Genomic DNA, 144,179 nt, shown 5'->3' with positions numbered 1-144,179 from the left:
ACATCACGGAAACTGTTTAATCCATTACAAGGTTTAATCTTTAAAGTCTTTGTTGAAGTAAAAACTATATGTTCATTTATTTTCTCAAAAACATCTTCCCCAGAGAAGTTTATTTTTACAGATATTCAAGAGAAGAGACTTGCAACCCCCTCCTTGCTGACTCAAGTATGTTTGGCAAAGATCCACGAAGTGGAAGGAAGGTCAGCTCTGTATACAAGGCATTTCCTGTGGAAAGTTACTCACTGAAACCCAAGGGCAAAGTAAGGGTAACACTTTTGAAATGAATCTGGAAAGATCAAAAAGGGAGAGCAGCAGAGGATAGGGCTGCTGGTCACAGCAGGTGTCTCTCCAAACAGCTCGGTACCCACCCCCACTCCTATCCCAGAAGACAGGAACAATGCTAACAAGGTAGCTAAGTAATTTGGACTGGCCAACTCTTCAAGTCTATTTCAAGTGTTTCCCTCACCTAGCTATTCCTGCATTTGGTTTAGAAAAGATAAGCCTTATCAACAATACAAATACATAAATTCTCTCTTTTCTAACAGGCTCAGAGGAAGAATACATGTAAACATACGCAAAAATGATGTCACCCATCATTTCAAGAGATAGCAGTCTGTATAGCATTGCTACCTCTTTTGTTAACAGCTACTCATTATCAGGGGGGCTACCCACTGAGAGCCTCTGGGTATAAAGTCTTTGACAGTAGATAGATATCGATTGAATGAATAAATGTAAAAATAGCAAAAATGACCCTTTTTCTTGACTCTCAGAATCATATTTTCAAACATCATCAGTTGTCTCTGAGTTTGTTTTGTGTGTGTGAAATCAGCATATTTTAAGCACATGTTAACCAAATATTAAGTTCAATCAAACTTTAAATACTGAGTATCACCACCACTCAGTGCTGGTCCTTTATTTCAAAGATTTTAGCCCCCAAACTGTGTTCTCTAGGTGCCTCCTGGGTCTTAAAGGCAAAAAGATACCAGCTACCATTTCTAAGTAGGTTTTAGGTTCCTCTAGTTTCTCTTTCAGTAAAAGAAGCAGTCATGGACTTCCCTGGTGGTCCAGTGGATAGGTATCCACCTGCTAAATGCAGAGGACACGGGTTGGATCCCTGGTTTGGGAAGATTCCACATGCCATGGAGCAACTAAGCCCGTGCACCAAAACTAGAGAGCCGGCACTCTAAAGCCTGTATGCTGCAGCTACTGAAACCTGTGTGCCTGGACCTGGACTCCACAAGGGAAGCCACCACAATGAGAAGCCCGTGTACCCCAACTAGTGAGTAGCCCCTGCATGTCGCAACTAGAAATTCTTCACACGTCAACGAAGTCCTAGCGCAGCTTTAGTTTTTCTTAGGAGTAGTTTTCAAGTCTCTGTTTTTGCTGCTATTAAATCTTTAGACAATTTATATTTAGCATTATCCCTACTAACTTCTTCAGCTTAAGCCAGTGGTTCTTAAAGAGAGGAACACCTGAAAATTATCTAGGAGCTTCAGTTAACAGGTGCAGATCTGGGCTCAAGCTTGTGAATTTTGGTAACCATTCCTCAGATGATTATAAGGTACACTTCTGGTTGAATGTACTTAACTTTCATATTAAGTTCAGTTTTCTGGATTCAAGGTACAATTAAGATCTTATTTAGAAAATAAAAGCTACTAAGGTTTTTTGAATTAAGGAACTTTCATGATCATTCCTGGGAAGATCTGAGATTGCAAAATATTTTTCCTTTGAAGCTATACTCAGAAAAATGTGGTCTAATGGTGTAAGAGATACCAATTTAGTTAAGTTTATCTTATAACAGCGCAGATAGTAGTGTTGAATTTTACCCAGTTACTGACCTGGTTACTGAGTTATATCCACCTCCGTATTTCAACAAAAGGTCTTTGTAACTAGTATTCAAAATAAAGTCTTAGGTAAACCTAAAAACGAATACGTTGGCAGTAAAATCTCATTAAGTGCAAGGAGTGAAGTATAAAGTGCTCGCAATCTGGAGAGTAAAAAAGACCTAGATTTGGACTTCCTTGGTGGTCTAGTGGTAAAGAATCTGCCTGCCAATGCAGGGGATACAGATTTGATCCCTGGTCCAGGAAGATTTCACATGCCTTGGGGCAACTAAGCCCATACTCCACAACTACTGAGCCCATGCTCTAGAGCCCTAGAGCCACAACTACTGAGCTGTGCTTCACAAGAGAAGCCGTCGCAATGAGAAGCCCGGGCACCGCGAAGGGGAGGAGCCCCTGCTCTGTTCAACTGGAAAAAGCCCGCACACAGCAAAGACCCAGAGCAGCCAAAACAAAACAAAACAAAAGATAAAGTTTCTAGTTTTAATCTCACCACCTATCCATTGCTAACTTGAGCAAGTCTTTTTTTTTTTTTAACTTCATGGTCCCTCCATTTCCCCATGGGGGATAGGGAAATAGGGCACCTGGGACCAAAGTAGATCCAAACACCTGTTCCTCTTCCAAAAGCAGCATTATGCTGAAAATAAAAAACATATTCTCAATCCTAAGAAACGCCCTATGTGGATTCAGATTCTTTTCATAACCAGGATTCAAAAATACGTAATCATGACACATATTAAACAGACCTCAATAGAATGCCTGCTATCCACAATTCCAAGATATGGCTATCTGGTTTCTCTTTGACAGTTTAAAAAGCCTATTCATACACATATCATTTAATCATCACGATGACTCATAAGAAATAGTTTGGTCATGTACTGTTCTCTCTCCTTTACACATGAGAAAACTAAGGTTCAGAAAGTTAAGGACTTGCTCAGTACCACACAACTGGTTCAACTGTTTTCTAAGTCCAAAGCTCTTGCATTTTCTTTTATACACAAATGAAGCCATAGGAATCACTCTCGTTCTCTGTCCCAATAACAAAGAAAACCATGATATCTTCTGGTCCTTGTGAATATATGCTACTTATAGCAATAACTGTATCACCTTTGAGATCCACATGAAGTCCAAGCAAAACTTCTGATGCTCCTAAAATCAACATTTAAAAAAATCACCCTTTTTATCAAGGCAGGCTTAACCCTAAGCAACAGCTTACACAACTGACTAGAAAGAAAGGGATAAGTAAATCATATACAAATGTTGAGAATTCAATGTCTTTGAAGTAATCAAGTTGTACTTTTTAAAAATAGTATATTTTTAAAAATAGTTATACTTCTTAAGCTCCCCACAACCATATTTACTTATTTTACAAAATGATTCACCATGAGATTTCTAAAAAGTCACTTAAGTATATCTAGTATACACAGGTTGATAATACCATACATAAAAATCACAAAATATATTATGGTTCTCTTTTTATAAACAAAAAAGTAAAACTCAGATATGATTAGATTAGTATCTTAATGAACATATATTTAGTTCAAGTAAAACACACGCTAAGCTAGAGAACAGGAGAACCAAAGTTAAGCCTCAGGACTTTCAGAATAGACTGTTTTCCACCTCATAGTGATACTTCTTATCAGCTGGTTCCTTATCCCCCCTTTTTCACAGCTCAATGAGGAAGGTTGGTCACATGTAAAATTCCAGAGAGACAGGAAACAGGTGAAAGGGAAAGAAGCCAGGCTTTCTATTACTTTTCTACTGGTATGTAGCTTTGGCTTTATCTCTCAGCTATTATTAAAATGGTGGTATGGTGTGGATCTTATGGGGGAGTAAGGGCACCAAGCAGAGGGAATCTGTCTAGAGACAGAGGTTACAGGTCTGACCCTGCCTATAGGTAGTCACTTCATACATATGGGCCTTAGTTTCCTCATTTATTCATTCATTTAATCAAGAATCTTCTACTGAACACTTGGTATGTCCAGAGGGGCTTCCCCAGGTGGCTCAGTGGTAAAGAATCCACCTGCCAATGCAGGAGCCTTGGGTTCGATCCCTGATCTGGGAAGATCCCATAAGCCACGTGGCAAATTTGCCCATGCACCACGACTACTGAACCAGTGCTCTAGAGCCTTCAAGGCACAACTCCCGAGTCCAAGTGAAGCCTGAGCACCCTAGAGCCTGTGTTCCGCAACAAGAGAAGCCTCCGCAATGAGAAGTCAGCATACCCCAACTAGAGAGTACCCCTAGTCTCTGCAACTAGAGAAAAACCCATGCAGCAACGAAGACCCAGCACAGCCAAAAAAAAAAAGAGGTTTTAGTTTTAATAGAATAAAGCATGGTACAAAAGAAACAGCAACAATTCCATTTCTGTTTTGCAGAAAGCAATGCTTCCATGTGCTGCCTACTCCGTATTTCAAAGCTCTTCCTAAGTCAGAAAGAAAAACACCAATACAGTATGTTAATGCATATATATGGAATTTAGAAAGATGGAAACGATGACCCTGTGAGACAGCAAAAGAGACACATATATAAAGAACAGACTTTTGGACTCTGTGGTAGAAGATGAGAGTGGAATGACTTGAGAGAATAGCATCGAAACATGTATATTACCATATGTGAAACAGATGACCAGTCCAAGTTTGATGCATGAAACAGGGCACTCAAAGCCGGTGCACTGGGGCAACCCAGAGGAATGGGATGGGGAGGGAGGTAGGAGGGGGTGGTTCGGGACAGGGGGACATATGTACACTCATGGCTGATTCATGTCAATGTATGGCGAAACCACCACAATATTGTAAAGTAATTAGCCTCCAATTATAAACTAATTTTTTTTTAAAAGCTCTTCCTAAAAACTCACAAGGTTAGAAACAAAAAACAGAGAATATTTCCCTTTTAATCAGACAACTGAATTTTGTCTGGATATTCTGAACTTCCTAAGCCATGATTCTTCTATCTCTAACATAACTCTAAGAGCTTTTGTCAAGCCCTTACTTGAAAGCTTAATTCTCCCCTTCCCAAATCCATAAAACACCTCTCAATTTCTTTTTTTCTGGTGGCAACATGCAGCATACAGGATCTTGACCAACCAGAAATGGAGCCCAGGGACTCTGTAGTGGAAGCTAGGAGTTTTAACCACTGGACCACCAGGGAAGTCCCATATTTCTCAATTTATTAGCATCATTTTACTCTGTACACTAGAAACTGAAAAGCTATTTTTCTAGTTATACTTAGGCATGTTAGATTAACCAGGTAGGCTACCTTTCAGACAAGTGGTGATTTAGTTGCTAATTCATGTCTGACTCTTGCGATCCCATGGACTGTAGCCCACCAGGCTCCTCTGTCCATGGGATTCTCCATGTGAGAATACTAGAGTGGGTTGCCATTTCCTTCTCCAGAGGATCTTCCTGACCCAGGAATTGAACCTGGGTCTCCTGCATTGCAGGCAGATTCTTTACCGACTTGAACTATGAGGGAAGCCCCAAAAATGCTGCCGAATGATTGCTAAACCTGTAAAGCAATACACAAATTTGAAGCAATCAGCCTATGTATTACCTTCCCACTAGGAAAGCACCATGCTCACCATTTCATATCTTAAATCCCAGGGCTCTCATGCACTCCTTGTGGGCTTCAATTAGGTGTCCACATTGCTCTTCTCCTTTCTCAATGATGCTATAAAACAAAATGTACTTGTTAATAAAGTAGGCATTAAACACATTAGCAGTAAGTAAGCATAAGTGATAATGAGTGAGGCAGAACACGATCTGACAGAATACAGCTGGAGTTTTAAAAATGGTATTATACCAAATGGCTTTACACCAAATTTGTTTTTACTGGTTCTTGTGATACTTCCTTGCCCCTGAAAATGTTCCACAGATAACTAGTTTTCGGGGGTAGAAGACTCTGATTTGAAGAAATAATTATGCATATTAAATACTGACCCTAGACAATATCCAAGGAATAATACTGCTCTGTAATGAAATAAACTGAGTAAAAAGTTAACATTAAAGGTACAGAAAGAAGAGCTTAATTTTTTGCCTATCACAGAGGAATTACATTTTTTATTCTGCTCCACATTCAAATACCTCTAAATAAATTTACTTCTAGGCACAAGACACCCAACACAAAAAGCAAAAAACATCTGGTTGCCAAGGGCGACCTGAGGAGCCCCATTCATGATGATCAAAGAACTTTTCACTTGTAAAGTTACAAAGTAAAGACTAGGACCACATTAAAAATCAATTACATGAAAAAACTGACTCCTGACTCTAGATACCTGGGGAGCTGCCATAGGGTCAGAGGTAATTGATGCAGAAGTTAATTTTAAAAAAGGTAGGTTCTCCTTCCTTCTAAATACAACCTATCTTTAACTAGCTTTAATGGCTGTCTGCATGGGTTAGCAAGCTCCTTATGAAAATAATGGCTAGCTCGCCCTGATCATTTATTAAATACTGAAAATACTGTGCTAGGCACCAAATATGACTTATAGCACAGTAATGCTGAAGGCAGAAATTTTAGGCCCATTTTACAGATATGAGGCAGAGATGTTAATTTGCTCAAGGTCACAAAGCTGGTTGGTGAACCAGGACTCAAACTCTGAAGCTGGATCCCAGGCTCTTAATCATGATGCAATACTATCTGAAAGTTCAATAAGCACCTACTGTTTTTAACTGTGGAAGCACAGTATCCCACTGTAGTCTTCAATTCTCCCTTTACAGTATTACTTGCAAAATACTTAGTGTTAATGTCACTTATGCTCTCTTTACTTTCTATGTGACGACAAAAAGGGACTGGAGGGAGAGGTGTAACACTCACATTATCTGAAGATTCCTTCAGATATCTGTTCCACAATAGAGGCTGTATACAATAAAAACAAGAATGCGAGTTGATGGTAATCTAGGTGTACTATTCTGAATACTGTAATGTCATCTATGTCATAGCCTGGTTGATTTTTAAATCATCTAGCTAAAAGAGGTGGGGATAAGGGGGTTTTCGTAGGGTTAAGAAACGTACCCTGTATCTTACTATGTCTAAATTTTGGGAGAAATCACCAGAAATGTACTCTTTGATACTGCCAAACCTCGTACAGCAATCATTAACTTTAATGCTCCATTAACTTTAAGATCCTTTAAATCAAGCAGTATCTTTACCCATTTCTATGTTTTTTGAACCTAAGGCAGTGCTTGACCCATAACATTTCCACGTTCAGAAACCCTCTGTAGGAAGGAATGAGTGGACGAAGCAAACCCGAGTCAATGTGACCTCTTTCCAATCCCTTCATCTGCTTCCCAAGGGTGAGCTAAGGGCTCAGTCTACAGACAGCCAGGAGCGAAGCCTATTGGCCTCTATAACCTTCAAGAGCACCCCACGCCTAAGCGAGGACCAACACCAGCCCCAGGCAGGGCAGAAGTGCCTGAACGCTACACGCCGAGCCTCCGGCCGCCCCCTCCCGGACTGCGCACTGACCACGCATCGCGCGCCTTCTTGGTCTCCGGGCAGGCGCAGCAGGGCTTCAGCGGCTTCTTCTCCTGCGACTCAGATGGGGCAGGGCTTGCGGCCGCCAGACCTGGCATTTTTCGTGCCCGAAAGCAGCAACTAGCGCAGACACCCTGAACCCGCCAGACTTGGCAGAGCCGATTTGCGCGCACTCACTTCCGGCAGTCGCTCTGAAAAGAACCGGAAGTCCTGCCTCTCTTCCACAATTGGGGGAAGAGACGGGAAAGGAGGGTGGTTGTTTTTTTTTTTTTTTTAAAGGCGCTGTGCGGAAAAGTCAAAAGGAAGGTATTAATGGGAGGACGTCTCGTTGGTCCAGGAGCAGAGAAGTGAGATGCAAGTGCAGCGACAGGAAAGACCCACAAAGGAGGAGATCTTCTAGTCTTTCCCAGTCTATTATTTTCCTCTATTTCTTTGCGTTGTTCACTTAAGAAGGCTTCCTTATCTCGCCTTCCTATTCTCTGGAACTCTGCATTCTGTTGGATATACTTTCCTTTTCTCCTTTACTTCTGGCTTCTCTTCTTTTCTCAGCTATTTGTAAGGCTTCTTCTGACAACCACGTTGCCTTCTTGCCATTTGTTTTTCTCGGAGATGATTTTGGTCACCGCCTCCTGTACAGCGTTACCAACCTCTATCCATAGTTCTTCAGGCACTGTGTCTATCAGGTCTAATCTCTTGAATCTATTTGTCACTTCCACTGTATAACTGTAAGGGATTTGATTTAGGTCGTACTTGAATGACCTAGTGGTTTTCTCTACTTTCTTCAATTTAAGCCTGAAGTTTGCAATAAGGAGCTGACAATCTGAGCCACAGTCGGCTCCAGGTCTTATTTTTGCTGACTGTATAGAACTCTCTGTCTTCAGCTGAAGAGGATATAATCAATCTGATTTCGGCATTGACACCTGGTTATGCCCATGTGTGGAGTCATCTCCTGTATTGTTGGAAGAGGGTGTATGCTGTGACCAGTGTATTCTCTTGACAAAACTCTGTTAGCCTTTGCGTTGCTTCATTTTGTACTCCAAGGTCAAACTTGCCTGTTACTCCAGGTATCTCTTGACTTCCTACTTTTGCATTCCAATCCTCCATGATGAAAAGGACATTGTTTTTCGGTGTTCATTGTAGAAGGTCTTGTCGGTCTTCATAAAACTGTTCAACTTCAGATTTTGGGGCATCAGAGGTTGGGGCATAGACTTGGACTACTGTGATGTTGAATGATTTGCCTTGGAAATGAACCAAGATCATTCTGTAATTTTTGGGATTCCAACCAGGTACTGCATTTTTGGACTCTTTTGTTGACTCTGACGCCTATTCCATTTCTTCTAAGGAATTCTTCTAAAGATCTCTTCAAGGCAATTTGAGATACTAAGGGAATATCTCATGCAAGAATGGGCACAGTGAAGGACAGAAATGGCAAAGACCTGAGAAAAGCAGAAGAGATTAAGAAGTGGCAAGAATACACGGAAGAACTATACAAAAAAAAAGGTCTTAATGACCCAAACAACCACGATACTGTGGTCACTCACCTAGAGCCAGACATCCTGGAATGTGAAGTCAAGTGGGCCGTAGGAAGCATTACTATGAACAAAGCTAGTGGAGGTGATGGAATTCCAGCTGAGCTATTTCAAATCCTAAAAGATGATGCTGTTAAAGTGCTGCACTCAGTATGCCAGCAAATTTGGAAAACTCAGCAGTGGCCGCAGGACTGGAAAAGGTCAATTTTCATTTCAATCCCAAAGAAGGACAATACTGAAGAATGTTCAAACTACCACATAATTGCACTCATTTCACATGCTGCTGCTGCTGCTAAGTCGCTTTAGCCGTGTCCAACTCTGTGACCCCATAGACGGCAGCCCACCAGGCTCCTCTGACCCTGGGATTCTCCAGGCAAGAATACTGGAGTGGGTTGCCATTTCCTTCTCCAATGCATGCATGCATGCTAAGTCACTTCAGTCGTGTCCGACTCTGTGCGACCCTATGGACAGCAGCCATCCAGGCTCCTCTGTCCACAGGATTCTCCAAGCAAGAATACTGGAGTGGGTTGCCATTTCCTTCTCCAATTTCACATGCTAGCAATGTAATACTTAAAATCCTTCAAACTAGGCTTCGGCAGTACCTGAACTGAGAACTTCCAGATGTACAGCTGGATTTAGAAAAGGCAGAGGAACCAGAGATCAAATTGCCAACATCCACTGGATCATAGAAAAAGCAAGGGAATTCCAGAAAAGCATCTACTTCTGTTTCATTCACTATGCTAAACCCTTTGACTGTGTAGATTACAACAAACTGGAAAGTTCTGAAAGAGATGGGAATACCAGACCACGTTACCTGCCTCCTGAGAAACCTGTATACAGGTCAGGAGGCAACAGTTAGAACCAGATATGGAACAGACTGGTTCAAAATTGAGAAAGGAGTTCATTAAGGCTCTATATTGTCACCTTGCTTATTTAACTTGTACGCAGCGTGCATGGGTGCTAAGTCACTTCACTCATGTCTGACTCTTTGTAGCCCTATTAAGTGTAGCCTGCCAGCTCATCTGTTCATGGGGACTCTCCAGGCAAGAATACTGGAGTGGGTTGCCATGCCCTCCTCCAGGGGATCATCCTCACCCAGGGATCAAACCTGCATCTCTTAAGTTTCCTACATTGGCAGGCAGGTTTTTACCACTAGCGCTACCTGGGAAGTGACTATATGCAGAGTTGTTGTTGTTCAGTCGCCCAGTCATATCTGACTCTTTGTGACCCCATGGATTGCAGCATACCAGGCCTCCCTGTCCCTCACCATCTCCCAAAGTTTGCCCAAGTTCATGTCCATTGCATAGGTGATGCCATCCAGCCACCTCATCTTCTGATACCCTCTTCTCCTTCTGTCCTCAGTCCTTCCCAGCATCAGGGAGTTTTCCAGTGAGTCAGCTGTTCTCATCGGATAACCAAAATACTGGAGCTTCAGCTTCAGCATCAGTCCTTCCAAGGAATATCCAGGGTTGATTTCACTTAAGATTGACTGGTTTGATCTCCTTGCTGTCCAAGGGACTTTCAGAAGTCCTCTCCAGCACCACAGTTTGAAGGCATCAATTCTTTGGTGTTCTGTCTTCTTTACCGTCCAGCTCTCACAACCATACATGACCACTGGGAAGACCATAAATAAGCCTTGACTATATAAACCTTTATCAGCAGAGACCTTACGCCTCTGCTTTTCAATGCACTGTCTAGGTTTGTCATAGCTTTCCTGCCAAGAAGCAGTCGCCTCTGATTTCATGGCTGCACCATCCACAGTGATTTTTAGAGCCTAAGAAGAGGAAACATGTCACAACTTTCACCTTTTCCCCTTCTGTTTGCCATGAAGTAATGGGGCCAGACACCATGATCTTAGTTTTTTAATATTTAGTTTTAAGCTGACTCTTTCACATTTCTCCTTCACCCTCATCAAGAGGCTCTTTAGTTCCTCTTCACTTTCTGCCATTAGAGTAGTATCATCCACATATCTGAGGTTTTTCATGTTTCTCCCACCTATCTTGATTCCAGATAGGCTCATCCAGCCTGACTTTTCTCATGATATGCTCAGCATATAGGTTAAACAAACAGAGTGGCAGCAGACAGCCCTGTTGTACTCCTTTCTCAATCTTGAATCCATCAGTAGTTCCATCAGTTCAGTTCAGTTCAGTTCAGTTCAGTCACTCAGTCGTGTCTGACTCTTTGCGACCCCATGAACCACAGCATGCCAGGCCTCCCTGTCCATCACCAACTCCCGAAGTCCACCCAAACCCATGCCCATTGAGTTGGTGATGCCACCCAACCATCTTATCCTTTGTCATCCCCTTCTCCTCCTGCCCTCAATCTTTCCCAGCATCAGGGTCTTTTCAAATGAGTCAACTCTTCACATCAGGTGGCCAAATATTGGAGTTTCAGCTTCAACATCAGTCCTTCCAGTGAACACCCAGGACTGATCTCCTTTAGGATGGACTGGTTGGATCTCCTTGCAGTCCAAGGGACTCTCAAGAGTCTTCTCCAACACCACAGTTCAAAAGCATCAATTCTTTGGTGCTCAGCTTTCTTCACAGTCCAACTCTCACATCCATACATGGCCACTGGAAAAACCATAGCCTTGACTAGACGGACCTTTGTTGACAAAGTAATGTCTCTGCTTTTTAATATGCTTTCTATGTTGGTCATAAATTTCCTTCCAAGGAGTAAGTGTCTTTTAATTTCATGGCTGCAGTCACCATCTGCAGTGATTTTGGAGCCCAGAAAAATAAAGTCTGACACTCTTTCCACTGTTTCCCCATCTATTTGCCATGAAGTGATGGGACCGGATGCCCATCAACTTTTCTGAATGTTGAGCTTTAAGCCAACTTTCTCACTCTCCTCTTTCAGCTTCATCAAGAAGCTCTTTAGTTCTTCTTCACTTTCTGCCATAAGGGTGGTGTCATCTGCATATCTGAGCTTATTGATACTTCTCCCAGCAATGTTGGTTCCAGCTTGTGCTTCCTCCAGCCCAGCGTTTCTCATGATGTATATAAGTTAAATATATACAGATTTACTTATACTTATTTAATGTAAATATATACTTATTTAACTCTGCATGTAAGTTAAATAAGCAGGGTGAAAATATACAGCCATGATGTACTCCTTTTCCTATTTGCAACCAGTCTGTTGTTCCATGTCCAGTTCTAACTTTGCTTCCTGACCTGCATACAGGTTTCTCAAGAGGCAGGTCAGATGGTCTGGTATGCCCATCTCTTTCAGAATTTTCCACAGTTTATTTTTATCCACACAGTCAAAGGTTTTGGCATAGTCAATAAAGCAGAAATAGATGCTTTTCTGGGACTCTCTTGCTTTTTTGATGATCCATAGGATATTGGCAATTTGATCTCTGGTTCCTCTGCCTTTTCTAAAATCCATACAGGGTTCTAACTGTTGCTTCTTGACCCACAGGCCTGTAATTAATCTCCTGCTTCTCAGGAGACAGGTAAGGTGGTCTGGTATTCCCATCTCTTTAAGAGCTTTTCACAGTTTGTTATGATCCACACAAAGGCTTTAGCATAGTTGATGAAACACAGGTAGATGTTTTTCTGGAATACACAGAGTACATCATGAGAAATGCCAGGCTGGATGAATCACAAGCTGGAATGAAGATTGCCGGTGGAATCAAGATTGCCGGTGGAAATATCAGCAACCTTAGATATGCATATAATACCTCTCTAATGGCAAAAAGTGAAGAGAAACTTAAGAGCTTCTTGATGAAGGTGAAATAGGACAGTGAAAAAGCTGGCTTACAACTCAACTGAAAAAATAAGGTTGTGGCATCTGGTCCCATCATTTCGTGGCAAATAGATGGGGAAACAGTGGAAACAGTAACAGATTTTACTTTCTTGGGCTCCAAAATCACTGAGGATGGTGATTGCAGCCATAAAATTAAAAGATGCTTCGTCCTTGGAAGGAAAGCTATGACAAACCTATACAATGTATTAAAACACAGAGACATTAGTTTGCCAACAATGTCCATATAGTCAAAGCTATGGTTTTTCCAGTAGTCATGTATGGATGTGAGAGTTGGACCATAAAGAAGGCTGAGCACCAAAGAATTGATGCTTTTGAATTGTGTTGCTGGAGAAGACTCTTGAGAGTCCCATGGACTGCAAGGAGATCAAACCAATCGATCCTAAAGGAAATCAACCCTGAATATTCATTGGAAGGACTGATGCAGAAACTAAACCTCCAATACTTTGGCCACCTTATGCAAAGAGCTGACTCATTGGAAAAGACCCTGATGTTGGGAAAGGTTGAGGGCAGGAAGAGATGAGGGTGGCAGAGGGTGAGATGGTTTCATGGCATCACTGACTCAATGGACATGAGTTTGAGCAAACTCCAGGAGATAGTGTAGGACAGGGAAGCCTGATGTGCAGCAGTCCGTGGGGTTGCAAAGAGTCAGACACAACTTAGTGACTGAACAGCAACACAAAGAAGGAAAGTAGTAAGGCAGCTCAGATCTCTCAAACCTACACCCACCACAAATGATGAAAACTGAATGAGTAACCACGAGTGTAAGCCATTTCCTCTTTAATATAACATTAGCTCCCAGTATTTTATGCTCAGCATTATTTGCCTTCTTATTATCTTCCCCACCCCCCTTCACTGATGTAGTTAAATGACATTTGAACTATCCAATCCACAAGTCTTGAAAAAAAAATTCCCTACTACTCATACCTCACCCGATTCAATTTAAATTCTCAATTTATAGCTCATTCTCTTGCTGATTTGATTTCAGTATGAATTGTCCAATCATAGGGCAAATATGCCAGTTAGTAAAACTGAAAATTGTCTTTATCCTTGTTGTTTCTCAAAGTCAGTTAATACCTATCTTCCTAGGTAGTTAAGTAAACTAGTGCCTATGTTACTTGCAATAGAATGCACATAACCATTGCTTTTTTTCCTGCAATGAATTGTTGGAGGAAGAATGAACTTATTTTTTAAAGCAAGATTTCCAGACATTATTTAAGTAGCTGCCTAGAGATAGATATTTTGGGTGATCAAACTTTCAGGATCACCTAACTGAGGTTTCTTTCTGTATTTCAGAGATTTAGCTTAGGGAATCCTGAGGTTTATCTGTGATCTGGTGCTGTGTAGGAGTAATTACTATATGTATTTTCAAAGATACTAAAACCATCCCCATTTTTTCATCTAAAAACTGCTAATAAGCATGATTTTTACTTCATTCTGGGCTGATACGTTTAATAACACAATATATTTGTTGTTGTTTAGTCGCTAAGTCATATCTGACTCTTTTTCTACCCCAGGGGATCTTCCCAACCCAGGGATTGAACCCACATCTCCTGCACTGCTGGCGTGTTCTTTACCACCGTGCCACCAGGCGAGTCCTTACTGCTGCTGCTAAGTCACTTCAATCGTGTCCGACTCTGTGCGACCCCATAGACGGCAGCCCACCAGGCTCCCCCGTCCCTGGGATTCTCCAGGCAAAAACACTGGAGTGGGTTGCCATTTCCTTCTCCAATGTGTGAAAGTGAAAATTGAAAGTGAAGTCGCTCAGTCGTATCCGACTCCTAGCGACCCCATGGACCACAGCCTACCAGGCTCCTCCATCCATGGGATTTTCCAGGCAAGAGTACTGGAGTGTACTCTTGCAAGGCAAGCCCTTACATTCTCTCAAATTCACCTTTATCCACCATCCTTTCAACTCGCTGTTCACTCCCATTGTTCAGTTATCTTGTTATTCATACACTGCTTCTTGAACACTTGGAAATGGAATGTACAATAAACACAGTTCAAGTCAATGGGGAAAAGAAAATAAACTAGAAAAAATTAAGTACTGCATCTACATGTGAGAGACCAAACTATACCAAGGGGTGGGGCACAACCTTTTTGACGACATTTCAAAAGGATAAATTGTAAGTAAAAAACTTCATGAAATTAATTACAGGAAAATAAAGGCTTGAGGACATGTTAAATTAATTAAACTGTACCCATAACTGCACCTGAGAATTAATGGATGCTTGCCTTGATTTATCTCTTTACTTATTTCAAAGCACCTGGTATTTGTTAAAGACGTTTTAGAGCTGTGCTTCAAGAAATGTGCAATGGTCAACCAAACTGAACTGGCTCTGACATGTCCACAGGACATGTCCACATGACCACAGGAATCTTTCGGAGTAGATGAAACCTGGCAGTGTGCAAAAGTTACTTTTTGCTTCATTACTATGTTAAAATCTCCACCCAGATAGGAGACTTGCGCTTTGCTAGGCATGATTCAGGCAGTGTGCAAAGAAGTATGGAAGACTGTGTGTGCCCCAGCTGCCACTGAAAATCTCCCCCCATTTCCTAGAGCCTTGATGATGTCCCTACCTCCTAACCCCTTTACCCCTCCCCCAGGGAAGAAGGTGTATTTAGAGAATGAATTCTCTCTTCTCCATTTCTTGATCAATGAATGAAGTGTATGCTTTGCTATCCTGAACTCCATGTTTGTTTGATTGGTATTGGCAACTCCAGGCCAAGGACCCATTGAGGAGGTCACTGACCTATAAGGAGACCTATAAGAAGACCGTTAGACTCATGTGGTTCTGATGCCATGACAATCTATGTAGGCAAACCAAAATTTAAGCCTACTAATGCCTCAGAGTTACAAACTTAAAATGCTAGAGGCAACCGATCACAAGTAGTTAACTAGGTTTTACACTGCAGCCAGGCCATAACTAATTTCCTTACTTTTCTTTCATCTTTTTTCTGTTAAAGCATCTCCCCAAGCTTATGCCGGTGACGCTTTCCTAACCAATTCTCATTTGGTGCTGCTGATTGGAATCAATTTTTGCTCAAATAAACTCTTAAAATTTTTAATATGCCTCTTTTAACAGACACTGTAGACCAAGTTAACAAGTAGATGACAAATTGGTAAAGGATATCTGAAACAATTAAGTCCAACAAAGGAGTAAAGTCAAGAATATTTAAGGAACTTATATAAAATAACAACAAGAAAATAACAACCTCAGTAGGAAAATGGAGAAGAGATATTAAAACTGTGTCTCAGATTGGAACTTGAACTCAGTCTTTTAACTGAGATCACACCTGATGTCAGGACTTATTGAAGCTCAGGTTCTTAATGTCTCATCACAGCTTGGTGAAAGACAAAGTGATAGATAAGAAGTAGATTTATTTAGAGAGAATCCACTCCACAAACAGAAGTGTGGGTAATCTCAGAAGGTGAGAGTGGCCTTAGGGTATAGGGGGTTGTCAGTTTTTATAGGGGTGGGTAATTTCGTAGGCTGTGAGTAGGAGTAGTATTCTAGCTATTTTGGGGAAGGGGTGGGGATTTCCAGAAATTGGGTCACCGCCCACTTTTTGACCTTTGTGATCAGCCTTGGAACTGTCATGGTGCTTATGGGTGTATCATTTAGCTTGCTTGTGTTAAAATGAGTGTATGAAAGTGAAAGTGTTAGTCGTTCAGTCATGTCTGACTCTTGGCAACCCCATGACTGTAGCCCACCAGGCTCCTCTGTCCATGGAAATCTCTAGGCAAGAATACTGGCATAGATATTCTCCAGAGGATCTTCCCAATACAGGGATCGAACCTGGTCTCCTGTGTTGCAGGCAGACTCTTTACCATCTGAGCCACCAGGAAGCCCAATGAACGTATTACTGAGGCTCAAGATCTAGTGTAAGTCTACTTGCAGCCCATTCCAGAATTCTTGCCTGGAGAATCCCATGGACAGAGGAGCCTGGCAGGCTACAGTCCATGGGGTCACAGAAGTTGGACATGACTTAGCAACTAAACCACCTGCAGAAGAATGGAAAGGGGAGCACAAGCACTAGTGTTGTTTTGGGGCTTCCCTGGGTGGCTCAGACAGTAAAGAATCTGCCTGCAATGCAGGAGACCCATGTTCAATCCCTGGATCAGGAAGATCCCCTGGAGAAGGGAATGGCAACCCACTCCGGTATTCTTGCCTGGAGAATCCCATGGACAGAGGAGCTTGGTGGGCTACACTCTATGGGGCTGCAAAGAGTTGGACATGAATGAGTGACTAACACACACTTGTCTACCATCTTGGAGCTTTTTGGTTCAAACTAGTTTATTTTGTGTCCTCGGGCTATGTCATTCTTTTAAAGGCTGTGCCTTGCCCCCTTCCTTCCTGTTTCAATATGAAGAGAGAATGTATAGAAGCACACCTAGTCAAACAGATTTTTTGTTTTTCTGCTTATTTAACACAGGAGAATATGTAGAATATATAACAGCAAAAAACCAAGGTCAACACTCACGAGCTCTTCCAAGAGTCAGTCAGTCAGTCAGTCAGTTCAGTCACTCAGTAGTGTCTGACTCTTTGAGACCCCATGAATCGCAGCACACCAGGCCTCCCTGTCCATCACCAACTTCCAGAGTTTACTCAAACTTGTGTCCATCAAGTTGGTGATGCCATCCAGCCATCTCATCCTCTGTCGTCCCCTTCTCCTCCTGCCCCCAATCCCTCTCAGCATCAGGGTCTTTTCCAATGAGTCAACTCTTCGCATGAGGTGGCCAAAGTATTGGAGTTTCAGCTTCAACATCAGTCCTTCCAATGAACACCCAGGACTGATCTCCTTTAGGATGGACTAGTTGGATCTCCTTGCAGTCCAAGGGACTCTCAAGAGTCTTCTCCAACACCACAGTTCAAAAGCATCAATTCTTTGGCGCTCAGCTTTCTTCACAGTACAACTCTCATATCCATACATGACCACTGGAAAAACCATAGCTTTGACTAGATTGACCTTTGTTGGTAAAGTAATGTCTCTGCTTTTTAATATGCTCTCTAGGTTGGTCCTAACTTTCCTTCCAAGGAGTAAGTGTCTTTAATTTCATGGCTGCAAACACCATCTGCAGTGATTTTGGAGCCCAGAAAAATAAAGTCTGACACTCTTTCCACTGTTTCCCCATCTATTTGCCATGAAGTGATGGGACAAGAATGCCATGATCTTAGTTTTCTGAATGTTGAGCTTTAAGCCAACTTTCTCACTCTCCTCTTTCACTTTCATCAAGAGGCTTTTTAGTTCCTCTTCACTTTCTGCCATAAGGGTGGTGTCATCTGCATATCTGAGGTTATTGATATTTCTCCCAGCAATCTTGATTCCAGCTTGTGCTTCTTCCAGCCCAGCATTTCTCATGATGTACTCTGCATATAAGTTAAATAAGCAGGGTGACAATATACAGCCTTGACATACTCCTTTTCCTATTGGAACCAGTCTGTTGTTCCATGTCCAGTTCTAACTTTGCTTCCTGACCTGCATATAGGTTTCTCTAGAGGCAGGTCAGATGGTCTGGTATTCCCATCTCTTTCAGAATTTTCCACAGTTTATTGTGATCCAACACCCAAAAAAGATGTCCTTTTCATTATAGGGGATTGGAATGCAAAAGTATGAAGTTAAGAAACACCTGGAGTAACAGGCAAATTTGGCCTTGGAGTATGAAATGAAGCAGGGCTGACTGTGGCTCAGATCATGAACTCCTTATTGCCAAATTCAGACTCAAATTGAAGAAAGTGGGGAAAACCACTAGACATTCAGGTATGACCTAAATCAAATCTCTTATGACTATACAGTTGAAGTGAGAAATAGATTTAAGGGACTAGATCTGATAGTCAGAGTGCCTGATGAACTATGGACAGAGGTTCGTGACATTGTACAGGAGACAGGCATCAAGACCATCCCCATAGAAAAGAAATGCAAAAAGGCAAAATGGTTGTCTGAGGAGGCCTTACAGATAGCTGTGAAAAGAAGAGAAGTGAAAAGCAAAGGGGAAAAGGAAAGATATTCCCATTTGAATGCAGAGTTCCAAAGAATAGCAAGGAGAGTTAAGAAAGCCTTCCTCAGTGATCAATGCAAAGAAATAGAGGAAAACAACAGAATGAGAAAGACTAGAGATCTCATCAAGAAAATTAGAGATACCAAGGGAACATTTCATGCAAAGATGGGTTCAATAAAGGACAGAAATGGTATGGACCTAACAGAAGCAGAAGATATTAAGAAGAGGTGGCAAGAATACACAGAAGAACTGTACAAAAAAGATCTTCATGACACAGATAATCACGATGGTGTGATCACTAACCTAGAGTCAGACATCCTGGAATGTGAAGTCAAGTGGGCCTTAGAAAGTATCACTATGAACAAAGCTAGTGGATGTGATGGAATTCCAGCTGAGCTATTTCAAATCCTAAAAGATGATGCTGTGAAAGTGCTGCACTCAATATGCCAACAAATTTGGAAAACTCAGCAGTGGCCACAGGACTGGAAAAGGCCAGTTTTCATTCCAGTCCCAAAGAAAGGCAATGCCAAAGAATGTTCAAACTACTGCACAATTGCACTCATCTCACTTGCTAGTAAAGTAATGCTCAAAATTCTCCAAGCTAGGCTTCAGCAATATGTGAACCACGAACTTCCAGATATTCCAAGAGTACTAATCATAAAAATGGAAAATAACAATGAGGTATCACTTTACACCCATTAGACTGAAATTAAACAACTGGATAATGCCAAGTACTGGTGAGTATGCAGGAATCCTTGGGAATGGAGACTGGTCCTGCCTTTTTGGAAGGCAGTTAGGCAGTAATGGGTGCATACCTATGACACAGCTATTCTATTCCTGGATCTATATTCCAAGTCCATAATGGAACATATTATGGTGATCATTGTCACAGCATATTTATGTAGCAAGGAATTGAAGGCAATCTCGGCATTCATACTGGGGAGGTAGATAGGTATATGCGGAGTTCAGGGCCCAGACTAGAAGAAACTAACAACATACACACATAGTAAAATGGATACATTTTTTAAATGCATGGGTAGTGGGAAAAAGCCAGAAAGAGAATAGATACACAGCCCAATACTATTTGCATAAATTTAAAGAGGTTGTACAAAATCAAAAATACATGTTTGAACACAATGTGTGAAACAATTTGCTTATTTAAGCAAAATGGTTGCTTATAAGCAGAGGCAAGTCGGGGCAGAGAATAGAGATAAATGCAAATAAAGTGCCCATGCAGGGACCAATAATGATAATGCGTCATGCACAGAGGAGGACAATTAAGTCAATCATTTGTACTTGAGGTCCAAGGACAACTATGCTGATTGCATCCTATTCTATGAAGTTTAGGAAGCACTGCTTTATTGGGTAAAAATGGAATGTAATCATTTTAATATCCTCTTCCACTACACTTTGGTGGTGTGTAAAGTTTTTAGGGGTTACGACACTTCCTTGCTTTTAAGTGAAAACAGTCATTTTGTCATGATCAGATACTGTGACTTCCTAGGTGTGTGGTCATCCTGTCATATGCATTTTTGGCCTCCCAATAGTAGTTAGCACATGAGACACAGCATAAATGCTTTTTACTCAGACAAATTATTCCCCCCAAACTATTTTTCCCTGCCAAGAATCTAGAAGTCCTTTTTAAGTAAGATCTCCCTTAAACAAGCAGAGAAACAAAAACAAAAGAAAGAAAATGTCATCTGAACTGATTTTTCTTCTAGTACTGTCCAATAACTCATATTGGCACTGATAATTCTTAATAGAGAATCCAGATTTTTTAGAATATGCTTACTTAGAATGAATTATCAGTTTAAATGAGGACATAAATCTTCAGCTACATTACCTTCTTACATATAGAACTACATACCTTCCTTACATATAGAACTGTTGAGTTTGTCAACTATCATTTAATCTTCACAGTAGTTGTGAAACCGAGTGGGACCCTTTGGGGCCCTCCTGGGTACAAAAGTCTGTCTAGGTACCCCATTTCTTGTTTATAGGAAAAAGGCTTCAGCCTCTTAGACCTTGAGTTCCCGAGGTACAGAGTCAAACAGTTAGTGATTAGAACAATAGGACTCCTGGTTTCTCCTAAAGGGATATACATAACAACCTGATATAGATCTGAGCTCTACTACAGGAACTAAGGTCCCCACCCAGGTGAAGGATGGTAACTTTAGGCTGAGCACAAAACACATGGCACAGGCTGGTCGGAACCGGAAGGCTGATGATTAAGATTTCTGGAGCACTACCTCACCACCAACCAATCAGAACAAAGTCACACACCCTGTGGCTATCCCCGCAAATTTGCCTGAAACTCTTGGGGGAGTTTAGGTCTTTTCCACAGGAGCAGCTCATTCTCTTTGTTTGGCTCTCACAATAAACCTTTCTCTGCTCCAAACTCCAGCGTTTCGGTTTGTTTGGCCTTGTTTTGTATCCAGCATGTGAACCTGGGTTCAAAAACAGTTGAATGGGTTATCTACATTTCAGTCGGTCTAAGTGAAAGATGAATATCATTTTAAAATTAATCATTATTATTATGTATTTAATTGTGCTACTGAACTTTTGTGTCTAGGAAATGGACAAAGAAGAAATGAGAAATAGCCAAGGGTTTAGGAAATTAAGAGAACTGTCATAAGCTGTAGACGCAGATTATAGACTGAAAAGCTGAAGCAGCCTTTCTGCGACCGAGGAAGGATTTTTCTTGCTCATTGTCCTTTGGTGCTTAAATGAAGACAAGGTTCTTGCAGTGACCACACTGACTTTTTCAGGGTAAGTTAGTTTTGGCAGGCCTTGTCCCACCCACACTTCCTCTAAGCTGTTGCATTCAAGACATAAACAAGACATTGTTTTCCTCCCTAAGCACTGTGGGTCTTAAACTCTTTCAACAAGCACTTCTTTCTGATGAATGTTCTCCTGCCCTTGGATACCAAGGATGTTCGTTTTCAAAGTGAAATATATAGCCATTTATATTCAGCAACTCAACTCTCCTCTTGTTTCAGAAAGGTACAGCTAACCTACACATGTGGGTTGTTTTTTTCTGCTTTTTAATTTATAAATAAGTAAGATTTCAGATCAACTGTTGAGTTTTTTAAAATTTTTTATTTTTTTAATTTATTTTTTCCCAACTGTTGATTTTTACTTTGACATCATGCTTTACTTTTCTTACCCAGCTTAAATGCCTTTAGATTTATGGTGACCTTAGTTAAAGAAAAAGTAGGATTATAAAATATTGTAATTCAATGTTTCCCATTCTACCCCAGGAAAAATCTCAATAATTCAGTTCCCCCAAGAAAAGCACAGCAGTTTGATAAACCTGTAATTGGAGATTAAATTCAGTAGGTAGCACATGGAGACAATAATGAAAGATTGGATTCAACCAACCATCTCTGTAAAGATGGGGGACACTTGCAGGGTCTATCTGTGGGGCTTCCCCGGTGGCTCGGGTGGTAAAGAATCTGCCTACAGTGCAGGAGACCCAGGTTCAGTCCCTGGGTCGGGAAGATCCCCTGGTGAAAAAAATGGATGGCAACCCACTCCAGTGTTCTCACCTGGAAAATTCCGTGGACAGAATTTTGTATCAAGTTCTCACTTCCCAATTACAATTTTAACCAGCAGTACTTTACTTTTAAGCCTCTGGCACTCTTTGCTGTTGCTGTAATTGCTAGATTAGTAGGCAGCAAGAGTTGTAGTAGTTACTGTAATGGATTTTTTCACAGTACAGTGGATATATTACTGTACGGTGCTATGGGAATATGAGCTACAGATGGTACTAAGCAGGCATCTGTGGATGGGATGACCAGCCTGGTGATGTAACAAGCAACAACTAAGGGAATACTTTCTAAAATCTCTCCCTTGATAAAGGTATTAGCCATTTTTCAAGCCTAACTAACCCCAGGTGTGGAGACTATTGAGTAAGGGTGGGTAGTCGAGGTTGGTAGAGAAGGAGTGACACCACATGCTGAGAGAGAGGAATTACAAGGCTTGAATTCTCAAGTTTCACTATTAATAATAGGTTCAGGGTAAACTTTGTATAGTATTTACATTTCTGCCCCCCGAGGAAAAAAATATGCTTTCCAATTGCCACAATAAATATGTGCTGTACATAAATTCTCAATAGCTTTTTAGGAACTCTGAAGGGTCTGAGAGTTACTGTGTCTGCCACAATTTCATGAATGCTGGTAGAAACCGGCAAACTGTTGAGTCAGAGATGAAAGATCATTTATTACTTATAGCAGAAATGGCAAGTATCAGCATTTTTGCAACCCTTCCCTGAGCCCCGATTCCCACAGAAGGCCAGGTGACATCACAGGTGTTACAACACAGGAAATGAAGCTTAGGAAATTCAAATCTTTGATAATGGGCAGTGAGAAAGATTGCCATTTGCTCAAAGGGAGACAGGACCTCTGATTTCTAAGGCAGCAAGCAAACCTGCCCCTCGCTCCAGAGACAGACACTACCTCTATTGTCCAAGGTTACTTCCTACACAAAGGAAAAGGCAGACAGCTACCCCCTTGCAAGACAAGTAGAAGCAAGAGACTCATGGAGAACTGTCTCCGAAATGTGCATGGTGTATGTACATGGTATAATTTTGATTTTAATGAAGCTGTGTTATTAAGGAGCACCCCCTCCAACCTAATTTCATAAAGATTGCACATTAGTCATTTTTTGCTGTGCAACATTGTTACCACAAACTTAGTTGTAACACACATGTATTTTTTAAGGTAATTGAATTCTTCAAAAGATTTTTTTTAATTTATTTTTTAATTGAAGGATAATTGCTTTCCTCAATTGTGTTGGTTTGTGCTATCTCATAGTTTCTGCACTTAGGCACCTGGGAATGGCTTAAGTGGCTCCTCTGATTGGGGTCTCACAAAATGCAATGAGAATTTTGCCTGAGACTGTGGTCTCATCTGAGATTCTACTGGAGAAAAACATGCTTTTAATCTCATTCAGGTTGTTGGCAGAATTCAGTTTCTTGCAGTTGTAGGACTGAAGAATTTGATTTCTTCCTTGCTGTGGTCAGAGGCCACCCTCATTTCTGAGAAGCTACCTGTGGTTCCTTGCCATTTGGGGTTTTCAAATAGGGCCACCTGCTTCCCCAAAGCCAGCAAGGGAGAGGTTGAGCAACTACAACAAAATGACCATTATGGTGTATGTAGAATAATCATGTTTAATACATATTAATATAATATATAAACCATTATATTTGACATATTCTATTGGTTAGTGTCTTCCAATATGTTTATCAAGGGGGCTGGCTGTTGGCTACTTCAGATAATTTATCTGAGAGATGAAAAGTCTTTCTGAGGAGGGGACATCATTCTAGCTGAGACCACAGATGATGAGGCAATAGGGATAAGATAGTGGTGAGGAGTATTTTGGGGAAAAGGAACAGAAAGTGGGAAGTGTAGCTGTCCCCAGAGATAGAAAAATATCATCATGCCATTATAAGACTGTATTTTACATGTTTTTTTAATCTGTTTTTTCCCCATCATACAGTGAGTTGTACCAATATCTTAGATCTTCAATATCTATTTGATAGTAGACAGTGTTGTTGTTATTCAGTCACTAAGTCATGTCCAATTCTTTGTGATCCCACGGACTGCAACATGCCAGGCCTCCCTGTCCCTCACCATCTCTTGGAGTTCGCCCAAGTTCATGTCCATTGAATTGGTGATGCCATCCAATCATCTCATCCTCTGCTGCCCTCTTCTCCTTTTGCCTTCATTCTTTCCCAGGATCAGGTGGCCAACGTATTGGAGCTTCAGCTTCAGAATCAGTCCTTCCAATGAGTATGCAGGGTTGATTTCCCTTAGGATAGCCTGGTTTGATCTTGCAGTTCAAGGGACTCTCAAAAGAATCTTTTCCAGCACCACAATTCAAAAGAATCAATTCTTCAGTGTTCAGCCTTCTTTACAATCCAGTAAATTTATATAATAAATGGATAGATTTATTTATTTAGGAAATATTTGACTAAGCTTTCACGTACTAGGTGCCAAAGAACACTCAAACTACCACACAATTGCACTCATCTCACATGCTAGTAAAGTAATGCTTAAAATTCTCCAAGCCAGGCTTCAGCAATACCGTGAACTTCCAGATGTTCAAGCTGGTTTTAGAAAAGGCAGAGGAACCAGAGATCAAATTGCCAACATCTGCTGGATCATCAAAAAAGCAAGATAGTTCCAGAAAAACATCTATTTCTGCTTTATTGACTATGCCAAAGCCTTTGACTGTGTGGATCAAAATAAACTGTGGAAAATTCTGAAAGAGATTGGAATACCAGACCACCTGACTTGCTTCTGTATGCAGGTCAGGAGGCAACAGTTGGAACTGGACATGGAACAACAGACTGGTTCCAAATAGGAAAAGGAATATATCAAGGCTGTATATTATCACCCTGCTTATTTAACTTATATGCAGAGTACATCATGAGAAACACTGGGCTGGAAGAAGCACAAACTGGAATCAAGATTGCTGGGAGAAATATCAGTAACCTCAGATATGCAGATGACACCACTCTTATGGCAGAAAGTGAAGAGGAACTAAAGAGCCTCTTGATGAAAGTGAAAGAGGAGAGTGAGAAAGTTGGCTTAAAGCTCAACATTCAGAAAACTAAGATCATGGCATCTGGTCCCATCACTTCATAGCAAATAGATGGGGAAACAGTGGAAAGAGTGTCAGACTTTATTTTTCTGGGCTCCAAAATCACTGCAGATGGTTACTGCAGCCATGAAATTAAAAGACGCTTACTCCTTGGAAGGAAAGTTATGACCAACCTAGACAGCATATTGAAAAGCAGAGACATTACTTTGTCAACAAAGGTCCATCTAGTCAAGGCTATGGTTTTTCCAGTGGTCATGTATGGATATGAGAGTTGGACTGTGAAGAAAGCTGAGCGCCAAAGAATTGATGCTTTTGAACTGTGATGTTGGAGAAGACTCTTCAGAGTCCCTTGGACTGCAAGGAGATCCAACTAGTCCATCCTAAAGGAGATCAGTCCTGGGTGTTCATTGGAAAGACTGATGCTGAAGCCGAAGCTCCAATACTTTGGCCACCTGATTCGAAGAGCTGACTCATTTGAAAAGACCCTGATGCTGGGAGAGATTAGGGGCAGGAGGAGAAGGGGACGACAGAGGATGAGATGGCTGGATGGCATCACCAACTCAATGGACATGGGTTTGGGTGGACTCCGGGAGTTGGTGATGGACAGGGAGGCCTGGTGTGCTGCGGTTCATGGGGTCACAAAGAGTCGGATAGGGCTGAGGACTGAACTGAACTAGGTACTTCAGAGATACAAAATGACCATGTGAAGGCCTGTGCCCTCAATGAACTCACAGTTGCCGGGAGCAAAGTTACAAACAATTACTAATACAAAGTGGTCAATGCCACTGGTGCTACATAACAGCACTGGAATAAAGAAGTCTGGTTCTACTTGCAGAACTTGGGAGACTACGTAAAGGTGGCAAAATTAGCACTAAGTCTTGAAGGATACCTAAATTAGTTGAGGGGTATAAATAGCAAAAGGCATTTTAGGCAAGGCAATCAGTTTGAGCAAAGACTTGAAACTGGCAAAATACATGGCTGATTGGCAAAAAACCCAAGAAGTTCAGAGGTAGAGTAAAATAAAACCAAGAATATGTGTGAAAAAAATAGAAGGCAGGAGGCTTGCTGAAGTGCCTATGGATTACATGAAAAAGACAAGAAGCTAACTCTAACGTGTGTCACTAGCCAAATGGGATAATTCAAACATCACAAAGTATAGTGATCATAACAGACTAAAAGAATCTGATAGGTAAAATGCACTAATTCAGTGATACTAAGCAAACAAAATCTTTTTGGTTAACACTGGTGGTTGCTAGGGCAGCACCAATTTCTCTGAAATTTGATAACTAAAGTGAAAAAATCCCTATCAGTTTGAAATGCAGAATCTGCCTGCAATGCCGGAGACCGAGGTTCCATTTCTGGGTGCGGAAGATCCCCTGGAGAAAGGAATGGCAACCCACTCCAGTATTCCTGCCTGGAAAATCCCATGGAGAGATGAGCCTGGAGGGCCACAGGCCATGGGATGGCAAAGAGTTGAACACGACTGAGCGGCTAACAGATACACACAGAAAGGGATGGCAGAATGAGCACGAACATTTACTAATTACCCAGTCCACCACCAACGTTGATATCCAGGACCAGAGCTCATAATGTGCCAAAGGTTGACGTTCATGGAGCTTAGATTCTTCAGTTCGAACAAGCCCCGCGGAAAGGGGATGTCCGAAATGAAGTCCCCAACTATTCTAGAAGGCGCTAAGATTTCCAGGGATTTCCGAAAGAGGCTACGGAATGTGACTGGCAAATGGCTGCAAGGATTTCAGCAGCAACCTTTCCCCCAGTCTGCGCCCCCTAGCGTTGACCGTGGGTGGACCGCTAAATGCTCATGACTTTATCACCGGAGCGGAAGTGGGAAGTGAGGCAGTCCCTCTCCCACCCCGCCCCTCTCCCCTTTCTCGCCTTTCTCTCACCCGAGCCCCTCGTCCTTCTCTACGCCCGCCCCGCCCTTCTCCCCTTGCCCTCCCCTCCCTAGGCCAGCCCCTCGTTTTCTCCTTTCTTCCCTCCTCTTCCCCCGCCTCACGCTCCGCCCCTCTGCGCACTTCTCCGTCCTTCCGCTTCTGCTCCTCGCCCCGCCCCTTCCTGTCGTCACTTGACGCCGCCTCTCTCACGCTAGTCCCGCCCCTCTCTCCTGGACTAGCTACCTATCTTCTGACGCTTGCTCTCTGGTCCCTGCGGGGGTTACCATAGCAACGGTGCACGCAGAAGCTAGGTTTCCCTAGTTGGACCTGGCTGGCGGCAGGGAAGAGCCGGCACCATGAGTCACGTAGTGACTATCGAAGAACCCCAGGCCAAGCCTCAGGTGTCTCAAACCCGGTTCGGAGGGAAGTCGGGGGCCTGGGGCAACGTCTCTGCCAGTCGAACTTATGATTTCTTATACGGTAAGGGCCGCTCCAGACCTCTCTCCTGAGTTGTCGACACCTGGGCCAGGTGGGCGTCGAGACTGTGGGACCTGGCCGGGAACGCGGCGGACGAAAGACAAGCCTCAGGAGGGATCTCTAGCCCGGGCTGTCTTTTGTTGGGTAGGGGCAGCTCCAAGCCCTGCAGGCGGGGGCTCTTAGGCGGGCTGCAGGGAGGAGGCGGTCTCGGAAGCCGCAGGTGCGCGCTGCATCTCGGAGCAGTGAGCAGGGACACCTGATTCTTCTTTACCCTGACAGTTTGCACAGCCCTAAGCAATTGTCCTGAATGCTGTTCCTGGCGTTCTGACTTGGAGATTCACTCAACACTCCTTCATTCAAACTGCATAAAATGCCCAAACAGAATGACCGTCCTGCTCGCATTCTCTGGGCAACTCCAAACTTGTCATTCTGGGTAGGTAAAGAAGGGCCAGGTTGTCTCATCTTTGGTTTTAGGTTTCTCTTTTTATTTGAGCTTATTCTTATCCGTCAAAATATTGCTTGTAAACTAGGTCCGCTAGGTCCTTTGGGCCAGTAAAGCCGCAGTTTATTTAATGCCCTGATTGTTCATTTATGTTCTGTCTCTTCTACGGGACCATAAATCCCTGAGTTATTTAAGTTCTTGTTCTGTCCATTTTTGTAGCACTCTCAGCACCCTTTCCAGTGCTGGTACATATGTTGGGTGCTAGATAATTTGTTATGAATCATTTATTTACTACTACAATAAATATAATCAGTAAAGAATGATTCCCGCCCCCCCCCCATTTTCCCCCTCTTTACCCTGCTTTTAACCTTGTGGTATCTCCTCTGAGAATCCCAGGGTTTCTTTTGGATGGGAGTCTTTAGGGTTCCCTGGTGTTGGGAATATGTAATGATTGCTTACATTTGTGTATGCTTCACAGTTAACACCATTCTTTTCTACATCTTACCTCATTTATATACTGTTTTACATTTGACTGAATGTTATGTGAATACTTTGTATCTCTCAAGTGCCTCACTTGAAGTGCCTACAATACTTTGTCACTTCCCTGAATCTACATTTGTTGATGGATTAATAACTACACTGTTGCCCTGCTAATTATAAAGTCTTTTAAATATGATACATTTTTCCTAGCTTCCAAAAATATCGTTTTAAAAAATATTTATTTATTGGTTGTGCTGGGTCTTCATTGCTGTGCGAGGGCCTTCTCCAGTTGCAGAGTGGGGCTTCTCTAGTTGCAGTGTGAGGGCTTCTCATTGCAGCGGTGTCTCTTGTTGTGAAGCCCGGGCTCTGGGGACAGGGCCTTCAGTCATTGTGGCTTGGGGGCTCTGTAGTTGTGGTGCATGGGCTTATTGTCCCATGGCGTGTGGGATCTTCCTGGACCAGGAATTGAACCCATGTCCCCTGCATTGCCCAGCAGATTCTTTACCACTGAGCTATCATGGAAGTCCCCAAAATATCTTCTTGGGTTTATCATTTGTCATGAGCTCTTTCCTCCTTTCTTTTCTCTCTCTATAGAGTAAACAGTGGTTGCACCAATTTTCATTCCCACTAACAGTGTAGGAGAGTTTCTTTTTCTTCACACTCTCTCCAGCATTTATTATTTGTAGGCTTGTTAATAATGGCCATTCTGATGTGAGATGATACCTCACTGTAGTTTTGATTTGCATTTCTCTAATAATTAGTGATATTAAACATCTTTTCATGTGCTTGTGGGCCATCTGTATGTCTTCTTGGAGAAATGTTTAGGTCTTCTGGCCATTTTTAAATTGGGCTGTTTGTTTGACATTAAGCTGTATGAGCTGTTGGTATATTTTGGAAACTAATCATTTGTTGTGGCATCATTTAGAAATATTTTCTCCCATTTTGTAGGTTGTTGTTTTGTTTATGTTTTCCTTTGTTGTGCTAAAGCTTTTAGGTTTAATTAGATACTGTTTATTTCTGTTCCAAAAACATCTTGCTGCAATGTATGTCAGAGTCTTCTGCCCAGATGTTCCTCTAGAAGTTTTATCCAGTCTTACATTTAGGTCTTTAATCAATTTGAGTTTATTTTTGTATATGGTATTGGAGAATGTTCTAATTTCATTCTTTTACATGTAGCTGTCCAGTTTTTCTCAGAACCATTTACTGAAGAGGCTGACTTTTCTCCATTGTGTTTTCTCACCTACTTTTCTTAGATTAATTGGCCATAAGTGTATGGGTTTACTGCTGGACTGTCTGTTCTGTTCGGTTGATCTATATGTCCATTTCTGTGTCAGTGTCAGACAGTTTTGATTATAGTAGCTTTGTGATATTGTCTGAAGCCAGACAGTGTGATTTCTCCAGCTCTGTTCTTCTCTCTCAAGATTATTTTGGCTATTCAGGGTCTTTTGTGTTTTCATCCAAATTAAAAATTATTTTGTTCTAATTCTGTGAAAATGCCATCGGTAATGTAATAGGGATTGCATTGAATCTGTAGTTTCCATTGGGTAGTATGGTCATTTTAACAATATGAATTCTTCCATTTCAGGAACACGTATATCTTTCCATTTGTTTGTGACATCTTCAGTTTCTTTCATTAGTGTCCTATAGGTGTCAGAGTAGAGATCTTTTGCCTTCTTAGGTAGGTTTATTCCTAGGTATTTTATTCTTTTTAATGCAATGGTAAATGAAATTGTTTCCTTAATTGTTTCTGATATTTCCTTGTTAGTGTACAGAAATGCAATAGATTTCCAAATATTAATTTTGTATCTTGCAGCTTTATCACATTTACTGATGAGCTCTAGTAGTTTTCTGGTAGTTTCTTTAGGGTTTTCTATGTGTAGCATCATGTCATATACAAACAGTGACAATTTTATTTTTTTAAAATCTGATTCCTTTAAAAAAATACTTATTTTTATTTATTTGGCTGCACTGGGTCTTAGTTGCAGAATGTGATATCTTTTGAATGGTAGCATGCAAGCTCTTAGTTGTAACATGTGGGATCTAGTTCCCTGACCAGGGGTTGAACCCAGGCCCCTTGCATTGGGAGCACAGAGTCTCAGCCACTGGACCACCAGAGAAGTCCCTGGATTCCTTTTCTTTTTCTTTTCTGATTACCATGAATAGGACATCCAAAACTATGTTGAATAAGAGTGGTGAGAGTGAGCATCCTTGTCTTGTTCCTGATCTTAGAGGAAATATTTCAGCTTTTACATTGAGTATGATGTTAGCTATGGTTTTGTTATATATGGCCTTTGTTATGGTTAGGTAGGTTCCCTCTATGCCCACTTTCTGAAGGGTTTTTTTAAAATCACAAATGGATATTGAATTTTATAAAAAGTTTTTTCTGAATCTATTGAGATGTTCATATGGTTTTTATCTTCAATTTGTTAATGTGGTGTATCACATTGACTGATTTGCAGATATTGAAAACTCCTTGTATCTCTGCATTAAATCCTACTTTATTATGGTGTGTGATTCTTTTAATGTATTGTTGGAGTCAGTTTGCTGGTATCTTGTGAGAATTTTTGCATCTATGTTCATTAGTGATATTGGCCTGTAATTTTCTTTGTTTGTGATCTTTCCTGGTGGCTCAGACAGTAAAAAATCTTTCTGCAGTGTGGGGGAACTGGGTTCAATTCCTAGGTCAGGAAGATCCCTGGAAAAGGGAATGGATATCCATTCCAGTATTCTTGCCTGGAGAATTCCATGGACAGAGGAGCTGAGTTGGACATGACTGAATGACAGTTTCATTTTTTGTTTGGTTTTGGTATCAGGTTGATGGTGGCCTTGTGGAATGAGTTTGGAACTGTTCTTTCTTCTGCAATTTTTGGGAATAGTTTCAGAAGGATAGGTGTTAACTTTTCTCTGAATGTTTCATGAAATTGACTTGTGAAGCCATCTGGTCCTGGACTTTTGTTTGCTGGGCTTGTTTTGTTTTATATTGTTTTTGGCTGTGTCATGCAGCTTGTGGGATCTTAATGCCCTGACCAGGGGGTTGAACCCACACCCCTGCATTGAAAGGCAAAGTATTAACCACTGGACCACCAGGGAAGTCCCTCAAATACATTTTTTGATCCCCTTCTCTCTTTCTTCTTCTAGAATCCCTATTATGTGTAGGTTGGCACATTTTGTATTATCTCATAGAGTTTGTATGTTGCCTTTACTTTTTTCATTCGTCTTTCCACTGTTCTGATTGAGTAATTTCCTATTCTGTCTTCCAGATCGCTCATCATTCTTCTGTGTCCTTTAGTCTGCTGTTCATTGCTTCTAGATTGGTTTTTATCTCAGCAATGAAATTGTCTAATTTTGATTGGTTCACCTTTATAGTTTCTATTAATAGTTCCTTGTTACAGTGATCTGCATTTCTATTGATATGTTTCTTAATTCCTTTAGCATTTTTATTATCTTCTCTTTGAACTCAAGGTCTAAAAGACTGATGAAGACTGTTTCATTATTTGTTCTTTCAGGGCATTTCTCTTGTTCTTTTGATTTGAAATAGTTTCTATGCTTTTTAATTTTACTTACCTTTTCCTGTCTCTCTGAATTTAGGAGAAACCGCTCTCTTCTGTGGTCTTGAAGGGATGTTTTTATGTAGGGTTGTCCCTGCATAGACGCTGTGTCTCCAGTTCTTTGGTGGGCGCACTGGTTTTGGTATGGATGCATGCCATGTCTTTCCTCAGGCTGGGCTGGTTGTTATACCCTGAGTGGGAAGTGTGGTTGGCTTGTAGCGTTTGCAGCCTGTGCTGGATGTGAGGCAGGGCTTCTTCTTAGCTCCATGGCTGTCATCATCCTGTTGGGAGTGGGGTGCACTCCCCAGTTGTTTGAGTAGAAGACTTAAGGGTTGGGTTTGATCACGCTCTGTAGCCCTTGAGTGTGCACCCTGCCCCAAGGGAGGTGAATCCTGAAGCAAGTAAGGTCTGTGAGGTCACAGAATACCTGTGTCTCACCTGTGTAGACATCTGTGCTCAGAAGCAGCCCAGATTCACGTCCCTTTCTCTGTTGTATTCATCCCAGATTTAGGGCAGGGCTGTGTTGTGCAGTGACTGGGGGTCAGGTGGTTGTGGCTGCAGGAGCTGCTTTATCACCTGAGATCTGGGCTGCCTCTATGGTGGTCTTCTCCCAGTCTTCTCTTTCTGCCCCAGATGTAGTGCTGAGCTATGGTGTGGAGTGGGTGGAACCAGCGTGCTCTTGCTGGGAAATAAACTGCTGCATACTAGTATCTGCACCCTCTTATGGTGCCACCAGGTATGCATGCTGGCAATATCTGCCCAGCTAGATCCACCACCCACTGTGTGCCCATTTATACTGGGGTCTGCAGCTCCCCCAGATCACACCTCAGGCCCTCCGACCTGTCTCTGCATGGCTAGACCAAGTCTCTGCCCAGATCTCACACTAGGCTGTGGTGTAGACAGGGGGCCAGGGCATTTGCCTGTTTGGGTTGGGAAGTGCGGTAAAGTGGCAACCACCACTTCCGGTGGCTCTCTTGGCCCTGACTGTTAGTGAGCCGGCACACATACACTCCTTATGAGCAGAGTCCAGCCTTCTTCAGTCTGTCTGTCTCAGTGAATTTCCTAGCAGGCGAGGGGGTTTTTCTTGTCTGTGCAGGATCCCAGGAATGGGATGGCAAAATTGTGGCTTGACCCACTTGCTCCCTAGAGTGAAGGTCCACCCATGTGGACCTTCTCTTCCTTTCAGATCCCTCCCAGGGATGCAGGTCCCAACCTGATGCCTTTTTTTTTTTTTCTTTCGCATCCTACCTTGCTTCCCAAATGTTGCTACTGGTAAAGAATCCACCTGCCAATGCAGGAGACTTAAAGAGATGTGGGTTTGATCCCTGGTCAGGAAGATCTACTGGAGGAGGGCATGGCAACCCACTCCATGCCTGGAGAATCCCATGGACAGAGGAGCCTTGTGGGCTACAGTTCATAGGGTCGCAAAGAGTTGGACATGACTGAAGCAACTCAGCACACATAGCACCCTGTTACATGGAGCTATTTATTGCAGTTTTGGTTGGTTGTATAGAAGTCCTGCTGCCAGTTTCCAGCTAGTTTTCACGGAGAATTGTTCTACATGTAGATGTATCTTTGATGTGTTTTGGAGGGGAAGTGAGCTCTCTGTCCTCTTATTCCACCATCTTGATCCCCTTGGTTGCTGACTTCTTGAAGCCTTGGTTTCCTTTTCTATAAAATGGAGACCTCGTGCTTACCTCATTAACTTTTTGAGAATTAAAATGAATACTGCACACGAAGCACTCGATACTGTCTAGGAATAAGTAGTGATAACCTGATGATTGCTATTGCTTGGGACTTCCCTTCGTGGCTCATTGGTAAAGAATACATTTGCAATGCAGGTGCCACAGGAGATGCGAGTTTGATTCCTGGGTTGGGAAGATTCCCCAGAAGAGAGCATGGCAACCCACTCCAGTGTTCTTTTTTTTTTTTTTTTAATATTAATTAATTTATTTTAATTGGAGGCTAATTACTTTACAATATTGTAGTGGTTTCTGCCATACATTGACATGAATCAGCCATCCACTCCAGTATTCTTGCCTGGAAAATTCCATGGGCAGAGGAGCCTGGCAGGCTAAAGTCCATGGGGTCACAAAGAGTTGGACATGATTGAAGCGACATTGCACGCACACTATTGCTTGGGCATCTCAGAGGCCTCTCCACTGCCATCTGAGCACTGATTTTGAGCACAGTTGTAGACTATGCTCAGTTGACTTATATGCAGAGTACATCATGACAAACTCTGGGCTGGTTGAAGCACAAGCTGGAATCAAGATTGCTGGGAGAAATATTAATAACCTCAAATATGCAGGTGACACCACACTTATGGCAGAAAGCGAAGAAGAACTAAAGAGCCTCTTGATGAAAATGAAGAGGAGAGTGAAAAAGTTGGCTTAAAGCTCAGCATTCAGAAAACTAAGATCATGGCATCTGCTCCCATCACTTCATGACAAATAGATGGGGAAACAATGGAGACAGTGACAGACTTTATTTTTTTGGGCTCCAAAATCACTGCAGATGGTGATTGCAGCCATGAAATTAAAAGACGCTTACTCCTTGGAAGGAAAGTTATGACCAACCTAGGCAGAATATTAAAAAGCAGAGACATTACTTTGAGAACAAAGGTCTGTCTAGTCAAGGCTATCGTTTTCCAGTAGTCATGTATGGATGTGGGAGTTGGACTATAAAGAAAGCTGAATGCCAAAGAATTGATGCTTTTGAACTGTGGTGTTGGAGAAGACTCTTGAGAGTCCTTTGAACTGCAGGGAGATCCAACTAGTCCATCCTGAAGGAAATCAGTCCTGAATATTCATTGGAAGGACTGATGCTGAAGCTGAAACTCCAATACTTTGGCCACCTGATGCGAATAACTGACTCATTTGAAAAGAACCCCGATGCTGGGAAAGATTGAAGGTGGGAGGAGAAGGGGACGACAGAGGATAAGATGGTTGGAAGGCATCACCAACTCAATGGACATGAGTTCGAGTAAACTCCAGGAGTTGGTGATGGGCAGGGGAGGCTTGGCCTGCTGCAGTCCACGGGGTCGCAAAGAGTCGGACATGACTGAGCGACTGAACTGAACTGTAGACTATGTTGTAGAATGTATAGTCACAAAATCATACAGTATTGTGTCATTGTTGTCTGTAGATTCAAAAATGTTTCTATAGATATCATTTTCACATTCCTTATGGAAATATTAATAAGAGGAGAATGGTTTAGTATCCAGACTTAGGGGAAATGCAGGTTAAATTAATTTCAGATGACCAGCACAATTGCAGCCATTGACACAGTGATATCAAGTTGAGAAGTGATGGAAATTGGGCTGATTAGGAATGAAGAGGCCAAATTTTATGCCCTCAAATTATAGGCTACTGAATTTGAAGCGAGAATGAATGCACCTATTTAGACAGAAGAATATAGCTTCAACACCACTAATATGTTGGAAATAGTATAAGACAAAGTGAAATTTCTGTATTCTCTTGTCTTTTGTTTTAAGTGATTTAAAAGGTATCATTGGATCAGTGGTTGTGATTGTTTTGTTTGTTTTGGCTCGCTGGGTCTTCACTGTGGTGCACGGGTTTCTCTTGTTGCGAAGCACAGGCTCTAGAACATGTGGGCTCAATATGTGCAATATGCAGCCTCAGTAGTTGCAGCTCATGGGCTTCTCTCATTGTGGTTCATGGGCTCAGTTGTCCCACAGCATGTGGGATCTTAGTTCCCAGACCAGGGATTGAACCCACATCTCCTGTGTTGGAAGGTGGATTTTTAACCACTGGACCACCAGGGAAGTCCTCAATGGTTGTGATGGTGCTGTTCATCTGAAATTGGGTAACTAATTGAGGAAGTCATTAAGTTCTGGAAATTGACAAATCATCTAAATTCAAGAGACTTAATTCTAAATCACAATAACAATAATTTCTGCAGAGAAATATATGTTACCAAGATGTCTAGACTAGTGCAAGGTATTTATTTGTCTAGACATATCTACTCGAGAAATCAAGTCTGTATCTGAAGATTGCTTGTGAATTTAATGTCAAATTGTTTGATTTTTAAGTGATAGTAAAATCAATCATGCATATTCATTGTCACTTTAAAGGTATACCTAACAAACACATACTTAACAGCAACAGGGCAATCTTATTTGAACTTGGAGGAAATAACTTAGTTCCATTTTAAGGGGTGAATTCTAAAAATAGCTGATCTTATTTATCTCTTACTGGAGAATGACAGTTTCTTACCCTGTCTACCAGCTCTGGGTGATACACTGTTAAGTTTGTATCTTCCCTGTGAACTGAAGATGGGAGGTAGTACCCAAAGTTATTGTTTCTTTCCCTTGGAAATGGGTGTAGTGTTTGTGTATACATGGTCCTTCCTCTTAGAGTATTTCCAGAGCTATCCAGACACAGAAGGTGGTTTGTTCATAAGAAAGAAGAGAACCTGTTGAGGTTATGGTGCTTGAAAACATGTTCAGCCGCCTTTTTGCATTCCGATTCTGTTCACTGACGTTGGAGTATACAGAGAACACATGCATCTCACAGACTCTCACTGATGGTGAGTAATAGAGTGTGAGCTGCTGCAGTTAGATGATATCTGAATTTTCTAATTTGTTTTCCAGTTAAGAAATTACATTTCTTTACTGTTTTTTTCTACCTGGGAGTAGATTCGTGGTCTTCCTTATACTGCTTTACTGTTTATTTCACAGACCCATTGTTTATTGTATCAAGTGAGAAAGACCACAACCAGGCGAATATTCAGGCCACCATGATTCGAAGCAAACTGGTAGGTCTTATTCATCTGCTAAGGCAGCCTAATGTACCTGAATCATCTAGTTTGGCTAACTGTGTTGATCAAATTTTCTAATCACCAAATCTCCACTGGATTTTATATTCTGCAGAAATTTCTTTGCCATGGTTACCAGGGGACAAGATGTTTTAATACTTGTGGCCCAATATGAAGATTAACTAATAGTGAATAAAGGACTTAACGATAACCTAAATTATTTCAATGAGAAAAGTAATAGATGCCTGTGTTGAGAAAATTCCAGTAGTGCAAAAGCATATATGGTATAAAATAAATGCTACCCTTAGCCCTCTTCACATAATCACTCCTTGTCATCAGTTTCTTCAGTATCCTTCTAGAGACAGTCTATACATATACCAATAGCCTATGCCATATAGACGGTTTTGTACCTTTCAAAAGTTTGCGGTAGTAAAGTACTTTAGAAAATCTGGTATAATTTTGTCCTCTTTCCCTTTGCCCTCCTGTCTTAACATTAGAGAAGGGTTCCCAGGTTTAGAACCATGTTCAGCAGCATGTTCCATTATCCAAGATACTCTGTTTATTGGAGCAAGGCAGATCCTGTTCCGTCATTCATCAGTCGGGACTGGAAGCGACATGAGGAAAGGCACAGAGAAACCCTCCAGCAGCTTGCCGCGTAAGTGTCAGGTAGCTCCAGCTGCTATTCGTGTGTTTGATGAATGCGTTTTTCTTCTTAAAAAGTTTTGTGTATTCATTCTGTATTATTTTAAAATGTACAGTTGTGATGTTATACCTAGACCAGTTGAGCTCAAATTCTCTTTCTTAACCCCTTTGACCAAAACAATCTGGATTCGGGAGCAACAGTTATAGGTTTATTGGTTAGTATTAGGTTGGTACAAAAGCAATTGTGATTTCAGACTGTGAATTTTATTTATTTATTTTTTCCCAATTATTTTTATTAGTTGTAGGCTAATTACTTTACAATATTGTAGTGGTTTTTGCCATACATTGATATGAATCAGCCATGGATTTACATGTGTTCCCCATCCTGAACCCCCCTCCCACCTCCCTCCCCATCCCATCCCTCTGGGTCATCTCAGTGCACCAGCCCCTAGCACTTGTCTCATGCATCCAACCTGGACTGGCGATCTGTTTCACACTTGATAATATACATGTTTCCATGCTGTTCTCTCAGATCATCCCACCCTCGCCTTCTCCCATAGAGTACAAAAGTCTGTTCTATACATCTGTGTCTCTTTTTCTGTCTTGCATATAGGGTTATTGTTACCATATTTCTAAATTCCATATATATGTGTTAGTATACTGTATTGGTGTTTATCTTTCTGGCTTACTTCACTCTGTATAATGGGCTCCAGTTTTATCCATCTCATTAGAACTGATTCAAATGTATTCTTTTTAATGGCTGAGTAATATTCCATTGTGTATATGTACCACAGTTTTCTTATCCATTCATCTGCTGATGGGCATCTAGGTTGCTTCCATGTCCTGGCTATTATAAACACTGCTGCGATGAACATTGGGGTACACGTGTCTCTTTCAGATCTGGTTTCCTCGGTGTATACAGACTGTGAATTTTAAATCATTATAATGAGGCTCAAACACATCTTTATTAACCAAAATAGGAACCATTACAGTCAACACATCTTTGCCAATGAGAAATGAGTTGGTTTGTTCCTGTAGCATAAAAATACAAGTTTCAGGATTTGATGAACTCTTGGAAAGCACTTTCTGCCTTCTGCTGGTTGTGGAAGCATTGTCCTGGCAAAAAGTTGTTGAAATGCTTGAAGAAGTGGTAGTTGGTTGGCGAGAGATCAGGTAAATATGGCGAATGAGGCAAAACTTTGTAGCCCAATTTGTTCAACTTTTGGAGCACTGGTTGTGCGACTTGCAGTCAGGCATTGTAGAGAAGAATTGGGTCCATTCTGTTGACCAATAGTGGCTGCAGGTATTGCAGTTTTTGGTGCATTTCATTGATTTGCTGAACATACTTCTCAGATGTAATGGTTTTGCTGGGATTCAGAAAAATGTGGTAGATCAGACAGACAGCAGACCACCAAAACAATGACTATGACCTTTTTTTGGTGCACGTTTGGTTTGGGGAAGTGTTTTTGGAGCTTCTTCTCTGTCCAACCACTGAGCTAGTTGTTGCCAGTTGTTTTATAAAATCCACTTTTTGTCACATGTCATAATCTGATCGAAAAGCGGTTCAGTGTTGTATAGAATAAGAGATGACATTTCAAAACAATGGTTTTTTTTGATTTGCAGTCAGTTCATGAAGCCCCATTATCAAGCTTTTTCACATTTCCAATTTGCTTCAAATGCCAAATGGCTGTAGAAAGGTTGACGTTGAGTTCTTCGGCAGCTACTTATGTAGTTGTATGAGGATCAGTTTCGATGCTGGCTCTCAATTGATCATTGTCAACTTCAGATGACCTGCCACTGTGCTCGTCATCTTCAAGGCTCTTGTATCCTTTGCAAAACTTCTTTAATCACCACTGCACTATGTGTTTGTTAGCAAGTTCTCAGCCAAATGCATTGTTGATGTTGCTAGTTTCCTGCCCTGCTTTATGACCCATTTTGAACTTGAATAAGAAAATTGCTTGAATTTACTTTTTGTTTAACATCATTTCTGCAGTCTAAAATAAATATAAAATAAACAGCAAGTGATAAGTCATTAGCAAAAGAAAATATAAAATAAGAAATGAGCATTAAAATGATGTATAACATAACCACATTCCAGTATCAAATGGCTAAGTTCAACAGTGCAAAACTACAGTTACTTTTGCACCAACCTAATAGGTGTTCTCCAAAAGTTATAGTATATATTACATGATAGCTTACCACCAAAGGTAGAGGTGACTGCATTTGTAGTTTCTCTGATCTATCTTAGAAATTGCAAGTGTACTTTTCTGCTAGTATCCAAGTATACTTTTTGGAGACCTGCAACCAAAGCACCTTCAGCGACAGGTCTGTCAAATCCCTTATTCGTTTAAAGAATGTTTACAAGCGCATACATAGTAAATTTCTTTTAAAATGCTACCTTACAGCCTAGATGTAAAAATTTGTTTTGTTAAATTTTGTAATTCTCATGCACTGTTAACTAAAAATGAGCATTTTTGTATGTGGAGTTTCATAAATTTACTCATTTATTAGCTTTCAGTTCTTCTTGTTGGCTTCTGGTTTCCTGGCTCAGGAAAAGTAATTGTTGTAGTCTGAGATATAGGACAGTAAGACATGTTATAGAAGACTTTGCTCTCAGTCTCAGATGTATCTGTGTATCTCCTACTTTATAGATATAGAAATGTGAGATAGGGGCTTCCCCGGTGGTGCTAGTGGTAAAGAATCTGTCTGCCAATGCAAGAGATGCAAGAGACATGGGTTCGATCCCTGGGGTGGGAAAATTCCCTGGTTAGAAAGTGGCAACCACTCCAGTATTCTTGCCTGGAGAACTCCATGGACTGAGGAGCCTGGTGGGCTATAGTCCATGGGATCACAAGAGTCAGACACAATTTAGCAACTGAGAATGAATATGAAATAAAAATTATATTTGGAAATAATATGTTTGACTTGAATAATGTTTTCCTGCTTTGTTTTAGAATTGATGCTTCTTTTCGGATGCCTAAAGAAGTTTATGAAGATCCTGATGTTACTGGAAAGAATCGCTATAAATATTTTGAAAGGTAGGAAATAATTACTGATGAATATGAGCCCTAATGTTATCAGAGACCTCTTTGTAATAAGGATAGCAGCTCTCATATTTAAGTCATACAATACGCCAGGTATCACTTTATAAGTGTTTTACATATATAACATCAATTTTCAGAACAGAAATATAGGATAGGATATATCATCCCCATTTTACAGTTAGGAAGCTGAGACCAAAAGAGAAGTAAATTGCTCAAGGTTACTTTATTATAAATTATCAAGTGTAGAGCTGGGATTCCAACTAAGTCTGCTTGAGCTTAGAGATACTAATTGCAAATAAGAATGTATCCTTGAGAACAAAACGAAGTCATCAAATAAAGTGAGAGAGCAAAGACACCATGACAGCTATAGTGTAGGGAAAAGTGTTAAAAGAGGGCAGATAGGTGACATTTGCTGTCTTTGTGTGAATGTTACCAAAACCAACATGGTCAAAAGATTCACCTTGTTTCATTCGTGATGAATACACACATGTAATAATCATACACTCAGATTAGATAAAAATAAGATGAGGATTTCCTTCTAGGTCCTATCTGAGTTAGCAAAATAGACTTGATGTCATACCTACATAAGTTCATTTGAGAAAGTAAATTTGTAATGCACATTATTTATGAACAACCTCCTTATGGATGTTTTATGATGCTGAGTTTTTCAGAGAACTGTTAAATTCTTTACATAGTATACTCAGTTCCTAGACTTTCGGGGAGGGGGGCCGTTTAAAGTAAATCATTGGAAATTTCAGAATATCTCAGGGAACTTGAGAAGTTGCTGGGAACTAATGACCAGCTGAAGCCTAAGTATAGGGCACTGTTTCTCAGGTGTGGCTTGTTTTCCATCTGCAGCAAACACATGGGGGTGTTTATTACAAATGCAGATTAATTGGATCTACCTTGTATCCACTGAGTCTGCTGGGCTAGACCTGTGGTTTTTAATTTTAAACATGAATCTTCCCACTCCCCAGTGATTTTGTGTGTGCCAAAGTTTGAGAATTGCTGATACACAAAGTATTCAAACTCACTGATTTTAAGGGACAAATATTGGCAGTAGTAGAAAACTCAGCAAGCACACAATGCAAAAGTCCCATGTTTGTGATTTCCTTTCTTCCCCAGGCCTTTCCTTCCATTTTATCAGCAGATGCCACTCAGTGTTGTTTTTGCATCAACCAGGTAAGTAACCGTTATTTTAAAACTTTTTTCCAGTTTATTTTATTTATTATTTGCTTCCATATTTGTTTCTAGAAGATAGTTCTCTGAATCATTATTTTTAAAGAATGGATCATAAACCACTAGAACATTTTCTGGTGGTCATTAGCAGCATTTTAAAAAACAAAATAGAAAATAACCAAGAGCATCAGACGTATTGAGGGTAGTTGTGTTTTTGCTTATAACTTTTGTTTTAAATGGATAAATGTATATGTTCATAGGTATATAATGGTTATGGTATATAGTGTATTTCTTATTATGAGTTATGGTAAAATGAAAGTTGAAAGAGCTCTAAATGTTCTCTTTTGCTTCTCTGAAACGCACTTATTTGACAACAGTTCTTCAACGTTTCATCAAGAAAACCAATCAGTGAAAATATTTTTTAATAGTAGAATTTATAATTTAACCATCTAATTGACACAAGGCAATTGAACCAAGGTGGAAAGAGTGTAAAGGACAAGAGCTGAACCTGGGATTATTGTGCAGCTCCCTGGTCTTTTGTTTTAGGGCAAGATAGCAGGTTTGGTAAAGTGTCCCTTTAAAAAAACTAATTTTTGCTATACTCTTTCCCATGTCAATATAACTTAATGTTTCTATAAGAGAAGAAAATCCAAGGTATTCATGAAATGAATGAAAATATAAACCTTTTTTAAGGCCTCAGATTTCTGAATAGAGAGTTAAATAGGTATGGACTTTCAAACATGCATTTAAAAGGTATGGTTACTCTTAATGATACAGCATCTTATAAATAGGATATATGTTATCAAAGGTCTGTAATCCTCAATATAAGTGCCAGTTATGATTCCAGTTTCTCCTCAAATTTTTTAAGACAATGTGTGGATTCCTTTGGCTTTTATATAGATGTAGGAAAGATGCTTTGCTTATTTTAGCAATATTTTGGGGGATCAGTCTCCTAAAGCAAAGGAAATAAAAGCAAAAATAAATAGAACATAAACTTAAAAGGTTTTGCACAGTAAGGGAAACCATTGACAGTGTGAAAAGATAGCCCACTGAATGGGAGAAAATATTGGCAAATGATATGACCCATAAAGGATTAATATCCAAAATATATAAACAGCTTATATAATTCAACGTAAAAAAATCCCAAACAACCCGATTACAAAATGTGCAGAAGACCTGAATAGACATTTCGCCAAAGAGGACATGCAGATGGCCAATAGGCACATGAAAAGATGTTCAACATGGCTAATCCATCAAAACCATAAGGAGATATTATTTCATACCTGTCAGAATGACTGTCTTCAAAAAGAACATGAATAACAAATGTTGGCAAGGATGTGGAGAAAAGGGAATCTTCATCTGCTGTTGGTGGGAATGTAAATTGGTGCAGTCACTGTGGAAAATAGTATGGAGGGTCCTCAAAAAACTAAAAATAGAACAAACATATAATCCAACAATTCCATTCCTGGGTATATGTCTGAAAAAAAAACCCCACTATTTTGAAAAGATACATGCACCCCAATGTTCATAGCAGCATTATTCACCATTGCCAAAATATGGAGGCAACTCATGTGTCCATCAACAAGTGAATAGATAAAGAAAATATGGTTTATATACGCAATGGACTATTATCCATAAAAAAGAATGAAAATTTTCCACTTGGAACAACATGGATGATTTAGAAAATATGCTAAGTGAAGTTAGCAAAAGACAAATGCTGTATGACATTACTTTATTTGTGGAGTCTAAAAGATACAACAAACTAGGGGATGTAACAAAGAAGAAATAGATTCACAGATTTAGGGTACAAACTGATGGTTAGCAGTGGGGAAAGGAAAAAGGGAAGGACAATATAGGAATAGGGGATTAAGAGATACAAACTATAATATATATTATATAAAATAAGCTACACAGATATACAACACGGAATATAGCCAATATTTTATAACTATAAATGGAATATAACATCTAAAAGTTGTGAAATACTATATTGTGTTTCTTGTTGTTCCTTTGCTAAGTTGTGTCCAACTCTTTGTGACCCCATGGGCTACAGCACTCCAGGCTTCACTGTCCCTTCACTATCTCCTTGAGTTTGCTCAAACTCATGTCCATTGAGTCAGTGATGCCATCCAACCATCTCATCCTCTGTCACCCACTTCTCCTGCCCTCAATCTGTAAGTTCTTGGTTCACGTGCTGATAAAGCCTAGCTTGAAGGATTTTGAGCATAATCTTGCTAGCATGTGAAATGAGTGCAACTGTATGATAATTTGAACATTCTTTGGCGTTGCTCTTCTTTTTGGGATTGGAATGGAAACTGACCTTTTCCAGTCCTGTGGCCCCTGCTGCGTTTTCCAAATTTACCAGCATATTGAGTGAAGCTCTGTTAAAGTGCTATTAAAGCATCATCTTTTAGGATTTGAAATAACTCAGCTAGAATTCCATCACTTCCACTAGCTTTATTTGTAGTAATGCTTCCTAAGGTCCGCTTGACTTCACACTCCATGATGTCTGGCTCTAGGTGAGTGACCACACCATTGTGGTTATCCAGGTCATTAAGACCTTTTTTGTACAGTTCTTCTGTGTATTCTTGCCACCTCTTCTTAATGTCTTCTGCTTCTGTTAGCTCCTTGCTGTTTCTGTCTTTTATTGAGCCCATCTTTGCATGAAATGGTCCCTTGGTATCTCCATCTTGAAGAGATCTCTAGTCTTTCTGTTGTTTGCCTCTGTTTCTTTTCATTGTTCATTTAAGAAGGCTTTTTTTTCCTCCTTACTATTCTCTGGAACTTTGCATTCAGTTGGGTATATCTTTGTCTTTCTCCTTTGCTTTTCACTGCTCTTTTCCCAGTTATTTGTATGGCCTCTTCAGACAATCATTTTGCCTTCTTGCTTTTCTTTTTCATGGGGATAGTTCTGGTCACCAACTTCTATAAACAATGTTCCAAACCTCCATCCATACTTCCTCAGGCATTCTTGTCTACCAGATCTAATCCCTTGAATCTATTTGTCACCTCCACTGTATAATCATAAGGGATTTGATTTAGGTCATACATGAATGGCCTAATGGTTTTCCCTGCTTTCTTCAATTTGAGCCTGAATTTTGCAGTAAGGAGCTGATGATCTGAGCCATGGTAAACTCTAGGTTTTGTTTTTGCTGACTGTTTAGGGCTTCTCCTTCTTTGGCTGCAAAGAATATAATCAATCTGATTTTGATATTGACCATCTGGTGATGGCCATGTGTAGAGTCATTTCTTGTGTTGTTGGAAGAGGATGTTTGCTATGACCAGTGTGTTCTTTTGGAAAAACTCTGTTAGCCTTTGTCCTACTTCATTTTTTATTCCAAGGCCAAACTTGCCTGTTACTCTAGGTGTCTCTTGGCTTCCTATTTTTGCATTCCAGTCCTTGTGATGAAAAGGACATCTTTTTTTGGTGTTAGTTCTAGAAGGACTTGTAGGTCTTCATAAAACTGTTCAACTTCATCTTCAGCATTAGTGGTTGGGGCATAGACTTGGATTACTGTAGTGTTGAACGGTTTGCTTTGGAAATGAACCAAGATCATTCTGTAATTTTTGAGGTTACCCCCAAGTACTGCATTTCGGACTCTTCTGTTGACTATGAAGGCTACTCCATTCCTTCTAAGGGATTCTTGCCCACCTATAACATGTTATACATCAACTATACTTAAGTAAAAATGTTAGAAAAAGAAAATGGATAGAGGAAAATATAGCATGCTAACACTAAAAGAAAGCAACAGTAGCTATAATAATTTCAGACAGAGCAGACTTCAAAGAAGATTATCAAGGATAAAGATTATCATAATGAAAAAGAGGTCAGTTCTCCAAGAAGACATAATAATCCTTAATGTATATATACCTAATGACAGAGTGTCAGACTGCATGTGACAAAAACTAATAGGATTAGAAGAAATAGATGAATTCAGTATCACAGTGGGGGGCTTTAATACCCTCATGTAGAAAGTGGATACATCTACCAGGCAGAAAGTCAGTAAGGCCCTCGCATACCATTTATCAGCTGGATATAATTGGTATCTATAGACTACTTATTCAACAATAGAGTATACATTCTTCTGAAGCTCACACAGAACATTCACCAAGCTAAACCACATTCTGGACCATTAAACATACTTTAATAAATGTAAAAGTCACAGAAGTTATACCATGTCTTCTCTCAGATCATAGTAGTGTTAAACTAGAAATTAAGAACAGAGAGACAACTGAAAATCCCCAAATATATGGATATTAAGCAATACATTTCTAAATAGCATGGGTTAAAGCAGATGTTTCAAGAGAAATTTTTAAATATTTTAAACTTAATGAAAATGACAATGTAAATTATAAATTATGAAAACTTGTGGAATTAAACAAAAGCAGTGCTTAGTGGGAAATTTATAGCATTGAATGCATGTATTAGAAAGGAAGACAGATCTAAATCAATCATATAAGCTTCCACCTTGAGAAACTAGAAAAAGAAGAGCAAATTACATCCAAAGCAAGCAGAAGAAAAGAAATAATAAGAAATCAATGGAATTGACCAAGGAAATTGATAGAAAAAGTAAATGAAACCACAGAGTTCATTGGAAAGCTCACAAAAACTGGTAAGTTGCTAGGCGCAGACTAACTAAGAGAAAAAGAGAGAGGACACAAATTACTAACATCAGAAATGAAAAAGGATCACTACAGATCCTATGGCATTAAAAAGATAATAAAGGAATATTGTCAATAACTCTTTGCCTACAATACAGTTGATAATGTAGATGAAAAGGGTTAATTACTTGAAATACAACTTGCCAGAACTCAGAAGAAATAGGAAATCTGAATAGGCCTTTATCTATTAAACTTTTTTGAAGCAGTAATTAATAGCTTTCTAAAACATAGAGCACCAAGCCTGGATGGGGTCTGCTGGTGATTCTACCAAACATTCAAGGAAGAAATTATACCATTCTCTATGATCTCTTTCAGGTAGTAGAAGCTCACTCATTCTATAAGGCCAGCATTACCCTAATACCAAAGTCAGACAAAGACATTAAGAAAGAAAGAAAGAAAGGTAGTGCTAAGTCATGTACCTCTCTTGAGATCCTATGAACTGTAGCCTGTCAGGCTCCTCTGTCCATGGGATTCTCCAGGCAAGAATACTGGAGTGAGTTGCCATAAAGAAAACTACAAACCAACATCCCTCATAAATGCAGGCGTGGAAATCCTCAACAAAATACTAGCAAATCAAATCCAACAATGTATAATAAGAGTTATACTCCACATCCAAGTGGAATTTATCCCAGGCATGCAAGGTGGTACTGCATTTGAAAATCAGTTAATGTAATGGATCATGTCAACGGACTGAAAAAAAAAGATCACATGATCATATCAATAGAGGCAGAAAAACTATTTGACAGTACCTGACACCCTTCATGACAAAAACTCTCAGTTAACTAGAATTAGAGAGGAACATCTTCAACCTTATGAAGAATGTGTACTAAAAACCTAACTCATACTTAATGGTGAAAAACTCAGTTTTTCCACTACGATCAGGAAAAAGGAAAGGATGTCTCCTCTCACCACTCCCTTTCAGCATCATACTGGAAATAAGACAAGAAAAATAAAAGGTACACAGATTGGAAAGGAAGCAATAAAACTACCCCCCCCCTCCTTTGGGGCATTTTATTTGTATGTATTAGGTCCCTAGAAAAAGAATCCAAGGATTTTCCCTCCTGTGTGTTTTCATCTTGCTTCTTCACGGTCCATTGATGCCAGTTGAGGTTGTCAGTACAATGAAATCAAACTGACGGAATGGGAGCAGGTTATTCTGCCATTTTTCTTGATTTTTGAGTTGCACATCAAATTTGGGGCTGATCACTCCACACTTATCACTGATCACACAGCCTGCCTGTGAGGTTCACAACAGTTTCCCCAGCCCTGTGATCATCAATGATTTCAAACTCGCCAGTGCAACCATGCTTCATCATCACAGTTAGAAACCTGGCGATGACTTTGGAGCGCGGCCTAATAGGGATTCCTGGCATTTGCCTCTCTTTTCAACATTGTTGATACTCTTGAGAGCACCATTCTGGCAGCATGGAAAGATGGCAGAAAGAGCAGCAATAAAACTTTTAGCAGCTGGCATGTTCATCTTTGTAGAAAATCAGAATGAATTGACTTAAAAAAAATAAGTGGGGTTAATAAGTGAAAAAGTGATTATAGCAAGGTTGTAGAATACAAGATTGGTATACAAAAGTCAGCTGCTTTCCTATATACCTATATAGAATTTATAGGTATTTAAATTTAAGTGGAATTTGACATATAAAACACAATGCCATTTACATTAACATCAACAAATGAAATACTTACATATAAATTTAATAAAATACAAGATCTATTTAAGGAAAACCATAACACTTTGGTGGAAGAAATCAAAGAAGAATTAAATAAGTGGAGAAATATTCCACGGTTGTCGATAGGAAGATTCAATGGTGTCCGTATGTCAGGTCTTCCCGGTTTGAAGTATAGAGTCCATGTAATCTCAACCAAAATTCCTGCAAGTTATTTTGTGGATATTGAAAAAGTGATTCTAAAGCTTACATGAAGACGCAAAAAACCTGAGAATAAGCAGCACAGTGTTAGAGAAAGACAGAGTTGGAGGACTGACACTATCTGACTTCAAGCTGTTATAATCAAGAAAGTGTGCTATTGGCCTTCCCTGGGAGCTCAGTGGTAAAGCATCCACCGTACAGGAGACACGGGTTCGATCCCTGGTTCTGGGATAAGCTCACATGCCGTGGAGCAACTAAACTCGTGCACCGCAACTATTGAGTCTGTGATCTAGAACCTGGGAGCCACAACTACTGAAGCCCTTGGGCCCTAGAGCCCATGCTCCTCAGCAAGAGAAGCCACTGCAAGAGAAGTCTGTGCACAACAACTAGAGAGTAGCCCCTGCTTGCCACAACTAGAGAAAAGCCCGCCTAGCAACAAAGATCCTGCATAGCCAAAAATAAATAAAAAAAAATTTTTACAGACTGTGATGTTATGGAAAGAATAGACAGATGAAATAGAATAGAGAGCCCAGAAATAGACCCACATACTTAAAATCAGCTAATCTTTGACAGAAGATGAGATGGTTAGATAGCATCACTGACTCAATGGACATGAATTTGAGCAAAGTCCAGGAGGTAGTGAAGGACAAGGAAGCCTGATGTGCTGCAGTCCATGGGGTCGCAAAGAGTTGGACATGACTTAGTGACTGAATAACAATCTTTGGCAAAAAGAACAAAGGCAATACAATGGAGCAAAGACAGTCTTTTTAACAAATGATGTTGGAACAACTGGACATCTACATGCAAAAAAAATAAATTTAGACACACCTCTTACACCCTTCACAAAATTAACTTAAAATGGATCACAGACCTCAGAGTAGAATGCAAAAATATAAAACTCTTAGATTATATAGGAAAAACCTAGATGGTCTTGGGTATGGTGATGACTTTTTAGATACAACATCAAAGTCACGATCCATTAAAAAAAATAATGGGTAATCTCGACTTCATTAAAAAACGTTCAAAGACCTTAACAGACACCTCACCAAAGAAGATATACAAGTGGCAAATAAGTGTAAGTGCAAATTAAAACAATATACCACTATACAACTGTTAGAATGGCCAGAATGTGGGACACTAACACCACCAAATATTGAGCAACAAGAATTTTCATTTTTGATGGAAATGCAAAATGCTATAGTCACTTCAGACAGGTTGTCAGTTTCTTACAAGACTATGCATACTCTATACAATATGATATTATCTTCTATTCTGAACAATGCACTTCATGGAAGTGAGGCGTCTGTAAATGACTATGTGGATTGAACTTTAATCCCTATGCACTCAAGACACATTTCTTGAACTAGTGAAAAATACTAATACTATTATTACTCATCTGTAGAAATGTTAGTGATTCTAACCTGAATCATGAATTTTAATGTATTGACACACCAAAATAAAATTTGTCTAAGACTCTTAAAAAAAAAAAGACTACACACACATACTCTTAACATATGATTTGGCAGTCCTACTCCTTGGTATTTACCTGAAGGGGTTGAAAACTCATGTCTACACAAAAACCTGCACACAAATGTTTATAGCAGCTTTATTCATAGTTGCTGAAACGTGGAAGCAACCAAAATGTCCTTCAGCAGGTGAATGGATAAGTAAACCATGGTACATTGAGACAACAAAATATTACTCAGCACTAAATAGAAATGAGCTATCAAGTCATGAAAAGACATGGAAGAACCTTAAATGCATATTGCTAAGAGAAAGAAGCTAATCTGAAAGGGCTGCATACGTATGATTCCAACTATATGACATTCTGGAAAAGATAAAACTATGGAGATGATAAAAAGATTATTGGTTGCCAGGGGGCTGGGGAGAATGGGGAAAGGATGAATAGGAGCACAGAGGATTTAAAGGGAGGGCAAATACTCTGTATGTTACTATGTGATGGATACAGATTATTATACATGTCTACATTGACACGTAAGGATTTGTCTATACCCATATAATGTATGACACCAAGAGTGAACCTTAACAGGGAACTATAGTCAATATCTTGTAATAAACTATAATGGAAAACAATCTGAAAGATTATGTGTGTGTGTATATATATATAAATATATATATATAAAAAACTGAATCACATTGCTGTGGACCTGAAACACTGTAAGTCAGCCGTACTTCAATAAAGTATATATATTTAAAAAAGAAAAAAGTGAACTGTGTAATGTAAACTGTGTATTTTGGGTGTCTGTGAAGTGCCAGTGTAGGTACATCAGTTTTAACAAAGGTACCACCTGGCGAGAGATGTTGATAGTGGGTCGGGCTATGCACATGATGGGGAAGGGGTATATGGGAAGTTTTTGTGCCTTCTCAATTTTGCTGTGACCTAAGATTGCTCTAAAAATTGTCTTTAAAAATGCAAATGTTCAATAGAGTTCATAATAACAGAATAAGATTTGCTAGCTTTGTGAAGGTCCTCATTGTGTGTGGGGTTTTTTAAAAATGTATTTATTATTCATTTTTAGCTGAATGGGTCTTTGTTGCTATGCTTGCTTTTCTAGTTGCAGGGAGTGGGGGCTATTCTTTGATGCACTGCAAGGGCTTCTCATTGCAGTGGCTTCTCTTGTTGCACGGGCTCTAGGGCTCATGGGCTTCAGTTGCAGCATGTGGCTTTAGTAGTTACAGTCCCTGAGCTCTCGAAAAAGGCTTTGTAGTTGTGGTGCAGGGCTGAGATGCTTCATGGCCTGTGGGATCTTCCTGGACCAGGGATCAAACCTGTGTCTTTTGCATTGGCAGGCAGATTCTTTACCACTGGGCCACCAAGGAAGCCCTGTGTCTAGTTTTGTTGGGACTAGAAGGGGAAAATTTAAAAGACTGTGTGTGTGTGGCAAACAGTGCCTGCTTCAGTGGTGACTGGTTATTAGAGGATGGAGGGTATGGAGCAGTAGCGGCTGCTGAAGGGATACCATCCTTAGACTAAGTGAGGCTAAGGATGCGATCCAGGACCAGGCAGAGCGCGAGCCAAGTAGGGAGCAGATGGAGGGTCTTTCTGGTGTTGGGTCCTGATTGAGGTTGGGCAGAGCTGGGAAAGATTTTTTGCTTGCTCTTATTCACATTTTACTCTCCCCTGAAACCAACTGAAATGGAGAGAAGAATATGTTGGAGAAAAATAACAAGTTAATCCCAACCCAGGAATTGAACTCAGGTCTCCCACATTGCAGGCAGACGCTTTACCCTCTGAGCCAAGGGGGAGACCTAATTGGGAAAGGAACTGTGCTATTAAGTTACACAGGACTTTTGTCCAAGTAGCACTCCTCCTTTGCATCTTCTCCTCAGACCCACAGTCCCAAGTCAGCAGAAAGCTTCGGCAGAAGGATTCCTCAGGCTTTGCCATAATCTTAGCATGTTTAATCAGATGGGTCAAATGTGAAACTAATTTGGAAAGCAGTAATTTATTCTCTTGATCCAAGCTGATGATTTCATACTAATATTCACATGACCTGGGATGATATAAAGGTAATTTAAAGTTATTTCCTCAAGTAGAATTTTTGTAGTAGAATACTGTCTGTTGAAAACATAAGAAACTATATACACTCATATTGTCTACTTATGTTAGGAATTAATAGCAACTGCTGAAAAAAATGATTTCAGTACCTGTTAGATTTCAACATTAAAAACTACTTAAAGTACTGTTCCATCACAGGTTGAACTGCCAAATAGACTCTTCTTTCTTATTGGCTTGAAATGCATTTTTCTTTGAGCTAAGATTTACATGCTGTGCTCATGTATAAGCACCTCCTATTGCCTTTGACTATTTTTCTTAATGGAAATCTCTTTTTTCCATTGTATTTATTTGTGTAATTTAATCAATTCTTCTACCAACTAGAAAAAAGATTTATTTTAAATGGAAGTGGTATATATACATATATATGTATTTCTTGTTTTATAAGTAGTATATGTACAGGTTAAAAAAATTCAGAAGACTATAAACATGAAAAAATTCTCTCTATAATTATACTATCCAGAAATAATTGCTTTTATTATTGTATATACATTTAGGAGTTTTTATGTGCCCAGTAGCACAGTCTATAAAAACATAAAAATATACTATTGTACATAATGCTTTATAGTGTTTTTTCTACTTTACGTTAGATCATAGACATTTTTGTTCATTCATATAGATTACATTGTTACTTTTAATAGCTGGATAAAAATTATGGATGTACCATTTTTTAAACAGTATTTCTACTGATGGTCATTATTTAAGTTTGTGATTTTTTTTTAGAGTCACATGAGTAGATTGGGAAGGAGTTCCATGAAGTGTTGTTTAGTCAAAAAAGCAAGATGCAAAACTGTACTTATAATATGATTTCATGTTAGTCAAACAGTAAAATAAACTATTTGTGTCAGTTGTAGAAAATAAGTGTGCAAAAAATATGGAGGATGTAATTCAAGGATACATTTGGGATATATATCCTAGATAGGCTTCCCAGGTGGCGCTAGTGGTAAAGAACCCACTTACCATTGCAGGAGACTTAAGAGACACAGGTTCAATCCCGGGGTTGGGAAGATCGTAGATACCACGTATATAGAAAAGGTACTGCTGTGGGTGGAAAAGGAAGAGAAAGGGATTGAGGGATGCAAACTCAAAAGTAAAAGAAAACACTGCACTAAAACAGTAAACTATATGTGCTACTATACTTTTTGTTAAATTGTGGATAAGGGTAGGCACATGTTTAAGTGAATTTATAAGTTTTTCTGTGCTTAAAAATAGAATGAAAAAAAAGTGAAAATAATGGATCCAAGGTTGATGCCTAATGACCCCGGATATAACCACTTTTAAAAATAAAATCAGCCATTAAGAAGTTTTTTACTCTTATAAATGAGACTTTATAAACATGTTTGCATATATCTTTGCACACTCATTGACTTATTCCCCATAATAAATTCCTAGGAGCACAATTGCTCGGGCAAAAGGGTGTTTTAAGGGTTTGATATATATTTAGTCACTTGTTAGTTAGGCTTACCTGTTTGTATATTCATCAGCAGTTTATGAGAATGCCTGTTCTTCACAAGTTCATTGATGCTAAGTACTTTCAATCTTTTAAATCATTTCTTATGTGATATAATTAAATAGCATCTTGCCTGTTTTAACTTTCTTTGATTATTAGTTATGTTCATTATTGTTTCATATGATTGTTAGAAGTTTTACTTTTTGTTTTCTGACCTTTACTCATTTTTCTGTGGCTATTTAACGGTCTTATTGATTCACAAGGGCATTTTACATAGGCTGTTTAACTCTTAATCATATATGTTGCAAAACCTATTGACAGATATAAAGTGATTATATCAAGTTTCAATTTTTAAAGTAATTTCCCCTTTTTAGGGCAGATCCATATACTTTTCCTCCTCCTCCTACTAAGTACCTGCCCATTCCTTCGAAGTACACGGTGGGCACTCAGACTGATTATCGGGATGCTGAAGTTCAAACAGACCCGTATTCTCCAGAATATGTAGTATGTCAAGATTCCATCCCTGAGCTCCTGACCCTGGCTACTCTCACTTGGGGTGAGTTGGAAATTCTTTTGAATATTTGCAGGTGACAGTCCTGATGACCACGCATGCTATTGAGTTCTTAGAAATGACACACACAGAGGCAACTATGGTTTAAAGTATTGCTATTTAAAGTATCTTGCTCAGTAGAGCTACTTCATAGACTGGTACACTTTCTGTTAGATTTGTTCAAAGAGAGATATGCCCTTATCATTGTAAGGACACTTCTTGTCCTTTTTCCCTGAAGCTGAAGTTACATTTAGACTTAATTTTGTGGTTACTTTGCTGATTACTTACCTCCCTCTTCTCACTGTTTCTCTCAGTAAATCAGCTCCTTTTCACTGAGAAATTTATATTCTTTTTTTACACATAAATTTTTTTTGAGTATATAATACTTAATGCATATTCTAACATGTAATACGCATGACATATGCATATTCCAACAAGTAGTAATATTATAATATGCATCATGTGTATTGTAAATATAGCAATAATATGCATTTTGCACTTTCCAACAAGTAATAATATCCTCTTACTTTGCTAAAATATCTTGGGATTTATCAAGGCTCTCTTATACACTTTATTTGATGACTTGGATGATTTCTTTTGACATTATATCTGAAATGCTCAGAAAGTCACTCTCAGAGTATAGAAATTCACTCTAGGCTAGGCCTTTATAATGTGAAACTATAAAAATTAATAAGAGAAGGGACCTTTAAAAATTATTAGAAATTACCTTATTAAACTCATTTGATTGTGCCTAGGAAGCTGAGAACCAGAGAGACTGATTCCTTGAAGGTCATGGAAATACTTAGTACATTGTAATGATTTTTATTAAAATCATTTTGTTAAAATGAGGTTACTTTTGTTTTCCCAATGTAATGAATTGCTGTGATCAAATATGTGTTAGTAGCAACAAGGATGCTCACATCTAAGTTCTAGTTTTGATTCTTGTTTCTTGGCTCACTTCTTGGATCTAGAGAAAGCATTCTTGACACCCACAGTTTAAAGCAGAGACCTTCAGTCTAGATGACAGACTCAGAGTATGCTGAAATCTTTCCCTCACCTTTGAACACACAAAAAACATAATTATGAAAATTAATAACTACACTTAAAATCAAGGAAGAAAATCAATCGTTTAGCAGTGGAGACTTCTTCCTAAAAGGGAATCTGTGATGATGAGCAGGGACTCTGAATGGTGAGGAGCCAGACCTGAGTTACCTGATTAAACTAAAGGAGGGAGAAACTTCCCTCCTGCCTACAGGTAGGGCTGAAGCCCAGTGCCTGCCAGTCTACGCCAGGTACCCCTACCTGCGGCCTTGAGCTTTACCTCTCGGTGTGAGAAGGGCTTAGCTTTGAGCTGCAGAAGGACTGGGGCCACACCCTTGAAAACAAGAGGTTTAGGTAGGGGCTCAGAAATGCTTCACTTGGTAAAGACCTAATTGGAGCCCTGTGCCTGGCAGCTCTGGGGTTGGAGTTGTCAATAAAAAGCTCCATGAGTCAGGCCTACCTCCTCGTTGGTGAGGCCCTGGGTAAAAGTTTAAATGGAGGCCTACATATTGTGTGTGTAGACGTTTAAACATTATAAATCAAGCTACTGTCTGTTAGATAAAATACATTCTATATTTTTCACAAATAAATCTTTATAAAAAGCTGAAAGGACAAGTGTACATTTACAATTCTTAGACTCCTTGGGATGGCACACTGGCGTGTGGCAGCAATGGGAGAGGCTGCGCCTGGTGGCTGGCCCTTTTCTCTGGCTCTGTTCTTCATCATGAGGGGCTTGGGTGCATGCCTATGATCGCCTCTCCTGCCCTGCTTTTCCATTTTCTGTTTAGACATCCTTGCAAACAGCTGCTATGTGGCTACCCCTTGGGCTTAAGGGGTCTTCCCTCAGGAGTCTGAATCTTGTGAAGTGGCCCATGTAGATTTTGGAAGTGGGCTTGGCGCTGTTTGTGCAAGGAATTCCAGGCTCCCTAAGAGACAGAGTACCTCCAGGTGGGCATTCTGTAGTATCTTTAAAGTGCTGTGGGAAAATAACCCAAATCTAGAATTCTTACACCAGCCAGCCACTTACTCAGGCGAAGAGGTGAAATAATGACACTTTCATAGGACAGAACATTTCATAGGTCTATCTCATAGGATATTGTAAACACTAATTAAATTCATTTATATAATGTGCATAGGCCAATGCCTAGTATGTAAATAAGCATTCTATAAATGTTAGCTATTAATCTGAATAAGGGAAGAATAAAAGGACATCCTTGAACATACTTCCAAGTTCAGTTGCTCAGTCATGTCCAACTCTTTGCAACCCCATGAACTGCAGCACGCCAGGCCTCCCTGTCCATCACCAACTCCCAGAGTTTACTCAAACTCCTGTCCATTGAATTGTGATGCCATCCAGCCTCTATCATCCCCTTCTCCTCCTGCCTTCAATCTTTCCCAGCGTCAGGGTCTTTTCAAATGAGTCAGTTCTTTGCATCAGGTGGCCAAGATATTGGAGTTTCAGCTTCAGCATCAGTCCTTCCAATGAATATTCAGGACTGATTTCTTTTAGGAAGGACTGGTTGGATCTCCTTGCAGTCCAAGGGACTCTCAAGGGTCTTCTCCAACACCACAGTTCAAAAGCATCAATTCTTCAGCGCTCAACTTTCTTTATAGTCCAACTCTCACATCCATACATGACTACTGGGAAAATCATAGCTTTGACTCAATGGACCTTTGTTGGCAAAGTAATGTCTCTGCTTTTTAATATGCTATCTAGGTTGGTCATAACTTTCCCTCCAAGCAGTAAGTGTCTTATAATTTCATGGCTGCATTTACCATTTGCATTAATTTTGGAGCCCCCCAAAATAAAGCCTGTCACTGTTTCCACTGTTTCCCCATCTATTTGCCATGAAGTAATGGGACCAGATGTCATGATCTTAGATTTCTGAATGTTGAGTTTTAAGCCAGCTTTTTTCATTCTCCTCTTTCACTTTCATCAAGAGGCTCTTTAGTTCTTCTTCACTTTATGCAATAAGGGTGGTATCATCTTCATATCTGAGGTTATTGATATTTCTCCCAGCAGTCTTGATTCCAGCCTGTGTTTCATCCAGTCCAGCATTTCTCATGATGTACTCTGCATAAAAGTTAAATAAGCAGGGTGACAGTATACAGCCTTGACATACTCCTTTCCCTATTTGGAACCAATCTGTTGTTCCATGTCCAGTTCTAATGGCTGCTTCTTGACCTACACACAGATTTCTTAGGAGGCAGGTCAGGTGTTCTGGTATTCCCATCTTTTGAAGAATTTTCCACACAGTCAAAGGCTTTGGCATAGTCAATGAAGCAGAAGTAGATGTTTTTCTGGAACTCTTTTACTTTTGCTGTGATCCAGCGGATGTTGGCAATTTGATCTTTGTTGTGATCCACACAGTCAAAGGCTTTGGCATAGTCAATGAAGCAGAAGTAGATGTTTTTCTGGAACTCTTTTACTTTTGCTGTGATCCAGCGGATGTTGGCAATTTGATCTCTGGTTCCTTTGCCTTTTCTGAATCCAGCTTGAACATCTGGAATTTCATGGTTCATGTACTGTTGAAGCCTGGCTTGGAGAATTTTGAGCATTACTTTCCTAGCGTGTGAGATGAGTGCTATTGTGCGGTAGTTTGAGCATTCTTTGGCATTGCCTTTCTTTGGGATTGGAATGAAAACTGACCTTTTCCAGTCCTGTGGCCACTGCTGAGTTTTCCAAATTTGCTGGCAAATTGAGTGCAGCATTTTCACAGCATCATCTTTGAGGATTTGAAATAGCTCAACTGGAATTGCGTCACCTCCACTAGCTTTGTTTGTAGTGATGTTTTCTAAGGCCCACTTGACTTCACATTCCAGGATGTCTGGCTCTAGGTGAGTGATCACAATATCATGATTATTTGGTCGTGAAGATCTTTTTTGTATAGTTCTTCTGTGTATTCTTGCCACCTCTTCTTAATATCTTCTGCTTCTGTTAGGCTCATCCCATTTCTTTCCTTTATTGTGCCCATCTTTGCATGAAATGTTCCCTTTGTATCTCTCATTTTCTTGATCAGATCGCTAGTCTTTCCCATTCTATCATTTTCCTTTGTTTCTTTGCACTGATCACTGAGGAAGGGTTTCTTACCTTTCCTTGCTATTCTTCGGAACTCTGCATTCAAACGGGTATATCTTTCCTTTTCTCCTTTGCCTTTTGTTTCTCTTCTTTTCTCAGCTATTTGTAAGGCCTCCTCAGACAACCATTTTGCCTTTTTGCATTTCTTTTTCTTGGGGATGGTCTTGATCCCTGCCTCCTGTACAGTGTCCTAAACCTCCGTCCATAGTTCTTCAGGCACTCTGTCTATCAGATCTAATCCCTTGAATCTATTTGTTGCTTCCACTGTATAGTCATAAGGGATTTGATTTAGGTCATACCTGAATGATCTAATGGTTTTCCCCTACTTTCTCAATTTATGTCTGAATTTGGCAATAAGGAGATCATGATCTGAGCCACAGTCAGCTCCCAGTCTTGTGTTTGCTGACTGTATAGAGCCTCTCCGTCTTTGGCTGCAAAGAATATAATTAATCTGATTTCACTATGGACCATCTGGTGATATCCATGTGTAGTCTTCTCTTGTGTTGTTGGAAGAGGGTGTTTGCTATGACCAGTGCATTCTCTTGGCAAAACCCTGCTTCATTCTGTACTCCAAGGCCAAATTTGCCCATTACTCCAGGTATTTCTTAACTTCCTACTTTTGTATTCCAGTCCCCTATAATGAAAAGGACATCTTTTTTGGGTGTTAGTTCCAGAAGGTCTTGTAGGTCTTCATGTATGCATGCATGCTAAGTCATTTCAGTCATGCTTGACTCTTTGTGACCCTATGGATTGTAGCCTGCCAGGCTATCTTGTCCAAGGGATTCTCTAGGCAAGAATACTTGAGTGGGTTGCCACTCCCTCCTCTGGGGGATCCTCCAGAACTAGGGATCGAACCCACGTCTCTTGCATCTCCTGCATTGGGAGGTGGGTTCTTTACCATTAGCGCCACCTGGGAAGCCCATAGGTATTCATAGAACCTTTCAACTCAGCCTCTCTGGCATTAGTGGTTGGGACATAGACTTGGATTACTATGATGTTGAGTGGTTTGCCTTGCAAACAAACTGAGATAATTCTGTCATTTTTGTGATTGGACCCAAGTGCTGCATTTCAGACTCTTTTGTTGACTATGAGGACTACTCCATTTCTCCTAAGGGATTCTTGCCCACAGTAGTAGATACAACGGTCTTTCGAATTATATTTGCCTTTCCTGCCCATTTTAGTTCCCTGATTCATAAAATGTTGATGTTCACTCTTGCCATCTCCTGTTTGACCACTTCCAATTTATCTTGATTATGGCCTGACATTCCAGGTTCCTATACAATATTGTTGTTTACAGTATGAGACTTTACTTTCACCACCAGATATCCACAACTGGGCTTTGTCTCCGCTTTGGCTCAGCCTCTTCATTTTTCTGGATTTATTTCTCCACTCTTCTCCAGTAGCATATTGGACACCTACCAATCCAGGGGGTTCATATTTCAGTGTCATATCTTTTTGCCTTTTCATACTGTTCATGGGGTTCTCAAGGCAAGAATGCTGAAGTGGTTTGCCATCTCCTTCTCCAGTGAACCATGTTTTGTCATATCTCTCCGCCATAACCCAGCCATCTTGGGTGGTCCTATATGGCATGGTTCAAAGTTTCATTGAGTTATACAAGGCCATCATTTTGGTTCATTTTCTGTGATTGTGGTTTCTATTCTGTCTGCCCTCTGAGGGATGGGAGTCCACACTTCCTGATGGGAGGGTCTGGCTGTGGGGAAAACTAGGTCTTGCTCTGGTGGGCAGGGCCATGCCCAGTAAATCTTTAATCCAATTTTCTGCTGATGGGTGGGGCTGTGCTCCCTCCCTGTAGTTTGGCCTGAGGCGGCCCAGTCCTAGAGTTTGCAGTCTCCATGGTGGAGCTGTAGGGTCTATGGTAGGGGTATGGTGACCTCCTCCACAAGGACTTGTACCAGTACATTGCGCCTCCCAGGCCTGTTGCTGTCAATACCTCTGACCCTGTGGCAGGCCACTGTTGACCCATGCCTCTGTTGGAGACTCCCAAACACTCATAGGGAAGTCTGGCTCAGTCTCTTGTGGGGTCACTGCTCCTTTCTCCTGGGCCCTGGAGCACATATGGTTTTGTCTTTTCCTTCCAAGAGTCTATTTCCCCAGTCCTGTGGAAGTTTTATAATCAAATCCCACTGACATTCAGTCAGATTCCCTGGGGGTTCCCAGTCCCTTTGCCAGATCCCCAGGTTTGGAAGCCTGTTACGGGCCCTAGAACTTTTGCAACAGCATGAGAACTTCTTTGGTATGATTGTTCTCCAGTTTGCGGATCGCCCGTCCGGCAGCTCTGTAGCGGGGCTGATGGCGACCTCCTCCAGGAGGACTTATTCCACCTGCCGTGCCTCCCAGCACTGCTCCTGCCGCTGTTCCTGTCCCTGTGGGAGGCCACTGCTGACCCCTGCCTCTGCAGAAGACCCTCACACACTCAAAGGCAGGTCTGGCTCAGTCTCTCGTGGGGATCACTGCTCCTTTCCGTGGGTTTTGGTGCACACAAGATTTTGTTTATGCCCTCCAAGAGTCTCTGGCAGATATGAGGTTTGATTTTAAATGTGATTGCACCCCTCCTACCATCTTGCTGCTTCTCCTTTGTCCTTGGATGTGGAGTAGCTTTTCTTGGTGGTTCCAACATTCTCTTTTTGATGGTTGTTCAGTAGCTAGTTGTGATTTTGGTGTTTTCACAGGAGAAGATGGGCACACATCCTTCTACTCCACCGAATTAAATTTGTATACTTTTTGGGTAGTGTGGACATTTTAACAATATCAGTTCTTCCAATCTAAAACACAGGATATCTTTCCATTTCTTAATGTGGTTTTCAGATGCCTTCATTAATATTTTATAGTTATCAGAATATAGGTCTCTCACCTCTTTGGTTAAGTTTATTTGTAGGTATTTTTCTCTTTTTGATGGGATTTTGTTTTATTTTTTCTTTATTATTGTCTGTTTTTCTTTAATTTTATATTGAAATATAGTTGATTTACAATGTTGTATTAATTTTTTTGTACAATGAAGTGATTCAGTTATATATATATAAACACATTCCTTTTCATGTCTTTTCCATCATGGTTTATCACAGGATATTGAATATAGTTCCCTGTGCTATGCAGAAGGATCTTGTCATTTATCCACTGTGCATATTATTGTTTGCATCTGCTAACCTCAAACTCTCCCTCTATCCCTCCCCCACTTCCTGTCCCCCTTGGCAGCCACAAGTCTGTTCTCTGTGAGTTTGTTATGTTTTGTAGATAAATTTATTTGTGTCATTTTAGATTGTACATATAAGTGATTTCATATGTTATTTGTCTTTCTCCTGACTTAGTTCACTTAGTATGGTAATCTCTAGGTTCATCCATATTGCTGCAAATGGCGTTAGTTTGTTCTTTTTACGGCTGAGTAGTATTCCACTGTATATGGACATTTAGGTTTTTTCCATGTTATGGCTATTATGAATAATGCTGCTATGAACAGACGGCTGCATGTATCTTTTTGAATTGTAGTTTTGTCCTGATATATGCCCAGGAGTAGGATTCCTGGATCATATGATAACTCCATTTTTAGTGTTTTGAGGAACCTCCATACTGTTTTCCATAAAGGCTCCACCAATTCTCACCAACAGTGTGAGATGGTTAGAAAATAGAATCCAACAACACATTAAAGAGATCTTACACCATGATCAAGTGATGGGATTTTAAGTGGGATTTTTTTTTTTTTTTTGCTTTCTCTTTCTGATAGTTCATTATTAGTATATAGAAAAGTGACATGTGACAGTATCTTAAAAAGATGACTGACACGTCCCTGATGGTCCAGTGGCTAAAACTCCATGTTCCCAATGCAGGGGGCCTGGGTTTGATCCCTGATCAGAGAACTAGCACTCACTGGAAAAAACCCTGAATGCTGAGAAAGGAGGATCCTGAGGGCAGGAGGAAAAGGGGGTGACAGAGGATGAGATAATTGGATGGCAATACCAACTCAATGGACATGAATTTGAGCAAACCCCGGGAGATAGTGAAGGACAGGTTAGCCTGGCACGCTGCAGTCCAAGGGACCACAAAGAGTCAGACAGGCTTAGTGACTGAACAGCAACAGAGAACTAGATCCTGCCTGCTGCAACTAAGACCTGGCACAGCCAAATAAATAAATTTTAAAAATAAGTTAGTAGATGACTTACCATAACCAAATGGGTTAATCACACAAATTCGAGTTTAGTCCATAACCAAAGGGGTTAATCACACAAATTCGAGTTTAGTACAATATCAGAAAACCAACCAATGCATTTTACCATTTTAACAGAAAATATCAGAAAATGCTCCAGTAGACTCAGGAAAAGTAGTTTGATAACATTAGACATGCATTCATGTTGTAAATGCTAAATGTTGGGATCAGAAGGAAATTTTAGTAATTTAATAAAGGTTATCTGAGATAAACATAACACTAAACATAAGACTTGAGAAGCTTTATCCTTAAAATCAAGAAAAAGACAGTGATTCCTTTATCACCACTATTATTTAGCAGTTCAGGGAAGATCCTAGCCCAGAACTTTTTCAACTAGGCTGTGACCATCAACCCCAGGGACATTTGGAAATTCCATAATAATGATAAGGCAAATGGGTTGGGTTTGGGGGAGCTAGGCTGGCATGGATACTAAACATCCTGCCCTGCATGGGGCAGGCCCATCCAAAAATTAATTGTTTGCCCAATACGGTGTTAATAGCATCCTGGTTGAGAAATAATTGAGTTAATGCAGTAAAATAAGAGAAGTAAAATTAGGTATGTGGATTAGAAAGAAGAAGCAGAACTATTTTTACTTGTAGGCAATGCACTCATTTTAAAAATTTGAATGACCAGAACTAAGAATCTCAGCTCTTAGATTATATGAAATCTACATATAATTTTACTTCTTCCTTCCCTGGTAGCACAGATGGTAAAGAATCTGCCTGCAGTATAGGAGACACTGGGTCTATCCCTAAGTTGGGAAGATCCCCTGGAGAAGGGAATGGCAACCCACTCCAGTATTCTTGCCTGGAGAACCATGGACAGCCATGCGGTTGCAAAAAGTCAGACATGACTAACACTTTCACTTTCTGACTTGGATGCATTTTTCTTTCTTTCTCTCTCTCTTTTTTTTTTTTAATTTTTTTTGCCAATTTCTCTGGTTAGGGCTTCCAGTACTATGTTGAATAGGAGTGGTGAGAGTGTGCACTCTTACCTTGTTCCTGATCTTAGAGAAAAAGCTTTTAACCTTTCACTGTTGAGTATGGTGTTAGCTGTGGGCTTCTCTGTATCATTTTTGTTTCATATTTGTTTCTAGAGAGGGAGTATAGTGTAGTATGTAAGACAGCAAGGGCCAGATTGTCATGGGCAAATTCTGGGTTTCACCACTTACTAACTATGATCTTCTGCAAGTTATTTTGATATTTCTTTGTATTTCAAAAGATGGATTTTTCCAATATGGAACATTCCAAGGTGTGATTATTTAGTAATCACCTAATATCTTTAAATACTTCCATGCAAAAAAACGTCTTCTAACTGAATTGCTAACAAGAGAGAGTGCAGGGCACAGATAATACACTCAGGCACATGTGGAGACATATCCCAATATCATTTCATCTTGTCATAACCTTGAATTTAAAGAGGACAGGAACTGAGAGGGAGTCAATTAAATACTAGTAGGTACGTGAGTGTGTCTGTGTGTTTCTTAAGTGTTCTGCCTCATCCTCTAGGTCGAGGTCTCCCGGCAGGACAAGCTGAAGTAGAGATGATAGAACGTGCCCGGGAGAAGCGTGCTTGGGAAGACACCCTGCCCCCTCTGAGTGACACCTCCCAGTTTGAGAAAAGGAGGCGGATGATGAATGCCATGGAGAGGAAGGAGTGGGCCTTCAGAGAGCAGGAGATTGAGAAGTAGGTTCTCAGTTACCCAGACAGTTGCTCCTACACTAATGGGATTAATGTTAACACTTTTAAGCAATAGAGCAAATAGAGTTCCCAAATGTAGGGGTTTAAAAGCAATCCTTAACTTGTAGAGTTAGGAGACTGGGTTTCAGGAGCAATAGCTCCATTATTTTTTCTCCAATAATATATATATGTATATATATATGTATGTATGTGTGTATGTATGTATAATGCCTTCTTTATGCGTGAAGTTCAGTGTGGAACCCAGATTTGAACAATTCCTCACAGCATCTCTGATCTTCTCTTTTCTCTTTAGTAACTTATCTAGACTGTCACAGAGTTCCACTGATTTTTGCAAAATGTCTTTCAGACTGTCCCTTTCTGTTCCTTACCAGTGCCAGGATCCCTCGACTTTGACCCTCTTCCTATCCATCAAACAGCCTCCTGGCTGACCCTGTCTCTTCCCCCTGGTACCGGGTTCAGTCAGGACCCCTTGGGTTCTAGCTGCAGGTAATAAGGCATTTATATTTAAAAGACAAACTGTGGAATGTTTCAGTTAAGAGATGACCTCACAGTACATAAGTAACAATATGCTAGGGTATTTCTGGTTGAATTTTTAGCCATTTTAACTGATGTATTGTAGAAATGATGAGGACCAAAAAATTGCAGCTCCTTAGCAAGAAGAGGGGGAAGGGCAGTTCCGGAGGTGCCCTTTGTTCCTGCGCTAAGGTGCTTCCTTGCTCAGAGCAGTGCCACCAAGCCCCTGACAATGTGCTGTCTCTGCTGAGGCCCCACTTCTCCCTTGTGAGTGTGGCACATCTCAACCCTTTCGATCCTCAAGTGCTGAGTTAATGGCTACTGTAAAGAAGCCTTTCCCACCACCCTGCTCCTTCCTCTTGATAACTGGGAATAGCACTGAAAGAGGTGCTCTGCCATTTCTTCTCCCACAGAAGTCTTTTCATTCTTCTGCCCTGGTGGTTTTTTTTGATCCCTGTGTTGTAAATGTTGGTTTATATGCCTACTTCATTGAAACAGTGTCTCCTTGAGACAGTGCATCTTGTTCACCATTGTTTTATTCCCTGCCTGGCATAAGTATTTGACAAATAAATGATTGAATAAATTATTATGTAAAATTTTAAGTAAGAGTAAAATGTTCAAATCTCTATTTTAGAAAGGAAAATCTTGACCACTACATGGAACAAAGATTGGAAGGAGGCAAGACTAGACTAACACCTAGAGTCCGAGTCAGGAGAGAGATACCCAAGACATGAGCTAGGGAACAGATGTAAGGAGTGTTTTAGAGGAGGGAAGAAGGTAGGAGAAGTGGGTTTCTGTAGGTTTTTTTTTGAAGAGATAATTGGAGATTCAAGTAGTTGGAAGTTCTGGTTCAGAAATATCTGGGCTGAAGTAGATATTTTAAAGTCATATGTACACATAAGCAAGGTAGTCCTGGAGAACAATGAGAAGGTGAGGTAAAGGGAAGTGAAGAAGGAATATCCGTATGTGTCAGATGCTGGCATTTTCACATTCACCACTTAAGGTGGCGTGCCACAACCACATTTTCTCTCAGTCCTCCTGTTCCTTAACCTTCCAGCAATACCTGTCGGCCTGAAACTGTGGACAAACATTTTTCTGTTCACTTAGGCCCTTCTGCCTAGAGATATACCCATATAATATTCTTCTTATATAAAGACTATTGAGTGCCTACCCCAACCCCCAACTCATTTTCCACACTTTTGCCAGAGTGTTCTTTTTAAAATGCATGAATATGGTACCAGCCTGAAGAGAAAGTCCTATTTTATGGCAAATGTTCCCTTTCTTTAGTAGAGCATCCTGTCTGAGAGACCACAGGCTTCTTTACGATTGTAATTTGCTTGAAGATTGCAGGAGATGCGCCTGGAAGTTCTAAAAGAACTGCTGAAGAAGCGTGACGAGAATCAAAATGAAGTGAACATGGCACGCTTGAATGCCCAGTGGTCTAAACTACAGGAAGCAAAGGAGGCAAAGTTGGCACAGATTCAACGCAAGCATGTATCAGGTGATGGCGGAGCACCAACCAGCAAGAGAATGGAAAAGCTGGCTCAGCTTTGGGTTTTTGACCAAAGCTGATTTAACTGTGATAGAATTCCTTTTTGGTCCTAGTGTTATTTAACTGATAAGGGACAGGAGATGAGTTATTTCTCGAAAGTAGAAGAGTGGAAGAAAATTCATCACTAAGAAAAAATCAAGTAATGATATTCTAACGGATAGCAGGTTGTTGGCACTATGGACTCTGTGTGTGTGTGTAGGTTTGTTGTGTGTAGGTATTTAGCCCATATTCATAGGCTGAAGCCCTGGATAGAGAGCTTTATTTCTCAACCTGGTTTTCATTGTTTCCCACTAAAAGAGACATTCAGATATCTTTTTTCCTACTTATCCCCCTTCTATGAAATTAAAAAAACATTTTTTAAAGACCCCTGTGCTGGGTCTTCTTTTCCATGCAGGGGCTTCAGTAGTTGTGGCACGTGGGTTTGGTTGCCCCATGCCCGGCATGTGAGATCTTAGTTCCCTGACCAGGGATCAAATCCATATCCCCTGTGTTGCAAGGCAGATTCTTAACCACTGGACCAGTAGGGAAGTAAGTCCCTCCCGTGAAATTTTAATACCATAGGTGTACTATATATCTGTTTATATACTATAAATATATCTGTACTTTATACATAAAAAGAGAAGTTAAAAAAAAAAAAGAAGTCAGTGGAGGATTAAAACTGACAATAAAAATTTTTAATTAGAATTTAAAAAGTTTTAATTTATTAGCATTTAGCTTTATAGCTATACTTGCTGAGTAATTTTTAATATAATTTATTTACTTATAAAAGTTGTACTGCATCATTTATATATGCAGATTAGCAATCTATACACATAATAATAGCAATGTAATCACAGTAAAGAATTATTCAAAATTTTCCTAGTAAAACAATTACAAAAATTAATTTCTTAAAAATTATTTTTAGTGAACTTTTAACTTTCTTGATGTGAGAAAATAACTTTTAACTTAATTAGCTGCTACATATGCATTTAGATACTACCAACATTTTTTTCTTTTCAATAGTTGACATAATTAGCAATGGGTTGACTTTTTTTTTTCTCGTTACTCCTTCTGTCCCTCTCTCTTCACCCTCTGGGATCACCTCACAATAAACTACCTGGACACATGCCTTTATCTCAGGTTCTGTCTTTGGGGGAACCCAGACTAAGAAACAACTCAAATGTCACTTCCTCCAGGAAGACCTTCAAGGACCCCTGCTCCCAGAAAGTCAGGTCCTTGTTATCTGCTCTCAGTGTTATTTGCCCCTGAATTTTTTTGAGTGTGTAAGAAAATGACTTTTCACTTAACTAGCTTTTAGGTATGCATTTAGATATTGTCAACAATTTTTTCTTTTCAGTCCTTGAAATAACCAGTGATGGGTTGACTAATTTTCTTAAATAACTAAGGCTTCCCAGGTGGCTCCATGGTAAAGAATCTGCCTGCTAGTGCTGGAGACACCAGTTTGATTCCTGGGTGAAAAAGATCCCCTGTAGAAGGAAATGGCAACCCACTTCAATATTCTTGCCTGGGAAATCCCATGGACAGAGGAGTTTGGTGGGTACAGTTCATGAGGTTGCAAAAGAGTCGGAGACAACTTAGCAATTAAAAAAAACAACAAAATAAAATATAAAGTATTTTAATTATGAAATTCCAAGTCACACACAAAAGCCCTGAGGATCATGTATAAATAACATTCAAAAGGCAGCAGTGGTACATGCAGCCACCTCTTACAATATGGCTTCAAAATCTCACAATCTGGTTTTACTCCCATTGAGAGTACCTGATGTAGAGCCTTCAAAAGGGGATGGGTCTGTGATGGGACTAGAAGAAAAGGAGCAGGTAGAGGTAGTAATCCTGACTCCTTAAATTAGTAAACTATTATGTACAGCTGAGCCTGCCAAATAATTCTTAAACTATAAGCTTGGATATATTCTAGTTTATTCTGGCGTTAGCCAAGATGACCAGAGATTTTTTGAAGAACTTGTAGTCTTCCTTCCCTTTTAATTATTCTCTTAGGAGAAAATAATTCCCTCAGTCTCTATTGAAGACATATATTTTTCAGTTATTTGAGTTTCTTTGATTCATTGCACAAACTTATTTCTGGCCCAGAGCTTTTATAACTAGAATGCAGTTATAAAAGATTTTTGATGAGTACCAATTGAGGACACTAGCTGATTCAGCTTCTGTCATATCCACCTGTTCTTTGTCTTAAGTGTTATATTCAGGCTGCAGTGAGTGATCATGATGAAATTTATTCAGCTCCGTAGTCTCCCTGTGAATAAAACTACAACTAGTTTACTAGCCTGCATTTGGATCATTCAGAAAAATATTTTAGAGATAGTCATGGAGGTATGTTTTATTTTAGCAATCAGAAAACTTATGGGAAAGGGGAAGAATATAGAAGGGAAGTTGGAGAGAAGAAATATCATCAAGGATTATTGTGATTATGCATCACAGGTCTATGGACCTCTATCTCGCCTTGGTCGTTTCCCAGACAACAATTCAGAGGACTTTGTAGTAAAAAACCACTATCTCAACACCTATGAAGGTAAGCAGTTCCCATAATTACAAGCCTAGTATAAGAGAGTTATCTTAGAAATTATAGCAATTTAGATTAAAAGCTAATCAAAAATAAAATATTTGTAAGAAATAGCCATTGCATGTTTAGTATTATTAATAATGAGTTCATAGAAACCAATAAAAACTGTCAAGACCCAAATAAATGGATATACTATACAACAGTTTACCAAGCAGTAAAGTCAATAAACTACTAAACATTTAAACATGTTTAATGTCACTAAAATCGAAATTATACAAAAATAAAATAGAAAAAGTTTTTATACCAGGTTTATAATGCAAACAAGAAATATGTAATGAAATCGGCCCTTTATGAAGAAACACCAGAATACTAGTGGGCAAGGGGATGGATAAACTAGGGGATAAATTAATGGAGAGGGTTATACCTGTTGTAAAGTCTAAGAGAGCCTTAATTAAATTATTTAAATTTCAGTTGAGAGCTTGGAGAATCATATGGCAAGATCGTGCATGGACAGTCACACCATTGAACTTGCACCTCTGGCTGACCCTCTCCAGAGCTGACTGTGATAACCTGGTGTACAGCCACCACACACCACATGGTGGTGCCATGTGTCATGTGGTCATTAACTTCCTGTTTATTATTGTGGTATTATTACTGTTTGGTAGGACAGTGGTTTCATTTTAGAATGCATTTCTTATTTTACAATCTAAGTTACCAAGAATATAAGTTATTTATATAGAAATTTCCTTTGTATTTCAGAGACAATTCAATTATACGAGGTACACCTTATCAGTAATTCTGAATAAAACCACTTGGCAAACCGCTAATAAAATTAACAGTATGTTTTCAAATGACACATTTAAGCACCAGACACTAATCATGTACTTCCTTTCCATAGGATTAGTTGAACTTGAGTCGTGTCTCCCAGATTTTGTGACACAACCCCGAATCAAACCACCAAAACCAAAAGTCACTACTACCAAAGATGGTTTTCTAAAGAGGGCTGCAAGGATGGACCACGAGTTGGCAGAGGTTCATAAGGTATGCTTCTTCTTTTTTTTTTTTTTTAACTTTCTTAGCAAATTTTATTTATTTTTATTTATTGGAGGATAATTGCTTTACAATGGTGTGTTGGTTTCTGTTGTACAACATGAATCAGCTGTAAGTATACATATGTCCCCTTCCTCTTGTGCCTCCCTCCCACCCTTCTTGATCATCACAGAGCACTGAGCTGAGTTCCCATCCGGATGACAAGATGCTTCTAGTGGGGCTTTTGCAGAGATATACTGCACTCCAAAACTGAGCTTTGTCTTGGGCAGCAGTGTCCAGTAGTTCTCAACACAGAAGCCTACATTTTTTTCTCCTCTCTAGAGGAGAGAGGTGGTTGCCTGTGTTGTGCTGAATCAGAGTTACCCCCACATTTCAAACCATAGGAAAACGTCTTGGAGGGTATTCTCCCCTTTTGCAGAAGTCACGGTACTTTTTAAAAATGGTCCTGACTTGGAATCTACCCAATAAAATATGACACAGCATTGACGTATATCTAGCATGCAGGATTACTGTTGGTTTTAATAGTGTAATAGGCCTTATTTTCTTCCTTTAAATTTGTTAGCATCATGAAGAAAGGGAGTCATGTTCAGCATCCCTCTCATCTAGTTTAAACTCAGCTAAATGAGAAAGTTTGATGGTCATCCCATGAGCCAACTGGGCAGCTTCATCCATTAGCTGGCCTTTCTCTTTTCTTAATTGGACTATAGGTGTTCAGACTTGTATACTTTTGAATCTGTAGCTTATGATTATGATTGTAGTGCTTAGTCTTTATGCTGCATCAGAATCACCTGGAGGGCTTGTTAAAACACATGCTGCTGGGCCCCACCCCCAAGGTTTCTGATTCAGTAGGGGAGAGAGGCCTGGAGTATTGGCATTTTTTGCAAGTTTCCAAGGGATGCTGATGCTGCAGGGACCACACTTTGAGACTCACTGATTTATGACATACCCTCATCACTGGTCCAAGCATGTTTGTTTATTCAGTTAGTAATAGCATAAGGATCCAGGGCTTCCCTGGTGGCTCAGACAGTGAAGAATTTACCTGCAATGCAGGAGACATGGGTTCAATCCGTCGACTGGAAAGATCCCCTGGAGAAGGAAATGACAACCTGCTCTAGTATTCTTCCCTGGAGAATTCCATGGATAGAGGAGCCTGGTGGGCTATAACCCATGACCCTTAGACATTATAGATAGTGACCCTTTGCGACGGACACTACTGAGCAATTAACACTTCCACTTTCCAGGGAACTCACACTGAAGATAAAAATTAGGTCCTTAACAATGCAAGAATTGGGACCTTTTAAATAGTATATCTATGTGGTTTTTTCCTACCTCATCCTGCAGTCTCTTTACTGATTCTGAATTCTATGTTCATCATTTTTTCACTTTCTTTAAGATGGTTTTGTAGATATTCTTATTAGAGTATGGAAGTTCCCTTCTATTCCTAACCTACTGAAGCTTTTAATAATGTGCTTATGTTTTGAGTTTTATCAAATGTTTTATCCGCATCTATTGAGATAATTACATAGTTTTTCTTTTAAAAAATTACTATTCTATTAAGGAACATTTATAGCTTTTTATAAATGTTAATTTGTCCTCTCATACTTAGTACTTCACATACTTAGCCATATTTGGGCTTCCCTGGTGGCTTAGCTGGTAAAGAATCCATCTACAATGTGGGAGACCTGGGTTTGATCCCTGGGTTGGAAAGATCCCCTGGAGAAGGGAAAGGCTACCCACTCCAGTATTCTGGCCTGGAAAATTGCCTGGACTGTATAGTCCATGGGGTTGCAAAGAGTCGGACATGACTGGGTAACTTTCACTTAGTATGAACATAACATGGTCAGACTGTATTATTTTTATTACATTGTTGAATTTGATATACTTATATTTTGTTCAGAATTTTCATTGTATATTCATGAGGGAAATGGCTTTATTTTTCATACTCAGAAAGAAAAACTATGACTATATGTGACACTGGTCTTAGAGTTATACAGGTCTTCTGAAATGGATTGGAGAGTATTCCTTCTTTCCTTCTTTGGAAAGAATTTAAATAAGTTTAAGATGATCTGTTTCTTCAGTTTGGTACCTATTCGTATAAAATTAACTGAAACAGATGTTTTCTTCATGGGAAAAATTCTTAAACACTCCTTCAGTTTTCTTACAACTTATAAAACTTTGTGCATTGTATTGGTAAATTATGTTTTCTTTACAGATTCTATTTCACCTAACCTTTCAGTATTTTTGCATATGGTTGTTGATATTATTACTTTAAAATCTTTTTAGTGTTTATCTATAATCATGCCCATTCTTTTCATTCATCAAGTTATTTGTCCTTTAACTCTTTTGCTTAATCAACTTTACTGAAGGGTTATTTTCTTGGTATTTTTTTTCAAACATTGAACTTCTGATTTTGTTGGTTTTCTCTGTTGTGTATATTTTTTCAGTTTCATTAGTTCCCACTCATTTATTTTATCTTTCTTTATACTTTTTTGGGGTCTGTTTTGTAGTTATTTTCCTAACTTACAATAGAAATGTAGCTCATTAATTTTCAGGTACTCATCAGTTTTGTTTAATATTTAAAGCTAACCATTTCCTTCAAAACACTGATTTTGGTATGTTCCATTAGTTTTGATATATAGTTTGGCATTATTGTTAATATCTTTTTTTTTAAACATTCATTACGACTTTTGAACCTGTGAGTATTTAACAATGTGTTTTAAAATTTCCAAACATGCAGGAATCGTAATTAATTTTCTAATTAATTTCTCAATTGCTCTGTGGTCAGAGATCCTAGCCTGTATGATACCTATTCTTTGAAATTTAGTGAGGCTTGCTTTGTGAATTAGTATAATGATTTTACATATAAAATAATCTAAGTCCAGTTTCAAATAATATGTCATGTGGTTACTGTATAGCAGATTATTCTAATTCTGCTGTACTGTCCCTGTGACATTGCTGTCATTTATTTCACTGATCCTATGCTATAATCACCCAATACATTTTTACTCTTATAGTTTTAGCAGTTATCCTTTAGAGAAATTAAAAATAAAAAATATTTTATTTTACCTTTATTTATTCCACCTCTTCCACTCTTCCTTTTTTTAAAAAAATTTTTTTAATTTATTTATTTTTGGTTGCACCGGGTCTTTGTTGATGTGCTCAGCTTTCCCCAGTGGCGGAGAACAGGGAATACTCTCTAGTTGCAGTGTGTTGGCTTCTGGTGGTGGTGACTTCTCTTGCTATGGCGCACAGGCTCCAGGGCGCACAGCTTTCCTGGTTGTGCTCCCAGGGTCTAGAGCGCAGGCTCGATAGTTGCAGCACAGGGGCTGACTCTGTGGCATGTGGAATCTTCCCAGACTAGGGATTGAACCCTTGTCTCCTGCATTGGCAGGAGGCTTCTTTACAATGGGCCACCAGGGAAACCTCACTCTTCCTTTCTTAAATAGATCCAAGTTTCTGACCTATGTTCTTTATCTCCTTCCTGAAGAACTTGTTTCACCGTTTATTACAGGGCAGGTCTACTGGGAGTGAACTCCCTCAGTTTTTATTTGTATCCGGAAGTCTTTACTTCTCCTTTACTTTTTATTGAGATATAATTCATGTACCATAAACTTAACCTTATAAAGTATACAATTCATTTATTTTTAGCATACTTAAAGATTGTTCTCCCACTTACCTGTGGTAATAGGATGATATGCAATTTCTCAAATTATGAGAGAGAAAAGCATTCAGTATGGTAATGTATTGGAGAAGGAAATGGCAACCCACTCCAGTGTTCTTGCCTGGAGAATCCCAGGGATGGGGGAGGCTGGTGGGCTGCTGTCTATGGGGTCGCACAGAGTCGGACACAACTGAAGCGACTTAACAGCATGTTAATGTAATTCTTTGAAAGCAAAGTTATAAGACAGTAATAAAACTTACATTAATTTCATGTTAAATATCACTCACCTTGTATCTATGTTAAGATAGGCTATCTACTCCAAGACAGTCTTTTTTCTTATTAAAGTACAGTTGATTTACATTGTTAGTTTCAGGTATACAACACAGTGATTCAGTAGGTTGTCTTTTCATTTTGTTGATGGTTTCCTTTGCTGTGCAAAAGCTCAAGTTTAATTAGGTCCTGTTGGTTTATTTTTGTTTTTGTTTCTTTTGCCTTAGGAGTTGTTACTGTTGTTTAGTTACTAAGTCACGTCCAGCTCTTTTGTGAACTCATGGACTGTAGTCCACCAGGTTCCTCTGTCCATGAGATTTCCCAGGCAAGAATATTAGAGTGGGTTGCCATTTCCTTCTCCAGGGGATCTTCCCAACCCAGGGAGTGAATGCGTGTCTCCTGCACTGGCAGGTGGATTCTTTACCATTGAGCCACCTGGGAAGCTCTTGCTTAGGAGACAGATCCATAAAAGACATTGCTACAATTTATGTCAAAGAGTGTTCTGCTTATGTTCTTTACTAGGAATTTTATGGTCTCCAGTCTTACATGGAGGTCTTTAATCCATTTATTTTTGTATATGATGTGAGCAAAGTTTCTAGTATCCTTTTTAAAAATTATTTATATATTAATTTTTTGGTTGGACTGGATCTTCATTGTGCGCGGGCTTTCTCCAGTTGCAATGAACAGGGGCTACTCTTTTTCGCAGTGCACAGACTTCTCCTTGCAATGGCTTCTCTTGTATAGCACAAGCTCTAGGCACACAACCTTCAGTAATTGTTACACAGGGGTTCATTAGTTGTGGCTCACAGGCCCTAGAGTGCATGAGCTCAGTAGTAGTGGTGTACGGGCTTAGTTGCCTGCAGCATGTGGAATATTCCTGGGCCAGGGATCAAACCTATGTCCCTTACACTGGCAGGCAGATTCCTATCAACTGTACCACCAGGGAAGTCCTCTAATATTATCCTTTTACATGTTACTGTCCAGTTTTTGCAGCACCACTTATTGAAGAGATTGTAATATCTCTATTGTATATTCTTGTGTCTTTTGTCAAAGATTAATTGAAAATAAGTGCATGGGTTTTTTTTTTCTGAGCTCTTTATTCTGTTCTGTTGATCTATGTGTGTCTCTTTATGGCAGTATCATACTGTTTTGATTACTATAGCTTTGTAGTATAGTCTGAAGCCAGGGAGCAAGTTAACTCCAGATTTAGTCTTTTTTCTTAAGATTGCATTAGTAATTTGGAGTCTTTTGTGATTCATATAAATTTTTGGGTTATTTGTTTTGATTCTGTTGGAAATGTCATAGATATTTTGATAGGGATTGTATTAAATATGCAGATGGCTTTGGGTAGTATGGACATTTTAACTATTATTCCAATCCAAGAACACAGGTTATATTTCCATTTCTTTGTATCCTTTTCAGATTTCTTCATCAATGTTTTATAGTTTCAGAGTATAGGTATTTGACCTCAGTGGTAAGTTTATTCTTTGGGTATTTTATTCTTTTTGATGTGTTTTCAAATGGGACCATTTCTTTATTTTCTCTTTATGATATTTTATTAGTAGTATATAGAAAGCAACAGATTTCTGTATATTACTCTTGTATCCTATAACTTTAGTGAATTAATTCACTGGTTCTAATAGTTTCTTTTATGGAAATTTTAGGTTTTCTATATATAGTATCATATCATTTGCAAATAGTGACAGTTTTACTTCTTCTTGTCCAATTTGGATGCATTTTTTCCCTGTCTGATTGCTGTGATGAGAACTTCCAATACTATATTAAATAGAAGTGGCAAGAGTGGGCATTCTTTTTTTTTTTTTTAAGAGTGGGCATTCTTATCTTCTTTCTGATTTTTGGAGAAAAAGCTTTCAGTTTTTCACCATAGAGTATGATGTTAGTCCTTGTGAGTTTGTGATAAATTACTTTTATTATATTGAGATATGTTGCCTCTGTATCCACATTAGTGAGATTTTTTTTATCATGAATGAATGTTGAATTTTGTCAAATGCTTTTTCCATGTCTGTTGAAATGATTATATGATTCTTGCCTTTCCTTTGTTAATGTGATGTATCATATTGATTGGTGAATATTGAACCATCTTTGCATCCCTCAAACAAACCCCATTTGATCATGGTGTGTGATTCTTTTTATTATTGTTGATTGGGTTTGCTGATATTTTGTTGAGGATTTTTGTATCTATATTCATTAAATATATTGGCTTGTAATTTCCTTTTTTTGCAGTATCTTTGTCTGGTTTTGATATCAGAGTAATGGTAGCCTCAGAATGATTTTGGAACTTTTCCATCCTCATCTATATTTTGGCAAAGTTTGAGAAGGTTACCTTGGTAGAATTCCCTTGTGAAGCCATCTCATTCTGAACTTTTGTTTGCTGGGAATTTTGTTGTTTTTATTTTGCTTGTTTGGTTTTGATGGGGTTTTTTTTTGTTTGTTTGTTTTTACAAATTCAAGTCACTAATAGTGATCTATCTGTTCAGATTATCTATTTCTTCCTGATTCAGTCTTGGAAGGTTATATGTTTCTAGACTTTTGTCCATTTCTTCTGGACTGTCCAATTTGTTGTCATATAACTATTCATATTATTTTTAAAATTTTGCTTATTTTTAGCCATGCCGAGTCCTCACTGCTGTGCCAGCTTTCTCTAGTTGCAGAGAGCAGGGTCTAGTCTCTAGGTGCAGTGCACAGGCTTCTCATTGCAGTGGCTTTTCATGTTGTGGAGCACGGGCTGTAGGGTGCACGGGCTTCAGGAGTTGTGGCATGTAGGCTCAGTAACTGTTGCAGCTTCTAGGCTCTAGAGCACAGGCTCAGTGGTTGTTGCACACAGGCTTAGTTACTCCGTGGCATGTGGGATCTTCCCAGATCAGGGGTTGAACCTGTGTCTTCTGAATTGGCATGTAGATTCTTTACCACAGAGCTACCAGGGAAGCCCAGTATTTTCTTATTTTTGCATCTTTGTGATATCAGTTATTATTTTTCCTCTTTCATTTCTTTTTGTGTTCATTTGAGTTCTCTCTCTATTCCTCTTGATGAGCCTGGCTAAACGTTTGTCTTTGTGTTTATCTTTTCAAAAACTAGTCCTTGGTTGTTTTTTTTAATTGTTTATTTGGTCTCTGTTTATTTATTTCCTAATGTTTATTATTTCCTTGCTTATGCTGACTTAGGGCTTTATTTGGTTTTCTTTTTCTAATTACTTTTGATGGAAGGTTAGGTTGTTCATTTTAGATTTTATGTTTTTTTTTAAGCTTTGTTTTTTTGTTTCTTGAGGTGGGCCTGTATCATTATAAACTTTCCTGTTAAGACTGCTTTTGCTGAAATCCATCAGTTTTGGAAAGTTGTGTGTCCATTTTCATTTGTCTTGGGTGTTTCATCTTTGACATCTTTGTTGACCTATTCTTTTTCTCAGTAACACATATTTTAGTCTCCGTGTGTTTGTGCTCCGCACCCCCCGCCCCCCCGCTTTGTTTTGCTATAACTGATTTTTAGTTTCATAGGTTTATGGTAAAAAAAAATGCTTTATACCATTTCTATTCCCTTAAATTTACTGGGACTTGTTTGTGGCCTAGCATGTGATCCATCCTGGAGAATGTTCCCTGTGCCTTAGAAAACAAACTATATTCTGCTGTTTTTGGATAGAGTGTCCTTAGATATCTATTAAGTCTAACTGGTTAGTTGTATCATTTAAAATTGCTATTGTCTTATTGATATTCTGTCTGGGTGATCTATCCATTGACATAAGTCAGGTGTAAGCCCCTACTATTATTATATTATTATCAATTTCTCCCTTTATGTCTATTAATGTTTGATTTAAATATTTATATTTAGGTGTTCCTGTAATGGGTACATATATGTTAATGAATGCAATTATCTTCTTCTTTATTGATGTTTTATCTTTATATAAAGCTCTTCTTCATCTCTTGTTAGACTTTTTTAAAAGACCTATTTTATCTGATATGAGTATTGCTACCCCTACTTTCTTATTTCTATTTGAATGAAATATCTTGTTCCACCACTCACTTTCAATCTGTGTGTGAAGTGAGTGAAGCTGTGAAGTGGGTCTTAATTTAATCTTCTAAGTAGCATATAGATGCTACTTATTTTTAATCCATGTCTTTTGTTTGGACCCTTTATTCCATTGATATTCAAAATAGGTATGTACTTATTACTATTTTATTACTTGTTTTCTGGTTGTTTCTGTAGTTCTCTGTTCATTCTCCTCTTTGCTTCTTCTCTTGTCATTTGATGATTTCCTTTAGTAGTATGCTTATGTTCCTTTCCTCTCCATTTTTGTATATCTGTTGTAAGTTTTTGATTTGTGGTTACCATGGGATTCATACATGTTGATCTATAACTACTTCTTTCAAACCGGTAGTAACAAGTTCAGACACATTCTAAAAGATTTACCTTTTTTACTCCTTCCCCATAAAAGTATGGCTGAAAACTTTCCAAACTTGAAGAAGGAAACGTATTCAGGTATAGGAAGCACATAGTGTCCCAAACAAGATGAACCCAAACAGACCCACACTAAGACATAATTAAAATGGCAACGGTTAAACTCAGGATTCTGAAAGGAGCAAGAGAAAAACAAAGAGTCATATACAAGGGAACCCCCACAAAGCTATCAGCTGATTTTTCAGGATATTTTGTGTTTTAATATCCTATTTTATGTCTTCATGTTTATACCTTCATTGTGTATTATAGTTACAGTTACTTTTACAGCTGTTATCTTTTAACCTTTGTACTTGCTTATTCAAGTGGTTGAAACTTCAGTTCAGTTCAGTCGCTCAGTCGTGTCCTACTCTTTGCGACCCCATGAATCACAGCATGCCAGGCCTCCCTGTCCATCACCAACTCCCGGAGTTTACTCAAACTCATGCCCATTGAGTCGGTGATGCCATTCAGCCATCTCATCCTCTGTCATCCCCTTCTCCTCCTGCCCCCAATCCCTCCCAGCATCAGGGTCTTTTCCAATGAGTCAACTCTTCGCATGAGGTGGCCAAAGTACTAGAGTTTCAGCTTCAGCATCAGTCCTTCCAATGAACACCCAGGACTGATCTCCTTTAGGATGGACTGGTTGGATCTCCTTGCAGTCCAAGGGACTCTCAAGAGTCTTCTCCAACACCACAGTTCAAAAGCATCAATTTTTTGGTGTTCAGCTTTCTTCACAGTCCAACTCTCACATCCATACATGACCACTGGAAAAACCATAGCCTTGACCAGACAGACCTTTGTTGGCAAAGTAATGTCTCTGCTTTTTAATATGGTTGAAACTTAGCCCTTACTATATATTTGCCTTTCTTAGTGGGATTTTTCCTTGACTATAGTTTCTTTTTTTTTTTTCCTTGACTATAGTTTCTTAATTCTTGTCATAGGGTTTTTTAATTGAGAGAAGACCCTTTAACATTTCTTTTAGTGTAGGTCTAGTATTGAACTTCTTTAGTTTTGTTTGTCTGAGAAATTCTTTGTCTCTCCTTCAATTCTAAATGATAATCTTGCTAGATTACAGATTTTTCTCTTTGGACACATTATGAATATATATTATGGCCCTCCCTTCTGATTTGCCGAGTTTCTGCTGAAAAATCAGCTGATAGCTTTATGGGGGTTCCCTTGTATATGACTCTTGTTTTTCTCTTGCTCCATTCAGAATCCCGAGTTTAACCATTGCCATCTTAATTATGTCTTAGTGTGGGTCTGTTTGGGTTCATCTTGTTTGGGACACTGTGTGGTTCCTGTACCTGAATATGTTTCCTTCTTAAAGTTTACAAAGTTTTCAATCATACTTTTAACAAATATACTTTGAGCCCTTTCTCTCTCTTTTCTTCTTCTGGAACTCTTGTAACACAGATGTTGATATCTTTGATGTTGTCCCATAGATCTATTAACTATTCTCATTTTTTTGTTTTCCTTTTCCTGTTCTGATTAGATGATTTCTGTTATTCTGTCTTCCAGATCACTTATGTCTCCTCTTTATCACCAGTAACCTATTCATGCCTTCTAATGTGTTTTCTTTATTTCAGTTATTGTATTCTTCTTTGTTCTGACTAGTCCTTTTTTATATTTTTTAGTTCCTTGTTAAAATTCTCATCGTGTTCATCTATCCTTTTTCCTAATTCAGTTAGCACACTTATTACTGATGCTTCAAATTCTTTGTCTGGTAAATTGTTTATTTCTGTTTAATTAGTTGTTTTTTCAGGTTTTTTTTAATGTCTATATTTATTTAGTTGTCTGTGCTGGGTCTTAGTTGCAGTACGTGAGATCTTCAGTTGTGGCACACTGACTCTTAGTTGCAGCACGTGGGATCTAATTCCCTAACAAGGGATCAAACTCGGGCCCCTGTGTTGGGAGCATGGAGCCTTAGCCACTGAACCACCAAGGAAGTCTCTTTCAGGGGTTCTGACTTACTCTTTCAGTTAAGACACATTCTCATTTTGGTTTTCTTTCTGTTTCTATGAAATTAGATTAAACAGTTACCTATTGTGGTCTTGAAGGGGTGTCCTTATGTGGGAGCATCCCTATCCAGTCTGTCTGTACCCAGTGGATTTGGTGGGAGAGTTGGGTTTGACATGAACACAAGTGATGTTTTCTCAGGGCATGTTGGCATCTATCGCCTTGGTAGGAGGTGGGGCTGGAGGTGGAGCTGCTAGGGCTGAAGCCAGTTGTAAGACAAAGCTTCCCCTCTGCTTGGTGGCCATCACCACCTTGTTGAAGGTGAGTTCCTATACCATGTTGTTGTAGCAGAAGCCCTGAGGATCGGGTCAAAGCTGGCTCCATTCCTTCCAAGTGTACACTCTCCCCCTTCTCAGCACTGGCACGCTTGCCCCAGATGAGAACAGTGCTGGAGCAGGGGGGGTGGCAGGGGTAGTTGGCATGGATTAGAGTGCAAACCTTGGCACAGGCCATAGTGGTCCCACTAGGACCAGAGATCTGGACTATCCCTGCTGCCCTGCCTCTGTCAGCACCAGAGATGGCTGCTCCCCCACCGTGTTCAGATGCTGCTTTATGTCTGAACCACTTCTGTATCTCACAGCCAAGTTCCCAAGAGGGCTGGAGCATTCTCTTGGCTCAGGCTGGTCTGCATGCCAAGGCATTCATGAGAAACCAACCAGCCACCCATGCAATTTTCAGCCCACCCTCTTTATTCTGCTTTATGAGCAATCAAGCATGCATATGCTCTTTATAAGCAGAGTCCAGGCTTCCTACAGTCCTCCTGTTACTCCCACTGGCTCTCTAACCAGCCAAGGAGACTTGTCATCCCTATGTCAGACCCCAGGGCTGGGATGCTCAATATGTGACTCAAACTGCTCACTCTCTTGGGAAGATCTCTGCCTGTGTTAACTTCCTCCTCTTCTGAATCCCCTGGGAAATCTTGACTTAATCACTTCTCTTTTCTTTCTGCCAAATTCCATATGGGTCTTACAGCTGTATTTGTGCAAGAGTCTGTGAGTCTCCAGGTAGTTTTCACTGAGAATTGTTCCACATGTGTATTTGTAGAACAGTTTTGGAAAAATTAAATAGGTTTTTCATATGCTCAGCGGAGGAATTGAGTTCTGCATCCTACTCCACCATCTTGATCTCTTTCTTCAGACAAATTAGACTTTAAAACAGACTCTCCAATGAATCTTCTGTTGTCTAACAGTGCCCTCTCCATTGCTAACTACCACACAGTAGTCAGTTCTCTGTCGTATAGGACTGGTGATGCTTTCCCTCTTGAAACTGTTTTGTCAATTGAAATTTGTAGCACAGCTTCCTTGTTTGGTCTTACTTCACTGAATTTAATACAAGTCTTGGACATGATGCTCCATATGATAAATACTTAGGTGATCATGATGATATGAAAATGTATAGTTATTAGATTTTTACAGAGATGCACACGTGCACAACAGGTAAATTTATTAACTGTATGGCATGATGATTATTTACTGTTCATTATATGGAAGTGGATCACAATAAAGGTCTTCATCTTTGTGGTCTCCATGTTGAATAGACTGAGGAGGAGGAAGGTGAGAGGTTGGTCTTGCTGCCTCAGAGGAGGCAGAGATGGAAAAGATAGTAGAGGTGGAAGGGGAGGCCAGAGAGGTAGGCACACCCAGTGTAACTTTACAGAAATATATTTAATTGCTGTCTGACTTTTTTGCTTTTTCATTTCTCTCAAAATGTTCCTATATGGTACCAATCCTTCTTTCATCATTTGCTTTTTGTTTCAGTGCCTGTAACATAGAAGGGTCCATGTCTTACATGAAGTCAGATGCAGCCTTGAGTAATCAAAATTGTTCTCCCAGATCATGCATCAGTTGTTTTCTGTCACTGCTTCTTCTACAGCCTCTTCCTCATTGTATGGCACTCATTTGGAAGCAGTCACCTCCATCAAGTCAGCCTCTATTCATTCCTTCTGTTGTTGTTGTCCAGTCACTAAGTCATGTCCGACTCTGCAATCCCCATGAACTGCAGCATGTGAGGCTCATCTGTCCTTCACTATCTTCCCAAGTTTGCTCAAACTCATGTCCATTGAGTCAGTGGTGCCATCCAACCATCTCATCCTCTGTCACCTCCTTCTCCACTTGCTCTTAGTCTTTCCCAGCATCAGGGTCTTTTCCAATAAGTCAGCTCTTCATATCAGGTGGCCAAAGTATTGGAGCTTCAGCTTCAGCACCAGCCCTTTCAATGAATATTCAGGGTTGATTTCCTTTAGGATCAACTGGTTTGATCTACCTGCTGTCCAGGAGATTCTCAAGTCTTCTCCAGCACCACAGTTCAAAAGCATCAATGCTTTGGCACTCAGACCCATGTCTTGAAACCCTTCACCCCCCACCACCTTTTTAGCTATCTCCAGAATCTCTTTCATGATTTCCTTGAATGGCTTTGTCATAAATCCTGTGAAGTCATGCTTAAAATCTGAACACAACTTTCTCCAGCAGGAATTTATTGTTTGGAGCTTATTGACTTTCACAATTTTTTCTGTAACAGTGATGGCATCTTCAGTGGCAGACTTGCATGGTGTCTGCATTAATAATCCTTTAATAAATAATCCTTTCCATAAAGTACCATGTGTAACAAGCCTTAAAGGTCCTTATGACCCTCTGATCTAAAGGCTGAATTACAGCCATTGTGTTCGGGGGCAAGTAGATCACTTTGATGCCTTTGTTGTTGAACTCATGGGATCCTGAATGGCCAGGTATGACCTAAATCAAATCCCTGATGATTATACAGTGGAAATAACAAATAGACTCAAGGGATTATATCTGATAGAGTCCCTGAAGAACTATGGACGGAGGTTTGTAACACTGTATGTGAGGCAGTGACCAAAACCATCCCCAAGAAAAAGAAATGCAAGAAGGCACAGTGGTTGTCTGAGGAGGCATTGCAGATAGTTGAGAAAAGAAGAGACGAGAAAGTCAAAGGAGAAAGGAAAAGATATATCCATCTGAATAAAGATTTCCAAAGAATAGCAAGGAGAGGTAAGAAAGCTTTCTTAAGTGAACAATGCAAAGATATGGAGGAAAATGATAGAATGGGAAAGAATAGATATCCCTTCAAGAAAATCTGAGATACAAGGAGAACCTTTCATACAACGATGGGCACAATAAAGGACAGAAATGGTAAGGACCAAACAGAAACAGAAGAGATTAAGAAGAGGTGGCAAGAATACACAGAACTGTACAAAAAAAGGTCTTAATGACCCGGATAACCACGATGATATGGTCACAGACCTAGAGCCAGACATCCTGGAGTGTGAAGTCAAGTGGACCTTATTAGGAAGTGTTACTACAAACAAAGCTAATGGAGGTGATTGAATTCCAGCTGAGCTATTTCAAATCCTAAAAGATGATGCTGTTAAAGCACTGTATCAATATGTCACCAAATTTGGAAAGCTTATCAGTGGCCACAGGACTAAACGAGGTCAGTTTTCATTCCAACCCCAAAGAAGGGCAGTATCAAAGAATGTTCAAACTACTGTACAGCTGTGCTCATTTCACATGCTAGTAAAGTAATGCTCAAAATCCTTCAAGCTAGGCTTCAGCAGTATGTGAACCAAGAACTTCCAGATGTACAAGCTGCTGGATTTTGAAAAGGCAGAGAAACCAGAGATCAAATTGCCAACATCCATTGGATCATAGAAAAAGCAAGAGAATTCCAGAAAAACATCTGCTTGCTTCCCTCATGGCTCAGATGGTAAAGCATCTGTCTGAAATGTGGGCGACCAGCGTTCGATCCCTGGGTTGGGAAGGTCCCCTGGAGAAAAAAAGGACAACCTACTCCAGTATTCTCGTCTGGAGAATCCCATGGACAGAGGAGCCTGGTAGGTTATAGTCCATGGAGTCACAAAGAGTCGGACACGACTGAGCAACTTCACTTTCTTTCAGTTTTGTTGACTATGCTAAAGCCTTTGACTGTGTGGATCACAACAAACTGTGGAAAATTCTTCAAAAGATGAGAATACCAGACCTCCTGACCTGCCTCCTGAGAAATCTGTATGTAGGTCAAGAAGCAACAGTTAGAACTGGACATGGAACAACAGACTAGTTCCAAACTGGGAAAGGAGTAAGTCAAGGCTGTACATTGTCACCCTGCTTATTTAAATTATGTGGAGAGTACATCATGCAAAATGCTGGGCTGGATGGAGCATAAGCTGGAATCAAGATTGCCGGGAGAAATATCAACAACCTCAGATATGCAGATGACACGACCCTAATGGCACAAAGCGAAGAGGAACTGAAGAGCCTCTTGATGAAAGAAAAAGATGTATCCAAGGCGATGAAGGTGAAAGAGGAGAGTGCAAATGCTGACTTAAAAGTCAACATTCAAATTATTAAGATCATGGCTTCTGGTCACATCACTTCATGGCAAATAGATGGGGTAAAAATGAAAACAGTACAGACTGTTTTCTTGGGCTCCAAAATCACTGCCGATGGTGACTGCAGCCATGAAATTAAAAGATGCTTGCCCCTTGGAAGAAAAGCTATGACAAACCAAGACAGCGTATTAAAAAGCAGAGACATCACTTTGCTGACAAAGGTCCGTTAAGTCAAAGTATGGTTTTTCCAGTAGTCATGTATGGATATGAGAGTTGAACTATAAAGAAAGCTGAGTGCCAAAGAATTGATGCTTTTGAACTGTGATGCTGGAGAAGACTCTTGAGAGTCCCTTCGACTGCAAGGAGATCAAACCAGTTGATTCTAAAGGAAATCAACCCTGAATATTCTTTGGAAGGACTGATGCTGAGGCTGAAGCTCCAATAGTTTGGCTACCTGATGTGAAGAACTTACTCATTGGAAAAGACCCTGATGCTGGGAAAGATTGAAGGCAAAGAAGGGAATAACAGAGGATAAGATGGTTGAATGGCACCACTGACTCACTGGACATAAATTTGACCACTCTGGGATATGGTGAAGGACAGGGAAGCCTGGTGTCTATAGTCCATGGGGTTGCAAAGAGTTGGACATGACTTAGTGACTGAAAAACAATGAACATCAACAGGGACATTGTCCAATATCTAAAGAACTTTAAGAGGCAGTCCTTTTTTGGCAAGGTACTTCCTGACTTTAGGAACAACGCATTAATTAATGGAACTAATTCAGAAACCTGGAGCCTGTCCAGGCTTTCTTTTACAGCCAGAAAGATTGGCAGCTGGTGATTATCTTTTTCCCTTCAAGGCTAGGGTCTTAGCAGCTTTGTAGATAATGCAGTTCTGATCATAACCTAACTGCATTTGCACAAAAAGAGTTAGCATTTCCTCTTCTGCCTTGAATCCTGGTGCTTACTTCTCCTCCTTAGTAAAAAGTATCCTTTGTGGCATTTTCCCCCATAGTAGGGCACTTTCATCAGCATTAAAAACATGTTCAGGAAGATATTCTTTCCCCTCAATGATTTTCTTAATGGTGTCTGGGAACATACCTTCTGCCTTTTGGTCAGCAGAAGCTACTTCTGTTATCTTGGTTTACACCAAATCTCTTTAGAAAATTATCAAACCATCCTTTGCTGGCATTAAATTCTCCAGCTTTAGATCTTCACCTTCCTTTTACTTAAAGTTCTCATATAATGACTTCTTTTTTTTTTTTAATTGTGTGTGTGTGTGTGCGCTCAATCGTGTCTAACTCTGTGCTACCCATGGAATATGGAGCCTACCATACTCCTCTGTCCAGAAATTTCCCAGGCAAGAATACTGGAGTGGGTTGCCATTTCCTACTCCAGGGGATTTCCCAACCCAGGGATTGAACCCACATCTCTTGCATTGGCAGGCATATTCTTTACCACTAGCGGCATCTGGTAAGCTCTTTTGAATCATATTAGAGCCTATAGGTATGCCTTTTTTTTTTTTCCCTCCAAACTCATCAAATTATGCTGTATCCTTTACTTTTGACTGTGCTGGGTCTGTTTCTGCATTTCTCTAGTTGTAGCCAGTGGGGCTACTCTCTAATTGAAGTGTGCAGGCTTCTCATTGCAGTGGCTTCTCTTGTTGCCGAGCACGGGCTCTAGAGTACATGGGTGTCAGTAGTTGCGGCATGTGGGCTTAGTTGATCCCTGGCAGGTGGAATCTTCTTGGACCAGGGATTGAAACTATGCCCTCTGCACTGGCAGGCAGATTCTTAACCCACTGAACCACCAGGGAAGTCCAAGTATGCCTTTCTTATAGCAATCCTGCATCCACATGAAAGCTTCATTTTCAACATGAGATAAGAAAGTGTTTTGCCAATGGTGCAAGGTTTTCACATCTGCTTATAACCATAGCTTCTTGAATTTCCTTTTCTTTTTTCACAGTGGTCCTTATGCTAGATTCATTTATTCTGAAATCGTGGGGAACTGTGGCTTCAGACCTCCATTTGTGGTTCATATAAAGCACTTCACCTTTTTCTTGTAATATCAGGACTTTTCTCTCCTTCTTGGGAGCAAACCCAGCATCACTAGTGACACTTCATATGGGTCCCATATTGTTACTCAAGGCTTACAGTATTGCACTAAACACAGTGAAAAATATACAAGAACTGCTAGAGATCACTTGTTACCATGACATGCAGTTTATTGCAGAGATGAATTGCTCCTTCAGATGCTTGGCGTTACCTTACATTTTAAGTGGACACTCACAATGCTTGTTGTTTTTCAGTCGCTCAGTCATATCCAACTCTTTGCAACTCCATCGACTGCAGAACACCAGGTTTCCCTGTCCTTCACCATCTCCAGGAGCTTGCGCAAACTCATGTCCATTGAATTGGTGATGCCATCCAACCATCTCGTCCTCTGTTGTCCCCTCCTCCTCTACCTTCAATCTTTGCCAACATCAGGGTCTTTTCCAATGAGTTGGCTCTTCACATCAGGTGACCAGAGTATTGGAGATTTAGCCTCAGTCTCAGTCCTTCCAGTGAATATTCAGGGCTGTTTTCCTTTAGAATTCACTGGCTTGATCTCCTTGCTGTTCAAGGGACTCTTCAAGTGTCTTCTCCAGCACCACAATTCAAAAGCATCAATTCTTCAGCACTCAGCCTTCTTTATGGTTTGACTCTCACATCCATACATGACTACTGGAAAAGTCATAACTGTGACTATATGGACCTTTGAAGGCAAAGTAATGTCTCTGCTTTTTAATGTCTCTAGGTGTGTCACAACACTTGAGTTCACAGCAAAAGCAACAGATGGTAGTTATGAATTTATTTTAGTAGTATAGTATGTCCTACAGTTAGTTTTGAGCAGTTATCATTTAATACTGCATCTTTGTTTACATTTCTCTTGACTTTGAATGGCATCACATATGGTCTGTAAGTGTCTGTGTGCATAAGTTCAATAAATTTTAACGTTTTATAATAGATTTGTGTGTAGTCTTGGGAAAGATTAAGGGCAGGAGGAGAAGGGGGCGACAGAGGATAAGATCATTGGATGGCAACAATGACTCAATGGACATGAATTTGAGCAAACTCTAGGAGATGGTGAAAGACAGGGAAACCTGGTGTGATGCAGTCCATGGGGTTTTAAAGAGTCAGACATGACTTAGCGACTGAACAACAACGAAGTGATAACATAGACTAATAACTACATATATTTTATGCATTCATGACATACCTGACTTTTTCTATATTTCTAGGCTGTGTGGTTCATATGGAAGTTTTTTCAAATTGTCAAAAATCTCCAAAAAATTTTCCAATACATTTATTGAAAAAAACTCTGCATATAAGTGGATCCATGCAGTTCAAACCTATGTCACTCAAAGGTTAACTCTACTTTTAGACCACTGCTGCTTTCTGTTGATTCAGTAGTTTGGGTTATCATAGAGCTGTTATATATATATTTGCCATCAGATTTATTTTCAAGAAACTCAGAACCTCTATTGCAGCCATGGTAATTGGATGTGGTTCCAAATTTTACTCATAATTAGCATATTTTTTATAAATTTTAACTGTTGACTTAGTGTTTGTTTTGTCACTTATTTATGTTTTTGTGGGAAAATAGTGTAAAAATTATTAAATGATGAAAAAGTAATTAAAGTGTGGTTTTAAAATCACAGAGATCACATTTTTTGATACTTTTAAGCTAAAAACATCGCATGTCTGAAAATGGAACCAATGAACAAAACCTTATGTCATGTATAATTCTGTCAGGATTTTTGATGATTAAAAGTAAAATAAATATATATATAATGCATGTTGAAATAGAAACACATTCTTTCACAAGGAACCAAATGTGAAAATCTTGATGTGCTTGGCTTCAAAGTCAAGCTCTGTTCACTTGAGAACAATTGCCAATTAATACCCCTCATTTCCCCCATAACAATAAAATATACTAAATGCTTTAGTCATGCACTGCACAGGACATTTTCTGTTGCCCCAGGCAGTCATTTAAAACAGCAGATTAGCTTATGTGGAAGAACAGAAGTTGGGGGATTTGCTTGCATACACACATCGCAGAACCTTTTAAAAACTCAAAAACATTTTTTAAGTCTCCAAAACTTTTGATTAAAATGGATACACCCAGAATGTTTCATGTTTGTTTAGTGGGAAACTTATTCATGGAATATCATAGGTGCACCCTGGTTTGTACTTTCTCAAACTGGCCTAGCATGGCCATAGAGAAGATTGTTTCTGACTGATCTGGTAGTGGGAAAAATACAAATGTAAGAAATGACACTGTTTTGTTTTGTTTTGTTTGTTAAGAGTTCACTTTTCAGAGCAATTTTAGATTCACAGCTAAATTAAAAGGAAGGTAGAGATACTTTCTTATTCCCACATATGTATAACCTCCCCTGTTATAAATATCCACCACCAGAGCAGTACAGTTGTTACAGTTGCTGAACATATATTGACATATCATTGTCAGACACTGGTGTTATTTCAGGCATTGTTGGAAAAGAAGAATAAGGATTTCAAAGCAAAGAAGCCTATGCGTTTTCTTCAAAGAAAGCCAGTACCTCAACCTCGACTTCCAACTCCAACCCTGGAGATGAGTTCCAATGTAAGTTTGAGGCTTTTTTTATTTGAAAAGCTAAATTCAGCTTCACTGTCTGTTTATTCTCCAGATAGTTTGGGTTAAAAACAAACCTAACATAACCATGTTCATTTCCCAAGATCTGAATTACATTTCCTTTATCCTTTATTTCAAATGCACACAGAAAAAAAAAGCAAATTGAAATCTAAATTCAATCCTTTTCAAGAATAAAAACACAAAGAATGAAATCTTCCCAAGAAAAATAGGCATTAGAAGGTAATCCTGATGTATGTCAAATAAGAAGATGGAATGATGATCAGATACTGTAACTGTATTCCCACATGAAGTGGTTGATGATAGCTGGAATTAGCAAGGAATCATCAAGACAGGCCAGTTTCTGGGTTAAGATTGGCCAGAGAGCTGACTCCAGGGCTATGCCTTACCTTCTCAGGGCCCCACACTCAGTTTGGTCAGCATTTCAAGAGTTGGTTAGGATTTAAAGGACTGACGCAGAAAACTCACAAGAAACTGCTGGAGATGCCACAAATTTGCAAATTTGTTATGTATAGTTAAAGCTATGGTTTTTCTAGTAGTCATGTACAGATATGAGAGTTAGACCATAAAGAAGGTTGACCACTGAAGAATTGATGCTTTTGCATTATGGTGCTGGAAAAGACTGTTGAGAGTCCCTGGGACTGCACAGAGATCAAACCTGTCTGTCCTAAAGGAAATCAACTATGAATATTCATTGGAAGGACTGATGCTAAAGCTTAAACTCCAATACTTTGGCCACCTGATGCGAAGAGCCAAGTCATTGGGAAAGACCCTGATGTGGGAAAGATTGAAGCCAAAAGGAGAAGGGGGCAGCAAAGGATGAGATGGTTAGATAGCATCACCAACTCATTGGGCATGAGTTTGAGCAAACTCCAGGAGATGGTGAAGGACGGGAGCCTGGCATTCTGCAGTCCATGGGGTCGCAAAGAGTTGGACACAACTTAGCAACTGAACAACAACAACATACTTTACAGAGAGAACTATAACTGCCTGGTATATCAGGATGTTGCTCTTGGGAGGTCAGTTTGTTCTTTCCCAACACAGGGCAGTTCTCACACAAAGCCAAACTGCACATAAGGTTGTGCTTTGCCAGAGCAGGGGAGTTGATGGGAGATCTCACTAGCACCTCCAATGGCTCTGAGATCTCGGGAGAGGTGGGAATGCTCCTGCTGACTGGCCACAATGCGCTTCTGGGCAGCATCCTCTTTTCTAGACTTTGTGCTGACCACTGCCTGTGGTTAACATGTCTTTCACAAGTGTTAATGCCATTAATTCCACTATTGATATCTTTTGCATTGAGGGGCTTTAACTAAATTTGTAGACTCTGTTCTTTTTTGCTTTTACCCATACTTATTTAAGGTGATTTTTGTAGATTGCTGATTTTGTCCATTATATTCTGATTTTACCAGTTTAGCTAAATTCTTGTGAAAAGCACCTCATTTTTAACTCCAATATACCCCAGCTGCATTCTTTGTCTCATGTTCATGTTCAGTCACTAAGTTGTGTCCGACCTTTGCAACCCCACGGAATGTAGCCTGCCATGGGGCTCCTCTGTCCATGGGATTTCCCTGGCAAGAATACTGGAGAGGGTTGCCATTTCCTTCTCCAGGGGATCTTCCCAACCCAGGGATCAAACCCTTGTCTCCTGCATTGACAGGTAGATTCTTTACCACTGAGCCGCTAGGGAAGCCTTCATTCTTTGTCTACTCATGATTAAACATGAAAAAAAAATTATTGCAAAAGGGATGTTATTAGCAATACCTAGTGCTTCAAGAAAGATTTTGTTGGAAAAGAATATAGAAAAAATGAAAATGGCTTAATTTGTAAGGATAGCATGACATTGGGTGAATTTTTTGCTTTTGATATAATTTACCAATGATATGAAAAATATAATGAATTTTGACAATACTTTAATGTCATGTTTAAAATCCTATGTTCAAAAAAGGATATTGTTTTATTTCTCTTTAAGTCCTTCTGGTGTCTAGCTTTTTTGCTAGATATAAATCTTCAGAAAAGTATTTGATGGCGACTGCTGAAGTTCTCAAGCTGCTTGGTTCTCTCTTTGTTTTTTTAGGAAGAAGAAGATATAGAAATGGCAGTGATCTACCTTCAAAAGTTGCTCCGGGGCAGAGTTGTTCAAAACATGGTGTGTAGGGTGGACCCCTGGCCCTGTTCTTCTCCTGTGAGACTAGATTCAGAGTGCACCCGTGCTTGTTTCCTTGGGGGTAAATTGCCTCCCACACCCCGCTGTCCTGTGGAACTATGCTATTGAGTTACCTACTCTTTCCCTTTTACTGCCATAGCTAGCCCAAGTGAGTGGCACAATATCAAGGAAAGAAAGGACCCGCCTGCTGTTTCCTGTAGTGTAACCAAGGCAGCATGAAGCTAATGTCTTCCATGGAACTGCTGAATCCAGCAGTTTTCATACATGAATTTTTACTATTAAGCATCACAAACCAAGTGGATTCTCTAATTTTCCACAGTCATAATAATCTGAGTTTGCATATTAGCTAGCAATGCATGAATAATAAATGGAATAGCTAAATAAATAACTATAGTTTTGAAGTCTTAACTGTGTATGCTCACATTATATATTCTTTACCTGTATCAGCACTTTTTTTTTCTATCAATTACCCATTTTACAGATGAGTAATATGAGCCTGAGTGAGATTATGTTCACTGTCAGCAAATTCAACTCTGGTCTTCCTGACCGCAAAGCCTTAGTCAGATCATTGTGCTTCTTAAGTTTAAAAAGGGACTGATGTAAAGCCTCAGCTAAAACATTTTTTCTTCCCCAGACAGCTATAACTCTTAAGAGACTCAGTTATGGTGAGTCAGTCCAGGGAGGCTGGATGAACACCTGTGTTCAGCACTATTCCCTATCCTCCTGGCATTATTTCCGCAGGAGAAACGCCACAGTGAAGTTCAGACAGCAGGTCGTGTATTCCAGACCAGGAGCAGATCTCTCAGAAAAGAAAACTGACCATGAAACATATCACCCCCAGGCTTCCTAGGGGAAGAGCGCAGGAAATGAAGGGAAGGCTCCAGTTTCTTAACATGACCCTAGAGTTGTCACCTTGTCTTGGAGGCATTTTAAGAAATTCAGTCAACAGTTAACTGATAGCTGAGTTCCTTCTCTGCCTGAACAGCTGAAGGAGCAGAAAACAGGGCTGACGCCTAGCTCTGTGGCGTACACCTGGTCCGTGGCCCTGAGAGGCGGAGCAGAACCCGCTGTTCATGAGCGCCTCGCCAGTCACTGCCTGCAAGGCCTCGTGCCTGCACTGGCAATGCTGATTTGCGGGTCTCTCTGGTTTGATTTGATACAGATGTTTGAAGGGAAGGAGAAGCGACTGGAGTTGATCCAGGAGCTGCGCACCAGCCACGCACTGCAAGAAGACGACAGGCTGGTGAAGAAAGCCGAGAAGCAGGTGACCCTGGCCCTGCAGCGGCAGAGGAACTTGCACGAGCACAAGGTTCTTTCCTCTCCTTTCTTGTCCCATTTTCACCCTTGATTTTTATTATTGTGCAAACAACAGTACAGTAACAACAGATGAAGTGATGTAAAAGAATGGCTGATTCATGTCAATGTATGGCAAAAACCACTACAATATTGTAAAGTAATTAGCCTCCAACTAATAAAAATAAATGGAAAAAAAAAGAAACACCCCCCACAATCCCAGCATTTTTTGCCAGTGGCACTACTGTCCAAAATTTGAATGGACTGTATCCTCCCTGAGTTGAGTATGCTTATTTTTTTTTTTAATTTGCAAAAAGGAAAGAAAAAAAGCTTTACTATTTTAAAAGGTTTCCTTTTCCAATTTTTCTTAAATATTTCTATTTAAGAAAATATAATATTTCTATTATATTTCAGTGGAAGCTAAGTAGAATGAATAAATACTGAAAGCAATAAGAAAAAGTGAGAAATGAGATTTTAAAAACTGTCCACACTTGAGATGTATGAGTTTTGGAGCTGTATGTAGCTCATGCTCCTTAAACTACATATTAAATATGTTAATATGTTATTCTGTGACTTTTGTCAGGTCCTCTGAGCTCTGTGTGACTGACAATAGCTGGTGATTGCAGCTCTAACCCAACAACTGTAAATGTGTTTCCTACTTTCTGCTGGTATTTGTGTATATATACACAGTAGTTAATGTTGACTAAAGTGGAGGTATACTTTTACTGTCTCTCCCACTTATCTGTAAATCAATGTGAAAAGAATCAGTTTGCAGAGTGTTGTAAGAAAGTAGACTTACAGTGAAGTTAATATTACCCACCTTTAGTCACACACACCACTCTCCTGCTGTGAATTGGGCACAAACAGTCAGCAGCTCTGAAGCGAGCACCCCTGTACTTCCTTCATGTGACAGCAGGGCTGGGGTGCTCTCTGAGTGACGGGAGCTGGTTTGGGAGAGGGAGGGAGAAAGCCACAGATGGTGAGACCCAGCCAAGGGACCAGAGAAGGAAGAGAAGAATGTAGTCACTGGAGTCTCTGAATCTGGGGGCCCTGGAGCCCTGGGCATGATGGAGACGAGCTGCATATCTGTTCAGACAGAGAGCAGAATGCTCAGGCAGTGGAATACCCAGGACCTGGATGCAAGAATGCCCACCTCGGCCCCTTCAAGGTTTCTGATTATAGACTTGAGCAGCTACAACTAAGACAATCCAGAGTTTTTAATTCATCTGTCCCATTTAGTATATAAATATTTGACTGACAGACATGATGACAGCTAAGAGCTAAGGGAAGAATTATTGGGAAGAGCTGTCACATAGCCACAGACTCACTCTGTTTACCTTCGGCTACTCCTGGCTACACCTGTGGGATGCAGGCATCTGGGGCAATGGGCATCTCATGTACCTATAGCAATGCTGATCCTCTCATTTTCTCCCTCTCTTATATCAAGGGGAATCATCAGTGTGAGAGCAGCAAGTATCTGGGAGAAGAGCCTTTTCCCCTTACCACTGAGGCTAGGAGCAGAAACACAGTACAGTCTTCTTAAACACTTTTATTCTCATTGTGCCAAAGCCAGGACAGAGGGACCCATAAATAAACACTGTGGCTTATTCCTGGCCAGGAACTCTGGGCCCCTCTCTACCTCAGTGACTACATAGACATGTAGGCTTATTTCCTAGTCTGTTTCAAAGGCAGTTCTTAATGATTTTGAAGTTACTTAAATGAATAAAAAGTACCAAGGTTTTCTACTCTCATGTTACTGAAAAGCTTAAAAATTCCCCAAACTTGGTGTTAAAAGACCAAGCATTGAAAAATTAAAAGGTATCATGAGTGAATTTCTAGGAGATTCTATTTTTTTGAACTTCAATATTATCTTTTAATCAAAACCTTGACATTTCCCTTCATGTCTGGGAAGACATAAGCACTTTACCTTCTGGATAAAATTGAAAGGAAGAAAAAATTGTGTGGATGCTAACTAATGTTTTGCTAAGCTATCATCTATAGCTGAACAATCTGCTTCCTCAAGTCTAAGTTTGTATCATAAGTTTGTATCATAAGTAAAACCCAACGGTTTTACTAGGTGCGTTCTGAAAGGGACGTGACTGTCGAGGGTAACCCAGCATCCCTCCTCATGAATCACACTTCTTAGTGGAATCTGTATCTTTATAGTCATATAATTATTTTTAAGGTGTCGCTGGTTGAAAACCATTTGGCTGGACTGGAAGGAAGGGTGCTGGCGGACATGTTTGACTTCCTGTCCAAAGAGCTGGTGAGGCTGCAGGAGGAGAGGCGGGTCCACGCCCTGGCCATGCTGGCCGAGCGGCAGCGCCGGATGCGTGAAGCTGAAGAGAGCGGCCGGCGCCAGGTGGAGCAGAGGCGTCTGCAGGAGGAGGACCAGATATTTAAGGAGGCAAGTGGGGACATCGTAAGGAAGCCATTTGTAAGGAGCCGAGTCAAACCCAAGGAACCTCAAGATAGGAGATGCTTTCATTTTTTAATTGTCTTCAACAGATAATGTATTGGGGTCCTAGGATATGCTCAGCAGTATGTAAAGGCATTGTGGAGTACTTTAGAGGGAAATACCAGGCATGGCCCCTTCTCTCCTAGAACTTAAATCCTATATAACATGCAAATAAAAGTAGAATAAGAAAATGCGGTGTTTCCTGAGGGAAACAAATGGGGCCCAGTGACACATTTTTACAGAGGTCATTGGGGGTACTTGTTGTATGAACAGGTTGGAGGGAGGACAAGGTGGAAATAAGAGACCTGAAAGGAGTCTAATGAACTAACTTAGGCCAGAGTGAGAAATAGGGTGAAATCAAGTATGAAGTCCAGTTTCCAGTGTCAGTGAGTAGGGAGATGATGGTTGTTTTCCGAGGCGGGAAAGCTGAGGGCTGAATAGGTTTGGGGCAAGGGTGGGATCGGGAGTTTGATTTACATTAGTTTGAGATATCTTGGTAGAGGTGTCATTTCAGCAAATGAATATATAAGATGGAATTTAGAAGAGATTTTTTTACTAAAGATACAAACGTGGGAGTTAAGAATGCCAGGCTGGTAAATTAGAATTGTGAACAAGACCCAGTGGATGTGAAATTTCCAGACTGATCCAGATGCAAACTCAGAGGAAATTTGAGGAACCAATAATATCTCAAAGCACTCTTGCCCTCATCAAGAATGCAAAAGCTCAAGTGATAAAATTGGAGGGGATTTGTGAGGAAGATTTCTTTAAAGGGAGCTGTGCTGTGACTAATACCCACCCCCTCCACCATATCACACCTAGAGTTTGGGGAGAGTATGTCCCCTTTCTTGGGGAGCTTGATGTGTGTTCTTTCAGTTAGGGTGTCTGACCCCCAGGAATGCAGAGGTGGAAGCTGGGCAGGCTGAGGGGTTTGGGCACAGAAGAGGCTGTGTGGGCGGCCAGCACACCCAGAATATGTCAAAGCAAAGACTGTCTCCCTTGGGCCAGATGGGAAAGATGGAAAGTGCCAACCTTTTTTAAAAAGTGCCAATTTTTTTTTTTTAATTCCTGTCCAGGAGGCTATCTGAATTGTAAATATGGATACTTTTGAGCTCCTTGGGTGAGAAAAAATAATGCTATGTCAACTTGAGGCTTTCTTATTTGATTTGTGATTTTAAGGATTTACCCAATTCCCAGGGAATTAGGATTGATTCATAAATAGTATTTGCTGTTTTTTCTAATTAAAAAATTGATTAAAATTAAAGATTTTCCATCTTCTATACAGCTTAAAAACTTGCAGGTTGTATATTGTCAAGTGCAGCTTTTTAATTGGAGTGGAGGATCATCTCTGGTGTCAAACAGCCTATAATAATAATTTGTATTCTAGTTTCCTGTCATCCTAACAGCTTTTATTTAAATAGAATTACTGAGATTTAGCAATTTTTAGCAAACGAGTACTTACTATCCCCTACTGAAATCACTAAGGAAAAACCAACTGGGATGGGAAGAACCAGTTGGGAGTGAGAATAAAAGGAGAGAGACAAAGGAACCACTACACTCAGAAATATGAAAAGGAAGATGCTGGTGAAAGACTTCTAGGAAGGTGTCTTCTAGATGGGAACAGCCCCAGGAAATGTCAGCACATCTGGGAGGGGCATGAAAGGGTTAAAATGACCCTTCTGGCCTGATTTAATGATCATTTATGTAAAGAATATATCCATCTAGGGACGCCCCCATGCATCATTTACATTCCCTATCTTCCATCATAAGATCCTTTTATAGATAAATATGCTTGCATGCACATAAATATATCAAAAACCAGAAATGTGCACATTAGTAAATTTCCAGGAAAATAACATATATTGAGAAACATAGTCACAGACTCATATTTAAATACATATACACTACATGTCCATACGTGAAGACACATTCACAAACATAATCCCTTGTGCACAGTATTAGCAAAGATGTGGAGGACACAGTGACACACACATAGCCACCCGAACGTTTCCTTTACTCACTTATGCACATATAAGCACAAATGTGTCCACAAACATGCACATTTATAAAGATGTATGTAAACACATAAGTACATATATTGTTAGAAGTAGACCACGTTGAACTTCCCACCTCTGAACAAGACTCAACTGTCTAATTGTTCTGTTCTAGGTGTGACTTGTCTCCAGGATAGCAGGCATGTTGTATATCGCTTTGTGCCTTCCACAGCACCAGCGTAGCCCTCTGTACACAACAGGCGTTGAGAAAATATATGTTGGTTGGTTTGCTGATACCATATTAAACTATGGTCATTGGGGCTCTCCCATAAGGGAGGCACAGGAATTCAAGGATATGGACTTGGTATTTCACTGTAAACATTTCATATTCAGAGTCCTGCTATAGTGCCAGTCAAGAAACAGGTACTAAGTTGTTACTGAGTCCCAAGCATTATCTCAGATATGAAGAAATATTTAGACATTAAACAGAAAGTGCTCTTATCCCGCAAAGCTCAAAATATATCGAGACTACATAGAAAACAAAGTATGACACCCTTGATGTTTGTGATACTTCCTGTGTATCTACCTGTCAAACAGGCAAAACTAAATTGTATTATTTATGACTGAAATCTTAAGGAACAAAACTGTAAAGAAAATGAAGTCTGCCATAAACTCATGAGCATGGAAAGGAGCTGTGGTCAGATGGAACCCGCTGTGACCTCTGGGATACTACCAGTGGCTTGACCAGAATTAATTGCACTGTACATTTATGTGCTCTGCACTTTTCTAAATGTATATTCTATTTCACAATTTCAGAAAGCTTTAAAAAAGAAGCAGTCCAGGACTGATATGATAGTTTAAAAAAATTCATCAGAGATCCAGAATGCTTCTAGATTTCTGCTTTTCTGTCCCTGGGGCGTGACCCTCACGGCAGTTTAAGACGACTGGTGCCTCCTACATTTTGTCCCCATGAAATGAGAAATGAGAGAAAAAAATAAGCTAGGTCTTTCCCTTTAAGAATCCTTTAAGAGAAAGGAGAGAAAGGATGTTGTGTAAATCTTAGTCTCTGCCACAGTTAGGTAGCTTGAGCAAGTCACACTGCTGATAAGAACAAAGACAGGACCTAAAACAGGGTTCCTGAGTCAAGCCTGTGATCTTTTTGCAGTGTTTTGTATTGCCAACCCCAAATTGAGACCCATAATTCTAAAATAAGCCAAATATGTAGAGTCTGCCCAGAATGGGTAGATACAGGTCGATTAGAAATGGACTACAATTTTTTTTTTTTTAAAGGAATGTACAGTGCAGGGACTATTGACTTGATAAATGAAATAGACATGCTAAAAATGTTGGCCAATTTTTGTGCATTTTTATTCTTGCTTATGGTAGTAGCATTCCTTTTCTGAGTAGCTGAAGTATTTGGGGCTTTTGCAGGTGATTAAAGTTCACCAAAGCACTGTAACTTCCTATCTGGAGGACATAATACTGAACACTGAAGAGAATACTGCAGAAGAACAAGCCAGGGCGGAAATAGAGAAGATGGCTGAGGAAATCAATGACATTGCTTATGAAATGGAAAGCCGGTGTGTACCAAGGGGACAGATGGTGGGATGGACAGCCCCTTTGCTGTTACTCATATGTTTTTTAAGAGCCTAAGATTTCACCACCAAGGAGAAACAAATAACTAACTCATGCTTCAGTATGCATTTAGTTTTAACAGCAGCCAGCAGACCTGTACTTTTCTATGGCAGGAGCCGCACATTGGGAATAGAATTTTCAGTTATCCTCTGCAGTCTGGATCACTTTCATATTTCTTACTTTTAGAATATCACAAAGCTTGAAAGCAATGTGAGTATGTCCAATTTTACTTGGATATCACCCCAAGGTTTTTGGCTTCCATGTGTAAATCGTGTCTCTTAACACTCCTTTCCTGGGAGGCAGGGGAAGTAAAGGACAAATTTGGATTTTCCAAGGAGTTAAGGAAACTCACCAGGAATGTGCTATTTCAGATCACTCAAGGAAAAGGCAGTCGTAGAATCTGAGCAGTGGGGCTCCTTACCCATGCAAGGAGGATCCAAGTGTAAATTGGCAGCTCAAGCAAGGCAGCAAAGGAAACACTTTTAATATGTTCTTATTTTTTAGTCGAACTCAGCTTCAGTCAGAGGAGATTGTGGCCGAGTTGGTTTACAGTTTCCTGATCCCAGAGGTGCAAAAGGACTTTGTCAAAGAAAAGGGTAAGCCAACATAAATGCTTCACTCGATAATCTTTTTAAAGATATAAGCTATTTTCAATATTCCAAAGATTTAAAACTGAGCAGAGGCATGGGGGAGATTCTGAAGAAGAATCAGAGTTATCTTCAAAGTGTGTCAGGTTCTCTTGATGCTGTCCAATGGCAAAATATAATCACCTCCAGTATGGATGGATGTGGTTCTAATAAGTTTGATGAAGCAATAAATTCCAAACCTCCTTTAAGATGAAGTTCTCAAGTTCTCAGAGGAGGTGTATTTTGGCGTTTTTGTTTTTGATTTAAATAGTTGATTTACAATATTATGTTAGTTTCAGGTATACAGCAAAATGATTGTTATTTATATATGTATATACACACACACATATCTTCTGATTCTTTTCCATTATAGGTTAACAAGATATTGAATATAGTTCCCTGTGCTATACAGCGAATCCTTGTTTATTTTATATATACTTGTGTGTATATGTTAATCCCATATTCCTAATTTATCCCTCCCCCATCTTGTTCCTCTTTGGTAACCATCAGCTTGTGTTTTGTGATTTGATTTTTTCAACGTGAAACAAATGTTGAGAGTATGCAGGGTTTTCCAACTGTAGCTGCCTTCTGGAGGCAGGGCATGTGCAAGTCAGGTGCTGAAAAGCGGGAAGCCTGGCAGACCTAATGGTATTCTGCAGCTCTGCTGAGTCACAATATCTTTTGTTCCTGCCAGGGCTCATCTCAGTATAAATATCCTCACTTATCATTTGCCAAAAGTGGCATGTTTCTAAAGATTGCTGCTTTTATTCAATAGAGGAGGAGAAGAAAAAAAAATGTGTTTTAAGAAACAATGTTCTTCCAGAGCTTTCAGGGTACAGTGATAGTCCTGGGCCCAGAGGGAGCGGGTGCTACCAGTAGATCAATATTTAAGTGAAATATGAGCCTGGGAGGTTTTAAGAGTTTGCAGGAGAATTCTAGACAGGTTTAAGAGAAGTGTAATATTTCAGATCACGTAACTAGGGAGTAAGGAATGGTGGAATTCTAATGCATTAGAAGAGAACAAAGAAATACCCTGTTTTCCCATTACACGATTGTACTGTAGTTTTTAAACCAGTATCCCCAGCAATGAGCACTTAGTTTATTCCCGTGTGTTTTCCTGTAAATAGCTGTGAACATCCTGGTCATTCTTCTGAGAGTAAATTCATAGTAGTACAATGCTGGAAATAACAGTCTGTGTGTTTTACATTTGATAGATACCACCAAACTGCCCCCACAAAAAAACAAGTCATATCCCCATCAACAGTGTATGATAATGCCTCTACCAAAAAAACTTCAATTTTTAGATCAAATAATAAGTATTTACCTGTATCACTTTCTATTATAAAAGGGATCTTAATGTTTTCTAGATCCTTAAGAAAATAAGCAACTCCTTTCTCCTCCTCAATCCAAAGTGAGGCCAGCCTGTTTCATATCAGTTCACCTGAGGAAGGGGAGAAATCCTGTGTTTAACAGTTACTAGTTTGTAACCCTCTCCCCCAGCTTCTCCTGACTCTGAGAGGAAGGAGCTGAAGAAGTCTTGATCTATAGGAATCAGTGGGAGTCATCTGTGGGCAAACTGAGCAAATCCTATCCTCTTCCCTTTATAAGGACATAGCCCAAATGAAGAAAGCCATCTGGACGGGGAGTACACATTGTATTTCTTTCTCTTTCCAAGTAAGTCCATGCATATAAATACTCTTTACTCCAAATTAAGAACTATCACATACAGACCATTTGATATCTCATTACTGATTTATTTGGATGCATTAAAAAATTTTATTGAGGTCTCGTTGACTTATTAGTTTCAGCTGTACAACAATGATTTAAAATTTTTATAGATTACATTGTTTAAATTTATTATAATATATTGGCTATATTCCCTGTGCTATACAATATATCCTTGTAGCTTATTTACTTTATAGATGGTAGTTTGTATCTCTTAATCCCTTATCCCTATCTTGCTTCTCCCAACTTCCCTTTCCTCACTGGTAACCACTTGTTTGTTCTCTGTATCTGTGGCTCTGTTTCTGTTTTGTTAAATTCATTTGTTTGATTTTTTGAGATTCCACATGTAAGTGATAACTACAGTATTTGTCTGTCTATTTGATGAAGCACAGTACCTTCCACATCAATCCGTGTTGTTGCAAATGGCAAGCTTGTTTTCTGTTTATGGTTCTGTAGTATTCCATTATGTATGTGTGTAAACTCACACATACCCATGTCTTTTTATCCTTTCATCTCTTGATGGACATGTAAGTTGCTTCCATATCCTGTCTATTGTAAATAATGTGAGGAGCCAGCTCATTGGAAAAGACCCTGATCCTGGGAAGGATTGATGGCAGGAGGAGAAGGGGAGACAGATGAGGTGGTTAAGAAGCATTCCTCCCTCCACAGTTTTTTGAAAAGTTTGAGAGTAGGTATTTACCTGTGAAGCCATCTGGTCCAGACTTTTGTTTGTTGGGAATTTTTTTTTTTATTACTTATTCAATTTCAGTACTGGTACTTGCTCTTTTACACTTAATTTTTCCTGGTTTAGCCTTGTGAGATTCTACATTTCTAGTAATCTGCCCACTACTTCTTGGTTCTTTATTTTATTGGTATATAGTTGTTCATATTGTTCTCTTATTTCTGTGGTGCTGGTTATAGCTTCTCCTTTTTCATTTCTGATTTTATTTATTTGGTCCCTCTTTTTTTCTTGATGAGTTTCACAAAGAATTTATCAATTTTATCTTTTCAAAGCAACAGCTCTTATTTTCATTGATCTTTTCTACTTTTTAAGAAGTAGGCTACATTTCATTTATTTCTTCTCTGATCTTTGATTTCTTTTCTTCTACTGACTTCTGTTAGTTGCTCAGTATATGATCACATTCTTGGTTTGAGATATTTCTTTCCTGAGGTAGGCTTGTATCACTATAAACTTTCCTTTTAAGAGCTGCTCTTGCGACATCCCTGAGATTTTGGATCGTTGCATGTTTTACTTCATGTGTCTCCATGTATTTTTTAAATTTCTTCTTTGATTTCTTTAGTGATACATTGGTTGTTAGTGGCATATTGTTTGGCCTCTGCATGTTTTTAGTATTTTCTCATAGACTAAAAACTAAAAGGAGGCTTTTAATTTCAGAATTGTACTTAGAAAAGATGGTGAGATTTAAGTTTTATTAAATTTATTGAGACTTGTTTTGTGGCCTCAGTTCAGTCACTCAATCGTGTCTGACTCTTTGCAACCCCATGGACTGCAGCATGCCAGGCCTCCCTGTCTGTCACCAACTCCCAGAGTTTACTCAAACTCATGTCCTTTGAGTCAGTGATGCCATCCAACCATCTCATCCTCTGTTGTCTCCTTCTCCTCCTGCCTTCAATCTTTCCCAGCATCAGGATCTTTTCAAATGAGTCAGTTCTTTGCATCAGGTGGCCAAAGTATTGGAGTTTTAGCTTCAGCATCAGTCCTTCTAATGAATATTCAGGACTGATTTCCTTTAGGATGGACTGGTTGAATCTCCTTACAGCCCAAGGGACTCTCAATAGTCTTCTCCAACATCACAGTTCAAAAGCATCAATTCTTCAGTGCTCAGCTTTCTTTATAGTCCAACTCTCACGTCCATACATGACTACTAGAAAAATCATAGCTTTGACCAGATGGACCTTTGTTGGTAAAGTAATGTCTCTGCTTTTTAATATGCAGTCTAGGTTGGTCATAACTTTCTTCCAAGGAGTAAGCGTCTTTTAATTTCATGGCCGCAGTCACCGTCTGCATTGATTTTGGAGCCCCTAAAAATAAAGTCTGTCACTGTTTCCCCATCTATTTGCCATGAAGTGATGGGACCAGATGCCATGATCTTAGTTTTCTGAATGTTGAGTTCCAAGCCAACTTTTTCACTCTTCTCTTTCACTTTCATCAAGAGGCTCTTTAGTTCTTCTTCACTTTCTGCCATAAGGACGGTGTCATCTGCATATCTCAGGTTATTGATATTTCTCCTGTCAATCTTGATTCCAGCTTGTGCTTCATCCAGCCCAGCATTTCTCATGATGTACTCTGCATATAAGTTAAATAAGCAGGGTGACAATATACAGCCTTGACGTACTCCTTTCCTGATTTGGAACCAGTTTGTTGTTCCATGTCCAGTTCTAACTGTTGCTTCCTGACCTGCATACAGATTTTTCAAGAGTCAGGTCAGGTGGTCTGGTATTCCCATCTCTTGAAGAATTTTCCAGTTTGTTGTGATCCACACAGTCAAAGGCTTTGGCATAGTCAATAAAGCAGAAATAGATGTTTTTTCCTCAACTTTCTTGCTTTTTCGATGATCCAGCAGATGTTGGCAATTTGATCTCTGGTTCCTCTGCCTTTTCTAAAACCAGCTTGAACATCTGGAAGTTTATGGTTCATGTACTATTGAAGCCTGGCTTGAAGAATTTTGAGCATGACTTCGCTAGTATGTGAGATGAGGGCAATTGTGCGGTAGTTTGAGCATTCTTTGGTATTACCTTTCTTTAGGATTGGAATGAAAACTGACTTTTTCCAGTCCTATGGCCACTGCTGAGTTTTCCAAATTTGCTGGCATATTGAGTGCAGCACTTTCACAGCATCATCTTTTAGTATTTGAAAGAGCTCAACTGGAATTCCATCACCTCCACTAGCTTTGTTCATAGTGATGCTTCCTAATGCCCACCTGTCTTTGCATTCCAGGATGTCTGGCTCTAAGTGAGTGATCACACCATCGTGATTATCTGGGTCATGAAGATCTTTTTTGTATAGTTCTTCTGTGTATTCTTGCCACCTCTTCTTAATATCTTCTGCTTCTGTTAGGTCCATACTATTTCTGTCCTTTATTGTGCCCATCTTTGCATGAAATGTTTCCTTGGTATGTCGAATTTTCTTGACGAGATCTCTAGTCTTTCCCATTCTATTGTTTTCCTCTATTTCTTTGCGCTGATCACTGAGGAAGGCTTTTTTATCTCTCTTTGCTGTTCTTTGGAACTCTGCATTCAAATGGGAATATCTTTCCTTTTCTCCTTTGCTTTTCACTTCTCTTCTTTTCACAGCTATTTGTAAGGTCTCCTCTGACAGCCATTTTACTTTTTTGCATTTCTTTTACTTAAGCATGGTCTTGATTCCTGTCTCCTGTACAGTGTCACGCATCTCCATCCATGGTTCTTCAGGCACTCTGTCAGACCTAATCCCTTGAATCTATTTCTCACTTTCACTATATAGTTGTAAGGGATTTGATTTAGGTCATACCTGAATGGTCTAGTGGTTTTCCCTACTTTCTTCAATTTGTTTGAATTTGGCAATAGGCATCTTGTGGCCTAGCATGTAATTTATCCTGGAGAATGTTCCATGTGCACTTGGAAGGAATGTGTATTCTGCTGCTTTTGGATTACATATTCTGTATATATATCTAGTAAGTTCATCTGGTCTGGTGTGTCATTTAAGGCCAGTATTTCCTTATTAATTATATATGTGGATGAACTGTTCATTGATGTAAGTGGGGCGTTAAAGTGCCTAGTATTGGAAACCTGGATGGAGTCAAACAAAGATTAAAATGTTTTGGGGTTTTGTATAAATATGGAAATTTCTAGATGAAGAGAAGACTATTCTTGCAGGAAAGCTGTTTGTATTTCACTGCAGAGAAATTTCTGAATAATTTCATTTCTCAGTGGGGATTTTCATTTTCATTGCCTGTGACAGAGGGACCCATATCCTAGGTCTTGCTGTAAAATAAATTCTTTCACACACACATGCACACACACCCTAGTATTATGTGTTACTGTTGACTTCTCTTTTTATGTCTGTTAATATTTGCCTTGTGAATTTAAGTGCTCCTGTATTAGATACATCTATATTTATAATTATTTCTTCTTTTTGGACTGATCCCTTGATTATTATATAATGTCCTTCTTTGGCTCTTATAACAACCTTTGCTTTAATATTTGTTTTGTCTGATATAAGTATTTCACCCCTGCTTTTCTGTTGATTTCTTTCAGCATATAATACCTTTTTCTACCTCTGTGTGCACTTCTAGATGTCAAGTGAGTCTCTTTTTTTTAAACTTATTTTTATTTTCGACTGCACCGGGTCTTCATTGCTTTGTGTGGGCTTTTCTGTAGTTGCGACGAGGCGGCGCTACTCTGCTGCAGTGACGGCTTCTCTTGTTGCGGAGCATAGGCTTTAGGCAGGCGGGCTTCAGTATTTGCAGCACCCAGGCCCAATAGCTGTGTGCATAGTAGCTGTGTGCACAGGCTTAGTGTCTCTGAGGCCTGTGGAATCTTCCCAGACCAGGGATTGAACCTGAGTCCCCTGCACTGGCAGGCGGATTCTTATCCAGTGCACCATCAAGGAAGTCCCAAGTGAGTCTCATTATAGGCAGCATATATTTGGTTCTTTTGTATATACATTCAGTCACTGTGTCTTTTGATTGGAGCATTTAGTTCATTTACATTTAAATTAATTATTGTTAGGTAAGGAAGATCCCCTGGAGAAGGGAATGGCAACCCACTCCAATATTCTTGACTGGAAAATTCCAGAGACAGAGGAGCCTGGCAAGCTACAGTCCATGGGGTCACAAAGAGTCGGACACAACTGAGCAACACACAACATACACATACACACACACACACGTTGATAGGTAGGTGTTGCCATTTTGTTTATTGTTTTGGGGTCGTTTTGGTAATTCTTTTGTTTATTCTTGCCTTCTCTTCCCTTTTAATGATTATTTTTAGTGTTATTTGGATTTCTTTCTCTTTGTGTATCTGTTGTAGATTTTTGGGTTTTGGGTACCATTTAGTTTATACATAGATGTAAACAACTCTATATATGGTTAAGAGCTTTATCTCTTAATTTCAAAAGCATTTTAACAAGTCTGAATTTGTATTGTCCTCCCTTCATAGTTACTGTTTTTCTCATATTTTGTGTCTAATTGCTTTGTGTATCGCTTAGCTGCTTACTGTGGCGATAGGTGATTTTAGTACTTTTGTCTTTTAGCCTTCCTACTAGCTTTCTATGTGGTTCATTTACTACCTTTACTATATATTTACCTTTACCAATGAGCTTTTTTCCCTCATAATTTTCATGTTTCTAGTTTGACCTTTTCTTTTTCACTTAGAGAAGTCCCTTTAACCTTTCTTGTAAAGCTGCTTTGGTGGTACTGAACTCTTTTAGCTTTTGCCTATCTGTAAAACTTTTGATCTACCAAATCCAAATGAAAGCCTTGCCAGGTAGAATATTCTTGGTTGTAGATTTTCCCTTTCATCACGGTAACTGTATCTTGCCACTGTTTCCTGGCCTGCAGAGTTTCTGCTGAAAAGTCAGCTTGATAGCCTTATGGGAGTTCCCTAGTACATAACTTGTTTCTTTTCCCTTGCTGCTTTTAATAATATCTCTTTATCTTTGATTTTTGCAATTTTAATTACAGTATGTTTTGACATGGTCCTCTTTCGGTTGATCCTGTCTGGGGCTCTCTCTGTGCTTCCTGGACTTGCATGTTTTATTCATTTCACAGGTTAGGGAAGTCTTCAGCTATTATGTCTTCAAATATGTTCTCTGCCACTTTCTCTGTCTTCTCTTTGAGACTCCTGTAAGGTAAATGTTAGTGTGTGTGATGTTGTCCCAGAGGTCTTTTATACTGTCCTTATTTCTTTATTTTTTTCTGTTTAGCTTAAGTGATTTCCACTACTCTCTTACGGCTTACTGATCTTTTCCTCGGTATTAGTGTATTTTTCATTTCAGTTACTGTATTTTCATCTGTTTAGTTCTTTATATTTTCTAATTCTTGGTTAAAAACGTTTACTGCTCACTCTGTTCATCCATTCTTCTCTAGAGTTCCCTTTTTTGTTGCTATTCTGCCTAATTTTTTTTTAATTGAAGTATAGTTGATTCACAATGTTAATTTCTGCAGGACAGCAAAGTGATTCAGTTATATATATATACACATCCTCTTTTTACATTCTTTTCTGCTATGGTTTATCACAGGATGGTGAGTATAATTCCCTATGCTTTACAGTAAGACCTTATTTATTCATTCTGTGTCTGGTGAGTGGGGGCTACATTCTGGGGAGGCTGTCTGGGGGGCCCAAAGTGTCTCAGAGCTGGTGTTGTCCTGCTGGTTGGTGTGGGTCCAGGACTGGTTCTGGCCTACTGGTGGGCTGAGCCAGGATCCAAGGTCTCTTTCTGTAGTAGGTCCTGGGGGTCCCAGTTCTATATTACCTGTGTCCTCTCCATGGGTGGCTGTGGGCTTAGGGTATTTTAATGCAACCTGCCCACTGGTAGATGGTGCAGTGTCCCTGCCCACCCACTTGCTTGGCCTGAGGTATTCCATTACTGGTGCCTGGAGGCTGATGGATGTACCTAGGTTCCAAGGCTAATAAGCTAGAAGGAAGATTACAAAATAGTGCTCACCAGCACTAGTATCCATGTGGTAGAATAAGCTCCCCCAAGTGGTTACTGCCAGTGTCTTTGTCCCCAGGGTGAGGTCCAGTTTCCTTCTACCACCCCAGGAGGCGCTCCAAGATTAACGGGAGGGCCGGACCCATGGTCCTTTCAGATTATTTCTTCTGCTCTGGGTCGCACAGTGTGTAAGATCTTGTGTGTGTCCTTTAAGAGTGGAGTCTATTTCTCACAGGGTCTGCTGAAAGCAAGCCCTGCTGGTCTTCAAAGCCAAATGTTCCAGTACTGTCTTAACCAGTGCAGGACCCCTGTGCTGTGGGGCTCAAACTCCTCACTCCTTGGGGTGAGTCTCTGAAGTTGTAGTAATTTTCCTGTTTGAGGGTTGCCTCCCAGGGGTATTGCACAATTCTGCCCATCTTACCTATCTTCTTATGGTTTGTTCTGTATTATCTTTAGTTGTAGAGATCTTTTCTGGTAGGTTCTGGCCTTTCTCATCCATAGTTTCTCTGTAAATAGCTGTAATTTTGCTGTGCCCATGAGAGGAGTTGAGCTCAGAGTCTTCCTAATCCACCAACTCTTATTTTTCTAAAACTTGATAGATGGGAATGACCTTAAAGACCTGTACATAGATGAAAATAATAGTAACAACCAAGGTTTAAATGCATACCAAGTTCCAGAAAATGTATTAAGCATTTTTAGAAATACCTTATCCAAATTTCTTATAACATCTATAGATGTGTTCTCATACTTTAGTTAAGGAAATTAGTGCTTAGAGATGTTACACAATTTTCAGATTGCACCATGGTCTATGTGGCTCCAAAGTTCCCATTCTTCCAACCATACTGCTGTGAAGTGTTCTAAGTTGCTGTGTGATTTACCCTATATAAACTAGCTGACATCTGAACAGCATAGAAGCCATGGTACTTCTTATTGTGCTTTACTAGCTGTATGACTTTTGGCAAATCACCTAATTTCTGTGTCTCAGCTCCCTCATCTAAAAATGGGGATACTAATAATACTCTCTTTTAGGGTTGTGAGTAGTTTAAATGAATAATTATATGCCAACTATTTAAAACCATACCTGGCACAAAGTAAGGACAAATACTAACTGCTACCACCATCATCATCACAGTTACCACTTTTCAAAAGGGAAATGGGATGCTTAATGTACTAAGCCTTGATAATAAATATTCTTAGAATGTAGCACTAGGAACAACATCTAAAGCCATGAACTCAAATTCATCAGTCAACAAGTACCCTTCTTATTAGGGACTAAAGCATAAAGAGAAGTATGAGACAAGATCTTTACCTTTAGGTCATTTATAATCTAGGTAAAAAAACAAAATGTAACTCACCTGAAGCACTTGAACACTGAATAAACTGGTACAAACTCAAGTGTGGTCATGATAAATGTGAGCTGCCTCACTCAAAAACTTCCTGGAGAGCTGGACTTGGGCTGGGCTTTGCAGAAGGACAGGATCTGGAGTACAGGTATTCCAGGTGAGGGGAGCCGCTCAGCTGTGGAGTGGAGGCAAACCTAGTGGGGAGGAGTGTGACTGGATTGAACAGAGAGTGAGCAGCAATATTGAGATTTAGGTGGAATTACCTTTGGACTGTGTCCTTCCAAAACCGCAGAAAATTTTCTTTAATCCAGTCGGCTTTAAGAAAGAGAATATGTGGTTTGCAAAGTTATCATTTCTGTCTCTATTCTCCTGAAAACCTTTGGGAATGATCTGTTCTGACGTTCAGAGTAACACATCTCCTGTCCCTTCGGCACAGTGAGGAACGCTCAGCGGAAGCATATCCTGGCAGCCCATCAGATCATCCACAGGCACACAGAGGACATGCTCAAGACGCATTTTGTTGAGCAACGGCAGACATCAGGCACTGAGCTACTTGAGGGAGAAACTGAAAATGAGCAAAACACCTAAGGTGAGTTTGATTTTTCATTTGGAAGGGAGTTGGAGGACAAGCAGCATCATGGAGCTCTGTGCTGCACTGTAATCATAATGTGGAAAATGAAGCACTCCCATTTAAATTGGTGCACTTCATGCATCTGTTTGACAGGCCTGAAGCAGTTACTGTCTGCCAAGGCTTCCACCACAAATTCAAGATAAAAGTACCCTCGTGCTTTCTGTCTGTGGCAGCCCAGATTGAATGCGGGAATACAATGGGGAAAATATTGGTGCACTTCATCTCAGTTATGGAATCTGCTATTGAAACTGTTAGTTGATATGACAGCAGTTAGACTGTTTTGACCAAAAAACAGGACGCAAAATTATTTTTGTAGGTTTTGTTAGCAAATGACTATACTCTATCACAAATAAAGCTACAAAATTATTTGTGTTATTTAAAACAAAAACTTTGTTCTCATGGAATTAGATGAGGTACCCCTGTCGCATTGAGCTGGCTGCTCAGCACGGCATGAGGCACAGCCTGCCCAATTCGAGCCCTGATGCCCTCTACAGTAGCCGCAGGCTGGGTCTTAGGTGCACCTAACGTTCATACCCACAGGATGAACACAGGCCACGTTTGGTATGATTTGAATATCAATCTCCTCAGAAAGCCGTAAGGCCCCGCAGCTTCCAGCAGCACAGCATCGGGGTCTCTCTTCCTGCGGGAGTTCTTGCTGAATCCACACAGAGGACCATGTATCAAAATCCTGTAGTCCCCAGGTTACAAAGCTCAGGTGCAAGGAAAAGAGCTTCACATTAGGTAGGTGCAGAAGCTGCCTTGGTTTACATGCCCTGGGACCAGTCTCTCTCATAATAATTCCATTGGCATAGTTTCCAGGGTCCCCCCAATGAATCTGCCCAGTTATAAAAGTCAGCATGCTCAGGAAACCTCAAAGTTACAGTTTCCTGTTAGGTGTTAATAGTTTATTTAAAATCCCTCCCAGTCAGATGCTTAGTTACTAATCGGGTCATTTTCACCTTAAGTAATGTTGCTTACACGTGCTCAGTCACTCAGTGGTGTCCAACTCCTTGCGGCCCCATGGACCATAGCCTGCCAAGTTTCTCTGTCCATGGAATTTTCCAAGCAAGAATACTGGAGTGGGTTGTCATTTCCTCCTCCAGGAGATCTTCCTGACCCAGGGATCGAACCCACATCTCCTGTGTCTCCTGCATTGGCAGGCAGATTCTTTACCACTAACATTACCTGGGAAGCCCAGTGTTGCTTAGTAACGTAGTTGACACATATACCACCTTATCAGATCACTGGAGAACAGAGCTAGAGAGTTCAGAGTAAAATTTTCATGAAAAGGGGAACAGAGTGAACCTTTACCTTAACTTTTCCTTAACCCTCCCATGGTAAGAGGCACACTGCTTGGTGTTTTACCCTCGAGGGTGTGCTATCAGGTTGGGGAAGGCACTAAGGCTTAGGGGGCAATCTGAACCTGGCATTGAGGAGGTTTGGGTGTTGGCAGCCTACCACTAACTGTGTAATCTTATACAAATAATTTCCTTGCGGTTTCCTTAAGGTTTACACATGAATTTGTGACCAAGAGGCCCTCTGCAGGGAAATCTATTGGGACCTTAAATCTCAAAGGGCTGATGGTAGGAAGATTGAGATGAGGGAGCAGTTAAGAAAGACCAGAGAGAAAAAAAAAAAAAAAGAAAGACCAGAGAGAAAACAGATGAAGAATTCTTAAATACCTAACTATGGCTGTAAATTACAGCAGAAAATCCTTTGTTTTTCATTAATAATGATATAACCTGTGAAATCACTGAAAATATAAACCATATATTTACATGTAATGTTATATCTATATAATAGCTATATAATATAAACTCAAGAATCAAAGCATTTTGCCTAACTTACTATTGTGTTAAAAATCAGCCTTAGAAGCGCAATTCCTCCATTGGGTCCCTTGGATCTCTCCCTATCCAGCTGATGTTTGAGAGTGAGTGAAAGAATCTGCGCATACACTGGGAAGAACTCAGCTGTAAGGCATTGCCAGCCAGTGCTCCAGGTGGATGAAGGACTGAGTGCTTTGGTCTTGAAACAGTGATCTGGGCAGCATATCACAGCATCCTGTGGACGTATAAAGACCCAGCTTTCTGGTGGAAGATAGGAGATGGTGAAAGGGAAAGTCGCTCAGTCGTGTCCAACTCTTTGCGAGTCCGTGGACTATACAGTCCATGGAATTCTCCAGGGAGGTGATGAGGGCTGACTTAAGGCAATAATATAAATTGTAACAGTGAGCCGAGACATACCACTGAGACAGGATGGTGGAGTAGGACGTGAGTTTACCTCTTCTTCTGGAAACATCAAAATCACAACTAACTGCTGAAAAACCATCGACAGAAAAACGTTGGAACCTGTCAAAAAAGATACTCTGCATCCAAAGAAGAAGCCTCAATGAGACGACTGGAGGGGCACAATACAATCAAATCCCATACATGCCAGGTGGGTGACCCAGTAACTGGAAAATTTTACCATAGAAGCTCTCCTACATGAGTGAAAGATCTGAGCTCTATGTCAGGCTCCTTACCTTGGGGTCCGGCAGTGGGAGGAGGAGCCCCCGAAAATCTAGCTTCAAAGGCCAGCAAGGTTTGATCAGAGAAATTCCACAGGACTGGGGAAACAGAAACTCTATGTGTGGAGGGTGCACTCAGGGTCTCATGACTCACAGTGACCCAAGGGAAAAGCGGTAACCTATAAGAGACTGGGCCAGACTTATCTGCTAGTACTGGAAGGTCTCCTGCAGAGGCGGGAAGCAACTGTGGCACATTGTGGGTACAAGAACACTGGCAGCAGAAGTTCTGGGGAGTTCTCATTGGTGTGAACCTCCTAGAGGCTGCCATTCTCTCATTGAGACCTGGCCCCACCCCACAGTCTGTAGGTTTCAGTGTGGGTGCCTTGGGCCAGACAGCCAACAGGTCAGGAACAAAGCCCTACCCATCAGCAGACATGCTACATGTAAAAGGATGAAATTAGAACAGTCTTAACACCATACACAAAATTAAACTTGAAATAAATTAAAGCTCTAAATGTAAAGCCAGACACTATAAAACTCTTAGAGGAAACAAGGAATACTCTTTGGCATAAATTGCAGCAAGATCTTTTTTGACCCATCACCTAGAGTAATGAAAATAAAAATAAACTAATGAAACCTAATTAAAAGCTTTTGCTTTTAATAACAGCAAAGAAAACCATAAATGAGACAGAAAGACAACCCATAGAATGGAAGAAGATATTTGCAAATGAAGTAAGTGACAAGAGATTTACCTCCAAAATATACAGAGTTCACACAGCTCAGTATCAGAAGCACAAACAACACAATCAAAAAAAAAAAGGGAAGAAGGCCTAAATAGACATTTCTCCAAAGAAGATATATAGATGGCCAATGGCCAAGAGGCACATGAAAAGATGCTTATTACTAATTATTAGAAAAATGCAAATCAAAACTGCAATGAGATTATCACCTCACACTAATCACAATGGCAATCAAGGAGTCTACAAACAGTAAATGTTGGAGAGGTGTGAGGAAAAGGGAACCCTCCTACACTGTTGGTAGGAATGTCAGTTGGTGCAGCCACTATGGAAAATAGTATGGAAGTTCCTTAAAAAACTAAACATAGAACTACTCTGTGATCCAGCAATTCCACTCCTGGGCATACATCCAGAGAAAACTATGGTTCAAAAGGATACATTCACCAGTGTTCATTAAAACACTGTTTACAGTAATCAAGGCATGGAAGCAACCTAAATGTCTATCAACAGATGAGTAGATAAAGATGTGGTGCATGTATGTGATGGACTATTACTCACCCATAAAAAGGAATGAAATAATGCCATTTGCAGCAACATAGGTGGACCTGGAGATTGTCATATCAAGGAAAGTAAGTCAGATAGACAAATTATCATGGTATCACTTACATATGGAATTTTTAAAAATGATACAATTAAACTTATCTACAAAACAGACTCACAGACTTAGAGGAAAAAAATCATGGTTACCAGGGAGGAAGGCTGGGAGGGATAGATTAGGAGTTTGGGACTGACATGTACACATTGCTGTATTTGATATAAAATGCCTTTCCCTGAAAAAAAAAAAATATAGCAGGAGAAACAAAAGTATGATACTGGCAAAAAAAAAAAAAGAAATATAGATCAGTGGAACTAGATAAAAAGCCCAGAAATAAACCTGCACCTGTGGTCAGTTAATCTACAACAAAGGAGGCAAGAATATACAATAGAGAAAAAACAGTCTCTTCAGTAAGTAGTGCTTACTTAACTGGACACGTCAGATACTATAAAAATCAGAGGAGAGGAGGAGCCAAGATTGCGGAGGAGTAGGACGGGGAGACCACTTTCTCTCCTACAAATTCATCAAAAGAATAACTGAACGCAGAGCAAACTTTGCAAAACAACTTCGGATCGCTAGCTGAGGTCATCAGGCGCCCAGAAAAGCAGCCCATTGTCTTCGAAAGGAGGTAGGACAAAATATAAAAGATAAAAAGTGAGACAAAAGAGCTAAGGACGGAGATCCGTCCCGGGAGCTCTTAGGCGGCATTGGTTGGGGTAGGGTCCGGCCGAGTGCCCTGAGGACAATCGGAGGGAACTTCTGTGAGTTTCCAACTTGAACTGTGGGAGACCAAAAGAGAGAGAGTAAATTAACCGGCCCGAACACACTGCCGGCCGTTCGCAGAACAAAGAGACCGAGAGGGTCCAGAGAGGAGCTCGCAGGCTGCGGACCGGCCCAGCCCCGCCGGAGGCAGGGGGGAGGGGAAGGTCGCGGGGAGACACAGGGCGCAGGCACCCGACCGGCGCGGGCGGGGACTGGGGCTGGGGACGCGGAGGGCGGAAGGCGCGCACGCCCGACTGGCGCCAGCGGAAACTGAGTCTGGGTCCGCGGAAGGGAGGGGGCGCGCCACACCTGGGTAGAGTGCGCCCACCAAGCCCCTGGCTGCCTGGACCGCTCTGACGGGGAAGGCACAGAGAGGGGGTGCAGCTTTTCCTTCCGCGCTTTTGTGGAACACCCGAGGGCTGGAACCTCGCGCAGCGCGGGGCGCGCTCCATATAGACCGGCCGGGAGCCTGAGCAGCACAGACGGAGAAAGCAGCGTCAGCCCCTCCCGGCAGCCCCAGCCCATCCCCGCGGCGCAAGCCTGTCCCCACAGCGCAAGGCCCTCCCTGCCCCGCAGAGCGACGGAACTAGCTACCTGAGTAAGAGTCCACCTCCGCCCGCCTGTGTCAGGGCGGAAATGAGGCTCTGAAGAGACCGGCAAACAGAAGCCAAATAAACAAAGGGAACCGCTTCAGAAGGGACTGGTGCAACAGATTAAAATCCCTCTAGGAAACGCTGACTACACCGGAGGGGCCTGTAGATATCGAGAAGCGTAAGCTGGAATGAGGAGCTATCTGAAACTGAGCCGAACCCACACTGACCGCAACAGCTCCAGAGAAACTCCTAGATATAATTTTACTTTTTTCTCTTTTTTTTTTTTTTAATTATTTTTATTTTTTTAAATTTTTTTCTTTTTTTTCTTTTTTCTTTCTTCTCTTTTGTTTTCCTTTAAAATCCCCTATTACTCCCCCATTACTCCTTAACTTTCATTTCCACAGACTTTTACGATTTTTTAATTAGGGGGAAAAAAAAAATTTTTTTTTTCTTTTTTTTTTTCTTTTTCTTTCTTTTTTTTTCTTTTTTTTCTTTCCTTTTTCTCTTCTATTTTCTATTTTTCTTTTTCTCTTATTTCTTTTAAAGTCCTCTAGTACTCCTCTACTACTCCTTAATTTTCATTTTCAATACACTATAACCTTACAAAAAAAAAAAAAGAAGAGAAGCCCTATTTTTAAACCGAAGATTATTCTCTCCCAATCTTGACTCTCTGTTTTCTACCTCAGAACACCTCTATTTCCTCCTTTCCCCTTCTCTTCCCAATCCAATTCTGTGAATCCTTGTAGGTGACTGGGCTACGGAGAACACTCTGGGAACAGACAGCTGCGTAGATCTGTCTCTCTCCTCTTGAGTCCCCCTTTCTCTCCTCCTGTTCATCTCTATCTCCCTCCTCCCTCTCCTCTTCTTCATGTAACTCTGTGAACCTCTCTGGGTGTCCCTAACGGGGGAGAATCTTTTAGCCATTAACCTAGAAGTTTTCTTATCAGGGCTGTATAGTTGGAGAAGTCCTGAGACTACAGGAAGAATAAAACTGAAATCCAGAGGCAGGAGACTTAAGCCCAAAACCTGAGAACACCAGAAAACTCCTGACTACATGGAACTTTAAGTAATAAGTGACCGTCCAAAAGCCTCCATACCTACACTGAAACCAACCACCACCCAAGAGCCAATAAGTTTTAGAGCAAGACATACCACGCAAATTCTCCAGCAACGCAGGAACATAGCCCTGAACATCAACATACAGGCTGCCCAAGGACACACCTAACACATAGACCCATCTCAAAACTCATTACTGGGCACTCCATTGCTCTCCAAAGAGAAGAAATCAAGTTCCACGCACCAAGACACTGACGCAAGCTCCCCTAACCAGGAAATCTTGACAAGCCAATCGTCTAACCCCACCCACTGGGTTAATCCTCCACAACAAAAAGGAACCACAGACCTCCAGAATACAGAAAGCCCACTCCAGATACAGCAATCTAAACAAGATGAAAAGGCAAAGAAATACCCAACAGGTAAAGGAACATGAAAAATGCCCACCAAGTCAAACAAAAGAGGAGGAGATAGGGAATCTACCTGAAAAAGAATTTAGAATAATGATAATAAAAATGACCCAAAATCTTGAAAACAAAATGGAGTTACAGATAAATAGCCTGGAGACAAAGATTGAAAAGATTCAAGAACTGTTTAATAAAGACCTAGAAGAAATAAAAAAGAGTCAATTAAAAATGAATAATGCAATGAATGAGATCAAAAACACTTTGGAGGGAACCAAGAGTAGAATAACGGAGGCAGAAGATAGGATAAGTGAGGTAGAAGATAAAATGGTGGAAATAAATGAAGCAGAGAGGAAAAAAGAAAAAAGGATCAAAAGAAATGAGGACAACCTCAGGGACCTCTGGGACACTGTGAAACGCCCCAACATTCGAATCATAGGAGTTCCAGAAGAAGAAGACAGAAAGAAAGGCCATGAGAAAATACTCGAGGAGATAATAGCTGAAAACTTCCCTAAAATGGGGAAGGAAATAGCCACCCAAATCCAAGAAACCCAGAGAGTCCCAAACAGGATAAACCCAAGGCGAAACACCCCAAGACACATATTAATCAAATTAACAAAGATCAAACACAAAGAACAAATATTAAAAGCAGCAAGGGAAAAACAACAAATAACACACAAAGGGATTCCCATAAGGATAACAGCTGATCTATCAATAGAAACCCTCCAGGCCAGAAGGGAATGGCAGGACGTACTGAAAGTAATGAAAGAGAATAACCTACAACCTAGATTACTGTACCCAGCAAGGATCTCATTCAGATATGAAGGAGAATTCAAAAGCTTTACAGATAAGCAAAAGCTGAGAGAATTCAGCACCACCAAACCAGCTCTTCAACAAATGCTAAAGGATCTTCTCTAGACAGGAAATACAGAAAGGTTGTATAAACGTGAACCCAAAACAACAAAGTAAATGGCAACGGGACCACACCTATCAATAATTACCCTAAATGTAAATGGGTTGAATGCCCCAACCAAAAGACAAAGATTGGCTGAATGGATACAAAAACAAGACCCCTATATATGCTGTCTACAAGAGACCCACCTCAAAACAAGAGACACATACAGACTAAAAGTGAAGGGCTGGAAAAAAATATTTCATGCAAACGGAGACCAAAAGAAAGCAGGAGTCGCAATACTCATATCAGATAAAATAGACTTTCAAATAAAGGATGTGAAAAGAGACAAAGAAGGACACTACATAATGATCAAAGGATCAATCCAAGAAGAAGATATAACAATTATAAATATATATGCACCCAACATAGGAGCACCGCAATATGTACGGCAAACGCTAATGAGTATGAAAGAGGAAATTAATAGTAACACAATAATAGTGGGAGACTTTAATACCCCACTCACAACTATGGATAGATCAACTAAACAGAAAATTAACAAGGAAACACAAACCTTAAATGACACAATGGACCAGCTAGACCTAATTGATATCTATAGGACATTTCACCCCAAAACAATCAACTTCACCTTTTTCTCAAGTGCACACGGAGCATTCTCCAGAATAGATCACATCCTGGGCCATAAATCTGGTCTTGGAAAATTCAAAAAAATTGAAATCATTCCAGTCATCTTTTCTGACCACAGTGCAGTAAGATTAGATCTCAATTACAGGAAAAAAATTGTTAAAACTTCAAACATATGGAGGCTAAATAACACGCTTCTGAATAACCAACAAATCATAGAAGAAATCAAAAAAGAAATCAAAATATGTATAGAAATGAATGAAAATGAAAACACAACAACCCAAAACCTATGGGACACTGTAAAAGCAGTGCTAAGGGGAAGGTTCATAGCATTACAGGCTTACATCAAGAAACAAGAAAAAAACCAAATAAATAACCTAACTCTACACCTAAAGCAATTAGAGAAGGAAGAAATGAAGAACCCCAGAGTTAGCAGAAGGAAAGAAATCTTAAAAATCAGGGCAGAAATAAATGCAAAAGAAACTAAAGAGACCATAGCAAAAATCAACAAAGCTAAAAGCTGGTTTTTTGAAAAAATAAACAAAATTGACAAACCATTAGCAAGACTCATTAAGAAACAAAGAGAGAAAAACCAAATTAACAAAATTAGAAATGAAAATGGAGAGATCACAACAGACAACACTGAAATACAAAGGATCATAAGAGACTACTACCAGCAGCTCTATGCCAATAAAATGGACAACTTGGATGAAATGGACAAATTCTTAGAAAAGTATAACTTTCCAAAACTGAACCAGGAAGAAATAGAAGATCTTAACAGACCCATCACAAGCAAGGAAATCGAAACTGTCATCAAAAATCTTCCAGCAAACAAAAGCCCAGGACCAGATGGCTTCACAGCTGAATTCTACCAAAAATTTAGAGAGGAGCTAACACCTATCTTACTCAAACTCTTCCAGAAAATTGCAGATGAAGGTAAGCTTCCAAACTCATTCTATGAGGCCACCATCACCCTAATTCCAAAACCAGACAAAGATGCCACAAAAAAAGAAAACTACAGGCCAATATCACTGATGAACATAGATGCAAAAATCCTTAACAAAATTCTAGCAAACAGAATCCAACAACATATTAAAAAACTCATACACCATGACCAAGTGGGCTTTATCCCAGGAATGCAAGGATTCTTTAATATCCGCAAATCAATCAATGTAATACACCACATTAACAAATTGAAAGATAAAAACCATATGATTATCTCAATAGATGCAGAGAAAGCCTTTGACAAAATTCAACACTCATTTATGATTAAAACTCTCCAAAAAGCAGGAATAGAAGGAACATACCTCAACATAATAAAAGCTATATATGACAAACCCACAGCAAGCATCACCCTCAATGGTGAAAAATTGAAGGCATTTCCCCTGAAATCAGGAACAAGACAAGGGTGCCCACTCTCACCACTACTATTCAACATAGTGTTGGAAGTTCTGGCCACAGCAATCAGAGCAGAAAAAGAAGTAAAAGGAATCCAGATAGGAAAAGAAGAAGTGAAACTCTCGCTGTTTGCAGATGACATGATCCTCTATATAGAAAACCCTAAAGACTCTACCAGAAAATTACTAGAGCTAATCAACGAATATAGTAAAGTTGCAGGATATAAAATTAACACACAGAAATCCCTTGCATTCCTATATACTAACAATGATAAAACAGAAAGAGAAATTAAGGAAACAATACCATTCACCATTGCAACAAAAAGAATAAAATACTTAGGAGTATATCTACCTAAAGAAACAAAGGACCTATACATAGAAAACTATAAAACACTGATGAAAGAAATCAAAGAGGACACAAACAGATGGAGAAACATACCGTGTTCATGGATTGGAAGAATCAATATTGTCAAAATGGCTATTCTACCTAAAGCAATCTATAGATTCAATTCAATCCCTATCAAGTTACCAACGGTATTTTTCACAGAACTAGACCAAATAATTTCACAATTTGTATGGAAATACAAAAAACCTCGAATAGCCAAAATAATCTTGAGAAAGAAGAATGGAACTGGAGGAATCAACCTGCCTGACTTCAGACTCTACTGCAAAGCCACAGTCATCAAGACAGTATGGTACTGGCACAAAGACAGAAATATAGATCAATGGAACAGAATAGAAAGCCCAGAGATAAATCCACGAACCTATGGACACCTTATCTTTGACAAAGGAGGCAAGGATATACAATGGAAAAAAGACAACCTCTTTAACAAGTGGTGCTGGGAAAACTGGTCAACCACTTGTAAAAGAATGAAACTAGAACACTTTCTAACACCATACACAAAAATAAACTCAAAATGGATTAAAGATCTAAATGTAAGACCAGAAACTATAAAACTCCTAGAGGAGAACATAGGCAAAACACTCTCCGACATAAATCACAGCAAGATCCTCTATGACCCACCTCCCAGAATATTGGAAATAAAAGCAAAACTAAACAAATGGGACCTAATGAAACTTAAAAGCTTTTGCACTACAAAGGAAACTATAAGCAAGGTGAAAAGACAGCCCTCAGATTGGGAGAAAATAATAGCAAATGAAGCAACAGACAAAGGATTAATCTCAAAAATATACAAGCAACTCCTGCAGCTCAATTCCAGAAAAACAAATGACCCAATCAAAAAATGGGCCAAAGAACTAAACAGACATTTCTCCAAAGAAGACATACAGATGGCTAACAAACACATGAAAAGATGCTCCACATCACTCATTATCAGAGAAATGCAAATCAAAACCACAATGAGGTACCATTACACGCCAGTCAGGATGGCTGCTATCCAAAAGTCTACAAGCAATAAATGCTGGAGAGGGTGTGGAGAAAAGGGAACCCTCTTACACTGTTGGTGGGAATGCAAACTAGTACAGCCGCTATGGAAAACAGTGTGGAGATTTCTTAAAAAACTGGAAATAGAACTGCCATATGATCCAGCAATCCCACTTCTGGGCATACACACTGAGGAAACCAGATCTGAAAGAGACACGTGCACCCCAATGTTCATAGCAGCACTGTTTATAATAGCCAGGACATGGAAGCAACCTAGATGCCCATCAGCAGATGAATGGATAAGGAAGCTGTGGTACATATACACCATGGAATATTATTCAGCCATTAAAAAGAATTCATTTGAAGCAGTCCTAATGAGATGGATGAAGCTGGAGCCCATTATACAGAGTGAAGTAAGCCAGAAAGATAAAGAACATTACAGCATACTAACACATATATATGGAATTTAGAAAGGTGATAACGATAACCCTATATGCAAAACAGAAAAAGAGACACAGAAATACAGAACAGACTTTTGAACTTTGTGGGAGAATGTGAGGGTGGGATATTTCAAAAGAACAGCATGTATACTATCTATGGTGAAACAGATCACCAGCCCAGGTGGGATGCATGAGACAAGTGCTCGGGCCTGGTGCACTGGGAAGACCCAGAGGAATCGGGTGGAGAGGGAGGTGGGAGGGGGGATCGGGATTGGGAATACATGTAAATCCATGGCTGATTCATATCAATGTATGACAAAACCCACTGGAAAAAAAAAATTAAAAAAAAACTAATATCCTACATTGAATCAAAAAAAAAAAAAAATCAGAGGAAAACACAGAATACTCGGACATAAATCACAGGAATAACTTTTTCAGTCCATCTCGAAGAATAAAGGAAATAAAAACAAAAATGGATAAATGGGAAATTAAACTCAAAGGCTTTTGCACAGCAAAGAAAACCATAAACAAAACAAAAAGACAACTCACAGAATATGAGAAAATATTTGCAAGCACTGTGACCAAAAAGGGATGTTTCCAAAGTTTACAACCAGCTCATGAAGTCCAATATCAAAAAACTCAAACAACTCAATCAAAAAATAAGTTATGCTTCTCAGTGAGGAATGGTGGGGGCGGGGGGGATAAATTGGGAGTTTGAGATTGACATATATATATACACACTGCCGTATTAAAATAGGTAACCAACAAAGACCTATTGTATAGCACAGGGAATCTGCTCAGTATTTGTAAAAACCTTCATGGGAAAAGAATCTGAGAAAGAATAGATACACAGGTATGTATAACTCAGTCACTTTGCTGAACACATGAAATGTACACAACATTGTTAAGCAACTATACTCCAATATAAAATAAACAAATTTAAATAGTAAATCAGCCTTAATGTTAGAGTATTCACTATTTCTACATGCAAATTTAATAAGATTAATAATTATTCTCATAGTAGGTGGCTGAAAAGCTGAGCAGTGCTTTCACAAGCTTTATAAGACCAGAGGGACAAAAACTGGAGTCAAGGTTGAGACCCTGGTGAACATCCTCCATTTAGGCTGGGACTCCACAAGGCTGTGCCCTAGTAGAAAGTGTTCATTAGAAGTAACCATCCTTGAATAGACTACAAGTTAGCTTCTAATCACCCAAATGATCCCCAAAACCTTCAGTTGCACAAAATGAATTTAAAAGATCCTTGATTCCCGTTGCCTCAAAGAAATTGTCAGAAACAAAACTTAAATTCTTCTTGGAGAAAGTTGGCATCATCCTAGACCTCAATTTATTTTCAGAATTTTTCATGAACAAGTTCCAAATACAAGGATATACAGGTACATGACAACTTGAACAAGTAGCAGAAAGTACAGATAATAGAAACAAACCTAAAGGGATCTAAAATTGGAATTATTAGACACAGACTGTAGAATAACTGTGCTTACTGCTATACACTTCTAGCCTCCAGAATTGTGAGAAAATACATTTTTGTTGTTTAAACCACCCAGTGCATGGTATTTTGTTATGGCAGTCCAAGCCAAGACAGATTTTGGTACCAAGAGTGAAGCTGCTGTAACAATACCTAAATGTGTGGAAGCAACTTTGGAACTAGACAGTGTGTAGAGATGGGAAGATTTTTGAAGTGCATGTTGGGAATATGGATGTTAAGGGCAATTCTGGCGAGGTCTTAGATGGAAATGTGGAATGTGTTACTGGAAATTGGAGGAAGGGCAATCCACATTATAAAGTGGCAAAGAACTTGGTGTTCTAGTGTTTTGTGGAAGATAGAACTTCTAAGCAATGAAACTGGATATTTAGCTGAGAAGATGTCTATGCAAAGTGTTGAAGGAGCAATTTGGCTCCTTCTGACTGCTTTTATGGTAAAATATGAAAGGAGAGAGAGAAACTGGAGAAGGAATTCTTAAGCAAAAAAACACAAGGATTTGTAGATTTGGAAAATTCTCAGCCTAGCCATATTTCAAAAAGTGAGAAAGTCCATTCTGAAAAAGAATTCTAAGGGTGTAGCTGAACAGCTATATAATAAAGAGTCCATGGAATTTTAAGAGTAGGAACACTGCCAGTTTGCAATGAAGGAATGGATACACTATAAAATGAAGGAAGGCTGTCAGACTTGTTGGGTTTGACAGGATTATACAATAGAGCCATTATGCTGCAAATGTGCACCGTTATTTAAGAAGAGCAAAAACTAATACAGAAAGCGATTCAGAGCTTATCAACCACCGCTTCAGTTTCAACAGGTCAGATGGCCTCTGCCCAGAACTGAAGGGCAGGACTGCCTATGGCATCCTACCTGGATCCCCAAAGTGGCCATGGAGATGGGGGACAGCAGAGCTGGAGGGGTGGGGCCACTCCCAGAGCCATGGAGTAATGCTGCCATCCTAGTGGACCTAGAAGGCAGGACATTGCACCAAAGGGAATTAAGCTCAAGCTTTAAGATTCAATAGAATTTGTCTAGCTAGGCCTTGGATTTGCTTAGGACCCATTATTCCTTTTTTCCTTCTGATTCCTCCTTTTTGGAATGGGAATATCTTTCCTATGCCTGTCGCATAATGTATCTGGTTCACAGCTGGAGAGGAATATTGCCTCTGGAAGAATCATACCTTTGAGTCTCACCCATTTCTGATTTAGATGAGAATTTGGATTTCAGACCTTAGAATTGGTGCCTGAATGAGTTAAGACTTTGGGGGCTGTTGAGATGGAACGAATGTATCCTGCATGTGAAAAGAACATGATTTCAGGAGGCTTTGGTGGAATGCAATACGGTGAACTGTGTCCTCCCAAAATTTGTATGTTGAAGCCCTAACCTCCTATATGATGTCATTTGGAAATGAGGACCGCCGTGAGATAGAATTAGATGGGACATAGCAAGACAAAAGCCATCTACAAACCTTGAAGAGAGTTCTCTCCAGAAATTGATCATGCTGGCACCTGATCTTGGACTTCAGCCCTCCAGAACTGTGAGAAAATAAATTTCTAATAACTAAAACAATCTTGAGAAGAATAAAGCTGGAGGTATCATACACCCTGATTTCAAACTATACTACAGGGCTACAGTATCAAAACTGTATAGTACTGGCATAAAAATGGACACATAGATCAATGGAAAAGAACAGAGAGCCCAGTAAATCTACACTTATATGGGCAATTAATCTACAACAAAGGAGGCAAGACTATATAATGGGGAAAACGCAGCTTTTTCAATAAACGGTGTTGGGGAAACAAGACAGCTACACGGAAAAGAAACTGGACTACTTCCTCACACCATGAACAAAAATAAATTTAAGACCTGAAACCATAAAACTTCTAGAAGAAAACATAAGCAGGATGCTCTTTGGCACTGACCTTAATTTTATATATATATAAAAAGAGAGAGGCGCAAGGGAACCAAAGCAAAAATAAATAAATAGGATCACATCAAACTAAAAATCTTTTCATCAGTTAAAGAAATTACCAACAAAATGAAAAGGCCACATACTGAATGGGCAAAGACATTTGCAAATTTATACATATTTGCCAGACATTTGCAAATTTATAAATATATATTTACATATATATAAGGGGTTAATATCCAATACATATGAAGAACTCACATAACTCAACTTCAAAAAAAAAATAATAGAGGACCTGAGTAGATTTTCCAAAAACGACACACAGATGGCCAGCAGGCACATGAAAAGATCCTCAACATCAGTAATCAGAGAAATGCAAATCAAAACCGCAGTGAGATATCACATTATATCTCACATTTGTCAGAATGGCTGTTATCAAAAAGACCACGAATAACAAGTGTTGGAGAGGTTGTAGAGAAAAGAGAATCTCATGCACAGTCAGCAAGAATGTCAATTGGTACAGCCACTATGCAAAACAGTATGGAGATTCCTAAAAAAATTAAAAATAGACAACTGTATGATCCAGCAATTCCATTGCTGGTATTTATCCAAAGAAAATGAAAACAATAATTAGGAAAGGTATGTGTACCCCTATTTTCATAGCAGCATTATTTACAATTGTTAAGATATAGAAGTAACATAAGTACCCATTAGTAAATGAATGAATAAAGATGTGGTAAATACACACAGAGGAATATTACTCATAAGAAAGAAGGAAACTTTGCTATTTGTGACAACATGTATGGAACCAGAGACTATTATGCTAAGTGAAATAAATCATACAGAGAAAGACAAATACTGTCTGATTTCACTTACATATGAAATCTAAAAAACAAAAGGAAACAGAAAATATAACCATATAGAAACAGTGTCATAGCTATAGAGACAAACAGGTGGTTGCCATGGTTTCCAGAAGGGAAGGGGTGGGTGGGAGAGAGAAATAGGTGAGGGAGATAAGAGGTACAAACTTCTAGCTGCAAAATAAATGAGTCACGGGTATGAAATATACAGTTTGGAGAATATAGTCAATAATTATGTTATATCTTTGCATGGTGACAGATCATAACCAGACTTATCATACTGATCATTTTGACATGTATAAAAAAATAGAATCACTTTGTTGTGTAACTGGAACTAACATAATTTTGTAGGTCAAGTATACTTTAAAAACAAACTCAGAAAAAGATCAGATTTGTGGTTACCAGAGGTGTAGTAGGAAAAGGGGAAATCGGACAAATGCAATCAAAAGGTATAAACTTTCAGTTATGAGATAAATAAGTACCAGGGATAAAATAAACGTGATAAATGTAATCAACATTGCTGTTTGTTACATATGAAAAATTTTAAGAGAGTAAATACTAAGCGTTCTCACTTAAAAAAGGAAAGAAAAAGAAAATATATTTCTGCTATTTAAGCTACCTAGTTTAAGGTATTTTGTTCTGGCATCCTGAGCTAAGGCACTTAGTATGTTCAAAGAAATGAAAGTCAATATTGAAAATTTTAAGAGAACAAGAAATGACTTAGAAAAACAATATATAGCAGATTTTGAAGAAAGTAGAAATTCTAGAATTTAAAAATATAGCAGTCAACATGAGAAACTCAAAGAGCAGGATATATACAGCTGAAGAAAAAACTAGCAAAGTAGAAGATCAGAATAATTTATGTAGAAAGGATCAGAGAGCCAAAGAGTTGGAAACTGCAGAAGAGGATAGAGGTAGGATAACTTAATCCTTAGGAAGGGACAAAAGGATAGTAGGCGTGGACTACTGATTCAAGAACTTTGACTTCTAACAAGATATTGTTGGGAAATTATATAAAATATGAATTTTTTGAAACTGATAAAAGTCAATGTTTAGAAGGCTTCTTAACCCCGAGTAGACAAAAAGAAATCTATATCTATATGCATTTTAATATGACTACTGAAAAGAAATCTTAAAAGTGTTGAGAAAGAGAAGATGAATTACCTTCAGAAGAGCAACAGTTATGCTGACAGTTAACTTCTCACCAGAAACAAAAACAGAAAATATTGGGATGATATATTCAGTATGCTTAAATAGTATTAATAAAGTAGAATTGTATACCTTGCAAAAATATTCTTTGAGAATGACAGTAAAAAGACATTTTCAGATAAATGAAATAGAAAATTTGTCACTATGAGATGTTCTTTAAGCAGAAGGAAAATTGGAAAGCTGGAGATAAATGAAGGATTAACATATGGATAAATATGTATTGACTGCATATAACAATAATAATAAACAGCAACAATGGCAGCAACTCAGTTATACAACAATAGCAATATGTAAGTTAGAAAGGGCATAGATGGATTTAATTGTCCTAAGGCACTTGCTTTGTCTAGGAGGATAATAGTATCATCTAACATTATGACTGATAAGGAAACATTTTGTATCCTTTAGGGTAACTCCTAAAGGATACTGAAAACATGTGTGACGTTTAAACCAATAGAAGAAAATGGAATAAACAAAAAACATTCAATACAAAAGGAGGACAGAAAGGAGAGAAAAAGGAAACAGAACCAATAAAAAGCACTGAATAAAATGATAGGTGTTTATCACTGATTTGTCATTAATTACACTAAATGTAGATAGACTAAATGCTCAAAATCAGAATTTGTCAGACTGAATTAAATGCTCAAAATCAGAATTTGTCAGACTGAATTAAAAAAACTCAATTGTATACCTAAAATTTTATGAGATATATATAAAGTCTAAATACTCAGAATGGTTACAAAAAGAGTAAAAGATACCATGAAAACATCATCCACAAGAAAGCTGATGTAACTATGTTAATAACAAATGAGGTTTTAAGCCAGAAAGCACTTATTAGAGCAAAAGAAGAACACTTCAGGTTTAATTCACTGAGAAGGCAAAGTGATTCACAATTTTAATATATCTAGTAACATGGCTTTTTTGGAGGAGGCCAAACTACAGGGAGGGAACACAGTCCCACCCATAGCAGAAAACTGGGTTAAAGGTTTACTGAGCGTGGCCTTGCCCACCAGAGTAAGACCCAGTTTTCCAGCCAGACCCTCCCATCAGGAAGCTTCTGTAAGCCTCTTATCCTCATCTGTCAGAGGGCAGGCAGAATGAAAACCACAATCACAGAAAATTAACCAAACTAATCACATGGATCACAGCCTTGTCTAACTCAATGAAACTATAAGCTATGCTGTGTAGGGCCACCCAAGACAGACGGGCCGTGGTGGAGAGTTCTGACAAAATGTGGTCCACTGGAGAAGGGAATGGCAAACCACGTCAGCATTCTTGCCCTGAGAACCCCATGAACAGTATGAAAAGGCAAAAAGATAGGACATTGAAAAATGAACTCCCCAGGTCAGTAGTTCTCAATATGCTACTGGAGAAGAGCCGAGAAATAGCTCCAGAAGGGATGAAGCGGCTGAGCCAAAGCGGAAACAGCGCCCAGCTGTGGATGTGTCTGGTGGTGGAAGCGAAGTCCGATGCTGTAAAGAGCAATACTGCGCAGGAACCCAGAATGTTAGCCATGGATCAAGGTAAGTTGGAAGTAATCAAACAGGAGATGGAAAGAGTAAACATCGACATCTTAGGAATCAGTGAACTAAAATGGACGGGAATGTGAGGATTTAATTCAAATGACTGTTACATCTACTACTGTAGGCAAGAATCCCTTAAAAGAAACGGAATAGCCCTCACAGTCAACAAAAGAGTCCAAAATGCAATACTTGGGTGTAATCACAAAAACAACAGAATGATCTCTGTTCATTTCCAGGGCAAACCATTCATTATCACAGTAATCCAAGTCTATGCCCCAACCACTAATGCTGAAGAAGCTGAAGTTGAATGGTTCTATGAAGATCTAAAAAAAAAAAAAACAATGTTGGAGAGGATGTGGAGAACCTAGAAAGCATATTGAAAAGCAGAGACATCACTTTGCCAACAAAGGTCCATCTGGTCAAAGCTATGGTTTTTCTAGTAGTCATGTATGGATGTGAAGGCTGAGTGCTGAAGAATTAATGCTTTTAAGTGTGGTGTTGGAGAAGACTCTTGAGAATCCCTTGGACTGCAAGGAGATCAAACCAGTCAATCCTAAAAGAAATCAACCCTGAATATTCATTGGAAGGACTGATGCTGAAGTTGAAGCTCCAATACTTTGGCCACCTGATGCAAAGAGCTGACTCACTGGAAAAGACCCTGATACTGGGAAAGATTGAAGGTGGGAAGAGAAGGGGACAACAGGATGAGATGATTCAATGGTATCACTGACTCAGTGGACATGAGTTTGAGTAGGCTCCAGGAGATGGTGAACAAGAAAGCTTGGTGTGCTACAGTGCACTGGGTCGCAAAGAGTCACATGACTGAACGACTGAACAACAACATGATTCTAGGAAATGTTAATCTGTATCAGGGACTGATACACTGAGCAGAGGAAAAAAAACATTAAAAAATGGAAGATTTGAGATACATAGTTAAGAAACTTAAATGGGCATTTTAGAATACTATACCCAACAACTCCAGGATGCATATTATTTTTAAGCACGCATAGAACATTTGCAAAAACTGATTATATACTGTGTCATAAAACAAGTATCAACCATTTCAAAGAGTTGAAATCATGCCCATGTGTCCTCTGATAAAAAAAGGCAATGAAACTAGAAACCAATGACAAGATAATTGTAATATGTTTGGAAATTAAGAAATGCAAATGTAAATAATCAGTTCAAAGGAAGTATAACAGAAACTAGAAAATATTTTGAGCTGAAAAATGACAAAAATGCTATGTAAATATCCAGTTTGTGAAATGCTGCTTATGTGATGCTTAGAAGGAAATTTGTAGGCTTAAAGGCATTTATTAGAACAGAAAAGATGAAAATAAGATTAAGTATCCTTTTTTAGAAGTTAGAAAAAGAAATTAGATGCAAAAAAAGTAAAAGGAAGGAAATTAAATTAACAGAAAATAGACATCTTCTGATGCTGGGAAGGATATAGTAGGTACCTGCAACAATTAGAAAAAATAATTGATATATTTTAAGTGTCATTTTTAAAAGACAGGGAAGAATTGTGGAAATAAAGGGGACTCAATGAACTAAAGGGTAGATAGGAAAGAGTTCTTCCTAAGTGATCTGTGATCACTGGCCATTTTTTTCCCCCTTGGGGCATTGGTAATGTCTAGGCATAAGACTTTACTAGGGGAAACAGAAACCAGCAAGGCTTTTAAAGAGTCTATGGTGGGGGCGGGGGGAGTATGGACTGGAATCTAGAGAAGCCCCAAATGTAAGGCCGATTTTCCCCCAGAGCTTTAGGGTTTTGGTAGACAACTCTTTTACTAATGGAAAAAAGTTTGAATCTATCATGTGTTATTTACCTAGCTGTGTTAATGTGATCCTCACACAGTCTTGAGGATTTAATCATTGTTAATTCCATGTTCCATGATTTTTTCTTTGGTCAGAAATAGCAGAATATCTTAAATTGCCCTATGACTTTGATGTTCGATGGCTTAGCAATGGTAACACTGTAGTGTGATTTTTTTGAACTCAAAACAAGATTGAGATTTTTCTAAGTAAGAAAGCTACCCTCAACCACTATCATGGAATAGTGAGTGACTTTGGAATCAGCTTTTGCTGCAGACTTGGTAGTATTTTTTTTTATGAATCCAACCTAAAATTACAAAGTAACACAGAGCTTATATGCAGAATTTATACTATGGTAAAGTCATTTCAGTGGCAACTAACATTGTCTGAATCACAAATAATGGTAAGCTACTTTATATACTTCCCTTGCTGCCAAAGCTAAAAAAATAAGGTCTCTATTCCCATGCATATTTGCAGTGAATGTATTTTCTGAACTTAAACTATAATTCCAGAAACACTTTTTGAACCTTGAAACAAGTGCAAAGGAAATTTCCATATATCAAAGTTATTTAAGTGTGTATAATGGAAGCATTATAACCTTCAATGGGAAGTGATTAATCTACATTGTAATGACATGCTAAAAGGCATTAAATATCGAGAGAAGAAGCTATTGAAATTCTATAAGTGCCTTCCAGGCAATAAATATGCACAATTAAAAGTATATGCTTGGGGCTTCCCTGGTGGCTCAGTGATAAGGAGTCTGCTTGCTAATGGAGACAGAGTTCAATCTCTGATCCAGGAAGATAAAGCTCATACACAATTACTGAGCCTGGGAGCCAAAACTGCTGAGCCCACATGCCACAACTACTGAAGCCTGCACGCTCTAGAGTCTGTTCTCCACAACAGAAGCCATGGTGATGAGAAACCCACACACCAAAAGTAGAGTATCCATTGCTCTCTGAAACTAGAGAAAAGCCCACATAGTAGTGAAGACCCAGCACAGTCAAAAATAAATAAAAATTATTTTTTTTTAAAAAGCATATGTTTATGGCTTGAGATCAGAATTGCCAGCACCTGTCTGTGAAAGACTTTTCTGAAATTGAAATACAGTTGATTTACGCACTGTGTTGGTTTCAAGCGTACAGCAAAAGGATTTGGCTTTAAAATTGTTTTCCGTTATATGTTATTGCAAGCTACTGAATGTAGTTCCCTGGCTACACAGCAAATCCTTGTTGTTTATTTATATATGGTAGTGTGTGTCTATTAATCACACGTTCCTAATTAATCCCTCCTTTGCCCTTTTCCTCTTTGGTTAAGTTTCTTTCCTATGTCTGTGAGTCTATTTCTGTTTTGTAAATAAGTTCATTTGTACTGTTTATTAGATTCCACATATAAGTGATATATATTTGTCTAAAAAACATTTTCAAAACTGAAATAGGGGAAAGTCTCATTGCACATCACCAGTAACAGATGATCATCTGCAGTCAGTTTTAATATCTGAACCCCAATTAATCAAAATGGTGTTCCCTAAATAAGAGTTTCATTCTTTTCTTCAGGAGACTTGTATTGCAAAAAAAACCCTGTAGTCAATTATTATTACTATCTTTTGAGTTTTGTCAATGAGTTTGTTTTCTTTCTTGTTATTTTAGTACCTACATAATATGCGCACTTTTGTATTTTGGCTCATAAAGTCTAAAATATTTACTGTCAGGCCCTTTGAAGAAAAAGTCTGTTAATTCCTATTCTACAGCAGATAAAAAGAATGAAGAACTAAATATAAACACATGGATGAATCTCAAAAATATAATAAGAATTGAAAAAAGCCAAATTAAGAGAAATCTACAGTATGAGACTCTATCAAGATCAACATCAGCACTAAACTACTGTATTGCAGAATAGTGATTATTTTTAGAGGACAGGGAGAGGGTTGTGATTGGGACTCAGTGGGAGCTTATGGGATTTCTTGACCTGGGTGATACCTACAGAGATTAGTAATACACATTTATTCATTAAGTTGCACATTGATTTTTTTTTATACTTTCCTTTATGTATCATATTCTATGGTTAAAAGTTAGAAATATCTATGTATATATACAAACATGTACATAGATGTATTATGCCTGCAAATACACAGAATAATCCTGGAAAGATCAACAAGATCTTGGTAAGCAACTATAACTGGGCATGTAAACTGAGGACTGGAGGTCAGACTGAAGGGAAAGAGGCTTACTTTCCTCACGTTTCTGTCCTTTTGTAGTCTCAATTTTTTTTTACAATGTGTATGTATTAATTTTTCAGTTATAACCCAGTTAATGTAAAGTTTCTTTAAGTGCTAGAATTTAGAAACTGAGACCCTGTGAGTTAGGAAATGTTTGGATCATGGGGCCCAAAAGCAGCAGAACTGAGCTATGTCTGGACTCTGTAATTGTATCACAGTAATTTTTCGGATGTGTGTTTCTAGAAAGATGACATAATCATAAACATCTGTGTGTTTGTTTTTTTTTTTAACAGACTATGATCTTTTAAAGAGAAGCTGTACAAATCATCATAGAGAATTCCAGTTGTCTGCCCTTCTTCCAAGATGTGCAGCTCTTGGGGCTTGTCAGTGTGTGATGCATGAGGAAACAGATTTCTTTTCTTTAAACTCCCAAGGATTTAACGTGATTTTCAGTAATAACAATCAAATGAAAGAGCTTTATTCTCTCTGGTATTTCCTAGATGCTCTACCTAAAGAGAAAATTTTCTCATGTCTCATTTCAACATTTCGTTCACTACAAAGATATACTGGCTTGTTGAGTCAAATATAAATCAGTAAAAAAAATGTTATTGAATATTTCTTAAGTGGTTTTGGTTTGCTGTTCAGAGTGTATTGGCATTATCTGTTAAGGTTGAAAATATGCAATCCCATGACCCAGCATTTCACTGTCCAGTAGAAATGCAGAGTATGTGCACTAACAGGTGTGACAAGACTGCCGTAGCAGTTCTATTTATGCTGGCTCAGAACTGGAAATCCAAACATTTGCCTACAGAGAAACAGAAAAATAAGCCCTAGTCTATCCATGCGATGTCATGTCAAGTTACCATTGAGCTTTAACTCTGAGAAGTATATTCATGAAACACCCATGGAGAGGGTGCTGCTGGAGAACTATCTGCCCATCCCACATGCTGACAAGAGTCGGGGTTAAATGGATCTCTCCTCATTTAAAGATCAGAAAATAGGAAAAATAATAAATAACCAAAAGCATCAACAAAAAAATCAACATGGGACTCATGTAAAGAACTTACAAAAGAAAGTGTATGTTATGTGAACACAGAATAAAAGCCTATCTTAGAAAATATCTTACTATGGAAACAAGAAAAGCTTCAGACTATCTGTTTGGTGTTTTTAACAGGATGCAAAAAGAAATGGCCCCTTAGAAAACTGAAGCAAGCATTAATAAGAACAGAGGTTAGCCCTGAATGACCAGTCCTACAAGCAACTAGAATTCTTAAAGAAGAAACCAAAACAGAAACAATCAAAGTTATAATAAAAATTTTTCTCAGCTGAAAAAAATACATGATCATACAAACCTGAAAGAGTTTTACCTTATCCGAGGAAAACTATGACTGGGGCAACATTTTAATTTTTTTGTTTTGTTTGCCTTGAGGATCACTGATCAACAGAAAAGTAGTGTACAATTAAGCGGCAATTGAATTTTATTTTGTTCCTTTAAAAATGCTAACCCTGTGTCTTTCCTGGTGGTCCAGTGGCTAAGACTCCACACTCCCAATGCAGGGGGCCTGAGTTCAATTCCTGGTCAGGGAACTAGATCCCACATGGTGAAACTAAAAGGTTCACATGCCACGATGAAAGATTCCACATGTCACAACTAAGATCTGGTGCAGCCAAATAAAAAAAAAAATTTTAATGCTGACATTAACTAGGTAAATGTATTATTCACTTTTGAAATGAAAAATCAGGAAGACAAAATGAGAAGACATGAGTTGGATGATGGGAGAGAACATGGGAGGAAGAATGTGGTACCGCAGGGAACATGAGACTTTCCATAAAGAGCCAGTAGACTTTGCAGGGAAGATGGTCTCTGTTGCAACTACTCAACTCTGCCATTTTAGGACAAAAAAGGGTAACAAATGAATGAACACTGCTGTATTCCAAAAATAAGCTTTTTATACAAAAACTGGCAGGCCAGATTTGGTTCCTGAGCCATAGTTTGCCCACCCTTGCTATGCCACAGTGAACTATAAAATCAATGCCTACTTTAATAAAGGATTTAAGCAGCTTATAATAAAGAACATAAAATGAAACTTACAATAGAATATTTTCTAAAAAATCTTTATCCTTATATTCTAAACTAAGCTTTGTGTTTAGACAAGAAAAAAACCTATAAGATATTACAAATCCTCATTAGCTAATTGAAATTTACTAAGAAAGGAAAGCTTTTTCCTGATACTGGCAACTCTGTTTTTAATGACTTAAGTCGAAACACCCCACCTTAGTCTTTGCTCTTGGAAACAAAATATCCTGAGTGATGAGCAAACCTTGTGTTTAAAGCGCTGTGAATGGAATATTACTCAGCCATTAAAAATAATTCATTTGAATCAGTTCTTATGAGATGGATGGAGCTCATTATACAGAGTGAAGTAAGCCAGAAAGATAAACACCAATACAGTATACTAACGCATATATATGGAATTTAAAAAGATGGTAACGATAACCCTATATGCAAAACAGATAAAGAGACACAGATGTACAGAACAGATTTTTAGACTCTATGGGAGAAGGTGAGGGTGAGATATTCTGAGAGAACAGCATTGAAACAAGTATACTATCAAGGGTGAAACAGACCACCAGCCCAGGTTGGATGCATGAGACAAGTGCTCAGGGCTGGTGCACTGGGAAGACCCAGAGGGATGGGATGGGGAGGGAGGCGGGAGGGGGGATTGGGATGGGGAACACATGTAAATCCATGGCTGATTCATGTCAATGTATGGCAAAAACCACTACAATATTGTAAAGTAATTAGCCTCCGACTAATAAATGGAAAAAAAATTAGAATTAAAAAAAAAAAATCATGGGATCATGACAGCTGGAGCCATGAAGTAGGTTAGGGCTGCCACACTAGTACAGTAAGTAGTGATGTACAATCACAACAAACCAATTTCTGAGATAGGAAATGGTTTTTGCATGGAAGCACAATTAGTTACAGCGAATCCGTGTGCTTCTTGACAAAGGCATTGCCTCTCTCCAAAATGCTTAAAAATAGACAAGGTACAGTCCAAGAAAGAAGTTTGTAGTGTGAGTAAAGGATCTTTTGGGGATGAGAAACTGTTGGCACAAAATTGTTGGGGAGTCCAAATTCCTGAAGCACAGAGCTCTCAGACAAATTGAATTCTGAGTATATATTAGTTTAGGGCAGCTCCCACTACTAACTCTTGTCCCTCTTAATTCTAGATCCTGGTACTCACCTGGGAGTAGAGTTGCATCTACTAAGACTTGGAGTGCTTTTATGCAGTAAGCATACCTGGAAAGTAAGCTAGTAGATTTCAGTCTCTAACCAATCAGATGAGTTTCTCCATTTCACTTGAAGAAGAGTAAGAGAGAGAATACAGACAGGCTGTCCTAAGTGGGGAAGGGGGAGGAGTGAGTGCCCCATGTTCTGTAGAATCTTAAAGTGTTCACAATAAGGGATCCCCCACTACCAGACGACAGAAGAATTTCCCAGAAAACTAAAACCATTGAAGGAGGTATCTTTATTCAGTTCAGTTGCTCAGTCGTGTCCAACTCTGTGACCCCATGCAATGCAGCATGCCAGACTTCCCTGTGCTTCACCACCTCCTACAGCTTGCTCAAACTCATGTCCATCGAGTTGGTGATGTCATCCAACCATCTCATCCTGTCATCCCCTTCTCCTCCTGCCTTCTATCTTTCCCAGCATTGGGTTTTTCTAAGGAGTCAGTTCTTCTCATCAGGTAGCTAAAGTATTGGAGCTTCAGCTTCAGCACCAGCCCTTCCAATGAATATTCAGGACTGATTTCCCTTAGGATGGACTGGTTGGATCTCCTTGTAGTCTAAGGGACTCTCAAGAGTCTTCTCCAACACCACACTTCAAAACACTTCACCATACTTCAGTGCTCAGCTTTCTTTATAGTCAACTCTCACATCCATACATGACTACTGAAGAAACCATAGCCTTGACTAGACAGACTTTTGTCGGCAAAGTAATGCTTTTTAATATGCTGTCTAAGTTGGTCACAGTTTTTCTTCCAAGGAGCAAGTGTCTTTAAATTTTATGACTGCAGTCACCATCTGCAGTGATTTTGGAGCCCAAGAAGATAAGATCTTTTATTGTAGGTATCAAATATTAAGAAAACTGGGAACAAGGGCCAGTTCTCAACTGTGGCTGCATGTTAAAATCATCTGAATCCTTTAAAAAATTGGCTCTTCAGCCTCTCTCTAGACCAATTAAGATAGATCTTTAGAAAAGGAGCAAGTCAGGGGTATCTTTACAAAAAAAAAATCTTTCTAAGTGATCTGATGTGCATTCAAGGTTTAGAATTGGAGAAGACTTTCCCAAAGACACTGTCCCTCCCCAAGCATTTACCATTCAGAGAGATTTACCATGGAAGACATGTCTTCAGTACAGGTTTCAATGATATTTTGAAGGGGAGGGCAGGAGCTGTATCTCATATGTTCATCTGTTTATATCCTGGTGCCTGGCACAATCTCTGGCACATTACTAATCTCTCAATAAGCATTTACTGCATGAAGTTCTTCATACCTAAGGTTTGTGAGTATTAGGTCGTGAAAGTCACTCAGTTGTGTCTGACTCTCCGACCCCATGGGCTATATAGTCCATGGAGTTCTCCAGGCCAGAATACTGGTGTGGGTAGCCTTTCCCTTTCTAGGGGATTTCCCCAACCCAGGTCTCCCATATTGCAGGAAGATTCTTTACCAGCTGAGCCACAAGGGAAGCCCAAGAATACTGGAGTGGGTAGCTTATCCCTCCTCCAGTGGATCTTCCTGACCCAGGAATCAAACTGGATCTCCTGCATTGCAGGCAGGTTCTTTACCAATTGAGCTATCAGGGAAGCCCAAAGCAAACATTTGTGTGGTTTTGGGAAGCATTTATGATGTCCTGGTATTTTATGGTATGAGTTTTTAAAAACGTAATTTATAACATTAATTTCAAGTAAATAATATTTAACTTTTTATGATTCAACTGGTGAATACTATCAAGAAATCAGGAAAGTCATAAAAGGAGTAAGGGATCTCTGTATTATATCCTGAAAGGGACTTATCCCATTTATCCTTGCACAAACAGCATTCAACAACCTGAGAAACCTCCAACAGAGGATTTAGAGAAGATGCAGAGATATTCTCACCATTTTTATTTTAAATAAAGGTTAAATACATTATAGTAAAACAATTACAGTCAGCTTCCAATTATGACAGAAAGAAGAGGTCAGCAATCCACTTTACTAAAAAAAAATATATATATATTGACATATATATATATATGACTGGACAAAACTGTCAAAAGCACCTATTTTAGGGTGGTAGAAATCTACCAGAGATGGACAAAAAATTGAAAACCTGCTGAAGATTCAAGTAAGAATAGCTTAAGTCTAGTACCCACCCCACCCCACCCCCAACCCCTCACTTAGCTCAGTCAGCAAAATGGTAGCCTTCTAACCCAGCAGCTTTCGGTGCCAGACTTGGAAGACTTAGATTTAGGGTAGGCAGTGGGGGTGAAATCTTGTGACTTCATATGAGAATTAGTGAACTTGGTTAGAAATGAACAGGAAAAACCCACAGCTGTGTTAGCTCAAAGATGTAGTCTCAGTTGGGATGAGTAGCAGACCAACCAGAAATTAAATGAAAGAAATCACAGAAGGGTTAAGATGAGTTCTCCATGCATCATTAGGGTGACTAGGAATACCGAAAATTAACCCAGATGTGGGAAAGAATGGAAAAACAAGACCACAACACTGGTGGGACGAATAGAAAACAAAAAACAAAATAGTACACCTAAACTCAACTATTGTTGTTGAGTCACTGAGTCATGTCCAACTCTTTCATGACCCCGTGGACTGTGTAGTCCACCAGGCTCTTCTGTCCACAGGATTTCCCAGGTAAGAATACTGGAATGGGTTGCTATTCCCTTCTCCAGGGTTTCTTCCCGTCCCAGGGATCAAATCTGCATCTTCTGCATTTCAGGTGGATTCTTTTTGCGACCCCATGGACTGTAGCCCACCAGGCTCCTCCATCCTTGGAATTTTCCAGGCAGGAGTACTGAAGTGGGTTGCCATTTCCTTCTCCAGGGGATCTTGCTGACCCAGGGATCGAACCTGGGTCTCCCACATTGCAGGCAGACGCTTTACCATCTGAGCCACCAGGGAAGCCCAAACTCAACTATAACATGCATTAAATACAAGTGGATTAAGCACTCCAAATAAAAAGCACACACTGTCAAAATGGATTTTTAAGAAAAAGAAATCCAAACCCAACTATATGATACTTAGAACTTTAAGTATAAAAAGAGAAATAATCAGAGTAAATAGATGGAAGAAGTATACCAGGAACACATTTAGCATAGGGAAACTAGACAGGTCTATTCTTATGGTTGGTAAAGAAATCTTCAAGGCAAGGAGTATTAACAAAGATTTAATAAGATGTTTTATAATGATAAAAGGATCAATTCATCAAGAAAAACAGTCTTAATTATTTATGCTCCTAATAACTAAGCTTCATGAAGCAAAGCTGACGCAAGAAAAAGACAAATCTAAAATCACAGTTGGAAATTTAACAGCTTTTTCTCAACAGATGACAGAATAATTAGACAAGGAATCAGTAAAATTATGTAAAATTTATAAATCAGTAAAATTATGAAAGATTTGAAAACACTGTCCACCACCTTGATCTAATACTAATCAGAGCACTACACCCAACCATGAAGGCTATATTCTTTCAAATGTACACAGGGCATTTACCAAGATGGGCCATAAAACAAGTCTCAATAAATGTCCAAAGAGTGACAGCTTATGGAATGTTCTCTGGCTGCAGAAATAATTAAATTAGAAATCAGGAGCCCTGACAAGTTGTTTAAAAATCCCCCAAACATTTGGAAGTTAAATAATATATTTCTAATCTTTGGTTCAGAGAACTCACACTGGAAATGAGAAAATACTTCGACCTTAATGCTTGAGAAAATACGACTTTGGGTTTTATGGGATGCACCTAAAGCAGTGCTTAGAAATGTACAACTTTATATGCTCATATTAGAAAAGAAGTTTAAAACCCAATTAACTAAGTCCCTACCTAGGGAAGACACAAAAAGAAAAGCAAAGTAAATTCAAATTAAGCCTTAGGAGGGATATTTTAAGATAAGAGCAGAAATCAATGAAACAGAAAACTTAGAAACAATAAATATTATCAGCAAAATAGAAATTTTGTTTTTGAAAAAGATTGATAATAAAGCCCTAGCTTCCTTGGTGGCTCAGATGGTAAAGAATCTGCCTGCAAGGCAGGAGACCCGGGTTCAATCCTTGGGTTGGGAATATCCCCTGGAGAAGAAAATGGCAGCCCACTCCAGTATTCTTGCTTGGGAAACACCATGGACAGAAAAGCCTGGCGGGCTGCAGTCCATGGGGTCACAAAGAGTCAGATACGACTGAGTGACTTTCACTGTAGTACTAATTTAAAGAGAGACTGTAAATGATCATTGTCAAGAATGAAGAGAAACTTCAATCAAGATGATGAAGTAAGAGGATGTAGAACTCACCTTCCCCTACAAACACACCAAAAATACATCTACATGTGGAAAAATTCTCACTGAATACTAACTGGAGATTACAGAAAGACTCTTGTACAACAAGGAGGAAAGAAAGATACAGGCAGAATCAGGCAGGAAGGGAAGAGAAGTGATCAGGCCAGGATCTGTGACCATAGGAGTGAAATCAGAGGAAAAGGGAGATTATATGGGAGGACTCTTCCCTAGGGAGTGAGCAGTCTGAGCCACTTATTGATTTCCACAGCCCTGGGGTCTGACAAAAGGAAGAGGAATTCTGCTGGCTGATCAGAGGGCCAGTGGGACTAACAGGAGGGCTGTGGAAAACCCAGACTCTGCCCATGAGAAGTGAGGGAATGGCTGTTTGCTTGCAAAGTGGGGCGGAAATGGCAGATTGAAACCATGAGGTTGGCTGACTGGTTTCCCATGATAGCACCAGCACAGCACACATCCCAGCCTGACCTGAGTGAATGTTGCAGCACTGATCTGCCCCACATTGCAGCTCCACACTGGAGGGATGGCTGCGATGACCATAGAACCCTGTAGTGGCTCAAACTCCAAGCAGCATCTGAGCTGAGGGAGGAAGCCTGGCAGTGCACAGGCAATGCATCAGAAGCAGACACATCTCTGACACTGGCCCGATCACCACAGCCTCTGAACTGACCCTTGTCAAATACCCTGTCAGCCCCTCCTGCTCCAGCACTGGTCCCCTTGGAGACAAGGGCACTGGTGTCTTGAGTGGGAAGAGCACACACTTAAAGGGAACTGAATCTGCTTGGGCCTGAACCTTGGGGCTCGGTTTCCAAAACTTGGGACCAGACCCCGCCCCCAACAGGGATGTGACAGTCACTGAGCAGAGAGAAAGCCCCATCTCACATCCTGTTACTGTCTTCAGTTCAGTTCAGTTGCTCAGTCATGTCCATCTCTTTGCGACCCCATGGACTGCAGCATGCCAGGCTTCCCTGTCCATCACCAACTCCTGGAGCTTACTCAAATTCATGTCCATCGAGTCGGTGATGCCAACCAACCATCTCATCCTCTGTCATCCCCTTCTCCTCCCATCTTCAAATCTTTCCTAGCATCAGGGTCTTTTCCAAAGAAAAAAGGTTACTGTCTTAGCCCCTCCTTCTTCAGACCCACCTCCAACCAAGGTGATAACTGCCAGCACAGCCTGAGGACAGGCATGACTTGTATTCACATCAAATCCAGCTCTCCCAACAAAGCCACTGAGCACACACAGGCAGTATAGGGATGCTCCCACATAAGGACACCCCTTCAGGACCACAATAGGTAACTGTCTCGGCAGTTTCAGAGAGACAGAGAAATGATCATAAGCAAAATGAAAAAAGATGAATATATCTCAATTGAAAAAGCAAGAGAAAACCCCTGAAAAACAATGAATGAAACAGAAATAATTTATTAGATAAAGAATTCAAAGCATTAGTAGTAAGAATACTAACTGAATTAGGGAAAAGAATAGATGAGCACAGTGAGAATTTTGATGAGGAATTAGAAAATATAGAGAAAGATCCAGTCAGAACTGAGTTATACAATAACTGAAATGAAAAACACACTAGAAGGAATGAATAGCAGACTAGGTATTACAGACCTTGTAAGTGATTTGGAAGAAAGAATAATGGAAATCACTCAATCAGAATGGCAAAAAGAAGAACAAATTTTTAAAAATGAGACCAGTTTAAGGGATTTCTGGATAATACCAAGTATACCAATATTCACAGTAAAGGGGTCCAGAAAGAGAAAAGGGGCTGAAGAATGTATATAATGAAATTATGGCTAAAAAAATTCCCAAGTCTGAAGAAGGAAATGGATTATGTAGGTACATGAAGCACAGAGGTTCCCAAATAGATGAACCCAAACAGACCCACACATATATGTCTATACCATAACTAAAATGGCAGAAGTTAAAGAGAGAATTATAAAGGCAGCAGAAGAAAAACAATCATATACAAGGGAATCACCATAAAGCTATTAGCTGATTTTTTCTGGCAAACTGTTGTAGGCCAGAAAAAAGTGGCATGATATACTTAAAATGCTGAAAAAGAAAACCTGCAACATAGGGTACTCTATCCAGAAAACTGTCATTTAGACTGAAAGAGAGATAGAGAACTTTTGAGTCCATCAGTATCAGGCCAACTGTAAAAGACATGTTCAAGGAGCACCTCTGGAGGAAAGGATAAGTCTGTAATAAGAAGGAAATCTCTACAGGAAAGGAAAAATCCCACTAGTAAAGGCAAATATAAAAGGAAGTCTGATTATCAACCACTCAAACTGGCAAGAATAGTGAAACACCAAAAAGTATTATAAAATTAAGTGTAACTACAATAATCAGTAATGGGATAAACAAGATGTAAAATAGACATCAAAAACACTAAGCTTGGGGGAAGGGAATAAAAAGCTGGATTTTTAGAATGCTTGAACTTAAAGGACTACCTGTTTCAAAAAACAGATATAGTATATAAACCCCATGGTAACCACAAATCAAAAATCTACAACAGATACACAAAAACAGGAAAGGAACAGAAGCACACCATTAAAAAAATTGTCACAAACTACAAGGGAGGAAACTAAACAAAGAAGAACAGAGAACTACAAAAACAAACAGAAAACAAGAAACAGTATGGTGGTAAGTACAAACTGACAACTACTTTAAATGTCAATGGACTAAATGCTCCCATCAAAAGATACAGGGTGGGTTGATTAGATAAGAACACAAGGCCCATCGATACTCTGTTTACAAAAGACTCACTGCAGAACTAAAGACACACACAGACTGAAAATGAAGGCATAGAAAAATATTTCATGCAAATTAAAATGACAAAAAAATTGGGGTAATAATATTTTTTATTAGATAAAATACACAATAACAGAAAACTAACCAAACTGATCACATGGGTCAGAGCCTTATCTGACTCAATGAAACTACAAGCCATGCATGTAGGGCCACCCAAGACAGACAGGTCATGGTGGAGAGTTTTGACAAAACATGGTCCACTGGAGAAGGGAATGGCAAACCACTTCAACATTCTTGCCTTGAGAACCCCATTAATAGTATGAAAAGGCAAAAAGACAGGACACTGAAAGATGTACCATATTGGGTACCAGGTCAGTGAGTACCCAATATGCTATGGAAGAAGAGATGAGAAATAGCTCCAGAAGGAATGAAGAGGCTAAGCCAAAGTGGAAACAATGCCCAGTTATGGATGTGTCTGGTGGTGAAAGTAAAGTCCAATGCTATAAAGAACAGTACTGCATAGGAACCTGGAATGTTAGGTTCATGAATCAAAGTAAATTGGAAGTGGTCAACTAGGAGGTGGCAAGAGTAAACATCGACATTTTTGGAATCAGTGAACTAAAATGGATTGGGTTGGGAGAATTTAATTCAGATAACCATTGTATCTACTAAGGTGGGCAAGAATCCCTTAGAAGAAATGGAGTCAACCTGACAGTCAATAAAAGAGTCCAAAATGCAATACTTGGGTGCAATCTCAAAAACAACAGAATGATCTCGATTTGTTTCCAAGGCAAACCATTCAATATCACAGTAATCCAAGTCTATGCCCCAACCACTAATGCTGAAGAAGCTGAAGTTGAATGGTTCTATGAAGACCTACAAGACCTCCTAGAACTAACACCAAAGAAAGATGTCCCTTTCATCATAGGGGACTGGAATGCAAAAGTAGGAAGTCAAGAGATACTTGGAGTAACAGGCAAATTTGCCCTTGGAATACAAAACAAAGCAGGGCAAAGGCCAACAGAGTTTTGCCAAGAGAATGCACTGGTCATAGCAAACACCCTCTTCCAAGAACACAAGAGATGACTCTACACATGGACATCACCAGATGGTCAAAATCAAAACCAGACTGATTATATTCTTTGCAGCTGAAGATGGAGAAGCTCTATACAGTCAGATCATGAACTCCTTATTGCAAAATTCAGACTTGAATTGAAGAAACTAGGGAAACACACTAAACCATTCAGGTATGACCTAAATCAAATCCCTTACAATTGTACAGTGGAAGTGACAAATAAATTCAAGGGATTAGATCTGATAGACAGAGTGCCTGAAGAACTATGGACAGAGGTTCGTAACACTGTACAGGAGGCAATGATCAAAACCATCTCCAAGAAAAAGAACTGCAAAAAGGCAAAATGGTTGTCTGAGGAGGACTTACAAATAGCTGAGAAAAGAAGAGAAACAAAAAACAAAGGAGAAAGGAAAGATATACCCATCTGAATGCAGAATACCAAAGAATAGTTAGGAAAGATAAAGCATTCCGAAGTGAACAATGCAAAGAAATAGGGGAAAACTAGAAGACAGAATGGGAAAGACTAGAGATTTCTTCAAGAAAATTAGGGATCCTAAGGGAACATTTCATGCAAAGATGGGCACAATGAAGGACAGAAATGGTATGGACCTAACAGAAGCAGAACATATTAACAAGAGGTAGCAAGCATACATGGAACTGTACAAAAACCTCTTAATGACCTGGATAACCAATATGGTGTGATCACTCACCTAGGGCCAAACATTCTGGAATGCGAAGTCAAGTGGGCCTTAGGAAGCATCACTACGAACAAAGCTAGTAGAGGTGATGGAATTCCAGTTGAGCTATTTCAAATCCTAAAAGATGCTGCTGTGAAAGTGCTGCATCAATATGCCAGCAAATTTGGAAAACTCAGCAGTGGCCTCAGGACTGGAAAAGGTCAGTTTCATTCCAGTCCCACGA

At 39.6% G+C, this 144,179-nt stretch overlaps 2 protein-coding genes and 1 non-coding gene across 9 annotated transcripts in view; 2 read left to right on the top strand and 1 right to left on the bottom strand.

Moving 5' to 3' along the window:
• Positions 1–7,508, bottom strand: part of LOC122675935 (cytochrome c oxidase copper chaperone) — a 7,807-nt gene extending 299 nt beyond the window's left edge. The window contains exons 1-2 of the mRNA XM_043875139.1: positions 7,305–7,508; positions 5,422–5,510 (exon numbers count right to left, since the gene is read on the bottom strand). Of these exons, the coding sequence (XP_043731074.1) occupies positions 5,426–5,510; positions 7,305–7,411 (192 nt within the window). The 5' untranslated portion in view covers positions 7,412–7,508 and the 3' untranslated portion in view covers positions 5,422–5,425. The remainder of the gene's footprint in view (positions 1–5,421; positions 5,511–7,304) is intronic.
• A 19,787-nt stretch (positions 7,509–27,295) lies between these two features.
• On the top strand, positions 27,296–134,220 carry CFAP91 (cilia and flagella associated protein 91). Of its 7 annotated transcripts, XR_006335354.1 has the most exons (20): positions 27,296–27,589; positions 36,759–36,835; positions 37,333–37,490; positions 40,432–40,515; positions 41,647–41,703; positions 53,644–53,825; positions 63,667–63,844; positions 65,716–65,873; positions 68,269–68,451; positions 69,341–69,483; positions 88,760–88,876; positions 90,978–91,049; positions 92,230–92,376; positions 94,546–94,767; positions 98,241–98,389; positions 98,949–99,040; positions 100,679–100,744; positions 109,230–109,382; positions 111,759–111,860; positions 132,155–134,220. XR_006335354.1 is itself a non-coding variant. In XM_043874951.1 (19 exons), the coding sequence occupies exons 1-18, from the start codon at positions 27,466–27,468 to the stop codon at positions 109,379–109,381; spliced, it is 2,361 nt and encodes a 786-aa protein (XP_043730886.1). In that variant the 5' UTR covers positions 27,296–27,465; the 3' UTR covers position 109,382; positions 132,155–134,216. The 7 variants fall into 7 exon arrangements, 6 of the variants coding, with proteins under 6 accessions (XP_043730886.1, XP_043730887.1, XP_043730891.1 ...); XM_043874951.1 differs by lacking the exon at positions 111,759–111,860 and having other exon boundaries at positions 132,155–134,216; XM_043874952.1 differs by lacking the exons at positions 111,759–111,860; positions 132,155–134,220 and adding an exon at positions 111,342–111,741.
• On the top strand, positions 109,501–109,623 carry LOC122676257. The gene has a single exon (XR_006335527.1). It is a non-coding gene; the product is annotated as a small nucleolar RNA SNORA31 (small nucleolar RNA).
• Positions 134,221–144,179: the final 9,959 nt, after the last annotated feature.

The sequence above is a fragment of the Cervus elaphus genome, chromosome 19 (assembly GCF_910594005.1).
Source record: "Cervus elaphus chromosome 19, mCerEla1.1, whole genome shotgun sequence".
Taxonomy (NCBI): domain Eukaryota; kingdom Metazoa; phylum Chordata; class Mammalia; order Artiodactyla; family Cervidae; genus Cervus; species Cervus elaphus.
Note: the sequence above shows the minus strand (reverse complement) of the source record. Positions and strands in the feature narration are given on the sequence as shown.

Coding starts and splice junctions, on each gene's coding strand:
- CFAP91 (XM_043874951.1), top strand. CDS start 27,466: ATGAGTCACGTAGTGACTATCGAAGAACCCCAGGCCAAGCCTCAGGTG. Junction 92,377..94,545: donor GGAACTTGCACGAGCACAAG/GTTCTTTCCTCT, acceptor ATTATTTTTAAG/GTGTCGCTGGTTGAAAACCA. Junction 100,745..109,229: donor GTATTTCTTTCTCTTTCCAA/GTAAGTCCATGC, acceptor CCTTCGGCACAG/TGAGGAACGCTCAGCGGAAG.